This window comes from Rhipicephalus sanguineus, chromosome 2, assembly GCF_013339695.2.
Source record: "Rhipicephalus sanguineus isolate Rsan-2018 chromosome 2, BIME_Rsan_1.4, whole genome shotgun sequence".
Classification (NCBI taxonomy): Eukaryota; Metazoa; Arthropoda; class Arachnida; order Ixodida; family Ixodidae; genus Rhipicephalus; species Rhipicephalus sanguineus.
Genome location: NC_051177.1, coordinates 123,657,950 through 123,797,125, shown reverse-complemented (window position 1 = coordinate 123,797,125; position 139,176 = coordinate 123,657,950). Strand labels below are relative to the sequence as shown.

Below are 139,176 nucleotides of genomic sequence, written 5' to 3'. Positions count from 1 at the left end.
TCGGCAAAAATGAAGTACATTGCTCTCTGAGGGGGCCATAGGCTTAACATGCCATGCTTGGGGTAATCTTGTTGAGCCAATGGCGCCAAAATACGGTAAATACACTTTGAAATCTGTGACATCACGCGAGGAGATTTTGGCGCGAAATTTAAAAATGAACCTTTGAACTTGATTTTCTCCTCTATTAATAAACCTATTATGGCGAAATTAACGACATTAGACTTCTCAGGGCACAATTTATCGATCTAAACCGATTCATTGTTTCTCTTTGGTGCCTTTTTAAGATTGTAATGCGTACAAGCCATCATCATCATCATCATCATCATCATCATCATCATCATCATTTATTAACCCTTAAGGACCCTGAACAGGCCATTACATAAAGGGGGGGGTTACAAGGTTGAAATGAGGCATGGTTCAGCAAATGCCTAGAAAAAAAATCCCAACAGCGCTACAGAAAGTACAAGGCACGCAAGAGAAAATATTTCATGGCCAGTGTTCGCTGAAAAAGAGAAGTACAACGCAATGATGGGAGGGAGCTAAAATTAAAATTAACAAAAACACAACAGACGAAGAGAAGTCAAAACAAAGTGGACTTCGTGATAGAAGTATTAGTGGGCACAAAACATATTATGTACAATATCTGCAGTATACAAGGCGAAATAGTGAAAAAAAATACATGATTACAAAAATAGGTGTTTTGTACTCAGTTATTTATGAATGCGTGTAGTACATGTGTTTTGCGTTCAAATCTTCCAGACAACTAAAAAACGCTTCATGTGTTCTCATGTTTTTGTGCTCAGACATCATTTCATCTGAGGTATTGGAGTATTGAGAGTAATGCAAAATAAACTCCGAATTTCGGAGAATTAGGGATTTACGAAAAATAAACGCCTAGGAACGTGATATTTCCGCAAAAAATAAACCCCGAAAAACACGCTCCGAAACTGAAGAAAAATAAACTCTGAAAACACGGAGTCCCAGTTATAGGCTAAGGGCGCCCAATATATGTTTAGCAGACATGACTGTTTGTGGACGTTAAAGGGGTCATGAAGCACCTCTTGAGCTTGTTGAAAAAACACAACCTGCGGAAAGCTGACACGGCTATGAACTGCTCTGCAAAATATTACAGTCGTGCGCGCCGCGTAAAGGCCACAAGCGGAGCGCGAAGTTGCCGTTTCCTCAGGCCCCCTCTTTTCAAACAGAGGCCGGTTCTCACTCTCGTGGGTGGGCGGGGCGTCTGCACGTTGACGTCGCGGAGACGTAGCATGCTTATTGGCCGATAGCCGGATGAGATGCGCTTCTTGCCACGGGGAGCCACCACTTGCCCGCGCCGCACTCCTCAGTCTGCTAACTTCACACGGTAGCCGCACACGCGCGTACGAATCACAGCGGGAGAGCGATCGCGTTTCATGACGCGCGCTGACGTAACTTCTTACACCCGTGTCATCCCTCCCTGTCTAGCTTCCAGTGCGCTCGTCGGCACGAGAAGAGAGAGAAAGCGCTGAGAGCGTGCGCCAAACCCGCGTAGCTCCGCTGATTCTTGACGGATTGGAGAAATTATTGCGGCAATCGATTCGGGAGGCAGTAAACTCCGATACTAAGGTCATTTGATCATTACTTGGAAAAGTGGTTCATGACCCCTTTAAATGTGAACAGACACACAAAGCATCGGTAGTAATAACTAATTTACATTGCTGTGGACCCAGTTTTCTAACAACCAAAGTGAATGCCGGAAATTATGAGCGTAATATAGGGGTGAAAACATGCAGCCTGAGATGAAAAGACCAGTTAAACGGAGAGGACAAGATGCCCACTGCGGCCTTTCTAAAAGAGAGTTCTTTTTGCGGTATCATGACTGCTGTCCCTGGCACTTGTGGCTTAAAAAAGAAAGACTTGGGCGTATGACTACATTCTCATTATGCCTATATGGTTAGGTAGCGCACTTTCGACGGCGAGTGTCGTGTCCTTTCTGTTTCTTTTGTCCCCGTCGAAAGTGCGCTACCTAACCATATAGGCATAATGATCAGTCACCAACTAGCCCAGCTCTCAACCTTATTGGACTACATTCTCATTTGACTATTATATTTACTTATTGATACATTTTCACTCGGTGCAAGTGATTCATAAGGCCAGGGTATAGTTGGTATAGTTGGCCAATGTTTACTGGAATCTCAGGACTCCGTTTGCCCAACTGCTCCCAGACGGCCACAACCGGCGTCCCTTACCTTGCACTTTGTTTTCTCTATCCCTCGTTCCGGTCCTCTCCACGGAAGGATGATAGCCTTCATGGAGTCTGGTCTTCGCCTCGAGTGGTACCACGATGGGGTGAAGGAATGGCACCTCTGCCAGGACATGCAGCGATCCGGCTCCTCCAAGGCGGGCGTCCTGTCTTATGCCGTACTGAGCTACGACGACATGGCGGCCATCTTTGTCCTGTGGGGCATCATGACGACGTTCTCTCTCGTCGTGTTCCTGCTGGAGATTTGCTTTCACAAGACGAGGGCGCGACGCCACGGCAGGTTTCAAAGCGTTAAAGTCACGTCGAGCAGGCGCCGCCTAAGCAAGTATATAGCAGAGCACCCACTGCGCATACTAAAGAAAGCACAGTTGGTTAATAAATACGGTTACTGAGTCTCACAATAAAGTTGTTTCCATCCATCCATTACTGAGTCTCGCTGTTGTCATCAAATACACCGAGATCTGTGGAGTGATACTGTCGCGACGTATAGTAGATGATAGAACCAGTGTTTGTAAATAGACGCTGCTTCTCAAGATGATTTGATTAAATGACGAGAACTATAAACTGGTCGTATCATCAGGATTGCTGCATGCAACGTCATATAAATAACGTAAACTATATATGCGTTCTGTTCCTTTCATTAATGAGCAGTGACAGACAATAATGCCAAGGAAAGTATGTATAGGGGATGTTATTAGTAGTAAATGTGAGGTAAATGTGAAAAAAGAAAAGTGGACGAAAAGATAACTTGCCGCGGGCAGGGACCGAACCTGGTCGAAGGTCGCAGGTTCGGTCCCTGCCCGCGGCAAGTTCTCTTTTCGTCTTCCAAGGTCGCAGGTTCGGTCCCTGCCCGCGGAAAGTTCTCTTTTCGTCTTCGAAGGTCGCAAATTCGGTCCCTGCCCGCGGCAAGTTATCTTTTCGTCCACTTTCTTTCTTCACATTTACCTTACATTTACTACTAATACCATCCCCTATGCTTTCCTTGGCATTATTGTCTGTCAGTGCTCATTAATATTGTGTATAACAAAGAAAAAACGAGCCCTTAAGATTTCCGCTTCTTTCCTTCTGTCCCCTTCATGACATTTTAGGGTCTTTTCTATCGTCATTATCCGCTAGCGTTGTATAATTTCCGTAGAACTGAAAGGTGGGCCAGATTTCTTTTTATTTCTTTTGTTTGTTATTTTCTTGTATACTCCCCTTACGATATAGCACTTTGGAAGCCCTTGACACAAATGAACGGATAATAAATAAATAAATAAATAAATAAATAAATAAATAAATAAATAAATAAATAAATAAAATGGCTGATCCCTAAGTCATAGAAATCGGTATAACACGAAAGTGAAACTTGTCTGCACAGAAGTAGGTGATTGCTTATTGTTCATTGATATATGAGGACTTGCACAATGTCTATTTTTGTTTCTCATCTATAGCACCGTTTGAATTTGATGCACCCACGCTGACGCCTAGTGGCACATCTCCATTCCGGTGACCAACGCCATGATCATGATTTTACCGTTGCGGTAGCTGAAGTCGTTATCATATACCCGGACACAGCATATCGTCAATCCCGTGCAAAGATGGCATCAACAAGTACATAATAAACACTGGTACTTGATATGCACTCCTTCAAAGCGTGGTCATTTGAGGAGACAATCGGCAAGGTGGGCGCTCCCGAGTAGAAGGGTAACTTAAGCCTGTGCTCATACATATACTATCACACTGCGCTTCAGCAACACGGAAGGCAGAGGTTCGCAGCTTGATCCGTGAACGCGCGAGGGCGGAGCTTCCCGCCGGCGTCTGTCTCGCTCTACCAACGTGCGGCAATCGCCTGTCGACATCGTTGCCTTTCTGCGGCGCTTATTGCAGCAGTTTTATTAGTCGGTGCTATCGCACTCGAAGCAGTAGGCGGTGGAGAAGCAGCGTTGGTGCATGCGGAAGCTGCACTACTCCGAGAATGAGCCGCCACACGCTAACACGAAACGAAAGGCAGAGAACGTAACTGTGTCTAGCGTGACTCCCAGATGCTAGCGAGGCCAGCGTCCCTCGCTGTCATCGATACGCCGTAACTGCGTCGTCAACGAACCGCTCCCTATCGGCGCTAGTTAAGACTCGTTCACACCGAAGGCGAAGCGACCAAAGCGGCGATCGGATTTTTCAACACGGCGAGTCGACGAGTGCGCGTACAACGCAGTACTTCACTTCACCGCCCACAGACGGCGACACCACCTGGCAAACGGAGCATCATGCGAGAGAGTGAGTGTAAGATTTAAGGCGTCGTTTGTGGGGTTTGTACATGTGCGTTGATGGCGCAGTGGTTTAAGCGCCCAGAACCTATCGTCGCGGAACGAGAGGTCGTGGGTTCAATTCCCGACTACGGAAGCTTCCCTTCTACTTTCTTCTTTGTGATCTATTAGCATGCATTTTACCAACGTCATATCTGGGACGGAAATGCGTCTGTGAAGTCTTGGTTAATAAATAAATAAATAAATAAATAAATAAAAACTTGCAGGACGCTTGAGCTTCGCCTTCAAGAATAGAACGCCATAGCTTATTCAGGCCCCGTGCTCATCGCCTTATCAATCACTAGCCTGACTCTGCTTGTCGGTGCATGCCTCAACCGTGCCGCAAGGCAACGAACGTCTGTGCGCGTAACATTGGCCGCTTCAAACTATCCTAGAATGCCTAAGCAAGTACAGCTTCGCAGCGCCCACTACGCCGTAATTCTTCCTTTTGCGAATTAGCGAAGGGGCCACTAGTGTCCGTAAGGCAAAACGAGAACCTACGCAGCTGCTCACTTTTTTGATGCTTTTGCTGCTGATGATGGTGATAAAATATGTCGGAGCGCTTTGTAATGGGTGTTGCTTTAAAACACCCACTCGTTGCGCAATTCACATCTTTTGACGACTGGCGCGATCCTGCGCTTGTGTCGCGCGATATTACATGCGTCAAGGAGACTCCTTAACCTACATGCCATTCACATTACTACCTGCTTGCCACGCAGAAGGCCTGGGTTTGATTATGACTCGAAGCAATGATTTTTATTATTTATTTTGTTTGCATCTTTCTCGATTTTTCGATCACGGACAACGCTTATTTTTCGCTCACAACCAACGACGCCGACGCCGGAATATCTGCGCAATAAGCCCCTTAACGCTGTCGTGTTAATAAATAAATAAATAAATAAATAAATAAATAATAAATAAATAAATAAATAAATAAATAAATAAATCTAATTCAGATCAATCGTGCACGAATCAATGGCGTGAGACAGAACCACGCAAGCGGACGTTATCGGACCGGTCAGCTATGGCACTGTGCATGAATCCAGGCGGCTGTTCCTGAATCGCTTGTTTTCTCTTCGCCCACATTTTTCGCCTGTAACATTTACATATTACGATTTATCTCTGTCGACTGAAACGAGAAGTACAGAGCAGGGCAATTATTACAGAAGCGTTCTTGCATATCTAGCCTCACCTGTCGTACGAACCATGGTTTGCAACGTAGAGAATGCATATCAGTAATATTAAAACACGTACACTTAAAGCCTGTACCTTTTTCTGTGTTTATAGATACACTAGCAGGCTGGTTTGCTTATCATTTCAAAACATGAAATTATCTGCTTCTGTATTCAATATTGGACCCATAACTTCATCGCCAATCACAATAGAGACACTCACGACTTACGCGTGTCCATCCAATTTACGAATAAAAAAAGCTAAAAGAACTTTTTGTACCTGTGCCGCCTATATTAACTTTTGTTTTGAAATTGCGTGCTTAACTTACAACATAGCGGTAGCAACATTCGGAGTATGGATTCGATCCACAGGCCATTATGGCTAGTTCTTGTACTGAGTCCCCGAACCAATGCTTCCTCTATCTAAATACACGGGAATGAAGATGTCGTTTCTCCTGGCGAGCACTGCGCGGTCTTGATGGGGTTCATTACATTCAAGTAAGCAAGAGGGTTATATTCTAGTGACTGTAGCAAGCGTATTCTTTTAGTTAGTCCGCTGATCCTTTTAAAAACATTTTTAGGAGTTACAACATTTCAGAAAACGATACTATGCCGTTTACAACTGTCACTCAATAGTGAAATACGGCCTCACGTTTCGGCGAATTGCATCTGAAGGGAGAGAACTGGCGTTGCGTTACTTTGCTGTGAATTGGAGGTATACCATTAAACGGTGAGTAAAGCTATTGCGAAACCCTCGCCAACATGTCTAACGTTATTCACAATAACTGTAAGTTCATGTGTCTGTCTTGAGCGCTTTGGACGAGTTAGTGAGTGCAATTTGAAGAACAACTTGATATCCTTTGAGAACTTGTAAAGCTTCAGAGCTTCGATTTCTCGGAAGTCGCTGGTCTATACTGCCAATTTTGTTAAATATTTCAGACGAATCAAAATTCTGCTCCCTACATTGATTCGACATTAGCGCTCTTTCTTACACATTTATTAAATTATTAAAATCTCATTCACATCAGCTCAACTTGTTTCCCAAAAAAGAAATTTTCGCGTTTTACCCTTGAAGCGTTCCTTATGCCGTTCCCATAATTCCACATGCTTGCTTGCAAAATATACATTGAAGCAGAATCGCGAGTAGGGCAATTTGCTTGGAATAACTAACAGCGCAACAGAGTTAGAATACGGACAGTAGAAGAAAAGAAGACACACCGCTCGCAACTAGATTTATTTTCGAAAAAAAAAAAAAACGCCAGGCCTGCGCTGAAATCGCAGCACAGTCACAGCGAAAGCTTGAAGAGCGGCGTTTCTAGAGCACGTTGTAAGCTTGTCTTGTCTTGTCTTGTCTTGTCGCCTAGATCTTGGCTCATACCCACAAGGGGGATTGGCCACTCTGTACTTTATAATGTAAATGGTTTACAAACGCTTGCTAAAAAAAAAAGAGAGAACTCTCTTGGGGCTACAATAGAAGTACACTAGAATGGTACCCACTAGGCCATAAATCACAATTTTTGTGAATTTGGGAAGCACCTACTCAGACATTATTCGTCATTCTGCGGAGATGCGAGGCACCAGCTACACGTCTGTAAGGCATTATGTGCACTTTGTTGACGCGACGACTGATCACGATGAAGAATTATGGCTTAGCCCTTAGTAATGGGTTGGAAGCTTTAAACGGCCCACCAGTTATGCAATTTGCATTGGGTGACGCCCGGTCGCTATTTCCCTCTCCCGTCATGCTGTATAACATACGTTGACGTGGGAGAGAGACGGGGGGGGGGGGGCGAAGACCTTTACTGAGACCCCGAGGAAATGGATCATGCGCTTATGGGCTTCCTTGGCAACCAATACAAGTGCACTTGCGAGGAACCCACTACGCTATAAATCATTGTAATTTTACTGAGACCCCGAGGAAATGGATCATGCGCTTATGGGCTTCCTTGGCAACCAATACAAGTGCACGTGCGAGGAACCCACTACGCTCTAAATCATTGTAATTTTACTGAGACCCCGAGGAAATGGATCATGCGCTTATGGGCTTCCTTGGCAACCAATACAAGTGCACTTGCGAGGAACCCACTACGCTATAATCATTGTAGTTTTTGAGAAGTACGGCAGCAGACACTGTGCCATTTTTCGTCATTCTACGGAGAGCCGTGGTACCTGCTAAACACATGTAAGGCATTATGCGCACTTTGTTGATGCTGTGCCTGATGACGACGAAGAATTATGGCAGAGCCCTCTGTAATGGGTTGGAAGCATTCAACAACCTACTCGTTGCGCAATTCGCATTGTGTGACGCCTGGTTACAGAATTGGCGTTGTGCGACGCTTGGTGCTTATTTTACTCTTCTACCACGCTATATTGCATATGCTAATGTGGTTGCTTCCCGACATGAAGCCTGTATAGGACCTTTTTGCAATGCAGTTGCAAGCACTGGGATGGCTCAGAGGTTGAATACCGGGCTCCCACGCAGAGGGCCCAGGTTCGAACCTCGTTCCACCCTAGAATTTTTTTCTTATAGTTTTTTTTTCTTATTTCGAGCGATACTGGTTACGGACACCGGCGGCGGCGGCGGACAACTACGGCGCCAAAAACGGCCGGTGAAATGATCTCATAACAGCTTTCGCTGTAAAAGAAAGAGCATATATAGATAACCATGAGTCACCACTGTGCGCATATGTTGTAAAACAAGCTAAATGACATCTTGCTTAATAGATAATTGTACTCTTCCTCTAGTAGAGTGATTGATGGATCACTTTACAATATTTACTGAATCTTATAAAAAAAAAGGTTCGGCTATTTCACGCATGCGCTCACCAGCTGACCATAAGATACAGACATGCTGATAGTTCTAGTACATAAGCCATCTTAGTCGATGAAGCTGAAAGCTATTCGTAAGCTACTGTGGATATTCAAAGAATATCATCATCATCATCAGCCTTACTACGCCCATTGCAGGGCAAAGGCCTCTCCCATGTTCCGCCAATCAACCCGGTCCTGTGCTCGCTGTGGCCACGTTATACCCGCAAACATCTTACTTTCAACTGCCCGCCTAACTTTCTGTCTCCCCCTTGAGCATTTCCTTCTCTTGGAGTCCAGTCAGTTACTCTTAATGACCAGCGGTTATCTTGCACACGCGCTAGATGCCCTGCCCATGCAAATTTTACAGCGAAAGCTGTTATGAGATCACAACAAGGGCCGTTTTTGGCGCCGTAGTTATGATTTGCGGCGTAGTGGGCACGTTGCTATAGTGTACTTGTATTAGTTAGTATCCACAAGAGAGTTTATAACGGGCTCTAGATATGCCGCTCTTCGAGCTTTCGCTGTGACTGTGCTGCGCTTTCCGCGCAGGCCTGGCATTTTTTCCCCTTGATTTCGACTAAGATGTTCTTAACACCAGTTTGTTCCCTGACCCACTTTGATCTCTTCTTGTCCGTTAAGAATATAGGCCTGAGTAAGAATACAGACCTGAGTAATTGTTCACGTCCTGATGAGCACACCTGTTTGAGTGTGCTTTGCACTCACAAAAAAAGATCGAATAAAAAGCGCGTCTTTTTGTCCCACAACAATAATCGTCATCTCGCTTGCTTGCGTTTCCTACCAAGAATGATATGTCATGCTGATAGCGCACATCCCATTCGTGACCTGAAAGTGCCGGGCGCGCGGCGATAATGCAAGGAAAGTAAGGAAAAATAAATGGCGATTATTGTCGTGGGACAAAAAATTTGCATTCGCTTAGCTCGGCTATGCCAGGATATACGTAGCGTTAGCAAAGGTTCAGCTGATTATTCTTAGCTTTTCAGATTGTCTAGGATTATTAGTCTTCTTCTGTTCATTCTTCGTACGCTGAACCACTAATTGCCAGGCAACTACTTCGGGATCCGATGAGATAAGCTTCTCGGCTCTTCTGCGCCGTCGAGCAGCATTTGCGCTCTCCTTCTCCACGGCGTTGCCCACCTGCAAACGCCAGTCAGAGGCGCTATCAAGCGGCCCCAGCGCAGTGTCAGACGGCGACTGCACAGCGAAGGCGAATAGCTGCGCGCGCCGGCGCCACTGAGTCTATGGCTACGACGTCACTCTTCTCGAATGCGGCGCAGACCAGCAGCGGCGAGCCGCGCGCGGCGGTGGCGGAGTCTACGCGCGCGCTGGCGCCGGCGCCAGCGTGTCTGCCACGCCTACGACCCCACTCCTCCCGAACGCGCAGACCAGCAGCGGCGGAGAGCGCGTGAGATGCCAGCTCCGGTGACCCAGCTGTGTGACATCACTGATCCTCGCGCATGCGCAGCACGGCTCATGAACCTCCACTCGAAATCGGCTCCGGCTAGGCAAGTGTAGGTAACGCTACAAAAGACGCCCTTTTTGCTCGATCTTTTCTGTGAGTGTGCCTATCCTAACTTTACCTCGCCCTTCCTTTTATCTCAGTCGAAATAGTTGGTTATCAGAGGTTATCACGACTAATGACTTTAGGAGATATGTTCAGGCAACCGAACTTTTACATCTACTGCACTGTTCCTAACATTGAAATTCAAATAAAACAGCTTGTCTAATGTTCTGACCCATCATCTCTATGAAAAAATATTAACTTCATTTGGATAAAAAGGTCACTGTAAAATTTTATACCTGGACTTGGAATTTATAGACGTCTGAGGAAGTCAATAAAGCTTTCGAACAGAGTTGAATGGGCTCGCGGAAAACAGGAAACTAGGAGAATTCTTGGGCTATAAGTAGGAAAATAACTGTCATATTAAAAAAAGAGCGTTTCACCTAATTGCGCGCTTATCGCTGTTGCACTGGATATACAGCGCTTATGTACTTCCTGCTAACCAGGGCACACAGATGTGCGTTAATATCACAGTGGTATAGTTCGGTGCTCAGAAACGTCGCTGTGCTTTTTTATGTTTCCGTGACGTTGACAGTAACTATGTAGCCGTATACTTCTGTAGTTATGTTGGCACCGATTGTCGAAGGTTTTGCGATTTCAGTGTTAACATATCGAGAAAAATAAAGAAAGCAAGAAGAGCGCGGGAACAAGCTAGAACAACGTGGCGACTGTGTTGTCTCATCTCGCAGTGATTCTGCGTTGTTCTTTTTTTATTGGTTGGAATGTCGCGCATTCAACCAGCCTAGCTTCGCATTCTTGTTCGACATTAAACGTCGAAGCGCGAAATCTCGCTCAATGAAAAAAAAATCACACCATCTCCCGCTAAAGGGGACCAGTAGGCGATGCGAAGCAGCGTTTCGGCATGTAGAGCCCGCGTTTCAGAGGCGGAGTGGTGAGGGGAAGGGGAGAGGGGAAGTGGAGAGGGGGAAGGAGAGGGGGATGGGAAAGGGAAAGGGAGGGGGAATGGGAGTGGAGGAGAGAGGGGAGGGGAGAGGAGGAGTCAAGAGGGGAATGGAGAGGGGGATGGGAAAGGGAAAGGGGAGGGGCAAGGGAAGGGAGAAAGGGAAGGGGAGAGGTGATGTGGAGAAGGGGAGGGGAGAGGGGAACTGGAGAAGGTTTGCGCATGCGCAGTAAGGGTGGTCACACCGCACACCACCACCACCACCACCACCGGATTGAACTCCGCTATAAGATGCTTCACATCTAAAAGGTGGCGGCGTTCACGGGCGTTAGGTCATAGCTATTGTTAGAGGCGTATTCAATAAAGCTTCGATGGGGCCCACTTGGTCAACATCTGAGAGGGGGAGGGGGGCGATTACCAACACCGGCAGCTCTATCAGCGGCACTGAACACGTAAGCGTTTTGAGACGTCTGGTTACTGCAAAGGCACTGCTCTATTTGACTAGCGGTAGTTGCCTTCTGTGCTGTCACGTATTGTAGGAACACACTCCGATGGGTTCAAGATCTATGCTAAAAATTGCTATTGCCGTCAGTGCACCGTTCTTATTCCGGTGAAACTGCAAATTTCTTTGCAAGTGCGGAGCACTTTACGGGCACGGACTGTCGTATGCTGTCGTATGCTGCCATCGCTTGGCGTAACGCAGGCAAAGCCGCGTGTAGCGTAGCCATCTGTAGCATACTGAGCACTTGCTTGCGCCAAATAGAAGTTTTCTTCCTCTTGTTCTTCGAGCGCCTTGATGTTGATATTAAGTGCGGAGAACTTTAGGGGCCCGGGCTGTCGTATGCTGTCGTCGCTTGGCGTAACGCAGGCGCAATCACGTATAAAATACAAAAATAGAGGAAGCAAGCGAGAAGTAGAAAGTGAGAGGGAGAAAGGAAGAAAATAGGAAGAAAAGTAGAAATAAATAGAAAGAAAGGGAGGAAAAAACAGATAAAACTGGAAAAGAGAAAAAGAAAGAAAGACAGGAGAAAAAAAAGAGAAAACCAAATAGAAACAAAGAAGGCTGCCCAGCTCCGCACTTCATTCGGGCTTGGCACCGCTACGGCGAAGCTGCCTTAATTTTTTAGAGGGCTCACAACAGAGTAGTTGTTTTCAGATATACTTTTAATGTTTCCAAAGATCTTTCCACTCCGAGAGCTCAAACCACTACCTTTTCTTAATATCAGGCAATCTCAAAAGATACATAGCCGAAATGTATCACGACGAGCTGTTTCACGGCGCCGATACAGTGTAATGCATCGTGCATAGTTGAAATTTGTGCGGAAAATAAAGTGTATTCTATCTTGCTTTATCTGCCAAACTTACGGGATAATAGCCGTTGATGCAGAGTTCTACAATTAATCTACGTAGCGTTCGTGGTATCTGACCTATACGATCAGAACAAAACAAACAAACAAAAAAACGATCCCGTCATGAAGGACATATTTATTGCGGTTATGGGAGGTCACGTATTTACGCGCAGCGGAAGAAGCTTTTCTTTGTCGATGAGTTCTTAATAAACGCACCTCAATGAACTCGGTGCAAGGTCATCTACCGTCATTCTCTCATTACGGATGTGCGGGTGTATTTTTGTCTGTTCCGGGAAATTAGAAAGATTGAACCGGCTTTAACATTTTATCGCAGTACAAATGAATCTGTATATAAGGAGAGAGAGCTGGGGGTATCCCATCACAACCATCACCAGCGACCGTCCTGTTGCCTCGAGAGCCCCGCCTATTATCGGTAAGTGCCTTGTAACTTATGAGTGGAAAGGTGGTTGGTATATGTATCGAAAAAAAAAGAAAATTACTTACTCTTGAAACGACCGTATACGGCTGTTTTGCACCATCTTCACCAAGTGGCGACTACAGTGGGACTCGGGAGAAGTGATGTTGTCAACAGTTCTTACACTTATTGCTGAAAATAACAGAAAAATGAAAATCTGGAAAAGGTTCTATGCTTTCTTGATAAAAACCATTATTATGTTATTGTTACCCTAATTTGAGTACATTCTTCGAATGCACGTTTGAATTCATTCAACAAGCCGAAAATGAGGAAGCAAATTAAGAATGGCAGTTTTCTCAGGTAGCATCACTGAATGTTTTACCTCACGTAGTTTAACAAAGAAGTTTAGTCATTTTAAGTGACAATGCTTCATGTGGGAAAAATATGCTATTGTCATTTTCTCTTCTCATTTTCAAATTGTCCCTCTTTGGCTTAGTCCTCAAACCATCACTTTCTTTGCCGTGGTCTTGATACGACATTTCCTTTCTGTCTTTATAACTTAAGAAACGAGTCTCACCTGTTAATTTACTACAAGCACCCGCTCATTTATTATGCTAGTTCCTTGGCTGTCAGATCACGTTAGTGACAGATGTCCTACTGTCATTATTTCTAGAACTCTCATTTGATCTTATAAGATGGTCTCTTTTTCTGGTAGAATTAAAAATGCTGATCAACAATTTCACCATCTCCCACTAAAGGGAACCATGTGGGGATGCGAAGGAGCGCATGTGTTGACTTAAAGTTCCGTTCACCACGGGCACCTTGCCCGATGTTATTGCGTCCTTGCACGTGGAGCACACAATGAATTCACTGTAGTTGGTGTTGCTGTTACTCGTCCCGAACTCTTGTTGCAGCACGCCACGAGGGTTCATCGCGCGTCTGCAGAATCTCGTTCCCCAACGCCATCACGCGATTGCTGAGAGAGTCTGTGGGGGAGAGGCTACAGCGTCTTACACAGCCCCTAACACAGGCCCGAAAACGCTAGCGCGTGCCAGCACACGCAGGTATATCTGCGTTACGCCAAGCTAGGACAGCATACGGCAGCCCGGGCCCCTAAAGTGCTCTGCACGTATCATCATCAAGGTGTTCGAAGAACAACACGAAGAAGACTTCTCCTTGGCGCGAGCACGCGCTCTTCACGTATCATCATCAAGGCAGTCGAAGAACAAGAGGAAGAAAACTTCTTGGCGCGAGCGCGCGCTCAATATTACAGATGACTATGGTAGGTTTCAGAAAGGGGATGGTCGCCAATGAAACTACGGACAAAGTCCAGCGCAAAAGCTACTTCGCATCTAAAATTTAACACGCAATAAGATTTGAGAGGTGTTCACTGAAGGCTACCCAAAATCACATTCTTTGGGAATGCGAGGGAAACCCGCCTCCAAAAGCAGTACTGCCAGCTTCCTCCCTCGAGGCGTGGGAGTCACTCCTGTCATCAAATGGCCAACTTATTCAGACAGAAGTTATGAACTGGGCCGAAAAGGTCGTGGCAAGCTTATTGCTTTCACCATTCGAACCACCGGCAAGCTAAATTCAACGACATCGCTGTGCCGTCAATAAAGTTGTTTCTCTCTCACCACTGACGGTAGCTTACGTAAGAGCCGATCAGCCTTTCGATATGTTGGGCGTGTTTACTTTTGAAATAATACCGCGATGCACTTGAGGCGCCAGGGGATATTAGTTAAAACAAAGAGGTATTTATTTGCTGGTATGTTTATATATATATATATATATATATATATATATATATATATATATATATATATATATATATATATATATATATATATATATATATATATAATTATTTTCTTATTTATTTATACTCTTGATCGGGATTATAACATGTAGTACATATACATACTTACGTCGCAATATAGCAGCAACAAATTAGCACAGTGTAGATCTCCCATAACACATCGGCAATTGGCAAAGGCATAGTAATACGTTAGGTATAAATAATGAAATAAGATATCGCAATAATTTTACGAAAAAAACAGAAACAGAAATAATCAAAGACGGATGCAAGTTGACAAAAATGTAGGAAACAATTTCAAAGTAATAAACGCAGCCAACTTAACAATACGGAGAGGTCATTTTTATTGCACAGTGATGTAGTGGTGGTTTACCGCAATCCATGCCAAGGTTTCGTAAACTTAAACATGTCTTTCTTTTAAACTTAAACATGTCTGACAACTCTGACTCCCAGGGCTGGCTACATTCTGGCTATTGTTATTTATTTTGTTGTGTATCTCTGCAGGAGACCATGGCCCGCCTGAGCACTTATGTCCTACTTGTTGCCCTCGTGGTCATGGGTAAGATGTTACTGATATCATTACGTTATCACCCGTTAAGCCTGTTTCCCTCACGGTTTCTTCATATCTTTGTTCCCATCTATTTCAATCGGTACATTATCCGAAGTACACCTTTACAGAATTGGTATTCGGCCGAAAACTCAAAGGGGCCCTCCAACACTTTTCTAAGTAATCATCGAATGGCTAGATTAAAAGAGCCTATTGCTTCACAAATCGACAGCCGCAAAAATTTTTACAATCCGTCAAGTACGAGTGGTTACAAGGTTTTGTCGCATGCTTACAGCGCTTTTTCTCTCCTTTCATACCAGCGAGCGCGCTGAAAGCTAAGCACGGCAGGATGACAAGAAGGCAAAAAGCCGTAGGTGCGCGAGCGCGTGCGTGGGCACGTGGCGGCATCTTGCGGCGGCTGCGGTAACTATACAGCTTACGACGACCAAATCAGCCAATGGCCGTGGACTTTGGGTTAATGGCGCTGTTATTTGGTTTTATGGCATCATTTCTTGAGAGTAGAGGGAACGATTTCTAGCTGATCTTGAGAATTAATTGTAAATTCCAGGAGGCATGCTGCGCTATAACGTTTGGCTCGCGTGTTTTCGGGAGCCTCGACTACCGATCGGCAGCGTATTCTGACCACGTTGAAAAACTGTTGCGAGGCCCCTTTAACCGAGTACTTGGGTGTAGGTGGCAGCCGTTCATTGCTTGGTTAAGTGACAACTCTTGATTCCTAACCACTGAATTGTTAAGAAGTTGCGCCCACGAATGTCGAGCACAAAACTAGAAGAGCTGTGCGTAATCCAGGCCCGTAGCCAGGAATTTTTTTCGGGGGAGAGCCCAATTACCGTAGGCTTTGACTGTTAGAGAAAAGCACCCATTTTCATTATTTATTTTTGGTAAAACACCATTTCTCATCCAAATTTAGGAGGGCTTTAGCCTCCCCCCCCCCCTGATTACAGGCCTGGCGTAATCCTAACATGTTATAATTCGCGTTCATCGGTCTTGGAATGGCACGTTTAACAAATTAGGCATGTTTTCGCGCAAGAGTACCTCCACTGTTTGCTATTAAAGATCCTGGTTTGAAAGTTCGATGACTTATTCATTATCTGCAACTATATCGTAGACTTACCAGCCAACAGTAGGAAGAAAAAACTCACAGTTTCACCGCAAGGGCGAAGCAATGAATGCGAAAGCAACGAATTGTAATGTTATACGAAGTAAGGCTGGCAGCCCAGTCTCGCATAACTCTACAAAACGCTAGCGTGTGAGAGAAATCCTCATCTCTCCCGCTCCAGGAAGAGATGCGGATTTCGCAGTCTCTTCAGGTTGAGAGTGAAGAACGTAGAACGATATACGAGCCGTCCTCTGATGCCTGCCGAGATAGCACGCGCGCCCGCGTTCGCGACCGCGTCTGTAGAATCAAAGTTCACAATTACTGCTCGAACGCCTCCCCCTCCCTTCCATCGCCTCCTTTCATGCTCCTTCAAGATGGGCGGCCGTTTCCTCTCTACTGGAGAAGCATTCGACGGCAGGCCTCCCGAGCGGGATGATGTTATCGCATGCTCCCTCCGAGCGACGGAGATGGGCCTGCTCGTTTGACCTCTGTTTCGGCCACGTTCGTTGCCCTCGCTCGCGCGCTTTTACCCGCGGATAGAAGATACGATGCGCGGTGGGCTGTTAGCGATGTGGAACTTATACGGAACATGACGGCGACGGAAAAAACCCGTCCAGAGCGCCCATATAACTTCTATCACAATATAAGCTTCAGCAACCAGTGGGGGAATGTCTGTCACCTTTACTAATCGATTATTGTACCGCTGCGGCTGTTGTACAACTTGACACATGCAATACTTCACATATAAGCGTTTTCTCTAAGACACGAGCAAAATGACTTATGTAATGAGGGCCCATAGCTGGTGTATACTTTAGAGGTATTTCTTTTTCTTTTTTTTTGCAGTACTCTCTATGTTATGCTATGTCCTTTCTGTTTTTCTGAGGTAGACAGATGATATTTTCAATTGGTTTAAATATCCAGATAAAAAAAACTAAGAGAAGTATTTAACACAAAAACATCGTACTGAGCACGATTGTGCTGAGCAGGTTGTGCGATGAAAATATCGTGCTGAGAAATTTTCACATATCGTGGCTCTCAGTCGTTAAAGGATGGCAACGGTGTAATTTCTGTTCATCATATGCTAAGTGATTGGTGTTGCGAAGACAAACCTACGCTCTTCACACTTCAATGTGATACTTTTATGATTTCTTTAATGTCGCGTCATCAGTACCAACTCCCACGAGATACTCATTGTCTAACGAAATACTCTTTTTCCTATTTCTGCACAGCTGCTGAGCTGACCTTTGCGGGTCCTTTTGCTGCCACCGTTGGAAACGCCGTTGGTGACCTAGGAGAGGCATTCGACAAGTTTGCCCATGGCCAGTAGACAGACCTGTTTAAAATGGGCTTAAAATAAAATATTTTTTTCACACTCGCAAGTTGTCTTAGTTCTTCTAATGAGACAGAGTAAAGGCTCAGACACGCAAGATTAAGTTCCATAGAACGATGTATAGGCATGCGTACTACATTGTGACCTTTTTCCGGGGACTTTTTTTTTATTTCGTAGCAAGAGTTACACAATTACTGTCCGGAGCATGAGGCTCCTTTATATATCAGAACTTACTGATTATCATCGCTAATTCTAGAACAAACTACTGTCATCTAATCATGGTAGCTGTAACGCAAGGCTAGTCTGTTTCTTTTCTTCTTTGCGTTCCTAGTTTGCCTTTCGTCCTCCGCGATTGGCTGGATTCTCGGGACAAAACCGCTGCTTTCTTCTGACACCTTTTGCAAGAAAAATTCGGCAGATCCCACGCCTTGTGGGAATCGGTTTCATGCGAAGTAGTCAGCAAGTAGTTGCCTATGCTGCATTTCTGGCTTTGAGCCAAGCATTGCGAGATGGATCGACGTGTTTTTGCAAGTGTAGTAGTCTTGCGCACATCGTGGGCTTATCAGGCACGTTGACTACACTGGCGTTTAAAGGTTAGCTGATGACCTGACGTAACGTCAGCACTCAGGTTGGAGCACACACGTCAGTATTATCACTACCAAGTGCACTTTACGGTGTGATGATGTGAATATCCTGCGTAGTTTTCGTTAGCCTATTCCTCCGGGCTCGAGCAACCCTGGGCTATAGCTTGTTGAATCACAGGAGTACAAATGTAGTGTTTATTAGACCGCTGTAAAAGCGGAGATAACACTGGAACCACAATTGACGTTAACCCGACATGACGCCTGTATCATAGTAGTACATATGTAATGTTTATGCTTTGCTATAAAATTAGATAGCCAACACTGCCACAACAATTCACGTTGCACCGACATTACGCCTGCATGGGGTCTTTTTCCAAAGCAGTTTCTAGATCTGGCGTGGCTTTGTGTTAGAATACGTGACCGCCACGCAGAATGCTTGGGTCCGCACGATTCCTGCTGAGATACAAATTTTTATTCTTTGCATTCGTCGGGTCAACGTTGCCAATGTCGGTTTTTCTTAACGATCTCGTATATAAATTGACAATGTCTGTTTTCGCCGTTCCTGCGCAGATATAAACTGTCAATAACCGGTGGCCCGTACCCGCATACCGGGACCCGTTCTGCGCAGATATGGTATACGGGTATGTGCCACACGTGTCTGGAGGAAAAAAATTGACTACGTGCGAGACAGGACTTTCAAGTTATTCTGGTCATGACCAGACATTCATATCCGTCAAACCGTGTTACCCTCCCATGCCACTTTTGGTGTACACTATGTTAAGGAGGCGATCTCGAGAGCACCCAGGCGTAGGCGGATAGATAGATAGATAGATGGATAGATGGATAGATAGATAGATAGATAGATAGATAGATAGATAGATAGATAGATAGATAGATAGATAGATAGATAGATAGATAGATAGATAGATAGATAGATAGATAGATAGATAGATAGATTAAATGCGCTTTTTTAACATTAAGGCCCTTTTCTTTCGAGTGATCCATATAAATACAGCTTTGTCAAAGTTTATGCACATTTGCCACCACTTACACCAAGAAGCAACACGCTGAAAATCATTGTTTAACAACGCCTGACCCGATTGATCATTAACTTCCGTATAGAGAACAGATTGGTCTGCGTAAAGCTTTATTTTGACATAGATGTCTTTTACTATGTCGTTTATATAAATAAGAAAAAGGAGTGGCCGTAGGACCGAGCCCTCCGGGACACCTGATTGCACTCGTAGTTGGTCAGACTGATGGGCTTTAAATGCAACAAACTAGTGTCGATTGTTCAAGTACGATGAAATCCAATAAACAAGGTCGGAATTTCTAAGCAGACTATGTAATTTAAATAATAATTTACTGTGCGACACCTTGCCAAAAGCCTTCGAAAATCCATAAAAATTGCATCAATTTGCATAACATTGTTTACTGATACGGCAAAACCTTGAATGGTTGCAACTAGCTGTGTACAAGTTGAGTACTCGTTCCGAAATTAATGCTGGCATTCTTTTAAGATGTTATGCGTATTTAAAAGAATATGGCCCTAGACATTAATCACTGTGCTAATGAAGTGGCAGTTATTTGTGCGTGGCTGAAGCCCGTTATTCGAAAGACACTTAAGAACTTCTGCTAGGCGCTCCTAATAGAGATTGAACGTCGTCAAGAAGACAACGATGTCGGCTTGGTAACGAGCAGCTCACGACGTAACTTCGACCATGGCCTCCGCGATTAGCTCCGGCAGCGCTTAACGGTGCGCTGCCGGATTGCGGAAGTCACGCCCCGACGAGCGACGTTTGTACTCCCTGCCTCCTCCCCCGCACGGCGCTGCTGTTGGCTCTTCGTGGCCGTTCAGAACTCGGAGAGAGGCACAACGGCCATTCGCCAGATTGAGAGCCCTAGCGCACTAATGTAGACACAATGCGAACACAACCGTAATGGTCACCGCAGATTTCTTTTGCGCTGGCTTCCTTGCAAGAACCCCTTCTGATATGATTACTTAAACGAACGGCTTTCTTTTTCTGTAGAGAGTGTTGTTTCTTAAGAGACAGGGAAAAAAAGAGTTTCTGAAGGGGAGATGGTCTCCTGGAGAAGCACAGAACGTGCGCCGGTTCAGCTGTCTTTCCATGCTAGCAAAAATGAGGATAGACCTCGAACTGCATTACGGTCATCTAGGTCGCTTAAAAGTCAAAAACGCTAATAATTTCTGGAAGCTGGGTCCATTTTCTTGAACTGTGGATATCTTGCTTTTTCCTACCCAAGGCATTTCCACATCTGCTTTTCCGCGAAAGATAGCTTGCAGTACAGGAACAGGCGTGCCTGACTATATAAACAATTTCTGCACCTGCAGTTATAGTTATTATTAATAAAACTACTAGTAGTATCATTAACGTTCTCTGTATATTGTAGCACGCGAGAGAGCAGGCGAGGGAAATGTTAAGCAACTAGTTACAGTGGCTGCGTGGGCGACACTGAATTCCTGTCATTTAATTTATTTCTCGTTCTTTCTCCGTGGCCTATGGCTCTTCGTCCATCTTGAGAAGGAGGCGTTGCTGTACTTGCGTTTTTCTATGTGGCCTCAGTCCTAGTTGTCATGTCAGGCGTTGAACGATCACCGCGTTAAGCAAGTTCGCCTCCTTCAGCGTCGCCTTGTCATTCGTTAGTTCCTTTCGTGGGAACATCGTCAACAAAGTGAATGTCGCCGCCTCGTACTCAGGCCGGGCGTTCACGATGTACTTGCGGATGTCGGCCACTGTGTTGGTCTGGTTCATGTGGGCCACCAACCTCGAGCCATCGGAAAGGCGAACTTGGATGTTGGTCGTCGGCAAAGCCTCGTTCAGGTTTATCGCCTTCTTAGCGTTGGCCTCAGCGTGTTCGAGCGACGGCGTTGTCACCGTTTGCCGGCTCAACGTTGGAGTCACGACTCCGAGCCGGTGTCCCGTACCCTCGAAGGGCGTCACCTTGACACGGCGCGGTGAGAACTGCTGATGCCGATGGTCCTCCATGATCACGTCCACCTCAGCACCACCCGCTTCCTGCAACATCTCAGCAGGGACCTCTCCTCGTCGAATGGACTGGAGAAACTGTTGGCTGCTTGCGTCATCATAGGAGCGCGAGGGCCCATCGTCGATGCTGAAACCGTCCTCCCACATCTTTAGTACCCTCGAAACCGAAGGCTGGGGTTTCGCCGGGCCGACTGGAGGGATTGTATCACCGGTAGTCGCTGCGTCATCAAGCTTGTGGCCAGTACCCGAGAACGACCTGCCACCAGAACCCGCCGACTTACCAGTTCTGTCATTCGTTCGCGGATCCACCACCACAGCGCCGTGTTTCTTAGCTGCCTCGAACGTATCGACGACAAAATTATCCTTGATACCAGCTTTTTCGCCTGGCCCGAGAATCTGCTGGCCGCTCTGCTCTGAGCCACCGACGTAGAATGCCTGGCCATCATCTTCACCGGCCCTCTTTCTGCGGGTAAGATCTGAGAATCCCCGAATCCTTACGGACGGCTGCGCTGCTGATTTGGGCTTGGTTGCTATAGTGACGTGTTGGGGCTTCTTCGGTTTGTCGTGTGGCCGCTCCTTAGAGCTCGAAGGATCCATGCTTTTGTAAGTATACTCACAAGTTAAGGCGGAATACTTTTGATGTTCCACAATTTAACTCGAGGCACAGTATGACACTACAGGAGTAAGTGTTAGTGATACCAAGGCATGCCGTGTTCAATGGTGAATGCTGATTACCGTCAGGCACCACACGCACCTTTGAACGAAGTTTGATGATGATGATGATGATTGCCTTTATGAATGACTCACACCCACTCTGAGGGATTGGCCAAGAAACGAATAATTATAATAAACGTGGTAATATATGAATTGTATGACTAATAAATTATCGAACAGTGAGAATAAATTAATAATGCTAATTTAAAAATTCGAAATCAGAACCACCCTGATTCAATAAATATTTTTGTACAGCGGAACAGACATCAAAGTGATAGTGGCCTAATGAGGAGGCTCCCAAGGATAGAATATTAGAAGCAATGAAATCCAATCTAATTCGGTTAGACACCACTTTGAGAACGTTTTCCTCAGTAAATTGGAGCGGTTACATGATAAAAAAATAATTTTCGTCTGTTTCATCCTTGTTGCAAAACGAACAAAAGGGGGTAAGGAGCCAGACCAGCTCTATGCATAAAGCCACTTTTCCCTTTCCCTGATTTTTTTTAAACCCAATGTTCCAATTGACTGTAACCGCCGGCTTCTTGGCCAATCCCCCGTTGTGGGTGTGAGCCACATGCAAGGAACAAGCAAGCAAGCAAGCAAGCAAGCCCCGCTATGGTGGTGTAGTGGTTATGGCACTCGACTGCTGACCCGAAGGTTGCGGGATCGAATACCGGCCGCGGCGGCTGCATTTTCGATGGAGGCGAAAATGTTTGAGGTCCGTGTACTTAGCTTTAGGTGCATAAAGAACCCCAGGGGGTCAAAATTTCCAAAGCCCTTCACTACGGCGTCCCTCATAATTATATTGTGGTTTTGGGGCGTTACACCCCAGATATTAAAGACGATAGTCTTTCTTGGGATACTTAAACGCAGAAATTTTGGTCTGTCTTTCTGTCTGTCTTTCTGTTTGTCGGCACGTCCCTCGATTCAGCCACTCAGCCAAAGTTGAACCACTTGCCCAAGGGCCAGCCCTCTTGAACTGGTACGGCTGTTCATACTTGTGAACGTTGTCGATCAAAAAGTAAATATCATGCATATCTGAGGGGCAACATCACTAGGTAAGTATTAGATGGCGTGTTCCTTTAATAGAAAATGCATACATACGTAATTTTAAGGACCCTAGTTTCTTAAGCTGCGCTGAAATTTGCCTTCCTCCGTGCCCTCCGCTCGAGCTCACTGTTGTGTTTCGGTTTCGGTTCTGTATTGCACTGTACGAATGCCATGGGTTGGTGTTGAAAAACTTTAGTTTTGAGAAGGCCAAGAAGGTGAAAAAAAATATCTAAAAAATGAAAAAAGCAGCGTTGTGGGCGGCCTTCATGCTGCCGGTTGTGGGTGCCGCTCTGGCATTCCTGTTTTACCCAGGCGACGTGTAAATAAAAGAGTTTGTGGAGAGTACTCGTTGAGTGCGGACGTTTCTTCTGCTTCAGCGCTTCGCGCCAAACCGCGTGTTCGGGCTGGCTGGCGTCCCCGCAGGTCGCGTTGGTCACCGCCGGTCTTCGCCTGCCGCTGCGCCGGGACTACCAGCACGCAACACAGCACTCATGTTTCCCGACGTATTGCCAGATGGCGTCCATATCTCACACAGCGCCTCTTCTATCGTCTTTACACGACATTTGCAGCGAAGCACGCAGATACGCGGCCAATTTTTATTATTTATTATCAGGTCTATGCATATAAAAGTTTAATTTTGGAACGTGACAGCGTAAGTTTGTAAAAATAACTTCCTCTTTTCTTATTGAACAGAAATTCCTACGCCAAGGAAACACGAGGAGTCGATATTCGTTTAGATGAGTGAGTAATGTTTTACCAGAGTCTTGAATTATGGCACGCCTTCTAAATCTGTCACGAATTTTGAGTGCTGATGTGGGAATAATTGAGAGTATCGGACCAGTGAGAGCGGCTTTAGGCTTTCCCTTTTCTTGTTCTTCTTCAAGGGCTACGAAGAAGGAGCGATGATGATCTTCCTAAACAAGGCACATAACCGAAGTGGTTTATAGACTAAGAATCGGGTGGCGCAACTTTTAGTTAACACCTAGAATATTGCATGATAATATTAAAGGCAGTGGCAGAGAAACTACGTATTGTTGATTGAGGCAGTGAGACTCCTTATATGAATGGTAAGAAATCTGAACACGCACTTTCATCATCATATTCTTCATCGAATTAACTTTAAATCATCGAAAACATAATGTTGAAAGAACATTTTTACAGCGGTAAATTTTCAATTTAAGGTTGCCAAACGCAGGTATGCGTGACTGATAATCTCTGGTAAGTACTACTACAGTTGAAAAAAAATGCAAATGGGAGTCAGGTCAATGTGTTTTGTCCAACTATACTTCAACTCCAAGGACCTAATAAATTAAACACATTTCCACAGCAAGCATGAAATTCACACAAAGGCGAAAGAAATTTTGTCAAGCTTGGTATACTGTACATATTGGCGACGTAATTCCAAAGGCGTTTCTGATGCTAGGACTGCGAGTAGTTTGCCACGACAAACATTTACGAGTCAAGTTCGGGTCTGCGCCCTCAAATGAGATAGGCCAAGGCGCTTACAACTAATGTTAGGGACATAGGCATCTAACCACTGTGCCTGAGGTCGAGCCATCCATAGTCGGAGACAACTCAAGGAGTCTCCTGACTTCTTGAGTTTATCCTCGCCCGGACGACCCAAGCTCGATGGCCGGTCGCCCTCCGCGACTAAAGAAATATTCCTGCTCATACGCTCGGTAACGTTATCCGAAGGCAGGATAACCGGCCGTCCGGCTCATGGCACCAGTCAGGAGTGCGCGCCCATTTCTGCAGGCTTGTGTGCAGGAGGAAATGCCGCGGACTTCTAAAGTTGTATTGGCCTACAGTGGTGTGACGAGAATCACCTTATTTCCAATAAGACGGAAAGGCATCGGTTTGGCTGCATAGTGGAAAATTTGCGCACACCACACGAATACACAACGAAAAAAATAAACAAGGACCAGCGTAGACTGACAACCGACCTTTATTCCACAAGAAAGCAAATATATACAATCCCGATAACCACCTCATAATCACTGCGCATGAGCAACACGGCACCGCATATTCCTTTACAGATAAACGATAAAACTATTAACAAAATCGATACAGTATCACAACTTGTTTAGCAAGCTAATTTCATGTTCATCCAATGCGATGAACGTATGACTAACACATGCGCTTGAAGTCTGGATATGCCAAGCTTCTACAATCTCTCTTGTTGTCTCATTAGGGTGAACATACAAAACAGTAGTTTGATTTCTCCATGAACGACACACTTTCAATGAACAACGCGCACAATGCAATGCTAAATGCGTGTCAGGCCTTCCCTTCAGGTTGACCAAGTGTTCTTTAACCCTACATTTAAGCATCGGCCGGTCTGATCTACATAGCACTGGCCACACTTGAATGGAATCTTGTAAACTACGTTTCTTTTGCAATCCACAACCTGGTGATCAGGACGCTTCGAACACTTCTTAGTGATACAATTGGGTTTGTATTCGTACGGATTATTTAAAACAGGGCAAACCTATTTTGTTTCTTGCCGAGAAAACTACACTCCCACCATACTTAGTGGTCATCTTCTTAAGTTTATGTGACAAACCATGCATGTAGGGGATTACCGAAATTTGTCATGGTGTCTTGGCTTCTTTGCGCCTCTTTCTCCTCAATTTTCATTTTCTAGTATAACCTTTCGCTTGCATGTTAGAAGAACCGAGGTGGGATATCCAGCCTTTTCCAGCCGAAACTTCTGCTCTATAGGAATGATACATTTACCTTGTGCTTGCACGTTTTTGTTAAAGCTGATTGAAAACGTCCCATTGCGATTCCGTTTTTTTATTATTCATGAATGAGTGGAAGTGTACTGTAACAAAGGCTTCTCCGTTCCCGGTGAATATTTCCAGCCTAAATGGTCTGCCTCGAAAATGAGCTTCACATCTAAAAACTTTAGAGCTATCGGTAGGCACAAAGTCATATGTGAATTTTAGACCTTTGCCTCTTTTTCTGAATGTTTCCAACACACTTGAGTTGAAAATAAATCATTCCATGTTAAGGCCCAAAATAATGTAATCGTCAACATATCTGAATGTTTTTAGAACTTTGCCATCCAAATCAGAATTGACAAGTCTGTCTATGTTACGCAAAAAAATTGTGCTTAGCACTGGGGCTACTTTTGACCCCAGTGCACACTTCATTTTTTTTTTTTTGACGAAACAGTTTATCTGAAAACTGCACAACCCTGCTCTCCAGGTACGTGCAAAGTACTTCAAGGAATGTTTCTAACGACATTCCACTGCTATTACGGAAAGCGACTTCATCATTGTCCCGTTCCACGCGCCCTAGCTTTTACACACTCTAGTAGAGCGCCTTGCGGCAAGAATAATAAAGGTCTTGAATGTCAGTATGGAAGCCCTTGTAGCTCTCTTCCTTAAGAGCGGTCAAATAATGCGCCACCTCCTAAGAATTCTTGATAAAAAATGGGTCGTTCGTTCACAAAGACGCAAGTGTCTTTTGGCACCTGCCATGAATTGCGTTCCAACGCTATTGCTTCGAATGGGACATCTTGCGTATGCGTTTTTCCTGCTTTCACAAGCGATACAAGCTAATCTAACTCACATTGTTTCAACAGTCCTACCGCGCGTTTCTTCAGTTCCTGTGGCTTTACTTTTACTTCCTCAAAGCATTTGTGCATCACTTCCCAAGCATTACCAGAATACAAGTTATCTGGAAACACGATAAAGTAACCTTTGTTCGATCTTACGTACCTCAATTCCTTTGAGTACATAAGCGAGCCAGCGGCCCCACAAAATGACGTTGTCTACATATTCGTCTTGTACTCGCAGCTACTTACACGCATTCTCTGACGCAATAACCCTTCTCTTCAACACTCACGCTCCTTGAAATGTCCCTTGCCAAAGCGAGCATGTCGGTGATCGGTAGTGAAGGTACCGCACAGAAGATGGGCCCTAACTTAAGCATATTCTTCTGCTTTTCGTCCAACGGTGTGTCTCCGAGAAAGAAGAGCTTTCCTGGTTAAGCTGCTTGCATTTCTTTTTTAGGCGAAAATTCCCAAACTTGACGCCACAACACATAGGTTAAGTTCACAGCACAATCGTACCACACACGTTACGATCTCAGGTCAATCCTGGCATCGACACCCGATGAACTCTGCCTCCAGCACTCAGACCTGAGGATCTTGCAAAACCTTCGGCAATGGCCAGCCGACATTGGCAGCCACCCAGTCGCAAACCCCGAACTAGGACTTCCCCGAATGAGCTACGGAATAAGCCCTGCGGCACGGACCATACGCACAATTGGTCTTCGTGATTAGGTATCTCCTCCATATTTCATTCGAGAAAGGACACCACGTAACGTTTCAGATGCTGCCAAGTCACTGCAGTGTGACAGGCAATAAACACGCCGACAATGCTGCTGGATCAGCTTTTCAAGGAGACAGGCTGGAGACAGTACCCCTATTAAGCTGCTAGCCAACTTCGAGCGGTGGCACACGAAACTGCTCTCTCCACTTGGCATACGGCAAGAAGACTGAACAACCAGTACCACCGCTACCCGAACGTTTCACTTCGTCTTCAGACACCTACTAGACTCCACCGAGAAGAGGCCACTCTGCTTTGCCGTTTATGGCAAAGGGTGGCTTCCAAGGAGTCATTTTCCTTCTGTATCGGAATGGCTGACAACTCTCTTTGTGACAAATGTGGCAGCGAAGAGACATTACAGCACATCGTCTGCGGTGTACTCGCTACAATGTGCGGATACAATCAATCACGGTCGCTCTAACTCGCATAGACCACAGACCGATGACAGCAGTAACCATTTTGGAATCCTGAGAGGTTATCGCGGATGAAGGCGACGAGGGCATCACTCAAATTCTTGAAGCCAACAGACTTGCACCGGCGGTTAGAGACTAACGGTAATATTATGACTGTGACGAGTGTAACTTTGCGCCTATGTGTTCCCCCTCTCCCCCCTTTTCTCTCTCTATCTCTCTAGCTCTAACTCTCAAACTTCCCCATCCCTTTCCCCAGTGAAGGGTAGCATGCCAGTTTTTCTAGACTGGTTAACATCCCCGTTTTCCTCCTTTCCGCTGTTGCTTCCTTCCGTCTCTCAAGTGAAAACACGGGCCATGGTTGCCAGGTTTGGGTACTTTGCGCCAACTTGGCTACTTTTTTAGGCAGGTGGCGGCAGAAAAAGCACCTTGGCTGTTTGGCTAATTCTGGGCTACTTTCCTGTTTCCTCAACATTAACCAAATTATCATTATCTGGTGATGTTGCCGTCTCAGTCGTTCCAGCATGCAGTGTCAAAAGAAGGCGTGTTTCCAGATTACAAAATTCAATTTGGCGCTTGCGTTACACAAAAGCTAAGACTTTTGGATGCGTGGCCAGGACTCTCGGGGAAAACTGTTGTATGGAGCCGCAATTAGCAGACCATCTATACTGCTGAACGCGACTTTAAACCGTAATTGGATGTGACTTGCACAATCGAAAGCGTGTATACCATCCAGGGCTCTCTGCACTCATGGACATTTGAAATCAGACATCTGACCAACCACTTGTGTCATTTCTTCAAATTAGGCACGGACTGTGACTCAGGAATAGAAACGTCGGTATCAAGTAAAAAAATGACGGCGAAAATGAGTATAATTTATGCTTTGAACTACGCAACTATAACTTTGAGCACATGATGCGATACTCATTTTTATTGTCACCACATAGATGTTACTTAAATTCCTTTTAAGCAAAGACATGCAAGGATTGTTAAGAGTGTCATTTTTGCAAAAGCGCAATAAACTTAGTTCTACTGCATGAAATGATTGCCACAGTCAATAATTTATGCTTTAATCTCAGCAATCCTGATTGTGAAAGGTTGAGGGTGTACTTATTTACATGTTCGCCATGTATTTAGTCATTTACACAAAACTGCATTTGGTCATTTCTCCTTTTAGTCATTTTCATAAAACTGTCGCAGTCGTTTTAACGCACCCTTGGCTACTTTTGGCTAATTTTGCTAACCTTGGCTGAATTTGGCTACTTTTTGGCTAGATTTTAAAAAAAGTCTTGGCTATTTTTTTTGTCTTTTCGACCTGGCAACCCTCAACGCGTCTTCTTGGTCCTCGCCACGCAGCGCGCAGCTTTTAATCCTGGAGGCCGTTTCGAACATGGAAAAAATAAACGTGGTTCAATTCCTTAAGTATACCTAATTTTTCACAATGAACAAGTATATCTGAGACTTCATAATCTTGGAACGGCAGCGGAAATAGTCAATAGAGTTGGGTTTAATGTTGAAGCATCGTAAACTCTGATGTTTTTCCGCCACACATAATGGCGTGATCCCCTGAAACACCATTATCCACATGGCACGACAATTATTTCACGCTTTAAATCTGCTAGAGTGGAATCTGGCGGTGACCGTTCATTGCCAGCAGTGCAATGAATATTGCTCGGGAAAACTGTCGTGTACGCGCACGTCAACCGACACACGGCCACTCCAGGGGTTGTGCCTCGCTTGCCGGTGCTGCCCGACGCGCTCACGCGCATGGCGCCTTCCTCAGACTCTCGTCCCCAGCTCCTGCATATCGTGTTGCGTCTTCTGCCCTCGCTGTAACTTCCTCTGCCTCCTCTCGTCCGCTTCTAAAAGAAAGCAATAAACAGTCTCCTGCCAGCCGCTCTCTCGTGTGGTTCCTGTGCTGCGGGGCTCCGAACCCCCAACATAACACTGGCGACGAGAAGTGGAATTTTATAAGTGCGCAGCTCTCTAGGTTACGCCATGGCTACTGGAGGAATGCAGGCCGCCATCGAGCCTTTTAGCGGCAAGAACTGGTCATCCTGGATCCAGCGCCTGACCTTCTACTTCGTGGCGAATGACGTCTGCGACGAACAAAAGAAGCGCGCGCTCCTCCTGACGCTATGCGGAGCCGACACCTTTGAAACTGCCTGCGCTCTGGTCGCACCGAAGACTCCTGGAGAGGTGGGCTATGCCGACATAGTTGCCCTTCTGCAGAAACACTTCGATCCACGACCGTCTGAGTTGTACAGCCGGTACGTGTTCCAGCGACGCGACCAGCGGCCGGAAGAGTCGATCAGCAACTACGTTGCAGCGCTCAGAAGCTTGTCAGCTGACTGTAACTTCGGAGTGCCAGCGACAACGTCTGCTACATCGACGCCACCGGCAGAAGGCCATGCAGCCGTTCTGGCGAACCCCACCATGCTGCCCCAAGATGTGATGCTTCGCGACAGGTTCGTGTGCGGCATCCGCGACGAGCATCTGCAGCAGCGACTGTTCGCGGAGAAAGACTTGACTTTTCAACGTGCGTTGGACTTGGCACTGTCGTCCGAAAGTGCGTCGAAGCAGCAACGAGGACTTAAAGGAGCGACGAGCTCCGCGGAGGTGCACAAGACTTCGCAGTCTAAAAAGGAAAGCAAACATTCGGCTCAGCAACGGCGCTGCTACCGATGCGACGGCTGGCACGAGGCTGACACCTGCAAGTTCAGGACAGCGTAATGCCGTTTTTGTTCCAAAAAGGGTCCCATCGAGAACGCCTGCATCTCCAAAAAGAAGAAAAACAAGGAAGGCAACCTCAACGCCCGGCAAGGAACTCACATGGTTAACGCCCAACCTTTGTGCTACGACCTCGAAGACACCGATAGGTGCTACGACCTACATGCCGTGAGTGGGCGACAATCCTGCCCTAAATTCCTCGTTGACGTGAAAGTCGAGGGAAGGCCCCTGAAAATCGAAGTGGACACGGGCGCCGCATGTTCTCTCATCAGTGAGGCTACCTACCACCAAACGTGGCCATCGAACGCCCCAAAGCTTTCGAGAGAACCCCTAGACTTACGCACCTGGTCAGGGGAAGAACTGGACACCGTCGGTTTGGCACAAGTACGTGTGCGTTTCAAATCAAAGGACTACGTGCTGCCCCTGCTGGTAATGAAAGGGACTGGGTGCAACCTGCTCGGACGTGACTGGTTTTCGGCACTGAACATCCGTGTTCACGGAATAAACCAGGTCGCCGAACCAGGTCAAGAGATCCAGGAAGTTCTCGCACGCCATCCTGATGTATTTAAGGAAGGTATCGACGGCTACATGGGTCCGTTGGTTCACTTAGACTTGGAAGAAGGTGCCACACCCAAGTTTTGCAAAGCACGTCCAGTGCCCCTAGCTTACCAAGAGCCTATGGAGGAAGAGCTCGACCGCCTGCAAAAACAAGGCATCCTGGAGCCGACGCAACACGCCGAAATGGCCACACCCTTGGTGTGGGTGCGCAAAAAGGATGGAACATTTCGCGTTTGTGGAGATTACAGGAGTACAGTTAACGCGGTGGTCAAGAAGACGGCGTACCCACTGCCGACAACTGCGGAGGTGTTCGCAAAGTTGCGCGGTGGAACGACATTTTCGACGTTAGACCTGTACCAGGCCTATCAGCAGCTAAGAGTGGACGACGAGACAGCCGCATTGCTCACCGTCAACACCACCAAAGGACTGTTCAAGGTGAATCGCCTCCCTTTTGGAGTATCCGCTGCACCAGCAATCTTCCAGCGGATGATGGAGACGACACTGGCCGGAATTCAGGGGGTGAGTGTCTACCTTGACGACATTATTGTCAGCGGGAAGGACGTTAAAGAGCATGCGCAACGTCTAGAGGAAGTCCTGTCGAAGCTAAGCGACAAAGGTCTGCGACTCAAACAAGAGAAATGCCGCTTCGGCATCAGCTCAGTCCAGTTTCTCGGTCATAAAATCGATGCTCAGGGTGTCCACATGACCGAAGAAAAGGTAAAGGCAATCCTTGAGGCGCCAAAACCGACTGACAAGACCTCTCTGCAGGCTTTCTTAGGGATTCTCGCCTTTTACGATCGTTTTTTGGAGAACAGAGCGACAGTAGCTGCTGAGTTGTATGGGCTTCTCGAGAAGAACACGCCCTGGAAGTGGGAGAAAAAACATCAGGATGCGTTCGAGATGCTTAAGAAGATGATTCGGTCTTCGACAGTCCTTGCGCATTATGACGAAAAAAGGCCTCTCATTCTGTCCGTGGATGCGTCGCCATACGGCATCGGCGCAATTCTCGCTCAAAAGGATGCGTTCGGCCGAGAGGCTCCCATTGCATTCGCGTCACGAACTTTGGGAACCGCTGAGAAAAACTACTCGCGGCTCGATAAAGAGGGCCTTGCGGTAGTTTATGGCGTCAGCCACTTTCACCAATATGTCGCTGGCCGGCACGTGACCGTATTAACGGATCACCAACCGCTCCTAGGCATCATGGGGGAAAAGAAGCAAATCCCTCAGATATTGTCACCGAGGATGACTCGATGGTGTCTGAAATTGGCCATATACGACTACGATTTGGTCTACAGGCCTGGACGCCTGCACCAAAATGCAAACGCGCTCAGCAGGCTGCCACTGCCCGCGCAGGTAGATGAGCCATGCTCCCCGGGAGATGTGCTTATGCTTGCGTCCGCGCCACGTTTCGAGCTGTCACCGCGTCAACTGGCTGAACTGACACGGAGTGACCCACTGTTATCCCGCGTGATGACAGCCATCTCAAAAGGAGAATTACGCCGGTTGCCCAAGCAAGAATTTTCGGCGTTCGCAAAGCTTGGACACGAGCTTTCGCTACAGGAGGGCTGCGTCATCCGGGGTGCCAGACTGGTCGTTCCAGAGAAATCAAGGAAGACGTGCTCGACTTAGCTCATGCAGGTCACAGGGGCGTGGTAGCTATGAAGGCGTGCGCTCGAGGCTATTTTTGGTGGCCCGGTGTCGACAACGACATAGAGCGGGTGGTCAAAAGTTGTGCAACTTGCTAGGGCACCAGAAAACGCCAACTAAAGCACCAGCTCCCGAGTGGAAACGTGCGACAACACCATGGCACACAATCCACGCGGATTTGGCTGGGCCTGTGGAGGGAAGGATGCTCCTAATTGTAGTGGACGCATACAGCAAGTGGCTCGAAGTGCGCACCATGCGGAACATACAGTCGCCGACACTGATCGAGGAACTGCGAAACCTGTTCGCAACTTTCGGCATTCCCGAAAGGGTGGCCACGGATAACGGCCCGTCCTTTGTTTCTGCGGAAATGGAAGAATTTCTGAAGAAGAATCGGGTGACGCACATCACAAGTGCACCCTATCATCCGGCCACGAATGGGCAAGCCGAAAGAATGGTGTATGAAACGAAACAGGCACTTGCAAAGGATCAGTCAGGTACATTTGCGTGCAGGCTGGCTCGTTTTCAGCTGAAACAGCACACCACCGTTTCAGTAACGACGGGCAAAACGCCAGCTGCACTCATGTTCGGCCGCGAGCTCTCAACGGCACTGACACGCATTCAGCCGCGACCAGCTGAGAGGGTGACCACTGACCACAGCGTTGCTGAGTTGCCAAGAAAGATAGAAATCGGGCAACCAGTCTTTTTCCGCAACTTTGCAGGGAATCCTGCTTGGGTTGGCGGAACCGTGTTAAAGAGACTCGGACATCGATCTTGGCTAATCAAGTCAAGAAGCGGAACGGTTCGTCGGCACCGTGATCACATAAAGCCAGGTGCAGAGGCCTACCCGACAGAAGATTCGCCGTGGAACGATCAAACGAACGGACCAGTAGCAAGCTCGCGATTACCAACCCAGCGGGTCCGCGCAGCACCAAAGTGCGCCTAGGCCACAACGTGATCGGCGTCCACCTGACCGATACGGTGACCCCGTCTAAGGGGTAAGGGATGTCGTGTACGCGCACATCAACCGACACACGGCCACTCCAGGGGTTGTGCCTCGCTTGCCGGTGCTGCCCGACGCGCTCACGCGCATGGCGCCTTCCTCAGACTCTCGTCCCCAGCTCCTGCATATCGTGTTGCGTTTTCTGCCCTCGCTGTAACTTCATCTGCCTCCTCTCGTCCGCTTCTAAAAGAAAGCAATAAACAGTCTCCTGCCAGCCGCTCTCTCGTGTGGCTCCTGTGCTGCGGGGCTCCGAACCCCCAACATAACAAAAACAACACAATTTGTACTTTCCTCGCAAATATTCGCTTTTCAAGATACATTCCAGTGTGCCATTACTAGTATACACACTTTAGAGAAGACAGTGCTCATAGTTGATGCTATACGAGAGTGTTTAAAATGATATTTCGTATATTTATAGAATAGTAAATAAAAATTTGCTTCTTTTTATTTCCAGAAAACGTGCCACTTATCCAGGCGTCATGTGGAGAGGTGTTATTAAACAATGCTGAACTACGAAGCTAATATATGTAAATCTAAGAAGGGTAAGGTCTCCTGTGGTTGGTTGGTTGGTTGAAAAACTTTATTTGGGTCCTGCAATGCGCGCGTCAGCGCGCAGCGGGCGACTCCCACGTCGGGACCGTCAGACCAAGCCTGCCGGCCGCTCCGCGGCAGGTCTCCTGTGGCTCACAAAACAATTGAAAAAATCCGTAAACAGGGGTTAGGTGCTCGAGCCGACGTTTCGACAAGAGGACATGTCGAAACGTCGGATCGAGCACCCCCCCCCCCGTTTACGGATTTTTCCATCGCAATCTTCCATCTTCCACTTCCTGCCGTTTTTTTGGATTCACAAAACAATTGCAAGGAAAGGCTTGCGGGTTACGTGCTTTAAAAACAAAAAAGGAAGCCCAAGCATGTACCTTGCAGAAACACAACTCCAACCAGGCTGTTTTGTCCCAGCCTTCCCAAAAAAATTCCACGGCATATCCACGGGGTGAATGATGATGAGTGGGGCGAAGCTCTCGTACGGCAGGATCTTGGCGGCGGCGTCGCGCAGCTTCACGCCCAGTACATCATCAACGACGTGAGATCGGGCCGGTTTATACTAAAGGGTCGATGAGAGTCAGGGCGACTTGCAGCTCCCTTTAATTTTACATGTACGCTGTGAATTTTTATTGTTTAATCACGCACAGGAGAAATCTCACCAGGCACTACCTTGGAGGTAAACAATGGCTGCTAATGGGGAATGAGAGACAGAAGAAGTCGGCTTTTAGCTAACACTTACACTTCTACTTCTACTAACGTTTCCTACTGGAACATGCCAATGGCTGCTAATGGGGAACGAGAGGCAGAAGAAGTCGGCTTTTAGTTAACGCGCACGCTGCGAATATTTTATTGTTCAACAACGCACAGGAGAAATCTCCCACCGGCACCACCTTGGAGGTCAAGTTCTGGTACTAGCGTTAAGACTGGTTACGCACTACGACGGGGACGAACGGGTGCCGCTTTAAGGAGCTTCGCCCCTAAAAGAATTTCACTTGCTAACAATTAAGTCGAACACTATATCTTGCGCGGTTATTACGATTGCAACCACTTAAATAATTTTTAAGCGAACACTAATTTGTCCATGCCGTAAGATTCACCATGATTTCCCCTCCACTCTTTTGCGTCCATAACACCCTTTTTTATTGAGTTTGATTTCGGTTGAGTTCGTAATCATCCCAGGATTGAGGAATACATTCTGCTTTGCTCGTAAGTGCCACTTATGATGCTTTGAATCGCTCCTATACGTTACCGATAACGCTGCTAAGGGGTTCAGATTGGTACCGCCGTGTAGATGTAACCGCTGTATGCAAAGACGACGCCCCGCATTTTGAACCAAACAGCTGCGTACAATGAATTATCGTTGACTTTCAAAATTCTTGAATAATTGCATATGCCTTGAATATGGCAGGAGGTACTCGCTGAACACAACCCAATGAAGCAGGGCCGCTGAGGGTGGCATTCGCCGGGCTGTAAACCAATGTTCTTAATTTCATATGAGCAGGCACTGGACAATGGAATTCGAGGATAAGACGAGTACCGATTCATAGTGTTGCATAGCGATCGCCCAGTGTCTGAGCCTTGCGCAAACTGAATCCCTCTTACCACTGGAAGTTTTCTGTTTTTATCGCGCCAAATAACTATTTGCTGTCATCGACTGAGTTTCTCTGTTTTGTTGTGTAGTACCGGTGCTGTATACCGAGAACTGCTGGCGCCACCTGTGCTTGATACAACGAAAATACGTCCAAGGATAGGGCCAGTGGAGCGAGAGGCGTTCGAGAGCCAGAAATATCGAAGCCACCATGGATATTCTCCGTAGAAGTAAATAGGTTTTGAATATACATCGGAATCGTTTGACCACACTTCAGTAACCTTAACAAACCGGCTATTTCGCCCCGTTACTGATTCCGCATCGTGCCGTCAGTCACCACCGGCGTATTCAAGGTCGCTTTCCTTGCAGTCTAGAAATTATGGGGGAGACGTGCAACAACACCCGAGTACTTAGATTTAGGTGCGCGTCAAAGAGCGCCATATGGCCGAAATTATCAAGAGCTCTTTCTGCTGTATGCTTCATAATTATATCGGGGGTTTAGCGCGTAAAACCACAAAAATCATTATTAGGAGTCTAAGCGATGTACGCTACATCTTGCTATCCCTGTCAATGATCGGCAGCTGGCGTCCAACTACCAATTTTTCGCCCACGTCACACCTGGATGTCGAGGTAATTGTTGCCGGTCGTTGCTTTAGGACGTTGACTCGATGACATGCACAATCGCTAAAAATTTAGCGGTTATTTGTCATCGGATGATTTGAAACGTAATAAAACAGAAATGCAGTCCTGAGAGTTGTTTCACGGTACTGTGACACTATAGCTACCATTGGTGACATAAATGACACGTTCCCAGAAATTTATGTTGTGTTAACGTCCTGACTAAGTTGAACGCGAGTTATGATATCAATGACACTGTTTTTGACAGCTCAAAGTCACCTACGGGGCGCTACATTAAGCTCCGATAGACTCAGAAAGAAACCAACGACCCCATCGAATGGTGAATGATCTTACTCGATTTTATAGCAGGACGCCGCAATTACGTATAATGGAAGCATGCTATATTTTGTCAATGTTTCGTACTGAAACGCCGTGTTAATGCACTCCTTTTCAGGTCATTTACCTTTACATCCGCATTACAGACGTGCCAACGTACTTTTGTCTGTTCCAGGAAGTGAACGAAACTTTGATCCAATAAGAGTCACTTGTCGCGATGCAACTGAATCAGAGTATATATACAGAGTGTCTAAGAGCTGCGATCACAACCATCCCGAACGATACACCCGCTAAATCGAGATCTCTACCACAAACGGTAAGCGCCACAGACGATTTCAGCGGAAATTTGATTCTCTTCTTCGTAAATTTAAAGAAACATTCACTAGTTCTTTTCGGAATCGAACATGCCTGTTTGTAATCACAACGAACAAGTACGAGTTTCGGTGCGCCATGATGATATTGCCAACTTGCACCGCTTAAAAGCGGTAAAATTAAAAACTTAAAATCCGCGAAATTTCTCAGAAATGCTCTGAGAACTACCTCGAAAGCATCAATACTGCTTTAATAAAAAATACCAGACGAAGTCGAAAATGAGATTGAAAATCCGACGTAGGAACTTGTAATCAAGAAGGCCACTCCAGTTTCTGCGTCGCGTACTTTATAATGTAGCTTAACAATTAGATTGACAGTGATGAATAGAGGAAACGTTACGTAACTCTTAACTTTTAGAAACAAGAAAGAATTTGAGAAAATTTTGACGATTACGCTATCTGGTGTAAGAGCGGAAATGGCGGGCAATCACTAAAAGTTTGGAGTTTCAAAATTAGCGAATAATTGCTAGGAGCGTACTCGCTAACAGTTCGTAAACCGGCACTAAAGATCCTTCGGAGTGTGGTGCTGAGACCGCATTCGCGAAGCTATTTTTTTTTTTTGTAAATGGTATTCGCTATTCCCTAGCCGGCATTGCTAATTATAGGCTTGTTAATCACAGGCGTACTAACAGGGTTGGCTCAAAATCTCTCTTACGTACAATTCAAGCGTAAGACGTTTTTGTGAACCCTGGCCCTAGCTTAGTCCTTGAATGACGCAAGTTGCATCACAAGCTAGCGGTCCTTCAGACGCAAAGCTAAACTCGCTATCATAACCACAAATATTTTGCACAATCAGGGAGGTGGTTTGGTGCATGCAACATTGCGTTTTCTTGGAATCAAATCTCTCATTCGTCCAAGTGATAACATTAATCCTACCAGAAACACTCTCAGAGTTGACTATATTATAGCATCTGTTATCAATTTTTTTTTGCGTGTCTCTGCAGGTGACAATGGCTCGCCTATTCGCTTCTGTTCTGCTTGTCGTCTTCGTGGTCATGGGTAAGATGCTACAAGATATGCCATTGGGATATCATTGTTAAGTCGTGTTCACCATGATATTCTTCAATTTTAATCCCCTAATTTTCCAACGACTAGCTTTGCAAACTATTAATACTCACAGACCTGACCATGGGTTGCTTAGATAGCACGCAACAGACGCCGTTTCTTTGGTGAATTTCTACTTCCCTGAATAAAGTGCTCGGTAGTTAACGCATTGCACAGTACTAACCGACTGTAGAACATCAAATTGAGATAGATGTATCTAATCTCGTGGCACGGTACTCCGCAATCATCCGTGTTCATAGAGTATTGCGTTTATAAAAACACTGTTCGTAGGCTCGAAATCACGTCCAGTGTTTCAACTGGAGATTGCCTGCTTAAAAGCGGGGCGATTTATTTATCAACCGCAGTACCGTTATACCATTTACTTGTCTAGTTAGCCGACCAAGAACCTTTAAGACGAGGTGATGGGTGCCTTCTACCTTTGACTATCCGTCACAACTTAGCTATCATTTTGACGTAGGTACAACTTGAGAGTTGCAGCGTTTTACTCAGGTACACTTTGCTTTATTTACCTAGGCATGCAAATGATGGCTGCATCAATTTCGATATCCGCATCGCGAAGAAAACAGAAAAGTTTGATCCTATGCAGAGTGATCCTATACATCGCCAGGGAGGTCAATGCACCCCCCCCCCTGACTTTTTCTGTTTTGCACGCGTACATGCGCACGCACACACAAACTTACGCACGACGCCATAAACGCATAAAGAGTGACTAACCCCCCCCCCCCCCCCCCCGCTCCCCTCGAAAAATACTTCTGGTTACGCCCCTGCTATCCATGGAGGGAGAGAAAAAATACATGAAAGGCAGGGAGGTTATCTAGGCTATGTCCGGATCATGGAACATGTTTTAGCCTTGAGTGTGCGCTACTATCGAATAACTAATTTGGTTTGAGCACAGGAATCCCTGCCATGTGAATAAACTGCTTCAAAGGCCAGCAGCAGTGTGACTCCCAGGACAGTCGATAATACACAGCAAAGCAAGATGCTAAGAAATGACGGCCCATTTCTGGTCGGCTAGGCTCGATTCTGCCAAGCACGCTTGGGGCGCTTGTTAATGTTTACGAAAAATAAAATCAAATAACCTCTGAAAACTTCTGCAGCACTTAACGCTTTTCCCTCCAAAATACCCTTTTTTTTTCAAGAAATAACATACTCTTTTTCCTATTTCTGCACAGCTGCTGAGCTCGCCTGGGCGGGTCCCTTTGCTGCCACCGTTGGAAACGCTGTTGGTGACCTAGGACAGGCAGTCGACAAGTTTGCCCACGGTCAATAGACCGAGAGCTGTTTGCAATGGGCATTCAATAAAAGATTCGTTTCTCAATGATCAGTTACTGAATGTTTTTGTTTTTATTTAGAATAAAGATTTGGGAGCCGAGGAATAAGCTTTCATAGAACGACGCATGGGAGTGCGTACCGCGTACGGTGTCTTCTTTTTTTCGTCGATGACTTCTTTTGAGCGGCCAACAACGGTTATAATAATATTGTACGTTGTCGAAACTTAATCGTCTGTTATCGCTGGTTCTACAAGAAATTACTGTTATCTAATGAGGGTTAGTATAACGAAAGGCTCGTCCATTTGTTCCGATTCCTAGTTTGGCATTTTCCCCTCAACGATTAGTTGGAATTTTTCGGGATCATTGCCACTCAAGCGCAGTCCCCTAACACAGCGGCCACTTGCCTTGCGCCCACTGTGTTTGTACTTGTTCGTGGAGCTTGCTGTCATGTAATGCACCAAGATCCACGAAGATGTATGGACTGCTTATGCACAAATAGGTCAAAGAAAAAAATATGGTTGACACCTGCGTCATAGGAATCAGTATAACACGACAGTGAAACGTGTCCTTGCAGAAGTAGTTGAATGTTTATTATTCGTTGATACACGAGAACTTGCACGATGTCTATAGGTCTTTTGCAGCTGTAGCACCGCTTGATGTGGACGCGCCCACGAAGACGCCTGGTGGCAGATCTCCATCCCGACGACTAACGTCCATGAACATGATTAAACCTTGGTGGTAGCTGTAGTAGTTAACATACACCCGGACACAGCATATGGTGAATCCCGCGATAAGATGGCTTCAACATGCACATAATAAACACTAACTCGATATGCACTCTTTCAAAGCGTCCTCATGTGAGGAGAGAAACGGCAAGGTTTGCGCTCCCGAGCAGTCAGTGCCAGTGCACTCTTAGCTGTAGGCGGCGGAGAAACACCGTTAGTTCATTTGGAAGTGGCCCTACGCTGGCGAGGAGGCGTCACACGCTGACGCGAGAGGTGAATCGCGTAACTGCGCCTTCACAGAATCGAATCGCCGTGGATGCTGCGTTCCACCACCCGTACAGTATTCTACGATATTGCAGCGAAATCCTCCACCGCGCTGACACTACCGAAACGCTTGCAGTCGGTTCTCGTTAGTGTTATGATACGTTACTCGTCAAATGTCAAATTGTACAAAAAAGTCACAGTTTCGCCGCAACGGCGAAGCAACGAATGCGATATCAATAAATTGGAATGTAACGCGAAGAACGGAAAGCAGCTCGAAATTGCCAGCGCGTCGCTCGAGCCCAAGGACGCACGAAAAGAACGCACACAGGACGAGCGCGAACTATCATGCGTCACAGCTCGACACTTGAAGCGCACTGCTCAAACATAAAAGCAGGACGCACGAAACGAACGAACAGGTACACACAGAACGAGCGCGAACTGTCACAGTTGTTATTTATTTCTGTTTGAACAGCGCGCTCCTTTCGCAAACGCGGCCGCTGCTAAGTGACCTTCGTACGCTCAGTGGCTTCAGCGAGGACCTCGCGGGGAGAGCACAAGACATACAACCGCACGCTCCACCTCCTCCCTCCGGCCGCCCCCTTCTTTCCTCGAGATAAGTGCACGAAGGCGGCCACGCCCTGTAGGGCTTTTTCGCGCCCCCCTCTATGGCTATTAGCAGATTTCGCGCCCCCCTCTATGGCTATTAGGGGGGGCGGCCGCCCCCCTGCCCCCCCTCTGCGCACGCCTATGTATATATATACGGTGAATGACGGCGGCCGGCGACGGCAAAAATCAGCCGAGACTGTCCATATAAATGCTATCGCAATAAAAGATCCCTTGTTGTATGTCCGTAAGGCAACCTATAAACTATTTTATATAACCGTTTTTGCAGGTTTGACTGAGTGGTCGTGTCCCATACAAGTGTACAATAATTTAGACATGAGCCAAAAACGCAGTTATAAACGATTAATCTTCCCTTTGGGGGCAAATTCCTTCTGTGGCGCGTGAGAAGACCAACCACGCGGGATGTCTTTGAGATAATATGGTTAACACGGTCATCCAACTGCATATTTGCTGAGAAGTATACCCCAAGTGATTTAAAAGATGGCACTATCTCAAGAGCACTTGAGTTATATAAAAGATCTGCAGGGACTGTAACAGGTTTATTCCTAGGATTAAAAATGATAGCTTTAGATTTCGACACGTTAACGGAACACACTTTTGCATAAGTCATTTTTTGAAGTTTTTGCAGTAAGTTATTTATTCGCTTGAGTTACTACATCATTAGGATTCTCATTTGAAATAAATATACTTGTGTCATCCGCATATCCGTGTCTCACATGCGTGTGTCATATACTTGTGTCATCTGCAAAACGGGCACATTTATCAATAGTTACGATGTCATTAATGTAAATATTAAAAGGTAGTGGTCCGAGAATATTACCTTGGGCACACCGCTGACAACATGGCGTAAAGACGACTTAAATTGATAAATTGGCCATATTGAGTCCGCGACGACACATAAGACCTAATGATGACTGAGGCATGACCTCTTATTCCGTATAATTCTAACTTTTTGAAAATAATGTCGTGATTTATTCTATCGAACGCCCCCCCCCCCCCCTTGGTGTAATCCACAAATATTCCTAAGACGCTTTTTTTGTTACAAACGTTCTCGTCTATATTCTTTTCGATGAAGCAGGGCCAGTTTTTGATGAAGCAGGCTGTTAAATTTAACGTGTAACATTACACCACCGCAGCCACAGTAAGCCTCCCAGCCTTCACGCGAACCTGCAGCCTTCTCTCTACCATGCAAGCCACATTAGTTTGTTGAGGCTTGAGTGAACTTGTGTTATTGTGTTACGGCCATAAAATTTCTAAATAAAGTAACACAAAAGTAATCGATGACGTTTCTGTAATTACTTAGTTACATTTCTGGGACTGCAAGTGACCTCTGCAATGAATTAAATTTTAAATGAAGTAATCTTAATTGCAATCGGTTATTAATATCTCTAACGCGCACAAGTCTGTCAAGCACAAAGGACTCACGAAAGAAACACACACAGGGTGAGCGTGAACTAACAACTGTCGCAGCTCGACACTTGTAGCGCGCTGCTCAAACACAAAACAGGACACATGAAAAGAACGCACAGGTATACACAGGACGAGTGTGAACTAACAACTGTCACAGTTATTACTTCAACTCGACCCCCTTTTGGCTCATCTAGCTAGCAGCTCACTTCTTTCGCAAACGCAGCCCCTGCTGCGAGCGAAGTCACCTTCGTGCGGTCTATAGCTTCAACTCAAATTTAGCGGCGAAAGCACAAGATTTACAAAGCTCTCCCCTCAAGAGATAAGCGCGCGAGCACGGGCGGCCAAGCCCTCTCTGTCAAATACAAGTCGGAGGCGCACATCCCAACTTTAGCGCAACACTAAAGAGTTTTAGAATGGGGGACCCAAGGAGCTAGGGAACCCAAGAAATTTGCGAGCCGTCAGGGCGCGTGCGCGGAACCCAAGCAACTCTTGGGCTCTTGCGCTCACGTTGTGCCAAGACTCCAAAATTGAAAACTATCACCAGCGAGACGACGAAAACGCAGCGCGGGCGACTACGCAGCATGGCCCGCTTCTCGCATAATTTTAATTTCGCCACGTGTGGCGTCCCCCGCGTTAGACCCAACACCGTCTGCGTTCGATACAACTATCAAACGCTGCTGCTCCACAGAACACAAGAGCAGCCTACCCAACGCAGCTCCTAGCGGGGCGATGGCCTTGTTGGAAGTTGCTGAGGCTGTCCCGACTGTGTCCTCGCGTTTAGGCAGGCGATCGCAACCTCGTCTTCGAGAAGAGCTGCTGTTGGAGGGAACCGGACTGAGGAGCTGAAGAAGCGTACAAGAGGTTTATTTACATTTGTGCAGTTTGGACAGTTCGTTCCAGAACGTCCTTCTCATGCATCCGCTTCCGTCTTTTACCCCCTTAGCGGTCCCTAGATGTCAGACCTTGGGACACAGGGGACGACGTTTCCATCCAATCAGGTGACGAATCTTGCGGGTAACTTTGCTGGCACCGCCCCCAGCACATACACACACAACCCAAACACGCGCATTGTTCTCGCAACGATGTCGCATCGGGGGAAACATGCCTCCAGCATGCCGGGTGTATGGCGAGTCCCTGGCTACGCTTCTCGGGCCGACCACACCCATGCTGTCGAACGGCGGCCGCAGGCCAGGCAAATGCAGTGGTGTCTGGGCAGCTGGCGCCGATTTGAGCGTAGACGGCCTATCAGCCGGAGACGCACAGCGCGGTGGTCCGAGGTCCGTCTTCGGCGGGAACTCGGCGTCGCGGCCTTTCCCGAGGCACAAAGGCGCCATGTGTCGCATTTCCGCTCCAGCACCGGCGACAGTGGTGCTGTCTCGAGCAAATTGCAACCATGCACCTCCTGGCGCATAAGAATCAGCCGGGCGTCTTCGCCGCGCTCTTCCTTATCGCCGCAAAGTGAAGCGGCTGCCTTTTTTCCGTCCCGGCGCCCCGCGGCAAAGGATGGCTCGCCGATCGCAACAGCCTTCAAAGCGCGCCCTTCGCGCCATCTCGCGGGGGATAGTGAACAAGTGGAAGCACCTCTTTGGTCTGCGTACTGCCAGCGCTAAATGATGTGCGTAATAGTTCGCCGTTAGTAGGCTGAAGGGTGTATACTCCGTGGCGGAATTGTCTGCTGCTGAGCAAGGGGTCATGGGGTCTAATCCTCGGTCGCGCGCTTCAGAAGTTTTTTCTTCTGAATTATTTTTATTTCTTGCGCTTACACACACACACACACACACACACACACACACACACACACACACACACACACACACACACACACACACACACACACACACACACACACACACACACACACACACACACACACACACACACACACACACACACATCTAGTCGAACAAATGAAGGAGCACATTTACGAAAATTGCATATTTTTACTCATTTGCGTTTCGGCTGTGGCACGGCCTTCGACATCCTGACAAAGGCCGTGCCACGGCCGAAACGTAAATAAGTAAAAATATGCAATTTTCGTAAACGTGCTCCTTCATTTGTTCTACTACATGTGCACCGGACCTTCAGAACTTTCTTTTACACACACACACATATATATACGTTTAAAGGAGGGAGCGTATATATATATATATATATATATATATATATATATATATATATATATATATATATATATATATATATATATATATGCAGGACATGACAGCTGCAGTAACTGTAAAACCCCACCGAGACTGTCCATATAATTGCTATCGCAATAAAAAAATAATTTCCTTGTTCGCCTTTTTAACTGCGGAGCACATTTAGAGACTGCGCTATCGTCATGTCTCGCGTTGGTGTGTCGCAGGCAGGGGGAGGTTACTCCGTATACCTTCCCTAGGACGCCTTAATTCGTGACGTCAGCGCTGGCAGCGCCAAACGGCCCTTCAGTTACTGTCCTGGCGGCTGGGATTCAGAGACTCAAACCGCAGAATGGCGGCGCACACGGTATGCGTCGTCATGACAACACTAACACCAGCCGCGCCTCCTCCAGTGCGTGGGGCTCCCTTTCCCACGCCTTTTTTTTTTAGGGGCGAAGCTCCTTAAGGCGGCACCCGTTCGTCCCTCGTAGTAGTAGTCATAGTCCGTAACAAGTCTTACGCTTTGACCTCCAAGGTGGTGCCGGTGGGAGATTTTTCCTGTGCGTTGTTGAACAATAAAAAATTCGCAGCGTGCGCGTTAACTAAAAGCCGAATTCTTCTGTCTCTCGTTCCCCATTAGCAGCCATTGGCATGTTCCAGTAGGAAACTTTAGTAGAAGTAGAAGTGTAAGTGTTAGCTAAAAGCCGACTTCTTCTGTCTCTCATTCCCATTAGCAGCCATTGTTTACCTCCAAAGTAGTGCCTGGTGAGATTTCTCCTGTGCGTGATTAAACAATAAAAATTTTGTTCGAAACGCCGTTGATTGATGAAATAAACCAACGAAAGACGCCAGATCTTTTGTAAAAGCAGAACGAAAGAACGCCAGATGTTTCTAAAGCAAAACGAAAAGACGCCAGCTGCTTAACGAAAGACGCCAGATTTTTCTAAAGCAATGGTTTTCTAAACAATGAAAATTCACAGCGTACATGTAAAATAAAGTGAGCTGCAAGTCGTCATAACTCATCGAACCTTTAGTATAAACGCGCCCGATCTCACGTCGGTGATGATGTACTGGGCAGAATTCACGGAAGATTCACGGTTTACCGATGAACCTCCGCAGCTTCGCCCGCTCATCATCATTCACTCCGTGGATATGCTGTGATTTTTTTATGAGACCCTCTCGTCCGCGTGCTGCGCTGTGCAGCGCGCCGGGAGCTTGTTTTTTTTTTTTTTTTTTTTTTTTTGCATCCGCTGCGTGTGCTACGCCGCGCGTTCGTTGCGTGTTTGAATGTACGCAATTCGCAATCAGGCATTCTGCAAACACTGCAGTGGTGCAGCATGTGCCATAACGCAAAAGAATGAATTGCACTCACAACACAAAATGTCTTTGGTCTCGTTTTATTGTCCTCGTTTCCGAAAATCAACGTTTTCATCAAATATGGTGCGATACAGGCTCAGGAGATTACCATACACGTGCTCATGATCACTAAAAAACATGAAAGTTCTCGGCAAAGTTAAGAACTTAAAGGACAGTGGAATAAAAAAAAAACAGAACACTCGGGCACATATTAAAAAACACAATTTTTAGACTGACAAAAGTGCAGAAGAGCTTCTGATATATGGGCACGATATTGCACAAAATTATCATAACTGACAAAATTGAACATTCACTTCAATGCAAAAACAATGAAAGCAGTTGAAATACCTAAAAATAGAATAAGAATGTAAAGATCATTTTAAAGATGTCAAAATGAACTCCACATATAACACAACAAATATTGGCCGCACTTTATTGACTACATTTCCAAAAACTTTGATTTTCAAATAACTATTGATGATAAGCGCGGAGAAAATGAACGGATGATATCGGAGGATTCATGGCATCTCTTCTTGAAATGCGCCGATTCTGCATTTCTTCAGCTTTTCTCTGGGCGCACCGATCAGCTGTGTGGCGTTCCAGAATACTCTAAAAACGCTTCCACCCTGAAGAAAAGGGACAAGTTACAAACAGATAAAGAAAAGCGCCGTCGACTAGTGCAAAAGTGAACTCGTTTGTTCGTCTCAGAGCAGCAGCACATGTTTTCATACATCTACCTAATGTCTCACAAACGTGGTTATAGGCGATGGCGAGTAATTAACCGGAGAAAATGCAAAGCACACATATAAACCTGGAACTATAGTTGCGTCGCATGAGCTTCATGTCCGCTGCTTGTTCGTATAACGATTTAAACGCAGCATCGTGCCCTTTTCAAATCAGTCATTTTTCAAAACATTAACTGTAGCCCCACTGCAGAGAACAGCTACTCGGCATATGGACGTGAATTCAAATTGACACAATGAAAACCGGGACTCAAATGGCACGCTCACCTGTGGTTCTTTTAGGAGCTGTCACATATATTCCAGGACTTGTTCTGGAAGTATTCGAGCAACAAAGCACTATGCACGAACAGCGCGAGTCGTCAAACATCGCGTCGCACAAGCACACAGCGAGCGAGCACCATGGAACGGACGAGCGACGACGGCTAACGCACGCCTTACCAACGCCAGACACGAAACTTTCTAACGGATTTCGAAGTCGGCGGCGCCAGCAAGACGGCTGAAAGCGCGCTTCCCGGAGGAGAGGTAGTTGATACCGCCAGAGAAGGGGTTGAAGAGAGTTGGGAGAAAAGAGACGGAACGCAAATTTTAACTCTGATCCCAGTCCATAGATAGCGCCTCAGTTTGCCATAAAACTCACGTGGGTTTCTTTCACTGGCCTGTCGCAGGTCCCACATTTGATGCACATAAGCCGAGCAGGCTGCGTTTTTGGAATGCCAGTGCTTGTTTGCCCGTGAACGCCAGCGTGGCCGAAAGGTTAATTCGTCTGTCCGAGCTAGCGAAGCGACAGCGAAACGACAACGTCGGGAGTTAGGCACAGATCTACGGAAGACAGAAGCGGAAGGGAAACGCCAGCGCCGGGAGTTAGACACACCGCGCTCGGAGCAGCAAACGGTAGAAAAACAGTAGAAAGGAGACCATAACACAGAAAATAAATAATCGGGGGAAACAAGTCGTATAATCGCAAGAAAATAAGAGAAAAGGATATAAAATATCACATGATCACACGAAAAGAACAGAAAAGAGCACGAAAGAGCAGATTAACACAATAAAAGAACACAAAATAACAGAAAAGCGCCGATAAACACAACATAAACACAGGGGAAACTCAGGCGATTCAATGCTGCGCAGTTCGTTCAGCTTTCCCTTGGGGTGGAAGTTCCAGGGTGTCGGAACGAAATGTTTTTCGTTTCGGTTTTCGTTTCGTTCCACCGCAAAAAGTTCCGTTCCGTTTCTGTTCCGGAACGAAAAAAAAACGTTCCGTAACGGTTCGTAACGGTTTTTTTTCTTTTGTATGAAAATAAAGTGTGAAGGTAAGGCAATCATAAAAAAACATTGGATTTGTGATGTAGTTACTTGCCCTCCTTTTAAGAAAGTGGGACAAGGGTAAAACACGTTCATCAGAGGTGCGGAAGTAACTGTACCACGTATTCCTACCAGCCAGCACAAACCAGTATTCAGTTCAAAGTCATGGTATTTATTTTCTCACAAGACAAATACGCATTTTTTTAGTTGGTTTAATGCTTTGTGTCAAGGGAGTGAGCACGATCTCAGAAGCAGCACGTCATTGAGTGTACTCTCTTATGTGCGAGACCACTGTTCTGATAAAAAGATTGCCAGGCCTGCGTGAAACACGCAGCACAGTCACAGCAAAAGCTAGAAGAGCGGACTTTGTAGAGCCCGTTGTTATCTCTTGGGGCAACTAATACAAGCACACATGCAAGGTACCCACCACGTCATAAATCGTCGCTATTTTTCTGAAGTAGCGAAGTTCCCACTATGCCATTTTTCGTCATTCTTCGGAGAATCGTGGTACCCGCTACACATCTGTAAAGCATTATCTGCAATTTGTGCTGTGGCTGATAATGAAGAATTATGGCTGAGCACTTTGCAGTGGGTGGGAAGGAGTGTTGCGGAATAGGTGCCCCCATTCCATTCCAATTCCATTCCAGGGAATTAGAACTTGTCGCAATTCCATTCCTTTCAATTCCTCGGAATGAAAAAAAATTAGCCCATTCCCGCTCCGGGAATGGCCTGGCAGTTCGATTCCATTCCCGTAATTCCTCAACGTAGGAAATGCATCTTGATAGCTTTATCGAGTTAAGAATGAACATCCCGTAAAGCTGATGTCATCAGATGCATTAAGAACTGCAAAAGTACGCAAAACACGTCACCAAGGTCGAGGGATAGTAGCATGGTGACATATCTCGTGCAGTACAACCACCCTACTAATTCTCATAGGGGCAGTTCTCCCGCTACCTATAGTATTTGCGTGGTCAACATGTTTGAACGAATGGTGGTGTTTCGATATTGTTTAAGGATAAATCTGTTAATGCTAAAATGACGACATAGCGTATTTTTATGCTGACAAAAGCGCATTTGCACCGAATACGGAACACTGGGCCGCACTGCCCGTCAGCATTCACGCTTGTCAAGCGCGCCTCGCAAGCACAGATTGGGTGAGGAGAACTTTCTGTGTTCGCCTGTGCGCAGGTATATGCAATGTCTTCCTTGTCGCAAAGGTTATTTACGTGTGTCAGGTACTAAACTGCTCGTGAGATAAAGATCAGGCTATGCATAAAGTATTCGCCACTTTCGGGTGGGGGTTTCAATGGGAACCAACACGCAGGGGTAATTTGTTTCTCCCTTCGGTATTTGCTGGGATAATGCATTTGTTTTTACACTAACTTATGCCTCTGTTTGTAGTAGGCGCGTTGCTTATAAATGCACCGTGCTTGAAATCAGCCAAGCTATTTTAAAAATACTGCTTTAGTGTTAATTTGCGAGGCTCTGACTCACTAACGTTTGAAGTTTGAAAAAGAGCACGTAGAAGAAAATGTCCTCTATTTTCGGAAAAAGACGTAATTCCATTGCCATTCCATTCGATGCAAAAGCCGCTTAATTCTATTCCCATTCCATTCCTCCGAGCGTTGTCCCCATTCCATTCCGGGGTCGCGAAAATGTGGAATGATTCCGGAGTCATTCAAATTCAGGAGTGGCAACTCCGCAACACTGGTTGGAAGCATTAAACCACACACTCTTTGCGCTATTAGCATTGTGTGATGACTGGTTGCTATTTTACTCTTTTGCCACGCTATCTTACATATGTTAACAAGATTCCTTGCCCGACATGACGCCTGTATAGAGTATTTTTGCGATGGAGTTATAAGGACCAGCGTGACACTGTAGTGGAAGGCCGACTGCCACGCAGAGGGCGCGGATCCTAGAAATTTGTTTCTCATTTAATTTTTTCTTATATCACGCGATAGCGGTCACATACACCGGCAGCAGCGGACAACTATGGCGCCAAAATCGGCTGTCGTGATCTCATAACAGCTTTCGCTGTAACAAACTTCAGCGCCGAGAATGCCCTCTCCACTTTGGCCTGATTGACAGGCGCGCAAAAGTCCACTTGCTTAATATAAACATCTCTCGTTGCCACTGTTTTCGTTTTTCGCACAATTTCAACATATCTTTGCTCTGGAATTCCTGTCTGAGGTACGCGCATACCCTGAGATATGCTTACATTGCATGAGCTCAGTTCCGGATTGCGAAATTTTCTCGTGAACCGAAAAACGATCGAAAAAATTTCGGTTTCACTCCGGAACGAAATAATAAATAAAGTTTCGGTTACGTTTTCGTTCCGGTCAAAAATATCGTTTGTTTCGTTTTCGGTTTTCGTTCCGTTCCGACACTCTGGGTGGAACTGACAGATTTTTAGGGGCGAAGCTCCTTAGGGTGTCGGTCGTTCCCTCCTCTGTAGTAGTAGTAGTAGCAGTAGTAGTAGTAGTAGTAGTAGTAGTAGTAGTAGTAGTAGTAGTTAGTAGTAGTAGTAGTATGTATGTATGTATGTATGTATGTATGTATGTATGTATGTATGTATGTATGTATGTATGTATGTATGTATGTATGTATGTATGTATGTATGTATGTATGTATGTATAGCCGGCTCCAGTTTTATGAATTGCTCACTAGATGAGCAATTCACTAGATATCATAATTTACAAGACATCGTAGTGTTCCTTGATTCAATCACACTAAAAGACATATTTTGCGGGCGGTATACTCTATTGAGCTTTCAATTTTTCGTCTTAATGTACATGATAAAGAAATTATTTCTACGAAAAACGCAAAGCACACCTTGAGCAAGATGTTTGGTTTTGGGACGCTTTATGTGCAGTAAACGCCGTGCATTGTTAGCGAAGCGGGAGCACTGGCACGATCGCGTTTCGTTGTCTTTCGTTGGGCATGCTACCGACCTCGCGTCGTGGAACGCGAAGAGGAACGCTACGCGCGTCGTGTCTTCCCTCTAGCCTTGCCGTTAATTCTCACAGGGCGAGCGGGGAACGCGGTCGCTCTTGGCTCGCTTTCTCTTTCGCTCGCAGTCGCGCTCGCTCTTGGCGCGCTTCCTAACAGGCAAGAAAGAAAATGAGCATAGCTTCTACTAGAGGCGCAATGCTAAAGAAACATTGGATCTCATGGACACCTATGTAGTCCTGGCTTCTGCTGTTTCGTTAAGTTATCAAAATTTTATTTGGAGCATTTGTTAAAGGAACTCTAAGCGAAAAGTAATTTGTTCATTCTACGCCAGAAGATTCACTACAATTCAACCCCCCCCCCCCCACACACACACTATGGTGCATCATGTGGTCTCCCGGCTTTATGCCTCTTAATCATATCATGTGTTTAGCGCGTTAAGCCACATGAATCATTATTAGGAGTACAAACGGTATACGTTACATCTTAATACCGCTGTCAGCGCTCCGCAGCTGGGGTGAAACTAGAATTTTTTCGGTGACCTCACACCAGAACATCGCGGTAATTGTTTCCGGTCATTGCTTTAGGATGTTGACTAGATGACATCGCCAATCGCTAAAATTTTAGCGGTCATTTGTCACCGGACGTAATAAAGCAGAAATGCAGTACTGATAGATGTTTCACGGTACTGAGACACTGTAGCCATCATTGGTGACCTTAATGGCGCGTTCCCAGAAAAAAAAACATGGTTGCTCCCTCCGTCATAGGAATCGGAATAACACGAAAGTACAGCGTGCCCTTGCAGAACTAACAGAATGTTTACTGTACATTGATATAAGAGAGTTTGCACAATGTATATTGATGTCTGGCAGCTATAGCACCGTTTAACGTGGACGTACCCACTTGATGATTTGTGGTACATCTCCATCCCGACGACTAACGTCCATGCTAAATGATTAAAACAGTCGTTTGTGCTAGCTGTAGTAATTAACGGTGAAAGCGTAATCGGAGAACGAGGTGCGATAGGCAGAAGAGCGTCGCATATTGGACGAAGAACTCCCGCGGTATGTGAAATATGATTGAACATCACGGCCGGACTAGAGGGAAACGCAAAGCGCGTCGCCCCGGTAGCCCGGCCGCTTTTTCTCTCGCAGCGAACGCGTGAGCGGGGAACGCGGTGTTAGAGCCAGGTGAGGCAGACGTGCGTCGCAGAGCTACTTTTGGTTTGGATTAGCGTGATGATATAAACAAGGCCGACGCTTTTACGACGCTAGGGCTAAGGTCGCCACCTCGCGGTGTGTTAATTCATTGACAACGTGCCGAATGGGACGGACGTGTAAAGCGTTGCAGGTGCTAATCGCGGAGGCCACAGTAATGACGAATTACTTTACCGCTCCCAGAGGGCAACACCACCCTGCCGACCGGGAGAGTTGTAGATATAAAAGGCGCGTTTGTAAAGCCTCTACAGTCTGTGACCGTGGCGCAGTGGATAGCGTGCCGGACATGCGGGCCAAGCGGTCGTGGGTTCGATGCCCGTTGACGGAACTTCTTTTCTTTGCCATTTGATCGTGTATATTTTTTCCACGTCATTTCCGTGACGGAAATACGTCACTGAAGCCTTGGTGGACCCCGGCATAAAACACTTTCGTGTTAAAATATGCTGTGCTAACTTCCTGGCTAAACTCAATGGGAGTTACGATATTACTGACGCTGTTTTTGACACCGAAAAGTTGCCTACGGGGTGTTGCTTTAAGCTACTCAAAAAAGAAAGGAATCACATCGTCGTATTGTGAATGATGTTACTCCATTTTATGGCAGGGCACCTCAATTAGGTACCATGAAAGAATGTTATCTTTTGTCAATATTTCGTACTGAAATGCGCGTCAATGGAGTCGTTGTCAGGTCATTTACTTTTACATCCGCAATACGGACGTGCCAACGTCCTTTTCTCATTTCCAGGAAATTGAAGAAAGTTTGATCCTGCATAAGAATCTATCGTCGTGATGCGATTAAACAGAGTATATAGTGTAGGCTACAGGGAGTCAAAGAGCTCCGATCACAAACATCCCGAACGATAAATCAGTTGCGTCGAGAGCCCTACCATAAACGGTAAGTGCCACACAAGTTTTGAGCGGGAATATGATTTTCGTTTTCGTAAATTTAAACAAGCAGTCGTGCGTTCCTGGAAGAATCGAAGATACACACCTCTTTGTAATCATAAAGAGCAAGTGCGAGTTTCAGTGTGTCTTATAGCTATGGTGATATTACCAGCTTCCAACGCTTAAAGACCATCAGCAGAATTTGTGAACGATGCGCTGAAAACTACGGCGAAATTGTTTACCTAGAGATACTACTTTATCTGAAAAAAATGCGAAGAAACGAAATTGAGAATGAAAATTCGAAGAAGGTGCTTGAAATGAAGAAACAAATTCCAGGTTTTATGGCGCGCGCACCCTAAAAAGACAATTTGAAAATTGGGAGGACGGTGGCCAATGTCGAAAACGTAACATTCTTAACTTGTAGAAACAAGAAGACACTTGAGAACTGTTTGGCGATTAAGATTGCGTTATTTGGAAGTAAGAATGGATATGGCGGGCAATCGCTAATAAGTTTACAGTTTCAAAATTAGCTAATAATTGATAAAAGACAGAAATCGTTAACGGTTCGCAAACGCGCACCAAAGATCCTTCGGTTTATGCTGCTGGGACAGAATGCAAGAATCTTTTTTTTTTAGGAATCTTCGCTATTGGCCAGACGGGTTTGGTAATTATGGGTGTAGTATGAGGATTGGCTCAAATTCTTTCTTACGAACAATTCTAGCGAACAATGTCTCTCAAAACAAGGGCCAAAGTTTAGCCCTTGCATCACGCAAGTTGCAGCAGAAGAACTTGCTCCCTCAATAGCAAAAAGGCATCCTAAGTGGAGAGGCCCCTTTCCACAAACATGTAATAGGAGAGGAGGCGATCACTTGGAGAAAACTTTTAACCGGTTTTTATCCGCATTTAAACGGATTACACGCCATGATGCCGACGTGCTAACGAGGTTTCCGCAACTGGTGCTGAGGAACTTCTACACTATATCACATTACCTGGGGCTACTCAAAGCGTCCCCCGCATCTGACAGACAGAGACGTGACACCAACGCACACGATGGAGCAGTGGGATGCGCGACTGTCCTGCTCTGACCAGGCCGACCAGCAAGCGGTGATCGTCCAGCTGGAACGGATGGCTAAGGCCACCGGGCCCCTGAACTAAGGCTCCCCCAAAAGAAAAAAAAAATGTTTTAATCATGCTTTTTCTGTTCACAGGCTAGCTCCGCTTCATAGGCAAAACTGAACTCGCTATCAAAGCTACAAATATTTTGCGAAAAGAGTAATGGGTCCTTGTCGCATGAAACATTGAGTTTCCTTAGAATCGCATACCTCTGTCGTCCAAATTATAACGCTGAGTCTATCGGAAACACTCCAAGGGTTGGCTACATATTGGCATTCGTGATCAATTTTACTGTGTGTCTCTGCAGTTGACAATGACCCGTCTGTTCACTTCTGGCCTGCTTGTCGTCTTCGTGGTCATGGGTAAGATGCTACAAGAGACGCCATTAGGAGAGCATCCTTATCGTGTTCTCCAGAAAGCTTTTTCAATTTTAAACCCATAATTTTCCGACGATTAGCTTGGCTGAAGGGTCATACGCACAGAGCTGACCATGGGCTTTTTGGATGGTGCAACAGACCATGTTCCTTTGGTTAATTAGCTACCTCGCCGTATAAGGCATTCGTTAATTAACGCAATGCACACCACTAACCAAATGACAAGCATTAGACTAAGATAGGCATCTGATCTCGTGGCATGATAATCCACAATCATCTATCTTCGTAGAGTATCGCGTCTTTAAAAAAATACTGTCAGCTGGCTCAACATATCACATCGAGCGTTTGCAATTGCGTATTGTTTAGAAGCTAGGCGATTTATTTATTCTCCGCAGTGAGTTTGTACCAGTACCTATCAACTGTGCTATGCAACTACCATCAAAACGAGGTCATGGGTGCCTGCCATCTTTGCGTGCTTGTAAAAATTTAGCACTGATTTTGATGTACAATTTGAGAGTTGCAATATTTTACTGAGGTACATTTATCTTCTTTTCCTAGGCAGACAGAAAATGGCTACATCAATTCCGATATTACCATTGCGAAGAAACCAAAAGAGCCTAGAATGAAATGATTCTATACAGCGAGAGAGATAGAGAGGATATTTTTATTAATTTATTTATTTATTTATTTATTTATTTATTTATTTATTTATTTACTTATTCAAGTACCCTAAGGGCCCATTAGGGGCATTACATAGGGGGGGGGGACATAAACAGAACACAATTTTTACAGCGAATGAATAATTGCAGGTTAATACAATGCTATAGTACATAAACTCGTAGAACGTAATAACAAGGCAAGCAATACAAGAGTAAACATCAGATAAAGCATAATTATTAATGGAAGTCACAGGGTTCCAAATAGGTTAGCATTAAATAGGTTAGCATTGTAGCAATCCTAGAAGGTAATTCATTCCATTCATTTATCGCTAAAGCTAAAGGCGATTTTTTGAATTTTTTCGTACGGGCGAAGATTGGGTTGACTTTGAAAGCATGGTCGGTGCAACTAGAAGTATGGGGTGGCGGTGAAATATGCGTTAGGGCAAATGATGAGTGATACAGGGTATGGCAAAAAGAAAAACAATCTGGAAAATTGCCTGCGCACAGCAAGCGGCAGCATATTCAGCTCTGGCTTTCAAAGATGAAGCGCTTTGGGCACTTGCTGAAAACATTGACTTTTTGAAAAAAACACCTATTTTTATTATTTATTTTTGGTAAAAACACATACTTCACCAAAATTTCGAGGGGGGGGGGGCCGGGCCCCCTCCCCTGGCTACGGGCCTGGTATGATGATATGATGAATCGAGCTGCTTTATTCTGAACGGCTTCCAGTAGATTAGTAAGGGTGATCTGGTGGGGATGCCGAATGAATGATGCATATTCCAGTGAAGGGCGCACAAAGAAATTGTATGCTTGAAGCCTGGTGTCCGTGTCGGCTAGATATAAACGTCGCTTCAGAAAGCCAAGTTTCTTCTCCGCTTTACAAGTAATGTGTTCTATGTGATCAGTCCATGTTAGTCTTGAATTGATAAGAACGCCGAGGTATTTAACCGTTGTAACTGAGTCTACTATTTTATCGTTTAGTACATAAGTATTAAATTGTGACTTAAAGACAGAATTGAGCGTCAAGTGTTTAGTGTTTTCTAGATTAATTTGCGTTTGCCATCTGCTGTACCGTTGTGTTAGCTTATAAAGGTCAGTTTGTAGAGCTATGACGTCGGTAGGACGTTAGGCATGAAAGGCATGCAGAATTAGGTTTGAGAACAGGATCCCTGCCATATTAATCAAATGCTTCGAAGGTGTGTTAGCCTCGGTACTCCTCGGAGTCGAGACCACCATTGGTTCAGGCTTAGCAAGCCACAGCACCGAGTCCGCCATCGCCTGCGTGCGTCCGTGTAGAGCACCGCTCCGCGCGCGCTCGGCTAGCAAAGGCGTCGAGCGGCGCAAGGCAAAATACACAGTCTTCGATATAAACAGCAAAAACAAACACTTTACTGCCTTTCGCGGCACCCCAGTACAAAGCACAACGCCCGCTCCCGCGACGCGGGGAAACAAAGGGCTTCCGCACGCGGACGGTATACAAAGAGCAACCGCAAGCACGTCGCAGCTGGAAATGGCCACTTTGACACGCCGCTCGGGAAAAGATTCTTCGCGGCTATGCTGCGCATTCTCACGATGACCACTGGGCCTGGTCGCGAGAGCTTGGGCAAATCTCCGTGTGCGTGGGCTTTCGGCGAGTACGGCTCAGCGTAGTACGACCACGCACGAGCACCAGGCACCGGTCTTTGGTTTAGCGTACGGAACTGGATCTAGCGTGCCAAGGCATCTTAGGCAGGCTGCCGTCCGACGATTCCCAGTGTGGTCGTCGGACAACAACAACAACAAAAAAAAGACCTCGTCACCGCGCGTCGTCTGAGGAGAGAGAGAGAGAGAGACAGTGATGTCATACTAAGTCAACGTTTTATCCCTAGATTGACCCCCGAAAATACCCTAGATTTCAAGAGAAGCCCCTAGATTCACTTTTGATTGTCGTTATAAAGGCCAATTTACCTTTAACATCGTCTAAGGGTAGTTCGCTCTCTGGCCCATTTCTTCTAAATCTTATTTTAAGTAAAAAGCAGCATATTAGCAGCCACTGAAGGTCTTTTTTATACATTTCTTGTGGAACACGTACGCGTAAAGGGGTGCCAGTTGCTACAGAGAGAGAGAGAAACAACTTTATTCACGGCTCAACGAGGTCGCTGAAGTTAGTTTGCCGGTGATTCAAAGGGCGTGGGTCTCACTCGTGTCGTCAACTGACTACCGCATTCATGCGGACGCGATTAATTGGGCCGAAACGGTCGTGGCTAGCTACTGGCCAGATGCTACAGTGAAAGCTTTGTCACGTTAACTTTGACAAATCTGTCTTACTTATTCAAGCCATAGATGTGGGCGTCCGTGTCGATTACAAGCCTGTAGCGCATTTCTTGTGCCTGTGGCTGGAAAGGTGGCGGTCATTTCTGTCTTTCCAGATTTGCAAGCAGCGTTGCATCATTTGCAGCATAATTGCAAGGGCCCACTTTTACAGGCTTATAGCAATCCTGTGTACTTTCGACCAGCATTTTATGAGGCCAAGTATAGTAAGTGCGCAGCACTTTAGAGACCCGGCTTTTCGACCACCGTCTCATGTCGCAAGGTCACGCAGAGGCCAATACAGTCAATACAGGTCTACAAGAAGGCAAAATATGCTCAAAACGAGTTCAATATATACTAACAAGATCTAAGACAGTATAAACTACCGAAATAAGCGATAATTGTCGCAACAGTTGGCCTAAAATCGCGAAAAACGCTTCTGAAGCATCTGGCTTATACCCGCGCCGTGCTAGAGAGGGCTCCACCGCCTCGCCCAGTGCGCTATTGCTAAGGGAACCGCTGCGTAGCCCGTGCTACGCACTTCCTCGGGTTTCACGGTAGTGGAGCTCCAGTAGTGAGCCTACACAAGAACGACGTCAGCGCACGATTTAGAGCGGGATTTTTTTGTCACTACTTCCGCTCTCATGAAAACGGCGCGACGAAGAGAGGGGACAAGAACGAAAACACACGAACAGCATTTTTGTCTTTGTTGCACCGTTTTCATAAAAATAAATCCGTGCCAACTGCACCTAACTGTCAGTCCTACTTTCTTTCTCTTACTGCTAAGCTCACACTACTCAGTGTTCTGGTCCAGAAGCTGTCATTTGACATGGAGAAGCGCTGCACAGTGAAGGCATGCGGCGAGCGTGAACTTGACACGTTTTCCTGCGCACTACAAGACAAAATTGCTCTTTTTTTCACAGAGCACCAATCAAGATGATACGCGCGTTCATGCAAAACACTCACGACGGCAAAGTTGCATACTCCCCCCCCCCTCATCCATGTGGGCATTATATGATAACATTGCGTTACAGAATCGCCTTCACACGGCCAAGCAGAACACCAACACTCTCATAAGCGAAAAACAGAAAATGGCGAGAATTATCGTTTTTGATAGCCTCATTACTGAATTATCGTTTTTGATAGCCTCACAATAGCGCCTCTCATTAGGCCGCGTAACGTAACGTTTCCAGAACCTTACAAAAATCCCTAGATTCAAAAAAAACAAAAAAACACAGACGCCAAATCCCTGAGAGAGGCAGAAAACTCCTATATATAGGGATAAATTCCTATGGTTGGCATCACTGGAGAGAGAGAGCCGTCCTTGCGCGCGTGCGTCTCGGTTCCTGTCAAATCTCCCGGCTGCGAGTAGTCCGAGATAGAGTCACTGGAAATTTTTCAGAGTATCGCATCTGTTTTCCGCGCGCCGCCGCCGACGCGATTGGCTTACTCGCATCACGTGACCTCTCGCCGCCATATCCCTTCCAAGCGCTTTGGGTGCAGGCGCGTTCAATGCAGAGCGTGGCCGGACATTTAGCAGTACCACGGTCCCCAGAAGTACTTCGTCACTTTTTTAAACGCGTCATGCAGACAGGGGCGTAAGCAGACATTTCTTTCGGGGGGGGGGGGGGGGCACGGGCCCGGTGTACCACCCCCTGGCTACGCCACTGCATGCAGATGCCAGAAGAGAGTAGCTCACCATCAATCGAACGTTACTGGTGAGCTACTCTGGGAATCTCGTTTGCCGTGTGGGAAAAATTAATGTCAAAGAGCGCCGTTCTACGTGGCTGCATAGTTGCCCTGGACGAATTCGCCCCCCTCGAATAACACTCCTTCCTGCAGTGAACTACACTAAATTTGCTGGAAAAGATCTTATGCGACAAGATACTTCACCTTATCGGTTCGCTATGGTCAGCGATATTGAAAACTACATACCTTTCTATTTGCTCGGCTGTTTATACCTCGATCTGTTGAACAGATTACGCATGCTATCCGAGTTATAAGCGTGTCACGCACGAGAGCAAAATCGAAGATTTATTAAAATAACTGTTTACTGGTATACCTTGAAGGCAATTGTGACATGATCTTTGGCATTGCACAAAACAGAAGCGTGGAACTCTGTTGATAAACTTGGTATAAGGCAACGTTATCAAGCGTATTTTTACATTTGTTGCAAAAAATGCTGCTAATGCTGCATTGCACCGAGTGTACACTTAAAATACTGTATAGTTGATGAGAAATGGTCACAGCAAAAAAAAATCACAGCATATCCACGGAGTGAATTATGATGAGTGGGCGAAGCTGCGGAGGTTCATCGGTAAACCGTGAATCTTCCGTGAATTCTGCCCAGTACATCATCACCGACGTGAGATCGGGCGCGTTTATACTAAAGGTTAGATGAGTTATGACGACTTGCAGCTCACTTTAATTTTACATGTACGCTGTGAATTTTCATTGTTTAGAAAACCATTGCTTTCGAAAAATCTGGCGTCTTTCGTTAAGCAGCTGGCGTCTTTTTGTTTTGCTTTAGAAACATCTGGCGTTCTTTCGTTTTGCTTTTACAAAACATCTGGCGTCTTTCGTTGGTTTATTTCATCAATCAACGGCGTTTTGAACAAAATTTTTATTGTTTAATCACGCACAGGAGAAATCTCACCAAGCACTACCTTGGAGGTAAACAATGGCTGCTAATGGGAATGAGAGACAGAAGTCGGCTTTTAGCTAACACTTACACTTCTACTTCTACTAACGTTTCCTACTGGAAACATGCCAATGGCTTCTAATGGTGAATGAGAGACAGAAGAATTCGGCTTTTAGTTAGCGCGCACGCTGCGAATTTTTTATTGTTCAACAACGCACAGGAAAAGTCTCCCACCGGCACCACCTTGGAGGTCAAAGCCTAAGACTTGTTACGGACTACGACTACTACTACTACTACTACTACGACGACTACGAGGGACGAACGGGTGCCCGCCTTAAGGAGCCTCGCCCCTAAAAAAGAACTGTTTGTCAGAACGCAGCAAAATATTTGCACATTCATTGCAACGTTGGGAATTTTAAGGAGACAAGAAAGAGGAAATGAAACAATTAAGTAGTGATGTCAATAATTTTTGATGGCCTATTTTCTACGTATCGTAAGATGCACCTTACCTACCACACGTCGATTCGCCCGTGCGTTCGGCTGCTGGCGTTCCGAATCAAGACGTCGCGCACAACTTCCACTTCCAATTACCGTACACACACAACATCTATTACACATGTCAACCAGTTGAACAGCAAGCACGGTGCGCAAATAAGGTATGCGTCAGCGATCAGAGGACGCAATGCTGAATGTTCTCGATGTTCGATAACGTTCTCGAGTGCAGTGAACCTGAACACCAACTGCAAAGCTAGCGCAAACAGTCAAGATTCACCAAATGTCGAAGTAAATGGCATCTCGCACGATGTCACTGCGCTAGTGCAACTATGTTTACAGATCCGGACCTAGCGAGCACGCCCGGGCGTGACACGAAACGAGACCGATGAAGCCATGAAGAGAGTTCGCGAGGACATGGCAACATTCGCCGTACGTTTCATTAGTTACACCGCTAACCGCGCAGTCGATTCATACCTGTCGATGACTCGAAATCACTTCTAATATCCTCTTGAAGAAACACACACGCATAATGCCGTTCTGCCGAGCGTAACACGGCACCGAGGCTAAAAGTTCGGTCACTTATCAACACACGCTAGCAACGCGCCGGACGATCTGGAAGGGACATGGCACCGTTGTCAGATGCAACGTTTATAGAACCAGGTAAGTTGCAAAACTCCCCGCGTCTGCCAAGCCGTCGCGCGGCGCCGGGGCAGCTTCCGGTTTGGTGGCGCTGGCGGAGCAGCAAGCTTCCGCTAGCAGACGAAAACGCGTAGTGTGCGTGGCAAGACGCCGAGCCAGCCGTTTAGAATGGGCTTCGTTGTTTACATCGCCGACTGTATATTATTGAGATTTTTTCGTTGCGCTGCCGCTGCAGCGTAAACCTGAGTAATATCTACCAACGTTAAGGCAAAGTCAGTAAAGCTATGGCTTTCTAGACTGCCCACGATAATTGATGTTTGATAGCATAACATACGTGTCTTTCCATTACTCTATAAGAAATTAACTATATGGCGCATTCTCGCAGCGTAATTGTTCAGCTAAAGTGGATGCTTGGGCGTGTTGGTACTTCCTTCTTTTCGTTTTAAACTGTGCAGTATTGCGCGGTGTTAACGAATAAATCTTTGTTGTAAGTCAGCGCTGTCGTTTGTGCATTTCTTTTTCTGGTTGTCCGTCTCTTTTGCGCTGTTTTCTTTCCGATAATTCTTCACTTTATATTTCTTGACGTCAGGCGTTTTCACTCTGCATCGCGGCTGTCGTTATTCGCTATTATTGAGCGGTAAAATCGCCGTACACCACATTTTCAGTCATGCTACAGAAAAAAAAATCTAGTAATTTTACGTACGCACGCAATGCAGTGAAACAATTTTTGAGATATGGCATGTATAGTGTGATGCGCACAAATGGCACGATTGCAGTCTCAAGCATTAAGCTTTTAAAAACAGCTCCAATTAAGTGTAAAATATTATTTACAGCACAATTTTTAGAATCACTCAAGTCAAGGCAAGTTCGAGAACATCGTTGGGACGCATCCTTCCACGAGGCTCCATTCCGCTGGCGATTCCAGCCTTAATTCTTAGCATAGACCGTGTGAGTGAAAGTCTTCAGGATGTCTTCCTCGTGAAGGTGCATATCATGCACACATACGTGATGTGTCGGTCAGTTTCATATCCTCACGAGGAATGGCGCGATCCCACGCCACTCGCTAGTCCGTTTCATGTTTCACTTTTTGAGCGCACATTTGAACAAGGACGAAAAGCGACGCGGACGCCAGCGCTGTACGTGTCCGCGTCGCTTTTCGTCTTTGTTCAATTGTGCGCTCAAAAATGAAACATGAATTACCATCATGCCTAAGCATACGCTCTTTCGCTGGTACGGATCACGCGGGGCACAAGTAGGGTTACCAACCGTCTCTGACTTCGCGGGACTGTCCCGACTTTTCATACAGCGTCCTGAGCCGTCCCTGGCGGGACAGCTATATGTCCGGGATTTATTCCGGACCATCCAGTTAAAAATTTTTATGTGATCCAACGCACACCCGACAACGCGCGTCACACTCCAGAACACGATGTTCTGACGAATAGCACGCACGAAGCAATGTTGCGGTGGCTAGCGGTGGATTCGAAGGTCTTTGACTACTTTGACTGAACTTCGGTGTGAAGCGCGACAACTTTGACGAGTACACTCTCCAGCAAGAGGAATTGTTGCGAGCAGCACGCAGCCAGCTGAAGTACAACTTCAAGAGGCCGAAACAAGAAAGAAACAATGGATTTGTCTGGAATATACCGCAATTAAGAAAACTGACTTCGCTTGCTCCCTATGTTAGTTTACCCCGCCTCCCTTCATTGAAGAGTTAGTGACCCTAGGCACAAAAGAAGCGTCGTGGTGCCTCGGATTTCCTGTTACCGCTCGTACAGCCAGGAACACAACATATCGGCATGGCGAAGACACCATCAAATCCGAAGCACAATAGGGCGCGGAAAGCGCAAAACTGTTCACGCAGAAGGCAGCCTCCACTGATTCTAACGCACCGCAACATTCATCGCTGGCTGAAGAGAGTGGAGTGAGTGACACCTGTTGCGACAGCAGCGCCACATCTGTCGCTGATGGCGGCAGCGCCGCGCAACATCGCTCAGTTTTGCAACTGACCTGGTTCTATAAACGTTGGTCAGATGGGAGGAGACGCGGCGCCCGGAGGCGCTTTGTCCCAGAGCTACAGTGTACTAGAAGGGGGCAGTGGAACGAACGAAGCGGCCGCGCCGCATCTCGGGTGATGCTCCGACGGGCGATAGTAGCGGCGGCGCTGTAGTCACTTTGTACTGAAGCTGTGGCTTCCTCCATGAGCTGTGGAGAGCGTCTGCATTTGGCGCGCGCGCGTGGCAGCCTACGAAAGAGTGTAATTGCGCGTTTTGAGCGCTTTTAATGCATTTCTGAGCTTTAATCGGTGTCTCAACGCCTGCTAGGTGCCATGGTGTACGAGTGAATATGCAGGGGTGCCGAAATTGCGCCGCGATATTCCCTGTTCTTGGAGCTTGTCGACCCCCAAAGAAGGCGACAATCGAATTTTGCGCACATGCACCTAGCTGCTCACTGATTGCAGTGCGGTTTGCAAGCAACATTTCGAGCCGCGCTACACTATAAGTGACTACGAACACTGACTACGAAGAAATAACAAACCAGCGACGAAAGCCTACAATTCTTCTGCCGGCAGTCTCCAATGCGCTCGACTGTTTCACGAGTAACCTGAGTACAAATAACTCTTATCACAATATTTATATTAGTGACAGCTGAGTTCTGCCAGTTTTGCTCTGTTTCTTTAATGCCGACAGGCTATCTTGTTTCAACAGCGTGCTTCCGTGGTTACTGTGGATCGGTTATGTGACCTCTGAGGGCTTAAAGTACCAGGGTGCCGAGCAAGGTAGCCGAGCCGAAGGCGCGCGTTCACCTCCGAGGCACAAACTTCATGCATCAGGGCTTATTTAAAGCATATTGAAATGCGCAGGTGTAAATATAGCCCGTCGGTTATTCCGCCTAAATTCACTACAACCAGTTCTCCTCTTCAATGGACAGCTTATATTGCACTTTTCCTGATCTTCTAAACGGTGCCATTACAAAAGCTTCTTTTTGGCAATGTTTTGTATTATAATTTCATTGCTTTATTTGTAAAGTGTCAAAAGGGAAGCCAGGAGGGGCGGTGGTGCTCTATGCTTTGCGATAATATGTTTTTATATAGCATATGTGCATATATATATTTACACGCACAAATACGGACAACAAAGTATCCCCTCCCCACCTGGCGCCTAGCAATAACAATATCCGTGCAACGCCCCTGAGGACGACCGTTATTTGTACCGGTCGAGTTACCTTTGAGTTCCAATACCTTTGAGCCCTCGTAATGTAGAAAAAGTCACATTTACACAGCACCTTTGTAAAGATACACACCGTACACGGTCGCCAACGCGCGGTAAATGTTCGGTGTGCTTTCGGCAGAATATCAGCACACAGCTTTCTGAGCACAGTTGAATTCCATTACAGCAGCTCAGTTACTCGGAATAAACTAGACGCCGAAGCACCACCAGAAGAAAGCATTAAGACAGAAGAAATTAGAATAAAGGCACGCGATTTGTTTCCTCTGTCTCTTTCTTCTGGCGATCGTTCAGGGTCTAGTTAATTGACGTAATTGTTCTAACTAGCCCAGCAATGAGTTCGGCTCAATTACACCGAGATCGTAAATCTTCACGGTCGGTGTCAGCCCGTTTTCATTTTTATATTTTGCGTACTTTCCAGCAGTCACTTCGGCTACAAGAATTGACTTGCAGTATCTCTCAAATATATGAAGCAAGCATCCATTAAAAGCTTTAGAGTTTCTTCCATCAAGGTTTACGACGACAAGTCCTACGCTTAATAATGAGAGACACGCAACGAAAGCCGCATCAGTGCCGATTAGCCGGGCGCCGCCGACGCACGCTCCCAGTTTCTAGCGCGCGGCGGTGCGCGCCTTCAGTACCGAGCGAGTGCAGCGCCGCCGCTACGGTCGACGCGGAAGGCATCAGGCGGCGAGGCGCGTTCACGCCACTCGACAGTTCTAGTACACTCTACCAGAGCCGCCGCCACCCAATGTTGCCCGCGTGCAGCCTACCTTTGCGCTACTCTGATTTTCCAGTGACTCTAGTAGGGTGGCTAGAATGGGGAGGTGTGAAAAGCGAGCCGTGTTTCCCTTGCCCGAAGGTGCCGCGTTGCGCGATCCCTCCGCTAGGTCGAGATATAGCGCGACAGTCGGAGGCGCTGCCTGCTCGCATGGGGGATGGGGGAGACGGCAGTGTAAGCCGCTTGCGGCCGAAGCTTGTCATCTTCGTTGGCGTGCACGTGCTTTTACGAGTTCCCTGTGTTAGTGTTCCTTGAAAGGAATGATGTGTACAAAAAAAAAAGAAGAAACTCAGCGACCATCTTAACGGATTCGCGCAAACGCACGGAGACAAAGAAGATATACACAAGGACCGTGTTTTGTGCCAGGCACTGCAATTCGGTGTGCAGAACACGTGCGGAAAAAGTGCCACTTTCCCGTGCGCCGGCACGCAGACAGATTAGCAGTTTGGAAGCGGACAATCCCAAAGGCCGACAGAGCGATACAGCGAGAATTCGGCCATCTGCGAAAAAACATTTTGACACAAGGTAAATGTACTGAACCTGTTCAAGTGCTGCAAAGGTTTTTGCGTGCGTCTGTGACAAGCACGGGCAAGTGATAAATGAAATAACCTGAACGTTTTATTTTCTTCTTGTTTTATTTTATTTATTATACTTTCATCGACTATAAAGAGCAACGCAGCGATGCTCACCTTGTGTATTTAATAGCGGGCTACGCAGTTACAAAGCGACGGTTCTGCTATCGGGCTGCACACACTGCAAAAATGCGTGCATCGTGCTAATAGAAAGCACTGCATGACAGCTGCAAAGTCAGATAACTAGCAAATGGGATATTTGAGGGCTGCTGTATCCATCAAAGTTACTATACAACTTGACACAGATATTATATGTAAAGCAGGCTGACACTAACTGTGTTCAGCACAGTGCGCTTGCATTCAAAGATAGTAGGCAGCTTGTTGCAGCTCTGTAAGGAGCGTGTTGCAGAAATTGGCTACGTCGAACATGTGAAGAATTCACAATATCAGTGGTCAAATTCTTTTGCATCACTATAGAGGGTTCATTTGTCTTTGAAGGGGCTCAACCAGGGATAAAGCGAGGACAAATTAAAAAAAAAATTGAATACATGCGCATCACCTACAAGAGTATCCACCAGTGCATTGCTCAGAAAATTATGCTAATTAAATTTTGTTGAAACGATGAAACTAATTGCTGTCTTAATTTCTATTCAACTTTGAGCATACTGGCTCCGTGACGGCGCGACCTCGAGTGTAATGCAAATTCAGCATTGAGTAAATGGCAAGGAACAAATGGACAAGGCAAGGCGCACTCTCGAGGTATATTTAGTAGTACGAGTAACTACAATGTATCAAAGGTTATCGCGTGATAATGTTAGAAAACGTCGTCAAAGATATAACGTTCCTGCAGGAAGAAGCTTTCTCTTTTACTCCGTAAATGTCTAGATAAATCTTATGAAGATGAAGATAATTTTGCCTTCATCAAACATGTAAACATTGGTTCATTCGAAATAACATTTCATCGAAGAATGGTTTGATTATGGAGGCTCGAATTATGCCTGGTTGTTGGCGGCCGAACGCTTCGCACTAATGCCGTGATCCTTGAGTGAGTAAAAATGTTTATGTTGATAAAGCTCTTTCACTGGCGAAAATCTAGCACCGACGCGAGTGAATGGTCGTTGGCAGGGGGCATTTCCCCCGCCTCCCTGGAGCCACACCAGCGTTCCCCCCCTCCACCATACGCGATGCAGCACGGGTTTGCACCCCCGAAGACAAAATCCTGCCGACGGCCATGCGCGAGTGCATTACAACAGCGCAAGCTGGCAGCGCCTCCGACTACAGCGCCACCGCTGCGGGATCGCGAATGGGGGCCAACTTAGAGCGGCCGGTTTTCACACCTCCCAATTCTAGCCACCCTAACTCTAGTCCGAGAAAGCGCGCAGCGCCACCACGACAACCGGCGCATGGCGAAGGGTGGCGCCTGGTGGCGCCACTTGCCGTCGCAGGTGAACGGGAGAGGGAAGGGATCAACGGAAACGGCGAAACGCTCGCGCAGAGGCTTCGGGAGCACCTCAGATCTGCACAATGGCCGGCAGCAGTGACACTCCCAGGACCGTAGACATGCATGGTAAAGCAATATGCGAAGAAATTTTCACGTATCTTATTTTGGCTCTCAGTCTTTAAAGAATCGCGATGGCGTAATTTCTGTTCCTCATATGGTGGTTCGTGATGCATAGATAAACTTACTCTTCACTGTTCAGTTCTATGTCATACTTCTATGACTTTATTATTTTGCGTCATCAGGGCCATCTACCACGAATTACTCGCCACAGTGATCCTACTGCGCGATATCTTTTGTTTAACGAAATAAAATACTCTTTTTCCTATTTCTGCACAGCTGCTGAGCTGGTCTGGGCGGGTCCCATTGCCACCACCATTGGAAACGCCGTTGGTGACCTAGGAGAGGCATTCGAGAAGTTTGCCCACGGTTACTGGACCGAATGTCGTTCGCACTGGACTTACAGTAAAAGATTTTTTTTCGCAACGAGAAGTTACTGAACTTTTTTTAAAATTTAGAATCGATATAGTTAGGAACAGATGAATTAGTAGTTATATAACGATGTATGGGCATGTGTACATTGTCATCCTTTCTCCCGGGACATGTTTTCAGCGGCGAACAACGGTTATAAAATTATAGTCCGTCGTAAGACGCGCCATCTTGTGTCGAAACTTACTTTATTGTTATCGCTGATTCTACAACGAGGTACTGTTATCTCATATGGGCTGGTATAACGCAAGGCTATCCCGTTTGTTCTCCAATGTCATCCTGAGAAGTCATCGAGAATTCAAGCAATCAAGGCATTGCTCAAATTCCTAAGGGCAACAGACTTACACGAGCGGCTGTAGACTCTTAATGATGCCGCATACCGCACAAGACTGCCGCTCTGCGCTGTGAAGTTATGTGTGTGCGTGTGTGTTCCCCTCTCTTTCTCTCTTTCTTTACTCTTCTTTCAATCTCGCCCATTCCTTCCCCCTGTGCAGGGTAGCATACCGGTTATGCCAAACTGGTTAACATCCCTCTCCTTCCTCTCTCTCGTTTTCCTTCCTTCCTTCCTCTGAGATCGGCTCGAATCTTTGTGGTCACGGCCACTGTGTTAGGCCATAGCCTCCGAGATTTCGCGCCGGCGGCTCCTCTCCTGCCGTCCCAATCGCACAAAGAGAGTGTTTTGCAGAGGTGCGCGTGGCCTGTTCCTCCTCCGCACCGCGGCGCTCGCCACTGAGGGTCGGAAAGGCTGCCGCGCTGTCGGCGCGGCTTGTGTGAGGCGAAGAAAAAGGGGTTTTGCGCTTTTATATAACCTCCTACCGATTTGTAAATGTCAGGTCAATGTGTACGAGAGGCAAAGTGCATGCTGTGTCCTATTTTTTTCTCAACTGCGCTTTTTACTTATTTTTTTTTTGCTATAAATATGCGCCTCCTATATTAGAGCACTTAGAAGTGCGATGCCTCTGCAAGAGGACCGTGTGTGCTGGAAACGCACTACGAAGTTTGCGGGCTCCATTGTATGGGGGTGCTGGCGAAGGAGATCAAGAAAGTGAACGATTATTGGGCCATGGCCGCGATGACGCTCGCGCTCGCCCTGCTGCTGAAGACAGATCAGTCGCAGCCTGGCCTTTGTAAAGTAAATATGTTTTCTTGTCGCCTCCGTGTTCTCTCTGAGGGCTCCGGCGAACTACTGGCCCTGATCCCACAATGGATATGTTCATCATTTTGTAAGCTCAATTTAAGGCCGGCGACGAAAGCAGCCCGTTTCGAAGCAGTATCGCAAAAAGCAGTTATCCGTGCTTGTTTCGTTTGTGCATTTGCCCTTCGGTGTAACATTCTTTGTCTCAAGATACAGCAAAATGAAAACACAAGTACAGGTGCGCTCAAATTTCCATGTGGCCATTCGACTGGCTGTGCCATGTTGTCGGGGGAATCCATATCCTTACACCGCCGCTGGACGCCATCGCCGCGTTGCGCAACAGCTGCGCAACCTTCGATGAAAGGAGCAACGCGCAACTGTTGCTATGGGCAGCTGTGCCATCACGTGATTGCTGAGAGGGAGAGAGAGGCCACAGCTGTCACCATGCCAGGGCACGGATGGACGATCACCGCGAGTGAAACATTAGAGTCTTTTAGCAAGTTACGGAAATACGGCACGCAAATACGGTAAGGCAGTACGGTAGCGTTCCACCTTTCCCGCTGGCTGTGCTTTGGCCGCTCAACGACCGGGAAAGGAGGAGCCGTACCGTACTGCCTTACCGTATTTGCGTACCGTATTTCCGTAACTTGCTAAAAGATTCTATTAGGGAGTTTTAGCTTGTAACGCATACTCCTTTACGTTACCGTTACCGGATTACGTTTACCGTTTTACCGGAACTCGAGTTTTAGTAAAGTTTTTTAGCTGCCCAAACGTAAACCTTTACGTACGTACGTAGACCTTTACGTTTGCGCAAACCACTGAATGGTGATGATAACTGCATTTAAACTGCATTTAAACTACATTTAATTTAAATAATATTGAATTACGCTGCGGCAAAATCATAAGAGAGGTTTTTATAGTGGGCAGTATCCCGGTAGGGGTGAAGCAATACCGGGTTACCGGGCGATGGTGTCGACATCTTGTGACGCTTCGTGCAACCACAATCATGGACACGTTTGTTTTCGCTCAGTGTTCTTGAGGGGGAAAATGATTAAGAAGGCAACACATTCGTAATTATGCCGCTGCAAGGCATTTACAATGAAAGTAGAACGCCCGAGGTTTCTGCAATTAACGATTTTGTGCTTGCCTGGTACACCATGGCTCCGCTAGATGGCGCCACCTATCCAGCCTGTCAGCGTATTTAGGCCTCTCACGTTTGCGGATTTGGTATTCTAGGTCGCTCTAGCCTCGGTAATCCGGCTGAAATAAGCTGATCGTAAGTGGCACTCGCACTTCGGCTAATTTTGACTCGGCGGCTAGAGTCTCCGCGAAGCGGATATCGCGAGTAGCCACGAACGAAAAAGCCTATGCGGCGAGTAGTTTACGTTCCGTAAAGGTTCGCGCATGTGCATATTCCATTCGGTATCCGGTAACACGGTAACGTAAGGAAGTATACGTACAAGCTAAAACTTCCTATTAAACGTATTCGCTTTAATACTACCAGAGACGAATTGATGCGTCCTTACAATTATCTATATCAGGAAAATCGAGCAGTCGCAATGCTTTCCGCCGTAAATATGGCCAAAATAAATGCAATAACAGAAAAAATTACTTGCCTTCAGTGGACCAAGGGCTTCAAGCCTTCACCTGACGCCATCGTCATCGACGGAGATTGGGACGGGACAGGGGTTAATCCCCTCTTTCCCCCGCCTAGCCCGGACTTTAATTAAAGTTCATTCATTCATTCATTCATTCATTCATTCATTCATTCATTCATTCATTCATTCATTCAGTGCATTCAGCAGATCCAGCCGCTGATCCTCCCTTGTACGCGAAAAAGTGCCAACGTGCACGTTGCTATGCCGTGCGCTCTGCTTTCTGCCGCTTTATCCGCTGCCGCCGGATGGATGGATGGATGGATGCTATGAGCGTCCCCTTTATAACGGGGCGGTGACATGTCTGCCACCAGGCTCGAAGGATAAAAAAAGAAAAAAAAAGAAAAAAAAACTCCTTGTTTCATGTTGTCCTAATGCCTTATCTACATTGATTAAATCTATGTTATTATAACAAAAAATATAAATTCACAGTCCATCTCTCTGCCTCTTAAGGCAGAATAACCTTTTTTCCCCCAATTATTTATTTTTGTACTTTATCTCTACTTTTCTGCCACCAATACTCTAACCGTCTCTTACTTATTTCTATCGCGGGCGTGTTCAGCTTTCCATTGTTGTCCCTAAAACCCAAGGCTTCATGTAGACTCGTGTCCACACGTATAACTGGGTGAATATCGCCACATTCAATCAGTACATGTTCCATCGTTTCCTTAGTTCCCCCGCAGCATGTACATAGTTCTTCTTCGTTACTGAATCTCGCTTTATAACTACGCGTTCTCAGGCAGCCCGACCTTGCTTCAAACAGTAAAGCGCTTCCCCTTGAATTATCATAAAACCTTTCCCTCCTTATTTCGTTTTTTCCTTTTCGGTAGTTACTCAGAGCCGGCTTCTTTTCCATCGCTGTCCTCCAATAAGTCTTCTCCGCCTCTCTGACCTTCCGCTTAATGCTCCTTGTTGCCATATCGCCCGCACTGCCAGCCGTATATTTACTGGTGAGCCTCATAGTTCTTTTTCTCCACTGCGTGTCAACGCTTTTTCTATACAAATACCTGAAAACCTTCTCTGCCCATCTACTCTTCTTCATTTTCCTCAGCCTCTCTTCGAATCTCATTTTGCTCTGCGCTTCCCTCACTTCAAAGCCTGTCCATCCCATATCACCCTTCACCGCCTCATTTGTCGTCTTCCCGTGAGCGCCCAAGGCGAGGCGGCCCACCGTCCTTTGATTTACATCCATTCCTGATTGCACCTCTGACTTCATGCACACCACTGAGTTCCCAAATGTAAGCCCCGGAACCATCACACCCTTCCACAGCCCTCGAAGCACCTCGTACCTATTGTATCCCCATAAAGCTCTGTGCTTCATAATTGCAGCATTCCTCTTTCCCTTTGCTACCGATGCTTTCTCTTGTACCTCCATATATCTATCCCCCTCATTTACCCATACTCCGAGGTACTTGTACTCGCTTACCCTCGGTATTTTTTGGCCCTGTATTAAGACCGTATGGTCTCCGTGATCATTGAATATCATCAATCCACATTTTGTTGCACTAAATCCTAGTCCTAGGGCCTCACACTCCCTTCCGCATATATCTGCCAGTCGCTGTATATCATCTTGACTGTCCGCAAATAAGACAATATCATCAGCATAAAATAGACCTGGAAGCTTCTGCTCAACCATCGCTCCGACCTGTTTGTGTGACAAATTAAATCCAATGTTGCTACCTTCTAGCGCTTTTTCCATCCTCGCCATGTACAGCATGAATAACAGCGGGGACAAAGGGCATCCCTGTCTCAGCCCCTTGCTAATTTCAACGCTGTCCTTGCTACTTATTCCTTCCCATTCTATACAAACTGTATTTTCTCGGTATATTTCTCTCAAAAGCTGTACACAGTCGTCACCTATGCCCACTTCCTTCAATATATCCCACAAAATTTCCTGATTAACGTTGTCATACGCCCCGATGATATCTAGATAAGCTACGTATAAGGGCCTGTTTTCTATTTTAGATATTTCTATACACTGGGTAAGAACAAACAGATTATCGCCTAACCGCCTGTCGATTCGAAATCCATTCTGAAGTTCTCCCAAAATATCATTTTGTTCTACCCACGCTTCTATTTTTAATTTTACTGCCTGCATCGCCAACCTGTATAGCACCGATGTAATTGTTAGGGGTCTATAAGAGCGAATGTTATCTTTTTCTCCCTTGCCTTTATAGATTAGGTTCATTCTACTTTTTCGCCAACTGTCTGGTATTTCCCTCTCCTGTAAGCACTTTTCTACGGCTTTCAGCAGTGCTTCTTTAGTGTTATGTCCGAGTTCGTTAATGAGGCTGACGGGAACCCCATCTAAGCCCGGAGTAGTGCGCTTAGGAATTTTTCCTTCGGCCTTCTTCCAATTGAAATTCTCTAGTACTACATCTTCGTCGGTTGCTCTCCTTTGCGTACTTTTACTCACCGGGGGAATCCCCTGGGGGACCTTTTTAAACGAATCGGCTGTTATCTTTCGAATGTAACCTAGCGCTTCATATCCTTCGAATTTATTTCCTCCTTCATCTACCATATGTTGTTGCATTGTGACAGACTTCCTACCCAGCGCTTTTAGGTGGCTCCAAAATATCCTAGGCGCGGCCTTCTTCTTTTCGCGAATCTCTGTCATCCAGCGTTCACTTTCACCTTTAATTTTTGCCTCGACTAATTTCTGCACAATGGATTTTTGCTCTAAATATATTTCCCATATTTGGTTAACTTCGTCCTGTGGCCGCTTCTCCTTTTTTGCCTGTCTGTGCTCCCGTGATGCCTGACGTCGCATCTCGATCGCTTCCCGGATTTCTTTGTTCCACCAACTTTTTGGCTTTTTCTTTCCCTTCCAACAAATAGTTTTCTTCTCTATTTCCATTTCTTTCGTGATTACATGTAGCAGCTCACTATACTTCCAGTCTTTGCCTGGTAGTTCGTCTACTTTTTCCTCGACTCTTGCGGCTATATTTGTTATTTGTTTGTCATTTAGATACGAGCTGCCAAACTTTAATTCTATGTTCTTATTTTCAGTTTTATATCCCATTTGTAATATTATGCGTTTATGATCACTACCCAAGCTGTTAATGCCTTCTTCGTCTATTCTCATGTCTCTAAGTTTGTCATATATTCCTTCTGTCATGAGACCGAGTTCAATGACCGAGATCAATGCTCGATTGCCTGTTTCCGACTTCCCACGTGATCTGCCCCTCACACTTAGGCCCCACGTTAACTATCTCAAGACTATGTTGCTCGCAGAGATCTAGCAATAACTTGCCATTGTTGTCTGAATATCCGTCAAGGTCATGAATGTGAGCGTTCATGTCCCCTAGAAGGATTATTTCGGCATCATGACCAAATTCTTTAATATCGGTGCTTATGCATTTCACTATCTCCAGATCCTTTTCTCTGCAGTTATTCCCCGTCCACAAGTAAGCTACACCTAGCCACGTTTTCTTTCCACCTACTGTGCCCGAAACCCATATGTGCTCTGAACACGTTTGTTTCACTCTCTCCCATTTTGTTCTGCTATGAATTAGCATTCCAACCCCCCCACCTCTCCTTTCTGATGTGATCCTGTTACATCCTTCCCAAACATAATTTTCAATATGTGGTGGCTCTTCCAAGTCTCTAAGGTGTGTTTCTGTAACCGCATAAACACCTATCTGTTCCTTGTTTAACTGTCTCTCAATCTCTAACCATTTTGCCTTTTTTCTGCCACCCTGCATGTTAATGTAACTAATTGCAACACGCGCCTTCTCCCTTCTTTTACCTTTTCTCTGTTTTTTCGCTATACTACCTGTCAAAGAGTCCCCCTGGTTGTTTTCCTCATTACAAGCTACCTTGGGCACCGAAGGGCCCGCGTGCCCCCCAAAAAAGCTACTGCGCGTCCTGCAAGACGCCAACCCACCTCATGGCCAAGCCTCCTATCGAAGTGTATTCCGTCTCTTCGAAAACCACCCCACCTGTGCACCTCTGTTTATTTCCACTACCTCGATGCCTTTCTCTCGACTAATTCGCCATATCTCTTTGTTTGCGACGACAACCGCTCTTTGCAAGCTGATATTTCGCACTGGTACTTCCGGTATTGTGCATACCACTATCTGCACCTGAGGGGAAATGGCGCGCATGTCATCGACCCCTTTCGCCAATGTGGTCGCTAGTTCGGCTGATTCTTTACTCAAGACGTCGTTTAGACCTCCCGCGATTATCACGAGGTTACGTCCATTAGACTTAGTTGCGAGTTCTGCGCTAGCTTGTCTCATCACTGATCCCAGCCTATGTCCAGGGAACTTCCCTATTAAAACTCGTTTGTCGCCTCTCACCCTTTCCTCGATTGCTTCTGCGCATGTAGCTAAATTCGAGTCCCCGGCGATTATCACGTGATCCGACTTTTCTGCTGGACTCTCCCGCACCTGGCCACTGCCCCGGTTACTAGCGCGTGCTACTGCTGTTGTTTTGTCCCCTCCCGTTCCCAAGACTACTTCGCGGAAAGTGGGTCCTGTGACCCTTGCACCTGTCTTTTCCAAACCTGTTTCCCCCTTCGCGCCTACCACTGTCGGGGTCGATGCCCCATTGTTGCCGCTGTCGCTTGCTGCCTTTGCTGGCATGGCTACCTTTGCTAATCCCTCCTCGGCTGACTTAAGCCTTTCCGCCATAGCCATCGTTTTTTCCCGCTCTGTCGCTACCGCTTTCTCCAGCTCGGAGATTCTCACCATGAGCTCATTCTGGGCGGCCATCATTATTTCCATTTTCGCCTCTAACTCGCATTGCTTACACTTGGCGTCAGCTGTCTCTGTCGTCTCATCCTCACAAACCTCTATTTTCCGCCCCATTCCGCATCCTGAACACTTTACGGTCTTTTTGACCATGGCTATAGATCGTTCACACGGTGGATTAGATACACTTAAAGCCAAATGATATCACAAAACTCCGCAAGTACGTTACACGTCGAAGCACCTGTGCACCTTTCAGCCACGTGGTGGCCGAACAAACAAATATTAAAAAAAAAAAACACCCGAGGCGACTGTCACACCACTTTGTACCAACAGTACAAAGTTGTAAACTCTATTAAGCTGCAATCTAGTGGATTAACTAAAAAAACAAGCTCGAATCATGCAAAAAAAAAAAAAACACTTATCTGACGCTGTCATTCCGGAGCCCACGAAAAACACGTCCGTCCTCTAATCCTCACTAAATGCGCCCTCTCGCGGTAGCTGGGTGCGTGAGGCGCCGTACATTTTTTTGCTGGGGAGCGCGGCGATTGGCACGCTGGAGAGAAACCCGCCGGAGCGCAATCTCGGAGGCCATGGTTAGGCAAGCATCATCATCATCATCATCATCATCATCATCATCATCATCAGCCTGTCTACGCCCACTGCAGGGCAAAGGCCTCTCCCATGTTCCGCCAACCAACCCGGTCCTGTGCTTTCTGCTGCCACGTAATACCTGCAAACTTCTTAATCTCATCTACCCACCTGATTTTCTGTCTCCCCCTCACGCGTTTGCCATCTCTTGGAATCCAGTCAGTTACCCTTAATGACCACCGGTTATCCTGCCGACGTGCTACGTGCCCGGCCCATATCCATTTCTTCTTCTTGATTTCAACTATGATGTCATTAACCCCCGTTTGTTCCCTGACCCACTCTGCTCCCTTGCTGTCTCTTAAGGTTACACCTATCATTTTCCTTTCCATTGCTCGCTGCGTCGTCCTCAATTTAAGTTGAACCCTCTTTGTAAGTCTCCAGGTTTCTGCTCCGTAGGTAAGTACCGGTAAGATGCAGCTGTTATATACCTTCCTCTTGAGGGATAGTGGTAGATTACCATTCATGATTTGATAATGCTTGCCGAATGAGCCCCAACCCATCCTTATTCTTCTAGTTATTTCACTCTCATGGTTCGGCTCCGCGGTTACTACCTGTCCTAAGTAGGCGTACTCCTTTACAACTTCCAGTGTCTCGCCACCTATCGCAAAGCGCTGTTCTCTACCAAGATTGTTCCACATTACTTTAGTTTTATGCATATTAATTTTCAGACCTACTCTTCTACTTTCCGTATCCAGTTCAGTAATCATGAGCTGCAATTCGTCTCCCGCGTTACTCATCAATGCAATGTCATCAGCGAATCGTAGGTTACTGAGATACTCTCCATTAACTCTTATCCCTAGCTCTTCCCAATCTAGGGCCCTGAAAACCTCCTGTAAACACGCGGTGAATAACATTGGAGAGATCGTGTCTCCCTGCCGTTCGCCCTTCTTTATTGGGATTCTGTCGCTTTCTTTATGGAGGACTATAGTGGCTGTGGATCCGCTGTAGATTTCTTCCATTATGTTTATATAGGCTTCGTCGATGCCTTGATTCCGCAGTGCCTGCATGACTGCTGATGTCTCCACCGAATCAAATGCCTTCTCGTAATCTATGAAGGCTATGTATAGGGGTTGGTTGTATTCCGCGCATTTCTCTATCACCTGATTGATAGTATGAATATGGTCTATTGTTGAGAATCCTGTACGAAATCCTGCCTGGTCCCTTGGTTGGTTGAACTCCAATGTCGTATTAATTCTGTTAGCAATTACTTTTGTAAATAGCTTGTAGACAACCGACAGTTAGCTTATGGGCCTGTAATTTTTCAGGTCTTTGACGTCCCCTTTCTTATGGATCAAGATGATGTTGGCATTCTTCCAAGATTCTGGTATCCTCCCCGTCGAGAGGCACTTCGTATGCAGGGTGGCCAGTTTCTCTAACATAATCTCTCCACCGTCTTTCAACAGGTCTGATGTTACCTGATCCTCATCAGCTGCTTTGCCTCTTTGCATTCCCTTTAGGGCTTTCTTTACTTCTCCTGTCAATACTGGTGGGATGTCAAATTCCTCTGTGCTATTACTCCTTCTTACGTTATCATCCTGAATGGCTCGGCTGCTGTACAGATCTCTGTAGAACTCTTCCGCTACCTCAACTATTCTATCCATATTGTTTGTGACCTTGCCTTCCTTATCCCTTAATGCATACATCTGATTTTTGCCTATGCACAGTTTTGTCTTCATAGCTTTGAGGCTTCTTCCGTTTTTTAGAGCATGCTCAATTTTCTCCATATTATACTTTCTTATGTCGGCTACTTTACGCCTATTGATTAACTTCGAAAGCTCCGCCAGCTCTATTTTGTCTGTTGCATTTGAGGCTTTCATAGCTTGACGTTTCTTAATGAGGTTTTTCGTCTCTTGGGATAGCTTACCAGTGTCCTGTCTAACAACTGTACCCCCGACTTCCACTGCACACTCCTTGATGATACTAGTCAGATTAACCTTCATTGCGTCAACGCTAAGGTCGGTTTCCTCGGTTAAAGCCGCGTACCTACTCTGAAGTGAAACTCTGAATTTCTCAACTTTCCCTCTGTGTTAGGCAATGTTAGGCAAGATGTTAGGCAAGCACAGTGGCCTAAATACACTGGCACTTGTTGGAGGCCGCTCTGTTTGTACTTGTTCGTGGACCTCGTTTCATCTTATGCAATAAGATCCACGAAGGCGTACAGACTGCTTATGTAACATGTGTGGCGGTTTTAACAGCAGACGCGCTGGCCGCGGGCCGCGTTCTATGTGCTCCTCAACGCGTCTGTGCGTCAAACACAACTAAGTGCGCCTCACCAGCAAAATGAAATATGTCGATGCCCGCTCTATACCATGGCATACTGGGTGTCGGGCACATTATCAGGGGCTCAGATTGTTGTTTGTACGCATACTTTTGGCATGCGCTGCAAGAACAAATCATTGATTCAATGTTACTGTCCAGTCCAGGCCAAAACATGAGTGCGCGCGCTCTTGCTTTGCACTTGTTTATTCCCAGATGACCGGCGTGTACTTTCCTTAGCATTTCAGCCCGCATCGACTTAGGTATGACGATTTTGCACCCTTTAAGCAGTATCCCGTCGATGACTGACAGCTCAGACTCAAACGGACGTAATTCTCCTTCCACGGTTGTTCCGCGCGATAGCTGGTGCATAACTTTGTTTAGATAGCGATCCGATAATATCTCGTCTTGACGGCGACGTTTTGCCGATGGGGTTATCAGGCACGAAGCGACAGAGGCTGCATGAACCTCCACATCCTCCGCAGTTTCCGAGTTAGGAGATAGCACGGGCGCACGGGAGAGCATGTCAGCCAAGAGCAGATCTTTGCCTGGAACGTACTGCAAGTCATAGTCGCACCTCAAGAGACGCACAAAGAAACGCTGTAGTCTGGGCGGAATTTCTCCGATGTTCTTTTTTGCGATTGCCAACAAAGGTCGGATGGTCGCTTTCCTTACTTTGTCGCGTTCACTCCGGTACGAGGCATCAACTTGCATGCGCTCGTTCGCCCAGGCAGCATTTTGTTGCGCCGCTACTTCAGCTGCTTTGCACATGTTCTCGGCCTTCTGAAGGGTCAAGGTTTTGTCTTGCAGCATCTTTTCTCTGACAGATTTGTTATTTGTCCCAAAGACAATTTGGTCCCTGATCAGAGACTCTTCCAGGGACCCAAAATTGCAAAGTTTGGCTTGCGTCCTTAGATCACGCACAAAACGCTCGAATGGTTCCCCTTCATCTTGAACTCGCATAGGGAAGACATGGCGTTCATACACTTCATTGCCTTGTTCAATGCAATATTCGTCAAACTTCTTCACTAGCGTTTGATAGTCATCTTTGAGCTCACCTTCGGCGAAGGTGAAGTTGTTGTAAACCTCAAGTGCTTCATCCCCCGCAGCGCTCAAGAGTACGGCCGCCTTTACTGCTTCTGTCTTGGGATTGTCTGCTGAGGTAGCCGTTAGGAAAAGGTCCAGTCGTTGCTTGAAGAGCTCCCAGTTCTTTCTGACGTTGCCAGTCAACTGTAGTGGCGAAGGTAGCTTTAAGCCATCCATGTTGGGCTGCCGCCCAACATGGATGGCTTAAAGCTACCAACGCCTGCAGTACGATGCGAACTTTCGTCAAGTGCCATAACTTCTCTTCATGTCTCTCTGTTGTGGAGTGCGCGTTTCATTCCTTTTCTTTTGTTTGTTACTGAAAGGAAAGGAGATGTAACATGTGTGGTGGTTTTAACAGCAGACGCGCTGGCCGCGGGTCGCGTTCTATGTGCTCCTCAACGCGTCTGTGTGCACGGCACCCTCACGTGCGGAGCTATATAAGAAAGCCTAATAAAGGGAACAGCGTTGTTCGTTACCCAACCACACGGTGTGTCGTTTGATTCAGACGCTTGCGTAGACGCTTATGTTGCAGCTTATGCACAAATAGGGCGAAAAAAAACTTTTTCATCTCCTTTTTTTGTTTGTTATCATAGCTCATATAATTAATAATGATAACTATAGAAAAGCGTAATGCACAGAGTATAATCGTTTAATGAAAGTACACGTAGACTGCGGCAATAATAAATATACTCAACAGCAGATGATAACATACAAGAAAAATACTACCGAAACGCACCTAGCCCTTTGAGTGTTTTTGCCGTACATGTACGGCGGTGGTTCCCGCCCCGCAGTGAGTTTGCTGTACGGGTAAGTTTGCGACCCTCCGCTTGAAATTTCCCGCCGTAATGACGATGCATGCTCACTGGGAGGCGCTGCCACCTCCTAGGACAAGAAGTGCTGGAAATGATTGTGCTACCTTCTTGTGGAGATAGACTGATTTCTAGCGTTAGCACTTCGCGCGGTCAGCGGCAGTGCCGATGGGCAACGTCCTTTCGTGGTTTCGGTGTCGCCGCGTGATCGTAACGGAGGCGCGCGAAACTTGATTTCAATCTTTATCCGCACTCCCTCGCAGGGGCGGAGGAAGATGACTTCCATCTTTACTGGCACCGCTCTTAGCTTGTTTATCACATATACTCACGAGGTATTCTCGTTCTCCCCGATTACCGACTTTAGTCAGCCCAAGGCAGCCACACGCAGAGAAGACGCTGTTTGTCTACCAGCACAACTTGTCGCTCCTAGAAGAGAACGGGGACACGTGTCATGTGTGCAGACGGCGATAAGGCGCTGTGCGTAGACCCGTGTTTCATGGAATACCACGCTCTGAAATACTACTGAACGTTTTGCAGTTCTGAGTAATGCTGAGACCAAAAAAATGTTCCTCATTTTTTGAATCAATTCTCCCGACTTTACACATTTCGTACATTCAAAAACCACAATAAATAATTTGACCATCTGGGAAAGTTTTTCTCAAAAAAGTTCATCACACAAAGGGCTTATTATATGTGCAACATGGCGAGAAATGTTGCGTATGGTCAAGTTCCGTGGCAATATTGGAAGACAAGCCGTTAGATCCACTAATCGTGCTAGCCAATATGACAAACCTCAGGTGGCTGTCTCATAGCAATGATCTTGGATAGCACATTACCACGATGAAAAGCTCACGACTGCGCTTCAGAAACACCAACACAGCAACTTCACGCTCTCAAACGAGTTGCTGGCGGGGGCTGGGACAACCACCTAAACTTTATTCTCGCATTGCAAAAGGAGAACGGCATACGTGCCTCATTAGACGCTGACCTTGAAAGCTGTGGTGTGCAGCAAAATATGCCACGCGAGCTTTGTAAGTTTATAAAAATCACATGAAAATCAGGGCTCTAGCCGGAATTGAACCCATGTATTCTGCGTGGCAGTCGAGTGCTCCAACACAAAATTGTGAACAGTAGCGCAAAAAATTCACACAGACGACGACAGAGCAAGACGGGACACAGCGCTAAATAACAACTCAGTGTTTATTGCAGGTGATTGTGCGCGTTGTGGTTGCAAGCCACTATTCAACAGAGCGCAGTCATTAGCTAGAAATTCGGATCAACTCGAAAACATATTGAGCGCTTACAAACAGGGACGTAAGGGAGACGAAAACACAATGCGCTAGCGCATTGTGTTTTCGTCTCCCTTGTGTTTTCGTTATGAAGCGGCAGAAATAAAACATAGAGACGCGGTAAGTTGCCCTTCAATCCGTCTATCAGAAAAGGAAATGCTATTTTTGTCGCGTCAGCCGCTTGTGTGATATGCTTGGTTGATTGCCTTGTGTGTTCCTTCGCCCCCCCCTCGCCCCTTTTTCTTCTCCTTTCGCGCGGTGTCATGTGCATATATATGCAATCACCTGCAATAAACACTGAGTTGTTAGTTAGCGCTGTGTCCCGTCTTGCTCTGTCGTCGTCTGTGTGAATTTTTTGCGCTACTGTTCACAATTATGCAATACCAACTAGCCCACCAGTCTGTCCTTTTAAACTCCAACACAAAAGAACGCCAGCGCTTGAAACCACCTTGAAATTCGTCATGTTGCGCAAAAAGTAATAGTAAACGGCGTGACACCATGTTTCAAGCGTCACACCATGTGAATTGCATAAAGATTAGATGGCTGAAACCTGCCATCCCATTACCAAGGGCTGAGCTATAACTGAACGTCATAATGATCATACACGGCATCATTATCCGCAGCACGAAGTGGGCAGTTACTCATGTGGCCTCTCAAGCTCCGCTGAATTTCGCGTGCGAGCAATCTTAGGCGAGTGCATAAGGGACCTTGGGAGTTTTATTATTATTATTAGTAGTAGTAGTAGTAGTGGTAGTAGTAGTACTAGTAGTAGTAGCAATAGTATTAGTAGTAGTAGTATCACTAATGCTGTCTGCATATTGTAGCAAACGAGAGAGCTTGCCACAATATGCAGAGAGCGAGGGAAATGTTAAGCAGCCTACAGGTAGCGGCTGAGTGGTCCGCACTCTGAGTTAATGCGCTTTTTTTATTTCTCGTTCTTTGTCCACGGTGAGAAGAGGGCATTGCCACACACGCGTTTTTCCAAGTGGCGCCAGCCGTACTCGTTACTTCAGGCGTTGAACGATGACCACGTTGAGCAGGTTCGCCTCCTTCAGCGTCGCCTTATCATTCGTAAGTTCTTTCCGCGGAAACATCGTCAGCAAGGCGAATGTCGCTGCCTCGTACTCGGGCCGGGCGTTCACGATATACTTGCGGATGTCGGCCACTGTGTTGGACTGGTTCATGTGTGCCACCAACCTCGAACCATCGGAGAGGCGAATCTGGATGTTGGTTGTCGGCAGAGCCTCGTTCAGGTTTATCGCCCTCCTGGCGTTGGCCTCAGCGTGTTCGCGCGGCGGCGTTGTCCCCGGTGGCCGGCTCAGTGTTGGAGTGACGGCGCCGAGCCTGTGTCCCGTGCCCTCAAACGGCGTCACCTTGACGCGCTGTGGTGCGAAGAACTGCTCGTGCCGATGGTCTTCCATGACGAGATCCACCTCGGCCCCTTCAGCCTCCTGCAACATTTCCGCAGGGACTTCTCCCTGCCGAATGGACTGGAGAAACTGCTGGCTACTCGCGTCGTCATAAGCGCGCAGAGGCCCGTCGTCAATGCTGAAGCCGTCTTCCCACATTTTGAGCACCTTCGAAACGGAAGGCGGGGGTTTCGCAGGGTCGACTGGCGCGGCTGTCTCGGCGGTTGTCGCTGCGTCATTTAGCTTGTGGCCAGCACCCGAGAACGAGCTGCCACCAGCACCCGCCGACTTTCCAGGTTTGTCATCCACTTCTGGTTCCATGATCACAGCGCCATGAGTCCTGGCTGCCTTGAACATATCGGCCACGATGTCCTCCTTGTTGTCAGGTTTTCTGCCTGGCCCGATAATCTGCTGGCCGCTCTGCTCTGAGCCACCAGCGTAGTATGCCTGGCCATCATCACTGGCCTTCTTTCCGCAGGCGAGATCTGAGAATCCCCGAATCCTTACCGACGACCGGGCTGCTGGCTTGGGCGTGGCCGCTATAGTGACGTGCTGGAGCTTCTTCGGCTTGTCGGATGACTGCTCCTTAGAGCTCGCTGGATCCATGTTTTCGTAAATGTACTCACTGGCTGAAGCGGGTCGCTGCTGAAGGTCTCGCAACGTGTTCTTGAGGCACCTCGTGCAGCGTAAATGGGTGGCAGGGCCGTTAACGCGGTTTAGGCTTCATCTCGTGCTGTTCTTCTATTTCGGCGATGGTAATGATAATTACGACGATGACGACGATAACCAGGATGTTTATGTAACTGGTCAGTTACACGTGTAATCACTGTCTTGCGCAAGCCGCGCCCGAATGTCTGGGTACCTTCCAGATTATTTCCGAATCTTCTTATAGGCTTGAGCGCGCAAACGCGAACAGTTGAGTTCAATCTGGAACTAATGCGGCCACCAGCGATACATGCGGCTGGAATCTTCGATGCCGCATGTATAAATGCCGACACGCCTTACTGATGAGCAGTTTATCGACGGACGACGTCCTGTTCGCTGCTATCGGTGTACAGCGTGTATTGCTGTAGTTTGAGTTTTCATTTTCCGGCCACAAGTTCGGCGAAATAAAGTGTTTCGTCTTGAACACGCCGACTGCTGTCTTCGTCAACGTCACGACCCCGTGACAATACGCTGCATAGCGGTTGTGCACAATGGGGTATAGATGAAGATTCGGGTAGCTGAACTTTCAGCAGTGATTTGAAAATCATTACTGTGAAGTCATGCGCAGTCATATACAGTGTAAATGACTAGGCGAAACCAAAATTATTCTGTACTATGTACGCAAAACCTCCTAGTCCAGTACGTGCCACAGATATTGGGCGAGCCCCATTACGCCCCACTGGTCGATTAAAAATGAAGAAGTCGTGCGCGGGCAAAAACGTATGTGCCACAGTAATTGCGCAAATCCCACCACTCACCACTGATCTGCTAAACTGTAGAATTATTATTATTATATTTGGTTTGGATACACGAAAAGCACGAAGACACAGAAGAAATAAGGAGACAACAGGCTGACAACTGCCAACTAAAGGGGCACAACGCCTGCCTCTTCCTTGCGGGAAGGGGAAACACAGAGGAAAAGAAGATAGGAGGAAAGAAAAGCAAAAAAATAAGAAATAACACAGACGGGGACAGTACACGCGGGAGGCCTACACCAATTAAGATTCCTGGACAGTCGTACCCGATAACTGAGGAAGACTATTGAAGCGCCGGGATTAACCGAGAGAGAAACACCGGGGCTGCGTGTTTCGTCTTCGCTGTTTAACCAAACTGTACAGCGTGTTTTGGCGGTGGTTTTTTAAGGGTAACAGTTGAAAACAACAGATAATTAGTAAACGTCGATTGTTGCACAATTGGGCAGTCAGACAGTAGAAACCAACGGTTAAGAAGTTCGAATACTACTTGCAGTTTCATAGTGATCTGCGCCATCTAGTTAATGTTTAATTCTCAAAAAGATAACATTTATTCAATATATCACGGCTGTAAAATTTCATTAAAGTGCAACTAAATGCAGATATGCGTAGATAGATAATCCCTTATAAGTGCTGCTACGTACAGTGAAAAAAAAATAGGAACGGGAGGCAGGAGGAAATGTTCTGTTCAATTAATCTCTAACGCAGAAATTAAAATAATTTAGACACAGTTTCACAGGAAGAGGGATAAGAATACGAAGGCTAAGTAAGCTCTGTCAAGTTCGCTGCCCTACATATTGGGGTCGTAGAGGCAAAATGGATTCACAAACGCTATTAGTGCTAAATCTCAAGGGTCGTATAGACCGCTCGAATTAACCAGAGATAGGATGCCTTCACTAGTTGTTCCTTCCATAGATCAGGTGCAAAGCTGTGGAAGCTATGCAAGAAGTTCGGTCAGCAAAACGTGCAAGTCCGCACGTCTCGGGCTTGGATTTCGCCGTTGTAAGCATAAACTCCGCGACTGGCCCCGGCTGCGCCCCGCCGGAACCAATCACGGAGACCGCATTACAAAGGAGAAGGAGGCACTACGCAATCCCGAACCTATTGACAACCGTGTAAATAGCGGGGTTTGTTTATTTCTAAAGCATCCTCTCTTATTATTCAGTCTAAAAGCGGGGGGAGAGAGAAATTTGGACTGGAGGGAAAAGTATTAGGTCTTTATACATCCTACGCCCGCCTAGTCCCATGCTGGGACGGTGAAGCCGAGCCTCTCCGCCCTCTTACGGGCCGTCCGGACATCTAGGAGCTGGATGTCGTATCTGGGGTCCTTGATTTCGGCCTGAAGCCCGAAGGAAGTGAGGAGCTGGGCAGCCTTCTTTGTTTCTCTATAGCTATCTCTTTATTTCTTCCTCTCGTTTATTTCAACACGAAAGTGTTTTATGCCGGGATCCATCACGACTCCACTGACGTATTTCCGTCACGGATATGACGTCGCAAAATATAAAGGCTAACAGACGGCAAAGAAAAAAAATTTCGGCAGATCCCACGTACCGTGGCAATCGATGTTATGCGAAGCATGCGCGGGATGGCGACTGTGGCGTAATATTTCGTATTGAGCCAAACGTTACGGAATGACGCTATAGAGAAATGTGGAAGTAGTATACACACACTTATATGCTGAAGAGTCGCATATGTGTTATATAACCAGTTGTTTACAGTTGCGTAACGATGCCAACAGCAACATAGGTGTTACCAACACCAGACGCGGTAAGCTGATATGTAATGTTTATATTCTTCAATACTGGATAGCGCGAATCCGGACAGCACAAAGAAGAAACACAAATTCACAGGACAGGCGTTACTCACAACTAAGCTTCATTCAGGAAAGTTCCCCTGGATATACAAACAGCTGAGTGGTACACGCAGGCGCACTTCACGTACGTTACAGTCCCATTTGCAGTTATTACAGTTGCGTTACAGTTGTTATGCTTATACTTGACCGTTATGACGGAGAACGCACGAACGTTTCACGAGCCCGTCTGCATATGTGGAGGGGGTTCTTGGCAGTTCTTGAACAAGGTCATCATCATCGTGATCGCTAAGCACCAGCAGCTGGACCGTACTTGTTCATCGGACCCGTTCGTGATCGCGGCTACGAGGGCTCTAAGTGTAGTGAAGTGCGACGTATAGCACAGCTGGTAGAAATCCTGGATGCCTCTTACGATGAAACGATCTATGATGCCTCCTGTCCTGAACGTGGCAGCGAGGTCTTTTGGTTCCCTGTCCACATTCAAGCTCTTTCACGCAGTATACGTTGTTGGGTCTTGATCAATCAATGTTGAAGTCACCGGTAATGATGAGAGGCCTGGTTCTCTCGGCAGATTTATTATAGAAAGCATTGACCCGAGTTTTTGCGTAATCGACGTGGTCCACGTTGCGGACGTGCATGGTAGTTGAGCGTCTTCCAGGGGTGTTCTGTCTTCAACTTCCTCACTTTCCTTGCGTCCGCCGCGGTGGTGTAGCGGTTAAGGTGCTCGGCTGCTGACCCGAAGGTCGCGGGTTCGATCCCGGCCGCGGCGATCGCATTTCGGTGGAAGCAAGATTCTAGATGCCCGTGTACTGTTCGATCTCGGTGCACGTTAAAGAACACCAGATGGTCAAAATTCCGGAGCCCTTCGCTGCGGCGTGTCTCATAATCATATCGTTGTTTTGGGACATAAAACCCGAACAATTCTTATTATTATCACTTTCATTGCGTGTCAATGTGTGTGTTCGCGGTTACTGTGTTCACCTGTGGCACATACCCGCATAACATGAACTCTGGTATGCGGGTGTGTGCCACACGTGACTGAGAGGAACGGTTTCATGACGTACGCGGCAGGTATTTTGCGTTATTCATGTCATGACCAGTGAATCGTGTTCGTCATACACTAATCCCCTGCTATGCGAATTTTCGTATATTACAAGTTATGGAGACGACCAGGAGAGCACCCAGACGTAGGCGGCTAGATAATATAGATAGATACGTAGATAGAAACGCCCAAAATGCCTGAGGTTCGCTAAGAAATGCTTCGCATTTAAAAACTAGAAGAAAAGCTTCCGTCACCGGGAGTCGAAATTGCCACCCCTCGCTCCGCAGCGCGTGGCGCGAAACGACTCGGCCACAGACGGCACGTTCTTTGCCATGCTAACGGCGAGCTATTAATATACACCATTTGCAGGTGGCGGTACTCAGAGATCGGCGGTACATCAGCGTGTTTTCATTATCACTAGTGAGATGGCGCGAAGGGCTCGAAGAGTGCGCTTTAAAGACCGCGCTTTAAAGGCCGTCTCCCCACACAAAGGAGCACGCGCCTCTACAGGGCGTTGTCGCTCGTGCGCGCGCTTATCTCGTAATCGCGGTGGTTTGAATGTCTTGCGCTCTCACCGCAAGTTTGTGTTGAGAGCACGAAGGTCACTTCGCTCACTGCGGCGGCCGCTTTTGCGAAATTGCGAAAAGAGCGCGCGCTGCTCACACAGAAATAAGTTACGATGGTGACAGTTAGTTCGCGCTCATCCTGTGTATGTTCGTTCCGTGCGTCCTTTCTGCTTCAGGAGCGCGTTGACAGTTTCGAGCTGCTTACCGCTCTTCGTGTGACATTACAATTTGTTGCTGTAGCATTCATTCCTTCATGCTTGGGGTGAAAGAATGCACAAACAAAAAAAAACGCTCAACTACGTCTGTGAAGACACGTTTCACTTTCGTGTTATACCGATTCCTATGACAGAGGGATCAGCCATGTATTTTAACACGAAAATGTTCTATGCCGGGGTCCACCAAGACTTTCAGGGCGTATTTTTGTCACGGAAATACGTGAGCAAAATGAACGCCATCAGATGGCAAAGAAAAAAACTATAAAAAAAGTTCTGTTGACGGGAGTCGAACCCATGAACTCTAGGCCCGCGACGATGGCTGGCGGGCGCTTAGCCCACTGAGCTACCGCCAAATTTTTTTCCTTTATTGCCTGCGTGAATTACAAAGGATTACATATGTACGTGCTAAAACATGTCAACCACACTTTGGCTAATATTACATTATTAAAATCTCTTAAGTTTCTCTAAATCATCGAGAATAGCCACCCACTCGGGTGGTTCACTCTGCGCACGATATATTTCCCGAATATACGCAATATTTTCGAAGAAGTTCACTGAGCTGCCACCGAACTCATTACGGTGGTTACATGAACGTGCCTCTTATCTTCCACACTTTCCTGTCACAGTGCTCTTGGACGGATGGATGGATGGATGGATGGATGGATGGATGGATGGATGGATGGAAGCTATGAACATAGGTCGGCAAAAAATGTGGAGCTCACTCAGACTCACTCACGAAACATATCTTACCCTCAGGGCTCACTCGGACTCAGACTCACCAAACTTGTCCTCATCCGGACTCACTCGGACTCAGACTCACTATAATTTTTCTCAACCGGACTCACACGGACTCAGACTCACCAAAGTTTTATTCTCTCGAACTCACTCAGACTCAGACTCACGGCTCGATCTGAGTCTGAGTGAGTCTGAGTGAGTCTGAGTGAGTCGACTCGTGAGTCCGTTAGCATTTAATTATCCTTTTTCTACCATAATGTCAATGCTCTTTAACGACAATATCTCGCATAATCGGTGCACTACTTAGCACCTTTTGATTTCGTACCTTCAAATACGAGTTATCTGAGTTTGCAGTTCAATAAGGACCTTTTTATTGAATGTCATGACTCACACGAGATATTTATATCAGTAACTTCCCGTGAAAAAGTTTGCGGGGGGAGGTCAAGGCACCGCCCTCCTCTCCCTCCGCAACTCACGCCTCTGATCAATAAATATTGAGCTGACGTATGAACGGTAGCGCGTTGAAATATGAGGGAGTATACGGGAGTATCAAAGTGAGCTGACATAGGGCTGATAGTACTGCTAAAGTTGAGTAGATAGGACCATAGGTCGGCAAAAAATGTGGAGCTCACTCAGACTCACTCATGCAATATATTTTGCCCTTAGGGCTCACTCGGACTCAGACTCACCAAAATTTTCCTCAACCGGAATCACTCGGACTCAGACTCACCAAAATTTTTCCCAACCGAACTCACTCGGACTCAGAGTCACAAAAACTTTACTCACCCGGACTCAGACTCAGACTCAGACTCACGTCTCGATATGAGTCTGAGTGAGTCTGAGTGAGTCGACTCATGAGTGAGTTTGCCGACCTATGGCTATGAACGTCCCGTTTATAACGGGGCGGTGACATGTGTGCCTCAGGCTCGAAAAAAAAAGCGCGCCGTTGCTACCACCGTCCCATTCAGTGCGTGTCCACTAGAAGTGTAATTTTGTCGGCGCTTTAACACACTGGGGTTGGCGGCTGTAGGCCAAGCCATAGAGTTTCCTAGAATACTTACTAGAGGGAACTCTGGCGCTAGTGTCTATGGGAGCTGCAATGCATCGCGCTTCAGCCAGCATGGGAATCATGGGTAGTACACGGATTTGTCTAAACTTCATTCTTTCGGCTCCGTTTGGCTCCGCGTCGCCTGCATCCGCTTTGTCGCAAAACGAAGTTCAGCAAAAATCAGCAGTTTCGCTTCAGCACTTTAACTTCTTTAGGCTCATCGATTCAAATCTGGTCACGAAGTTCACAACGATCCATTCTTTTATCCGAAAGAAAACCAAAAGATAGCAATAAACAAAGCCACAAATGCGTTCGAAGCCCACAAGCACGAAGACTAGGCAAATCCGTGAACTACACATCATTCCCATGGTGGCTGAACGATCGCAGCGCCAGAGTTCCCTCTAGGTCATTTTAGGAAACTCTATGGCCCAAGCCTCGCTCATAGCCTCCATCCATATCGAGAAATAGCTCTCCGACGCTCGCCTGGCTGTCGCACCGAGTTTCCCGCTCGCCCTGTGAGAATTAACGCCCACGCTAGAGGGGAGACACGACGCGCGTAGCGTTTATCTTCTCGTTTAACGAGGCTTTGAAGGAGTGCATATCGAGTATCAGTGTTTATTATGTGCTTGTTGGTGCCATCTTTGCGCGAGATTCATCATATGCGGTGTCCACGTATATGTTAAGAACTTCAGCTACCGCAAGGCTTAAATCATGTTCATGGGCGTTAGTCGTCGGAGCGGAGATGTGCCACTAGGCGTCAGCCTGAGTGCATCCACATCAAGCGGTGCTATATCTGCCAAACAACAGCAGACGTTGTACAAGCTCTCATATACCAATTCACTGTAAGCAATCAACTACTTCAGTGACGACACGTTTCAGTTTCGTGTTATACCGATTCCTATGACGGAGGGATTTTCACTCTTCTCTCACTCTTTCTGTCTTTTTTTTCTCTGTTTATTTCTATTTGTTTATTTCTTTCTCTCTCTCTATCTATTTCTTTCTCTTTCTTGCTCTTCCTGTTTTTCTTCCCTTGCGTTCTCTCTCTCTCTCTATTTATCGCTTTCTTTGTCTTTCTGTCTATTTTTTGTCTCTCTCTCTCTCCCTATTTATTTCGCTCTCTCTCTGATTCTCTCTCTTTCTCTCTGTGTTTCTCTTTCTGCATTTCTTTCTGTCCATGTCTCTCTCTCATCCTGATGCCTCCTTTCCCCATCTTCACCCTCACTTCCCTTTCCCACCCCCTTGTTATTTTATAGCATACAATGCTACGCTATGCTCTCCTAGGGTGCCTGGATAGCAGAGAGGTTAGGACGTTCGCCTTCGGATCGTTGGTACCCGGGCTGGGATCCCGCCTCGCGAAGAATTCTGTCTTTCGCCAACAATTTCTCTCTTCCTGAATCTTTCTATCTCTTTCTTTCTTTCTCACTGTCTCTCTCTCTCTGTACTCGTCCTCTCACCTATCAGAGTTATTGCAGGCCAGATGATGATGAGGAGCATGAAGAATGTGCGTGCCGGTACATGATGATGATCATTTCTTTTCACGCGTCACGGACCTTTACTCGTCTTAAATCTTTATTGTAAATTTCATAAGAGAGCAATACACATATCAGGCCTGCCAAAGCCTCATAGGGCTTGAGCGGCAGCGCCTGGCAGCAGCGGAAAACGGCAATCTTTGAAGTTATACATTTGCCTAAAAGACAAAATGAAAGATAATATACGGCACAGGAGAGAGAACAACCACTTTGTTTACGAAGGTAAATAAACCATTCGCCTGAGAACTTTTTTTAACTTATGTTTAGTTCGGGTGCGCAGTACACTTGGAGGCAGCTTGTTGAAATGTACAGCAACGTAGCAATCTCGTACTCTTTTTCCATACTTTGTATGACGCCTGGGTACTAAAAATGGATCCTTGGGACGCAAACAACGTGCAAGGACATACTTTGTTTTGAAGCTATTGTCCCCAAAGTGCCTAATCACTACGCTTTCCATAAGTAAGTGAGTAAAGTCCGGCATACATAAAGTTTTGAAAGCATCTTTTTTGGCATTGAGGTTAAGGTCGTAACAAATGTTTTTTAACATATGACGGAGAACAGGGTTTACCCTCATCTGCCAGCGCCCCGCACAGTGGCCATATATTGTTATGCCGTACCTTACTACACTCTAACCCAAAGCATGTACAATAAGTTTTCGAATAGAAAGAGGCGTATAATATCTCAAATTTACAGCACGCACGATACACCGCGAAGACGTTTGCACACATAATCTACGTGGGATTTCCAGGACAAATCACTGTCAAAATACAGACCAAGGTATTTCACGGTATGCACATATTCTAAGGGTGTACACATACAAGGATAACAATTGGAATCGTGCAGCAGAAAAGAAAAATTGACATTTAATTTTTTTTAATGGAATCCGCTGTTAGAAATCACATTACGGGAGGTAAAATTATTGAATTATTTGCTGGTGCGAACGCACCGACTGCAAGAACTACATGTCGCTAGCTTCCATAGCGTTACATCTAATGTACGAAACGGAGTACAGACAGACAGACAGACAGACAGACAGACAGACAGACAGACAGACAGACAGACAGACAGACAGACAGACAGACAGACAGACAGACAGACAGACAGACAGACAGACAGACAGACAGACAGACAGACAGACAGACAGACAGACAGACAGACAGACAGACAGACAGACAGGGGAACTTTATTGTGTCCTGGGACGAGGGTTCCTAAAAACCCGCCGAGGGCATCGCCCGCGAAGGGGTCGGGAGCCAAAGGCTCCCGATCGCTTCACAAGCTCCCTGGACCGCCCGGAGTTGATTCGCAAGATCCGGACTTGCGGTGCAGGCTTGTGTTCTTTACTTATGCGAAGCTGTATGCGGCTCAGATCGCGGGATTCCTTCGTCTCCGTCCACATAACAGTAGACAGAAAATTATGCCATGGATTGGTGGCAACCAAGGAGGTTTGCGGCAACGCAGTAAGCTCAAGGCCTCTCTTCCATCTTTGAAATGATTGACACATACAAATATCGTATAAGAGTCGCAGTTTTACCATTATGATTCATTCGGTTAAAAGAGATGCGCCTAATAGGAGTGCTTACAACCTTGTACCGAGATAAATTACGTTTTTTTATTGTTTTAACGGCGCAAATGAAAAGATCCGCGTGTGCAGCCAGTTCTCTTTTTGAGGCTTCGGGACAAGGCATACACTACGCAGGCCATATGTACTTCGGCTCCGTCGACACTGCACACGAGAGCGCTCCCTGGGAGGCTTTGCTTTCCCTTCGGTGTCCATACGCTGCCGGCTGCTGGCACCACGCTTCCTGCTGCGCCTTTTACAAGGTGAAGAAATCCCCCGCGCACTCTTGCGTATTACTTTCTGGGCACTCACCTCCGGTATTTGATGCCTAATGTACACCTTAACAGAGGCCCACAGTCAATAACACTTCCTGCATTTTATGCAACAGCTGTTGCATTTTTTCGGCATGTCGAGTCGACCTGTCCTGGAGTAGATGTGCTGAATAATCCCATTTTTACACAACAGCTGCTTTATTGCTCCCGTTAGTTCCTCCGGCTCGCCGGGTACGCTCTAGTCGTGTGACTTGGAGCGCGCTAACGGCGTCTTTTCTTCCTGGCCACCTCCGGGACTTCATGTGGCGTCTGGGATGGGGTGTGCTTCCCACTCTCGACCGCTTCGAGCGGTGGAAATTGGTACAGTCAGCAATATGCACGAACTGCACCCTTCAGGAAACAAATCAATATGTTCTGAGGCAATGTGTCATTGCGCGTATTTTCTGGAGGGCCGTGCATGTCGGATTTTGCGGCCTCGGAGTAAATCGCTTCGTTTGTTCTGGGCGTTGTTCTCGAGGTCGCTTCGAGTGCCTTCTCATTACTGCCGGCGCTTTCTGTCTTTGGCGCAACCGCTGCGAGGCGGCTGCAGCGGGCCGTCGCCGTCGCGCTCTCTTCCCAATCCTAGAGCGACTGTACACGGAGCTTCTATCTGTTCTGTCGGAGGAGCTCTTCTTCCTCGGTGAGGAGGAGTTCCTTCGGCACTGGTCTTGCCCCTTTGTGTTGGTCTGCGACAGACGCGTGAAGCTTGTTTTTCGGCCTGCCTGGTTTTGGTAGGCTGATGTCCCGGTTGGTATAGGCAGAAGCGCCATGTAAATACGCAAAATGTACATATTGATGTTTTATTTGTGCTTTGTTTTACCATGTAACGTGCATACATATGCCTAGCTTTTTGTGACATATTATCTGTATATGTGTGTATATGTGCTAAACATCCATTGTACGTGTTGCCCCCGCGTCATTCCATGTGTTTATGTCAATGTTACTGAATTATGTTTTATCTTTCTCGTGAACGTATTTCTAGCAAGAAAACGTCATGCTAAATTGTTATTGATGTTAACCGTCTGTGATACAATAAATGTTTCTAAACACACAACATATATATCGTGTGTTAGCCCACAGTAGCATGTGTTGAAGACGTCCTGTGGACTTGGACTTCTGTGTAAAATGTTTCATGTATATAGTGTTTTGACGCTTGTATATGTTACTGTCCTTGATTACGACACTGTCCTCAACTGTTAGTAGCGTCCTGTGATGAAATAAACTTTTTCCAAACACAACATATTGCCAGTGTCGGCGTATGGCCTCTGTTGCCCAAGGGACAGCGTGTTGCTCTTCCAGAGAACAGTAATTGATGGCGTTAACTGAACCCATTCTATCTTGAACAACATACTACTCTGCCACGGCCACTAAATAAAAAAAACTCGGTTGATCCCTCCGTCATAGGAATCGGAATAACACGAAAGTAAAGCGTGCCCTTACAGAAGAAACTGAATGCTTACTGTACTAAATTGATATAAGAGAGTCTGCACAATGTATATTGATGTCTGGCAGCTAATGGCGCCGTTTAACGTGCATGCACCCGCTTTGATGATTGCTGGTACATCTCCATCCCGACGACTAACGTCCATGTTAAATGATGAAACAAACCCTTGTGGTAGCTGTAGTATTTAACGGTGAAAGCGTAATCAGAGAACGAGGTGTGATAGCCAGAAGAGCGTCGCATATTGGACGCAGAACTTGGTCGCCATCCCGCGGCATGTTAAAATGTGATTAAACACCACGGCCGGACTAGGGGGCGTCGTGCCGCCCCGGTAGCCTGGCCGCGATTTTCCTCGGGGCGAGCGCGTGAGCATGGAACGCGGTGTTACAGCCAGGTAAGGCAGGCGCGCGTCGCAGAGCTATTTTTGGGTTTGTATTAGCGTGATGCTGAGCGAAGCCGACGCTTTGTGTTAAGGCATTGACAAAATTCAACTTCTATTGAAAACGCGCCGAATGGGACGGACGCGTAACGCGTTGCAGGTTCTAGTCGCGGAGGCCACAGCAATGACGAATTACTTTACCTTACCACTCTCAGAGGTCAACACCACCCAGCCGACCGGGAGATTGGTAGATATAAAAGGCGCGCTCGTAAAGCCTTCAGAGTCTGTGACCGTGGCGCAGTGGGTAGCGTGCCCAGCATCTGTTGATGCGGACCGAGCGGTCGTGGGTTCGATGCCCGTTGACGGTACCTTTTTTTCTTTGTCATCTGACTGTGTATATTATTCGACGTCATTTCCATGACGGAAATACGTCACTGAAGTCTTGGTGGACCCCGGCATAAAAGACTTTCGTGTTAAAAGAAGTGCGGCCTGCCGAATGGTTGCGTTTTGAATGGGGGAACGCCTGACATGCAGAAGCTTGAGACGCTACCGCAGGGGCGCATGTAAGCGAATGCTCGGGGCGTTGGCTTGGGAGAGCGCAAGCACACGCTCTTGCCACGAAGGAGCAGTTGTGCGCTTGCTTAAGAGGAAGAAAAGATGTGGCTTTTTGTTGCGTTATTTCTATTAGTGAGGGCTTAAGGCGATCAGTCATTTTGCGATAGCCACGATGCCGAAGACCTGTTGTGTGCCGCGGTGCAGATCAGGGACTGCGAAGGACTCGGACATTTCCTTCCACGAGCTCCCCGCAAAGGAACAACTTCGGGATGCCTGGCTACGAAACATTTCTCGGCAGGGCGACCACAAAGGCAGTAAGTAGGTACCCAACTCAAGGGCAGTCATCTGTTCGGTCCATTTCAAGAAAGATGACTTCAAGGTAAGGTTGAAGCGCAAGGTAGGGTTGAAGCTGCGACCGACAGCCATGCCGACCATATTCCCATCATATCCTGCGTGCAAGCTGCCCGTGCCCTCGTTGAAACGTAGGCTACTTGTTCGCGTTGCGCCTGCCCCAGCCGACTACTAAAGCTGAAAAAAAGAAGTTAATCACTTGCGAACAGAAGTTCCTGAAAAAAGTCACAGTTTCGCCGCAAGAGCGAAGCAATGAATGCGATAGCAAGAAATGCGGCCCGTGATGGACGCGCTGCGACTACCGTGCATCCATCACTACCCGGCAGCTACTAGACAGTTTTAATTTCACGTACGTAGTAGGGATGGTAAAATCGACGAACGATTAATCGGTTAATCGATTAAAGGTCCACGATTAATCGATTAATCACCATCGATTTCAGTCGCTCGATTAATCGAATTAATCGATTAAAACTGTTCGATTAATCGATTACACCCCCCCCCCCCAATCCCGCCCTCCAACCTCGCCCCTTGGCCGAAGCGCATGACTGCGAGGCCCGCTATCGGCGCTGTCCTGAGACGCAGATGCCGCGCACATCGCCTCTCTTTCACTGCTGTCACTGCAGCGCATATTTCTGCGCTAGCAGAACGAGCCCGGAGCTGGCAGCGGCCATACCCTATAGTGAAAGATATGAACTAGCCCTGATCTCCGTCGCGTACGGCGTCGAACTCCAAGCATTCCCCAATGCCTGAAGCTAGGGCAGGAGGCGGCTCCACCCCATCGAGGCCGAAATGAACTTGCCCGCTTCTCTCCGGCTCACAGTCTACTCAACACCCTCTAGGCTCTAAGGCCGAAGCGCTCTCCGCATTCGAAGTGCTGACGTCACCAAGTGGAGGCGGCGACGGCAGCGGGAATCCGGTTTCCCCCGTTCCCGGTGGCCCGCTCAAACGCGGACGGATACAAGTCGAAACACGTGTCACTGGTCGTCATTAAGAAAGTCGCGCCATTTTTCTGAATAAACAAATACAATCGGCGGAAGAAACCTGCAATAACCCTATGAGAGTTATCTTTAAATGAAATATCAGCACCCAGCGAGATAACTTTCAACTCAAAAGCGCGCTATATTTAATGACGGAGGGCGAGTAGTGCGGCGGCACACCGGCACGTCAGTATGTTTCTTGCTGCCACACGTGGTACGTCGGTTCTGTCAGTGCAGTGTGCCGTTTTTTTCTAAAATATGAGAACGTCGTGCGTGCTGAAGCGTGTGTGGGGCATTGAATTCGTCAAACCGAACAAGTGCCGTGTCCTTCAGTGCAGTAGCAATTACGACTTGAAGTGCAAGGTGTGCGTTTTTCGATTTTTCAAGATGCGGAGCTGCGCTAAAAATGGCTGCGCGCGATCTCGTGCGACAACTTCACTCCTTCACAGAACCTCAGGGTGAGTTTTCCTGCAGAATATTCTACATATACTTCCAAGCGTGATTAGAAGTACGACGGTCGCCACTTCTAGAAACGCCAGTGACGAGGATGAGGAATGGCATAGCCTTCAGAGTGAAGCAAACTGTCCACGGCCTTGCTGCAACGTAGTTGTCACCGAGGAAACGCTGTAAAACATGACGGACATTATCCCGGTATTGGTGTATATGGCAGGGTATGCTGTCTACGCCGCCTTGAAGAAACTCAAGAGTGAGAAATGTAGAGAAGCAACATTTCAGTTTGTGTTGCAGAGAAGCACTGACCTCGTCAGAGCAATGGACCGTGGAAGTATCCTGCTTTTAGCGCTGTTTGTCGTAAATGCTGTCGCATATAATCATGCAGTCCTGGAGCAATCGTCAAAACAAGAAGTGCTTTAAAGTTCTCGAAACAGCACCAAGTGGTTACAGACCTCACCGTGGAGCTCCTAACCAACGACGAGTCGTCATATTTTAATACCTGCGACGATGGACATGCTTGACAGCTGGTTCTGAAGCAAGAGTTGCAGTGCAGCACGATTCCTCTCATACAAGTCTTTAGCCGCAAGAAATGGTTTTAGAAGCTGAATCGAAATCAAAGAAGGGAAAGCTGGAAACGCTCAGCTAGAAATAGCTCTCGAAGTGCCTTTGGCCCCGCTGTAAATAAAGTTGTTCAGACAAAATGCCATTAGTCTCCTGTTCTCGCTTATAAAGCACGCTTGCGACCTGGTGTAAGATTTCCTCTGTTTCATTTATTACCTGCCCATAAGTTTCCCTATGACTGGCAAGCGCAACTCGAGAAGGCAAATGTATGGAGCCTACGTATTTTCGCACGAACAGTTAACCTTGCAGTTTTACTTAAGGTCGAAGGGTAGCTTGTTCCTATGAATCTTTTTTTTTTATTCGAACTTCCCTGAATGCATTACGCGAAGATAATTTTCTTCGAGGTGTGACTACGTGTTCGGGCTCTTTTGTGGCCGATGTATCAATCAGTCGCAAGTTTGTGCTACCAGCCGGATGTATAACCAAGAACCGATGAACAAAATTATGCGAAGTTCCTGGACATTTGATATATCTATTTCTGTTTACTACCGAGGTGAAATACAGGGCATAAGCTCAGCAAAATTCGGTTTAAGTGCTTGATACTCCTCAGAGCAAACACACGTCTTTTACTTATTCACAAAAGAAAGAAATATGTCAAAATTTGTGAGGCTCATTTGACCGTAAATATTTGCACGCAATTCCTTTACTCCTGGGGAGGGAATTCCTAAGCACCAAACAGGAACACTGACGAAAGAAAAGGCCAAGACAAGCTCACAGCAGACGTCCCTACGCAAGCCTTCGCTGTGTGGCGAGCAACCGCCGCCGCCGCTTCGTGACGTCACGGTGGCAGCCTTCAGGCCTTAAAGTCTAGAGGGTGTTGGTCTACTGCTGCTACTGCCTTCACCTCCTCTCCCTTAAGCTTGTTGCCGTCGATCGCGCACCACGCGTACTTCTACGCAATTGCGTTGCACCAGTTGCACTGGAGGGCGATCGGATGAGCCAATTGCCTTCTCAGTTCAAGACATACTATAGTAACCCTGTAGTCGATCGCCGCACCAATCCGAATCCACTTGAGACTTGGCACATCATGCGAACTGGCCTAGATCATGTGTTTGACGTTGCAATGGAGTATTTGCGAATTCCTGCAATGTCAGTAGCATTCGAGCGCCTTTCGCATGCTGGATGTGTGGCGACCCAAAGGAGGTGTAGGTTGTCGCTCGAGCATCTGGGGCAACTGACAATTCTTCGCTCAGTAGAAAAATGCATGTGGTTTGGAGCAGCAACCCCATCAAACAAAACAAAAGGGGACTATTGAGAAAGTTAGCAGCACGGCGATTCGCCAACTTTCAACAAAGAAGTTTATTCTTTTCTGTAAATTTCACACGTGGCAGCGCATCGTCTTGTTGCTTATTTTGTTCGTGTTTGTTTTTTGCCGCGCTGTTTCATCGTGTTGCCGCATAAACGCATCTCTCCTTACATTTGATAAACGAGTAGTTTTCGTCGCCGGTAGTGTCAGTCACAACTTTCTTTATATTTTATTCAACCCTGAGATTTTACTCGTTTTTTGCGTAAGTGCGGCATTCTAATACGCGCTGCTTATTCCCTGACTGGTTCTTAGTGCCGTTCTGTTATACTTTTTAGTAAATAAAATATGGTTTACGAATGAAAGAGAGAGAGAAAATATATTACAAGGCAGAGAGGGTGGCCTTAGCTAGCACGCCCCTCCTTTTACTCTGCACCGGGGAAAATGCAACGGGGGAAAAAGAGTGATGAAGTACGGTGATTGGGAGAGGATTAGGTAATCCGTATATACCTTTTGAGACACGTTTGCTACCGTAAAGAAGGCAAGGACGCTAGTAACCATCTTTTATTATGCTGTATACCAACTAGCCCAACTGTCCGTCTTATAGGGTATATACCATTTTCATAATTGCTCAGCTAGCTTTCCTGCGATGCAGTTAGCCCAATTAATGGCAGCTAGTGAGTTCATCAAACAGAGTGTTCAAGCGTGGTTTGCATGCGCTGGGACGCGGAAAATGTAGACTCGGCTCGCTTGACACGAACACGCATAATAGACAAACGCCAGCACGTGCAACTACGACCTCGTCTCCACTTGAAGCACGAAAGTTGCTGCCATTAGTTGAGAGAAAATGTAGCGCAGGAATGCGCACTCGCGAATAGTGAAAAGGGTCTTATAGACCCTTTATGTAATCCGCAACTTTACGCGTCGGTTTACGGAACGTCTAGCATCCAGTGCACTACTATTGAAGAAGTGACCTTGTAGCACTTAGTAATACTGTATGGTCGCATATTTAGGGAGAAATACTGCTTTCAGCTAGAGGCCCCCATCTTCTGCTGTGACAAGGAAGGACAGTCGGGAAATTTGTGTTGTAATGTCTGATACATTAGATAGCGCTCACAGTTAAGGCTGTACGCACGATTGGAAAGGTGCGAGTGGCGCCGTGTTAAGGCAACGATCGGATGAAACCTGTGGAGTATACTCGCGCAGCTGCTGTTCATTCTAGCCTGGAGGCAGAAACTGATGTCACTCTATTTCCCGCAGATGTACTGATGGTCTGCTTGAGGCCAGTATGTTCCTGTGTAATCTCTGCATGCGTGATCTCAAGGAAAAGATCGCTTCAGTCCGCAATCATAGTATTATGTAGGGCTTCCACAATATCTAACCGACAAATCGAGAAAAGACGCCATGCTTACGAGAGCGAGCATTTTATTCAATTCCTCTTCCTTCTCGTCTCTCTTTTACCTTCCTCGGGATTCCCTCACCCTCCGCCACACTGCATGTTTCAGCTGCGACTTTCCAATCAGTGTGGTCCTCGAACGCGTCTGCGGGATTGATGAGCTCGAGTAGGCAGGCTTCGAGAAAATACGACCTGCTGCCAAATAGTCCAGGGATGATGGCCACAGATGCTTGAATCCGCGACATCAACCAACGACGACGGGCCCTTTGTGTCCAGTGTGCGAAAGCGGGAATTTTCGCACACTGGACACAAGGGGCCCGTCGTCGACACTTTCGAAAGTGGGAATTTTCGATCGTCAGCGCGTCTGATAAAAAGATTTGGGACCATATCAAACACGAACGATGCCTCTCAAACAAATAGATATCGGTTTTAAAGCACCCATAAAAATGTAGATTAATCGATTAATCGATTAAAACATTGCACCGAAACCAATTAATCGATTAAAGGCTGGATCGATTAACGATTAACGAATAATCGATTAAAAATTTTAATCGACCATCCCTAGTACGTAGGGACTTCTCATACGCAAACGTGAAAAGTACACGTACGTTACGTGCACGACATCTGAAACGCTTTTAGCTACACGCACGCGACGCGCGGTGAGAGCTACCACGTAGCTCGATCTGCTGAGAATCATGAACACTGCGGTAGTTTGTTCGAGCGCCCGCGCGAGCAGACAGCGGAAGGGCAAGGTTCTCGCTGCGCAAATATAAGAAGCAAGAGAGCTGGCCGACGTCTTTAGGTGCGCCCGCGCGCTCCTAGCGCCATCTCGCTGGTAATAAAGAAACGCTTATAAGCGCCTCCGTCTCGGAGGACTGCAAACGGTAAAGGGTGTGTATATAACGCTCGCCGTTAGCTGCCAGATGGATGTACGCTTTGTGGAGTAGTGCTTAGCGCACCGCGCTGCGAATTCAGAGGTCGCTGGTTCGATTCCGCGCTTCGGAAGCATTTTAGGAGCGAAGCTCCTTAAGGCGGCATACGTTCGTCCCTCGTAGTTGTCGTAGTGCGTAATCAGTCGTAACGCTAGTACCAGATCTTGACCTCCAAGGTGGTGCCGGTGGGAGATTTTTCCTGTGCGTTGTTGAACAATAAAAAATTCGCAGCGTGCGCGTTAACTAAAAGCCGAATTCTTCTGTCTCTCATTCCCCATTAGCAGCCATTGGCATGTTCCAGTAGGAAACGTTATTGTAAGTGTTAGCTAAAAGTCGACTTCTTCTGTCTCTCATTCCCATTAGCAGCCATTGTTTATCTCCAAGGTAGTGCCTGGTGAGATTTCTCTTGTGCGTGATTAAACAATAAAAATTTTGTTCAAAACGCCGTTGATTGATGAAATAAACCAACGAAAGACGCCAGATGTTTTCCAAACGCAAAACGAAAGAACGCCAGATGTTTCTAAAGCAAAACGAAAAGACGCCAGCTGCTTAACGAAAGACGCCAGATGTTTTCTAAAGCAATGGTTTTCTAAACAATGAAAATTCACAGCGTACATGTAAAATTAAAGTGAGCTGCAAGTCGTCATAACTCATCGAACCTTTTGTATAAACGCGCCCGATCTCACGTCGGTGATGATGTACTGGGCAGAATTCACGGAAGATTCACGGTTTACCGATGAACCTCCGCAGCTTCGCCCACTCATCATCATTCACTCCGTGGATATGCTGTGATTTTTTCCGATTTATTTTTCTTTGGGATATTGATGTATATATATATATATATACTTATACATATAGGCAGCATGACGGTGGCGACGGCGACGGCGACGGCAAAAATCAGCCGAGACTGTCCATATAATTGCTATCGCAATAAAAGACAGCGTGGTCACTGAAACGACGTCGAATGCGGAAGGACTCTCTGTACTGGACGACGGCCTACAGAGCCCTGCCGTGAAAGACCGCGTTAAAACGCAAGAGTGCCAGACAGTTTTCGATTTCGCGAACTTCATCGCAGAGAGTAAGAAAAGCTCGCATCGCCACCAAATGCGTGCCACCAGAACTAATGGGCGCTTGCAAACGCTGCAAGACGAATGTGATAATTTAAAAGAAATGCTGCACAAGTACAAGGAGGACTTAGCGGTCCAAGCTATAATTGATATTGAAGAGGCCGCATCAGAAGGTGACAAGTCTGCGGAATTTCTTCTTGGGAAAGTCAATAATTTCAACAAAGGAAGACAAACATGGCAAGAGAGCACAGTGCGAGAATGTGTGTTATGGAAAGCGACGCCACGTAATGGCTACGAGCACGTGAGAGCGAGAAGGATTCTCAGGCTGCATTGCCGGTCTACGCTCCAGAAGTTTGTCGGCTCATCTAGTGGTGAAACCGGAGTAACCAGCCTGATCCGAGAAAGGCTCGAAGTGGAGAGGCGCAGCCTACTTTCAGAGAAAGAGCCTTACTGCAGCTTTATAGTAGATGAAATGACGATCCAACAGAAAGCGATTTATGATCGGCAAGTGGACAAAATTTTCGGGCTCGTCTATGTCCATCATCAAGTCGAAGAACGTAGCCCTGTGGTAGCCAACAGGCTGCTTTGCTTTGTTCTGCGTGAACTTTCCACACCCTATGTAATTTCAGTAGGCTATTTTTTTCACAAAAAACCTTAAGCACGATCAGCTTCTGCTCTTCACACGCTCAGTAATGAAAGCCGTTGAAGAAATAGGATTTCGAATTGTCCGCATCGTCATCGGCAATCACCAAACAAACGCTGCCATGTTTCGAGACATGTCCGATGACAACAAGCTCCAACATGTTGTTCCACATCCTGTGCGCGAACGTGATCCTCTGTTCTGATCATTCGATCCTAGCCACCTCATCAAAAACCTGCGAACGAACTACCTTGAAAGAGAAATGACCGACGGTGTCGAGCCAATCAGAGGAAATTTTTTCTTGAAGATGCTCTTTAACATCCAAAAAGCCAGTGCGCCAGTGGCTTTTCACGATGACGTCACGAACCGTCAAAATTTGTGACGTCATTGTGACGTACCGTTACGTGATGACGTCATCGCATGACATCGTAGCTTGGTCAAAGGTGTTCGGATCACGGAGGCAATGCAAAACCAGGTGAGGTGCCTCCGATCTTGGATGAAGCGCAAAATCAAGTTAGGTGCAGAAAGCTTTCGTAGGGTGGCGCGGCAGGATCAATACATCGACTGAGAAGAAAAACAATATGGCTTCTGCCTTCGAGTCGTCTTAATTGAATGCATAAGGGGCCTTGTCAGTTTTGCTATCGATGTCACAGCCTTGCTTCCGGTGCCATCTGCTGCTGATAGAGCGAACCAAATTATTTTTAAGCGATGCTTCGCAGTTTGAATGACGACTCCATAGAGTACTTACACAACTAATTAATGAGATGTAGAACAACGCTAAAGTCCCTCGCGAATGGAAGACCGCTAACACCATTTTAATCCCACAACCGGGCAAAGCCCCCTGGCCTCGAGAATCTACAACTGATTTCACTCACATCGTGCGTGGGAAAGGTTGCTGGACATGCAATACTAAATCGATTATCTCGGTACCTGGAAGAGCACGAGGTTCACCCACACACGATGGTAGGCTTCAGACATGGTCTACCTACGTAAGATATCATGCTCCCACTCAAGAACCGAATAATCAGCCACAAGACAAGGAGCACGCGAGCAATACTGGGACTAGACACGGAGAAAGCCTTCGATAATATCCACCATACCTTTATACTCCATACAACTTCGAACCTTGGCTTGGGTAGTCACTTTTATCAATACGTCGACACCTTTCTCAGTGGAAGTATGGCAACGCTCAAGGCTGGCGACCTAACATCAGATACATCAAAGCTAGGCAACCGAGGCACACCCCACCTATCATTCTGATCTCGCCTATCATTTTCAAATGTCTCTACGACAGGTCTCGCCAGAAGAGTCGAAGCCATCGAAGGCATAGAATACACGATTTACGCGGACGACGTCACGATATGGTGTACTGGAAGCAGCGACGGAGAAATAGAATAAAAATTGCAAGAAGCCTAAACATCACTGAAGAGTACCTCATTCCAACGGGAATCCGATGCTCAACCAAGAAATTTGAACCTCTGCTATACAGACCTAAGAGAAAAGGCCGAAAACCGAGGGGATGAATTCCTCCAGAGGAGAAGAACATAACGCTCTGTACCCTGAAAGGAAGCGTCATTCCAAGAGTGGATTATATCCGGGTCCTGGACGTGGCGACAGAAGCCAATGGCTCCAATAATCAAACGATTCAACGCATCGCTAAGAAAGTGCACAACGCAATAAGGCTCATCAAAATAGTGACGAACCGCCGACAAGGGCTTGTAGAAGACAACGTCATAAGGCTAGTTCACGCATTTGTGCTATCTCACTTCGCCTACGTAGCAGTCATGCACGGGTGGCAGAGATCCGAAAGAGACAAACTCAATGCATTGTTAAGGAAGTTAATCAAGTTAGCTCTTGGGCTGCCTATGTACACCGACACTGAAAGACTCATGCAGCTAGGGATACACAAAACAGTGGAGCAAATAGCCGAGGCACAAGGTAGCGCTTAATTCATTAGGCTCTCCATCACAAGATCAGGAAGGCAGACCCTTAAACGGATTATTGGTATACCAATTAAAGGGATAGATAACAACCACAAATAAATTCCCTCCAGTCTGAAGGACAATATCACAGTCATGCCTGTTCAAGGGAATGTTCACCCCATTCATAATGTGAGCAGAAGGCAAGTCAGAGCCAATGCCCTGCTAGAAAAAGCTAAAAATCAGGCCGAAGAATGCTCGTTTGTTGACGCGGCTTTCATGTCCAAAAAAAAAAAAGAATTGTGGGACGGTTAAGCTTCGCTTTTAAGAGTTGAACGCGATAGCGATATCCTGCCCTTTGGTGCGTACTTCGACCCCCTAGTGCATAATTTTTATTGCTTGCTCTTACTCGAGAAGTTCAAATTGTCCATTACTGCAATATAATTAGCAAAGTGACAGAGTGGTCGCATAGCCGCAGCACGCCGAGCTTTGGTGTCTGCCTTCTCCGCCTCTGCCTTGCGTGAGCGTCCTCGTTGTCGTGCGCCACTTGACACTGATGCCCCACCAAAACTCGCCGATGAGGAAGACACCGCAGTGTGGTTGGCGCTTGTAGACGACACAGTAGCCATCACAAGCGTGTCAAGATCCCGGTGGCGTGAGAGAAGGTCTGTGCGCGTGACCTTTTTTTTGAAACATCCCCACTACGTGTGTGTAAAAGAATGCGCGCTCTAAGGTGTGAGCCTTATGTAATGAGTAGCATGCGTTAAACCAGGAGCAATTATACGCGAGAAACTTCTTTGAAGTTGCGGTGCACCCACTACGTTATCTTAAAGGAATACGCGTAGTATTGTGAGTGCCTTTTGTAATGGGTGGCTGAATTGAAACCACCAAGTCGTCATGATAGTCACATCGTGTGATGCCCGTTGGCAATGTACAGACGGGTACACTGTTAAAGGGAACACTTGCGTGCAGGTAATGTTTGTATTTCGCTCTCTTGCAAAAACACAGTGGCTTAGATTCGCATAAAACAACTGGTGGTTCACAGTATTGCCTCCTTTTGACAGACTCGTGCTGTGCATGAAGATGGTTTCCTTATCCACTTGCTGTTAGAGTTGCCAGCAAACTGAAAGGTGCTCATTCGAGTGTTCTCTTTAACAGTGGGCCGTACTGTACGCCTGTACCACGCAATATTACAGTGATATTACATCTCGTACTGTGACACCGCTATACAGGACGTGTATGTTTGTGAAGCATGAAAGTTATTTTCAGTGCAGTTCCAAGCAGAGCCGTGACTCTGTGGTAGAACACCTGCTTCACACGCAGACTGTCTGGGTTCGATTCTCACTCAGACCGAAACATTTTTATTATTTTATTTGCAGCTTCCTCGTTTTTCCGGTCACGGACAAGATTATGATTTTTCGCTCACAACCAACGACGCCAACACCGACGCCGACACCGGCATTTCTGACTATCATGTTAATAAACGAGCGTTCACAGTAGTACTTGTGAACGGCAAAGGTGAACGCGTCAGCTAGCTCGGCTTCCGTCTTTTTTATTTATTTATTTATTTATTTACCCTCAGGGTTTGCACATTACAGAGGGGAGGGGCATGTTACATATCGAAAATGGAAAACAACACTTGATACAAAAATAAAGGGACGAAACTTGAACAACTCACAGAATTATACAAAATAGATTACATAGGAAATGTGTAAAAAATGGATGTAAAAAAAAAAGAATGTAATAAAAAAGAATGTAGCGGTAGCGATAATACAGGTAGTACATATTCGAGAACCAAAGCGAAGAACAACAACAACAAGAAGCCAAACCACAAAAAAAAGAAGAAAACATGACATATATAACTCGAAGCAGAATCAAACAGCGCCAAACATGTTTTGCAAAAAACCTTAAAACGTGATGTATCGGTAATAGCAGTAGCTGATTGTGGTAGTAGATTCCATTGGGAGGTGGTCCTTGGAATGAAGGCATGCGAATAGGTTACAGTTCTGCAGCGAGGAACATGAACTTTTTGTAGGTGGTCAATTCTGGGTGATATGAATGAGGGGGATTTAACAAACTGTTCGCGAAGGTTATTGTTATGATAATAACGTTTATGAAAGAGACTGAGCCGGGCTGTTTTACGCCGAATGGCGAGTTCTGGAAGGTTGAGCTGGGATTTCATTAGGGTAACACTGGCCGTGCGGTTATAATTGGATAAAATGAAGCGAACGGAATGATCCTGGACTGCTTCTAATTCATGTGTTAGTGTAGTGCCACCAGGATCCCAGATGGATGATGCGTATTCAAGTGATGGACGGATATAAGTAGTGAAAAGAAGCTTCTTAAGGGATGAGGGTGCCATGTAGAAGTTCCTGCGAAAATACCCGAGTGAACGGTTAGCCTTGGCGATGATGTACTCCACATGATGGTTCCATGACAGGTTACTGGAAATATGAACACCTAGATATTTGTAAGATGAAACAGACTCGAGATAGGTATCATTAAGATGATATTCTGGGCATACAAGTGAGGTGCGGCACACACGCATTGCTTTGCATTTTGAAATGTTTAGTTCCATGTTCCATGATTGACACCAGGTAAATATGTTATTTAAATCCGTCTGGAGCGAGGTAACATCGTCTTGGTTAGTTATTTTCCGATAAATTACACAGTCATCTGCGAATAGGCATACCTACACCACAGAATCAGAAATTCCTGAGCGAGTAGCTATCGCACTGACACTTTTGGACCCCAAGAGATCCAGTATCCATAGCGATTCTAGGGCAGCCGTCCGAGCATTTGCCAAAGGAGCAATTTCTAGACAGGCTCTTACGATTCACAAGGGAAAAGTAATCAAACCACACACGATCATCTGGTTTCCTGCTCACATGGGAAAAATCAACAGTGCTGACGCGAACCTTCACGAATCTGCCCATAATGCTGCACGAGGAGTTGCCAACCGTGCAGCCACAAGGCAAAAAGATGCTGAAGTTTCAGACTGCAAAGATCACCTCCTCTCTTACACCGAGCTAACCAAGCACATCTACCTAGGACGCAGGGGCTCACCCCCCTCCCCCGCCCCCTTCGCACAGTAAACTAGAGCTCAGGCCATTACGCTATGGCTTTTACAAGAATGAACCTATCCTAACCTGCTTTTAATCAACCAGATTTATCCAGAGTTCTCTACTATTACGACATGCGATAAATGCCACGACACCATAGATCTCGATCATACGCTCTAGCGCTGCTCCGCGTTACGCAGCGACAAGGACAACACTGAATAGCGGTGGGACGCAGCTCTGCGCAGTCCGACATTAGAGGGACTGTTATGGGCAGCCCAACGGGCCCGCGAAGCGTCCGGAAGGCTAGGTCTTTCGGTTCCAAAGTGGGAGCGGCCCGCTTCGGGCTAAGAAACTAGCGCGACCTATTGGACCTTTATTAAGGTCTTTCATCCATCCATCCATCAGAAAAGAGGAAGCAACACATGAGCGCAGCACTCCTTATTGAAACGCCATAATGCCATTCCAATAATTTCATATGTTGCATACGGAATCCATATGTTTTCCGCATATTTTCCATATACTTTCCATATCTTTCCGTAAGGTTCTTAGGGAAACATACGGAATTATTGGAATGGCCATAAGGAACGTTTCAATAGGGACTGGGGGTGTTGACTGCAAATTACCGGCGGAGTTTTCGTTGTATAATATGAACCTTGCTAGTAATTAACAGCGCTTACTTATCGCAGTGATACATTCCTTATCTGATTCGCCCTATAAATGTAGTTTTCACAAGCGGACCTCCACCGTGCAGTCGCAGCGGCACTCATGTAATGTGAGCGCCCGCAAGACAAATTTTGCTGCACCATGCAACCTCGCTGCACATTTGTTGTTCTGGAGCAGCCGCTTGGTCAGCCGCTGTGTGATTATGTCTTGTACAATCATATTTAACAACTTGTATACAACTTCCAGCGCAGAACGAATGGCGCGGCCGCTAGGCTGACTTGGTCACATTAGACGCATTATGACTTCTTATAAAACAAAATGATGCAACGTGTTTTTTTTTCTTTTGCGTCATATCCAGCTTTTGTGGACACATCACAGCCAGCGCCCCTGGCGGCCCCGGTGCGAAGATAGCGCATTTTCAATGGAACTGGCGAGTTTTTCCCGAATAATTAAGTGTAGAGGGTGAATGTTGAAAAACGCAGACCACAGAGCGCTTCTGGGAACCTAAACGCACGAGAGGACTGCAGCGATCATGTTGCAGTAAGCTTCAATTTTGTTCCCAGAGCAGTTATTGATTGTACAATGGGAGTCTATGGAAACAGCGAAAAATGTGGCCTGTTTTAGGGGCGAAGCTCCTTAAGGCGGCACCCGTTCGTCCCTCGTAGTCGTAGTAGTCGTAGTGCGTAACCAGTCTTACGCTTTGACCTCCAAGGTGGTGCCGGTGAGAGATTTTTCCTGTGCGTTGTTGAACAATAAAAAATTCGCAGCGTGCGCGTTAACTAAAAGCCGAATTCTTCTGTCTCTCATTCCCCATTAGCAGCCATTGGCATGTTCCAGTAGGAAACGTTAGTAGAAGTAGAAGTGTAAATGTTAGCTAAAAGCCGACTTCTTCTGTCTCTCATTCCCATTAGCAGCCATTGTTTACCTCCAAGGTAGTGCCTGGTGAGATTTCTCCTGTGCGTGATTAAACAATAAAAATTTTCTTCAAAACGCCGTTGATTGATGAAATAAACCAACGAAAGACGCCAGATGTTTTCTAAAAGCAAAACGAAAGAACGCCAGATGTTTCTAAAGCAAAACGAAAAGACGCCAGCTGCCTAACGAAAGACGCCAGATGTTTTCTAAAGCAATGGTTTTCTAAACAATGAAAATTCACAGCGTACATGTAAAATTAAAGTGAGCTGCAAGTCGTCATAACTCATCGAACCTTTAGTATGAACGCGCCCGATCTCACGTCGGTGATGATGTACTGGGCAGAATTCACGGAAGATTCACGGTTTACCGATGAACCTCCGCAGCTTCGCCCACTCATCATCATTCACTCCGTGGATATGCTGTGATTTTTTTTTTCGAGACAAAAATAGTCACTGTCGTAAAACTAAGCAAGTTATGTTAATGGTCAGGAAATCACATGTAGTCCTGTCACTCAGCTTTCGTTTGAAGCCATTCTTAACTTGCCGCAATTGGCATAACGTTGTTCCCTAACGCGCTTTTTGAAACGGTCCTTAAATGCTTGTGGTAAATTGAGAAACCCGTGCTTACCACAGTCGACAAGACGTGCACCGTGGCCGAGCGAGCTAGTCGCTGAAGTTCAGAGCGCAGCATCACCGCGCTGTCATCGGTTCGATTCCTGGCGACGGATCAGCATTTTTTTTTCAGCCCGTGACTTAGTTCCACAGCTTCTCACCGCCAAAACAAAAGAGCTGTAGTTTCAGTTTCGGTTTTTGACTGCAATCTTGAGCTGCCGTTTCTTTTTCTCTTTATTATATGACTTTTTTAGTGTATGTTTAAACACTCCACGCGTATCACATCGTTCAGATCTACATTTGTAATTCTTACTTTATTCTTTTATAAACGTCCTAAGGAAAAGAACGCCCGATCAAGTTATGGTGAACAAAGCTCTTTCGAACTTTTGTACGCGTATTGTGGTGGAAACTTATTTCTCCCTTCTCAATGATGTCGTTACGATCTTCTCAGGTACCTACAATTCAGCAACGTAACGGAAGCGAACTAAGCTTAGACAAGCGAGGCATAGTAATTAAATGACAAAGTTAGACGCTTTTGCAGTTGCTTTTTACTTTAGGGCTAACGCAAGTGTATGTCGTAATCTTAACGAACGAAGGGGAATTTTTCGAGGGGTTCTTTTTTTGTTGGGCACTACTAATGAAACCAACAGATAATTAAGCCAATCAAAGAATAGCAAAAATTATTTGTTCTTTTTCAAACAGCAATGCAATGATTTCGCCCTAACTTAAATGAAATCAAAATCGCTATCTCGACAAGCATCAGCGGACGGCTCATATACCCTTCTACATGCTGCGCTCTCAACTCGAAGAGACTGTGCGAAATCCCCTTTCCTACCTGGAGTGGCTGTGTTCTCTTACAGCACCATTTGGTAGAGTTACGCGAGACTGGATCTAGAAGAGTTAGCTGCCAGCCTTACTTCATTTGTTGCTATCGCACTCATTGCATCGTCCTTGCGGTGAAACTGGGATTTTTATTCATCTCTTGTCATATCTATCGTCCTACGTGAACAGAAAAGGCCAGCATGCCTTCTCCTTTAACATCACAAAGCACTGTGCGTTGCATCGGATAGGTCCGTGTGATATGACGTGTGTGGATCAAAGCTTTCGGGAAGTCCAGGGACTGGTGCTCCCAGTTACAAAACGAAAATCCTGTGATTCAGCAGCTTTTCGCAAGCACTCGCAGCCCACCTCAACGTACCGCAATAAGATGCCATTTTAAACATCTGTAAATGAAAATGTGCGCAGCATGTACTGGTTGCGCAAGGCTGGAACCGAAAGCGGAGCTAGCGTTCGACCTAGCTTCTTCTAAGGTTTTGCTAGTAATAGCAAGCTATTGCTAGTGGTGCAAAGTTTTTGCTAGTATAGTATTATAGGATATGGCTAGGCTTCGATAATCTATTCTTCTCAGGTTTCGGTCGGTTCCCCAGACTACGCACTTGTTGCGTGGTTCTGAAGGGGAAATGTCGCGTCACTAGTAGTTACGTGATGGGATTTTAGTCACGTGACAAAGAAAGTACATCTTTATTTCAGTCCAGTGCAGACGCTGAGGTTGCCCGCGCCACCCGGTTGTTCCGAAGTTTTTGGCGCCAACACGTCTCATATGTCAATAGTTACGTGACGTTACGGGATTTTAGTGGCGAGACTAATTACGTGATTTTACGTGATTTTTAGTCATGTGGCTAGTTGTTACGTGATTGTAGTCACGTAAGTAGATGTTGTGCGACGTTACGTGATTTTGGTGAGGCGACAATTGCAGGCCTGGTGTACAAAAAATTGTAGTAGCAGGAAACAACAACCCATCATCGATATCACAATATATTTTACGATCACGAGAAATTCACTTTCGTTGCTCGAAAGAGCAAGCGAAGCTGCACTCGTGAACTTTTTATCACGTTTCAAAATTGTTTGGGCTTCAACAATTTTTTCTGAAATTTTTTGTATGCTTCATTTGCTCTATTCTTTTTTCTTTCCCTGGTGAAGAGCGCATATATATTGCTGTAAGTTTAAAAATACAGTCAGTTGTAAGTTCAGCGCTGTGTGTGTTTTCCAATGTCGTCCTCGTTCCTTACGCTGTGAAACATCGAATTATGGTCTACGGCGCATTTTCGCAAACAGAAAGCAGCTGTTTTCACTTTTGCATTCCGTTCCTGCTCTTTGGAAGGTGGGGACACTTGCAAGGAGCGTTGCAAGGAGAGTTTGACCGTAGTATCTTTATAATAGCTATCGTATCACGGGCTAGCCGCCGCACGCTGTGGCTGAATGGGTTGATTATCCGTGCTGGCTGATTGCGCACAATCGCTGGGGCCTTGGTTCGAATCCCTATGCGGTTTTTTCTTCTTTTTTTTGTCTCTCTCAGAATTGCTTATGTTTGCCGCGGTGGTACAGCGGTTACGGTGCTCGGCTGCTGACCCAAAGGGCACTAGTTTGACGGCGGCTCCAGCATTTTTGAACAAGGCGAAAATGCTAGAGGCTCGTGTACATGGTTTTAGATGCACGTTACGAACCTGAAGTGGTCGAAATATTCGCAGCCCTCCTCTACGGCACGCCTTATAAACATATTATGATTTGGGCACGTAGAACTCCAGCAATTATTATTATTACTAGTACGACGCTGCTGAAGATTTAGTTGCTTGTTTTTTTCGCTGGAGCATTGCAACCAAGATATTTGCTGCAGTTTCGGTTTCGCTTTTGGAAATGGAGCAAGTAAACTTCTAATGTTTTATTTTTTATTACCACGTAACCCATTACTTATTAACGAAGAAAAGGAACCCAGATTTCAGTCAACCTCAACCATAAGAAGGCAATACCAAACAAAACAAAGGCAAGCATGAGGGCAGCCATTGTAATATAATGAAGCGTTTTAACGAAGTACTCTACTATTAGAGACGACGCAGAAACATAACCAGTAATAGTAGAACCAACGCAAAGCTTGTATTGTTGCCTTTTTCTACGGGGGCAGCGTTCTCTGCTTCTGCAAGTAGTGCTGTTCTTTTGCATTACATTTACTTCCCCTCCGAAAAAGAGCCATTCTGGCTAATTACGGACAGCTGCACAGTGACAGTGAGGCTTTAGCAGGTGCATATGCACAATCTCATGCCACGACATTGTTTGATTACAATAAGTCTCAAGCGACTTGACGGCGTATGTGAAGTACGAGGCTGGCTAGACCACACGGTACGGGCCGTGGTACTTCGGAAGAAGTTTCGTAGACCGACCGGGGCCACCTAGGAGTCCAGAGGCCAGGCTCGTAGCTAGGCGATATGCCCCAAGGGCCCGCCTACCCTCCCAAAAGTTTGACGGAGGCGGTGTTTTACTGACAAGAATGATGAGCATAGGTGTTTCTCTCAAACTGTCAAGGCCTTCAGCAAATGCCCCCTCCCTTTACCCAACCCCCCCCCCCCCTCGCTAACTGGCGCAGGCCGGCGGCGGGGACCGGTGTGCACGGAACAGACGGCGAAACGGTAGGCAAGCAGACTCGGAAGCAAGCGCGGCCGCGGGCGCCGTTGCCATAGCAACGAGGGAGAGATCTTCAACCGGCTGCTTTGCTGCTGGCTTGCGTTTCCTTTCTTGAATTCTCGGCACTCGCCACTTTCCTATGAAGAATGCTGTCTCACGCTCATAACGTGCATGCCATTTGTGACCTGGAAGTGCCGGGCGCGCGGCGATAATGCAAGCGAGATGCATGCACGATATCAGGACTGTTTTTTTGAGACGAAACGACACCCTTTCAACACGTTCTTTAGTGTACGCTGTTTCCTGAAAAGTATGGGTAATTTCATAGGGAATATTAGCCGATTACACACTGCCTTTGTTGCCGCAACGCCACTTCACGCCGTTGAAAGAGTAATAAGAGGGAGTAACTAAGAGGGAAGTCCAGGCATGGACACATGCATGTTGTCTTTACTGATGACTTTCCCTTAACAGGTACCCATGTTAGCAGCAATGTACAACAGAGTGAATGAAAACAGCGAGGAAGAAGACTTGAAAACTAACAAGCTTCTTTTCGCTTTACAGTTCTGCTTACCGATTCAATGAGCCAAGTATTCGACGCTCACTAGATTGCCCTCCGCACTGTGTTCCCGAGCCAAGCCTAATTACGATTCATCAAACTAATGAACAGATCAAGGTCGCCTTGCTTGTTCGCCTCAGGTTTATGACTAACGTGTCGGTAATGCACTATAATATATATATATATATATATATATATATATATATATATATATATATATATATATATATATATATATATATATATATATATATAGACGCTGACTGCCTGTCGCGACTTCCCCTTCCCACGACTGAGTGTGACGCCGACAATTTAGACGACTGTCTGGCAGCTCTTGACTTGCCGTTTCCAAATTTGGCCACCTTCCATGCTGAACAACGCAAAGACCATAGTCTGGCTCCTTTTCTCTCATCTGCCACCAATAAGCCGCATCAGTCCCCTTTCGTTCTACGGGATGACATTCTTTACAAGCGAAATTTTGCTGCACAGGGGGCCCGCCTACTTTTGGTTGTCCCAAAGGCTTTGCGACCCAACGTGCTGCAAGCTATGCACGACGACCCAACATCCGGACATATGGGATTTGCCAGGACCTATCGCCGCACACTGGAACGTTTTTACCGGCCACGCATGCGTCAAGATACAGCTAAATACGTCGCGAGTTGTGAGCATTGCCAACGATACAAACGTCCAACTAGTGCGCCGTCTGGACTTCTCCATCCCATACCGCCTCCGTGTTTCCCCTTTGAGGTCGTAGGTATTGACTTGATGGGCCCTTTTCCGCGATCGATCACTGGGAACCGCTGGATTATAATCTGTGTTGACCACCTCACTCGTTATGCTGAAACCGCAGCCATCTCTGCCGCAACGGCCGATCACGTTTCGGACTTCATGCTACGCTACATCATCCTCCGGCATGGGTCGCCTCGCGGGATTATCAGTGACCGTGGCCGTCAGTTCGTCGCCGACGTCGTAGAAGAGCTCCTCCGCCGGTCTGCTTCCCAGCTTCGTCACGCCACTTCGTACCATCCCCAGACCAACGGACTGACTGAGCGCGTCGACAGGACGCTCGTTAACATGCTTGCTATGTACGTTGACTCCAAGCACAAGAACTGGGACGCTATTTTACCTTTTATGACTTACGCTTACAACACTGCGCTGCATGAGACCACCGGTTTTAGCCCGTTTTACCTTCTCTACATCCGCCCGCCACGCACTACTCTTGACACCATTCTCCCGTTTTCGGATCAGGAAACGCCACCTCTTGCAGAGACCCTCTGTCACGCAGAGGAAGCAAGGCGCATCGCACGTCTCCGGACTTTCGCATCCCAAGACCGTTCGAAGGCACGCTACGATAAGCGACATCGACATGTCTCTTACAGTGAAGGAGATATGGTGTGGCTGTGGACTCCATACCGCAAGCGTGGCTTGTATCAAAAGTTTCTGGCCCGCTACACAGGTCCCTTCGTCGTTTTGTCGCGCCTTAGCGACGTTACGTACGTCGACTCACGGCTCACATCAACCGGCCGTCGCTCCAGAAGAACTGACGTCGTGCATGTCGCCCGTTTGAAGCCATATCACGCGCGACACTGATTGACTCGCCCGGTGGGCATCGTCTGCAACGGGGGAACTGATACTGGACTTTCGACGAAGGGTGAAAGAGAAGAAGGAAGAAGTGGAGTTGGATTCTGGGCTAAGCCTTCCGCGACCATCCATCATCCCGCCTTGTAAAATAAACATCTCTCACCGTAACAATATATATATATATATATATATATATATATATATATATATATATATATATATATATATATATATATATATATATATGTGTGTGTGTGTGTGTGTGTGTGTGTGTGTGTGTGTGTGTGTGTGTGTGTGTGTGTGTGTGTGTGTGTGTGTGTGTGTAGAGAATGCCTTGCGGGTAGCACTCACTAAAGAAACAAAAGTTGCCTTTACTAACGTTTCAGCCGTGACACCGCCTACGTAGGTCAGTGTCTTGCGAAGCCCCTGCCACTGCCCAAACGTTATGGAATGCATTTCTTCCGGTTTTTATTGTGTGCTACCTGGAAGTTCATTCTATGTAGAAAGCGCCGCGCGCATGCGCCGTTGCTCGACATGCGTTCACTAGCAGTCGCGAAGGCAACGCCACCTATCAACGTCAACTCCTTTTACTCTTTTATAAGCACAGAATAAAGCGAGAATGCCTAATAACGTGCGGATTAATTTTAAACGCATTTTTTTTTCTTTAGTAAATAGCAGCGGACTGTGTACCGCATTCTGCACATCTCATTCGTGCACTATGAAGGCTTGCCCGTCAGGCAACGCGACATGCCGTTGTGACTTTCAAAGCGCAATTCAATACAAATCCTAATCATATGGCAAAAAAAAGCTGGTTTATGTCACTGTAATTCAGAGCCAGGGTCTTGTGACACATTTCGGTAGGTTGTCAGTCCCTTTAGGAAGCACATCGCGAATATATATAGTGAGAGAGTAAGTATTTACTCTAAAAAGGCGTGACCTCACTCATGCTCACCTCATGTTCCACGATCCCAAATATTTGTCCATAAGTAAATATTGAGAAGGTTATTGTGTATACATATTTGAACTTTCTAACTATCAAGGAGCTAATTTCCGCGTCACTGCAAAATCTGCCCTAACTAGTGGCTCTGCGCTGTACAGCACACGTGTGTGCTGTGCAGTGCAGAGCCACCATTTAGGGCAGATTTAGGGCCTAATCTAAAAAAAAATAACATGTTATCAGATTGACAGGTATTCACTTCTTTGACCTATTTCCATTCAGACAAAGCTAAGAGGGAATATCATGTCTAGAGGGTGTTTTCTAAAACGCGTGCATCTATGATAGCACTGTGCTATCGATGCGCATTAACCAGACTTCGCACCTGTGTGCAGATATCCCTATTATTAAAGTGGAGGCTACATGCCAGTTATCGTGTCTTCTGAAATATTATTTTTCTTAGTCGCTCGTGCGCGTATTTCTACTGCAACTTTTATGTTGCAGTAATATTTAATAATGAATTATATATTTCTTACTATCAATTTTACTATGCTTTCCTTATCTACAATAGAGAGAAAAATACCCGATACAGTGGAAGGGACTTTCAAGGTGGGCCTGCATGTTTGAGCCAAAAAAGAATCCCAACCAGGAATGTCTTCGCAGCTTTGACATTCCTATCAAGCCAGAAGATTCCAGGATTCAATACGCGGCTGATATTTTGCATCATGAAATACAAAAAAAAAGCTCCGGTTTTGAAGACCCTCGAGCGGAGCTGTAATCATTCTATTCGACATGGGTCATTTTCCGTTGGGCTTTCAGAGGAAGAAGACTACTGCTTGAAAAGCAGCAGATATTAAGGGGAAAAGCAGACTACGCTAGGCTTTATCTGGCTGAAGACTGGTATTTTTCAGTCATTGCTACGAGCGAAAAACTACTAATCGAAATTCCTGTGCGCATAAACACCATCGTTCTCTTAAGGGAACCTCCTGGAAAGAAAGGCTTAAGCTTTTCTTTGGAACGCCTGCACATCTTCGTGGCAACAGAAGGAGCTCCACTCACAACTGAAGAAAGTTTCATATGCTGAGTGAACGAAAGAAGGGGGAATTAAAGGGTTCGCTTTTCGCTGATGTGTCTTGTGACCCATTGTTGAGCAAGTGAAATGCATTTTGTATTCTACATCAGGAGTAATACAGAATAAAGAAGTGCTTTTGAGAGATTGTAGGAATAGTTACTATATTATGTTGGATTAACAATCGTTGTTGTCAGCGCAAAAACGCCAAAATTTGCTCTTCTGAATTTCTTTGTGCTCATCAAAGTGGACGATAGGGTCAGTAGGTGTTTCATGGTCGACTTTGTGCTTGCTGTAGTGCAAAGTTGAAAGAGGCTGCGCCTATAGAACATGAAAGCAGAGCTTCAGGAGAGCTTCCAGACAATTAGAGTAACCTATTGGTGTATCTGCGCCAACAGGATTCAAGACAATCACCTCCAGCAGATGAGTCAGTCGACCGTGGGGGAAAAATGGAAAAAAAAAGGAAAAAAAAAGAAAGGAAAAGAAGAAATGCAATTAGTATAGATAAGGGCCCTTTTTTAGCGGGATAGACGGCAGATCTAGAGATTATTACACAACACGTCAGTCGTATATGTTCTACTGTACGTTCATTCCTAACAAAAATCCTAACCAAGTTCACATTTTCCGGTGTACAAGGTCATCTTGCAACGACTGTACACTGTAAACCACTTTACACCCGTATAGGTGTAACTTGGTGTCTATAACTCACACCCCTACACCCCAAAAAATAGGTGTACCAAGCAGGATTACACCTATACAATGGGTGTAATTTCAAACTTTCACCCAATGGGTGTTTGGGTGTAAAAGCATATTACACCCAAATGAAAAAAAGGGTGTAGGGTGTAAAAGCACATTACACCCAAACGAGAAAAAGGGCGTTGGGGTGTTTATGCACAATTACACCCAAACACCCAGGCAAAAATTTCCATAATTCGAGTGGTTCCCCCCTCCCAGTTGGCTCCCATTGAAACGCTAGAAAGCTTACCCTTTAGCTAGTCCTTTCAAGGGCGCATGACCTATTATAGTGGCTCCTGCCACAGAAGGAAAATGCTGGCAGCAGCACTAATTTCATGGTGCATATGAAGCACGGCATATATGGCCCTTACATATACAGTGCAATCGTGACTGAATACAAAGTCATTACTTAAAATGTGTTGACACATATTGCAAGATGTTCACACAATTATCCAATAGTACAAAATAAAGTCAAGCTTTAATAAACACAGAGCTCGTACATCCGAGACAAATTCTATGGTATTCAATGACCTTTCTCGAGTGTGCAGAACGGCATCGCGTATGCCGCCAAACAAGGAGCACAAATGACATGGAGCACGAATGACCAAGGCGTTTGTGTCAAAATATGAAGCAAGGGCATTATTTCCACTTCATAAAGAGGAATTCAATTTAACATGCTTCATTGTAACACAGCCGTTTAGTGTAGTATGGGTCTTAGAACAAGCGACACCCGTGCGAGTGGGTTGTAATATATAAAAACGCCCTCGAAAAGGTAGCAGTTACAGAAGCACAAATGAACCTTCTTCCCTGTCAGCCCCCTTGGGGCACTACAGACACCTGGTCCCTTTGGGCGCACCCCAGAATGAATTTTCCCACTGTAGTTGCCCTTCCCAAGAAGGGAAATATTGGTGCCACTTCTTATACCTGCACTTATGCAGTTGATAAAATAAGGTGACATCGTCTTAAATGGGCTGCATAACATCAGTGTATGTGTTTGGAATCAACTGGAACACACAAGGTACGGTCTGATCGTTCTCCTGTTAAGGAGATAGTTCAGAAATGCGCAATCCCTTGATGAGAAAGTGGATTGATAAAGTTTCAAAATTCCAGCAGTGCCCACACCACTGTGCATGTTGTCGACTTTCTTAGTAGGGTAAACACTGCCATCACACAGCTGTAGCTGATACACGAGCAGGGTATCAATGCTCCGTGACAACTCACGCAACATTATAAGGACTCAGAATGTCGTTTTCCACAGCAGGCCTCCATATTATCTCTTTTCTGGGAAAGTACATGAGTGAAGTACAAAACCGTGCACATTGCTGGAATTATGAGATCTTTCCCACTTTCTCAAAAGCAATGGATTGTGGCTCCAGCACAAAAAAGTGAGCAATCGGGCCATGACGCGCACGTTGCAGCGCATGCTGAATGCGGTAATATGCAGGAAATGCATGGGAATAGGGACGTTATGACCACGACAGCACTGCAGAAGCATTACCTACATAACAACAGTAGAATCAAATTTTACACGGGCATGTTCAGAGAAATTTAAAGATTATCCCTTTCCAAGCAAAGACAACAGAATCATTGGTAATTGAATAAAACGAGTATTTATTTCTTTTAAAAAATATTGACAAAACTTAAAGCTCGTCATATAGCTCAAAAATAAATTTTAAAACAATACTCGATGCACTGATTTCACTGACAAGTACTGGCAGTTTTGTTAAGCTAAAGTTTCAATAGCAAAAGATCTCAATTATTAAAACTACTGCAAAAAAAAGTCACAAAGTCCTTTGAATATAAAAACTAAGCCAATAACCACAAAATGGAATGACCTGCGAGAACATGTTGAAATCGGCAGAGACAAAATGGCTTGTATTAAAATGTCACAAAAAATGAGCAAGAAATTGAAATGAAATACTAGTACCGCCATAGTATTCGTTTCGGTATAATGTAAAACAAATAACTACTCGTTACCATATGAAAATTAACTTTATGGCTTAAGCTCTAATTAATCACAGGTGGCGACATACTTTAAGCAGAAGCTAAGGCCTATTTTCTAGGCTTTCTTGAAAATGTTCAGGAGCTTTACTACTTGTGTCCTCGGAGTCATTACCCACTGGCCAAGAAGGAGCCATTCAACAGCGACGAGAACGTTGAACGCCTTGTGATGGCAGTCGATATTTAACAGCCAATGTGCTGCCGTGAGTGCAGCTACTCATTCATCGGCATTGGACACACTGAAGAGCAGTTCTTTGTCCACATGGAGGAAAAGCTTGCTTGCATAGGGAAGATCGGGGCCATCGTACACAATGCAAGGTGTTATTGGAACGCTCTCTCCCTGCATGATAAAAAATAAAAAAATCATTGTCTGGAAAGCACTATGCAGACTTCAATTATTTGTTTCAGTAAATAACAGTTTCTGTGCCGTGTACTATCGTGAGTAATATGAGCTCGAACATGCGAGCACGTGGAAAATAGCCTCAAAACTGAGATAGGGTGATATGTGGATGGCGCTGCCGAAACTGGAGGGGAGTGGGGGGGCGCTGTTCCGCTGACTGTTGGTACTCCCGCCTCGCTAGCGTTGCTGCGAGATGTCGGCTGATTGCGTGTCAATGACCGCCAGCAATGATAACAAAATAAATAAATGAGGCGCAGCAAAATCCTCAGCCGACACCACCAAGATACCGATGCGCAAGCATGGCCTGCGCATCGTGGCAGGCTACGTCACAGCCGATATCTAAGCAGCTACCTAGTCTGATGTGGCTGTTCGCATTGATGGGAATTCATATCACCGCTAGCGGCCACTGACACTCTCTAAGATGCTGTTTCGCATCAACAATATCGAAGCGGGAGGGTCAACAGCTAGTGGAAGCGCGGTGCCCTTTCCACTTCGTTTCCGACAGCCGCTGCTGCGAATCAACCGACGAAAGGTTCAAGGCTGTTCGCCACGCGCTCGCGTGTTCGAGCTCATATTGCTCACGATAGTACCATCCAAATATGAAGCTCATAACATGCCCCATATGTAACTGGAGAGAATTAACAGCTTTTCTACGTGCAATTAGCTTGTTTGGGAAATAGAAAGTACTATATGACAAGTATCATCCGCATTTTTAAAGAAAAAGGAGCATTCTTTAGTGGCATGAAGGATTCCTGCACATCGATAAAAAGCATATAAAACAAAACTATGCACAAGGACTTCTCTTCAAGGCTGCAAGTTGCAGCCTTGAAGATGATTGGAGAATTTAAAATATCTGTTAAATCGTTAGGCTTGTCTTTTACCAAATAATATCATTGGAGATGGTCGTACAAACTGCGTTTTTTAATGTTTGTACACGTAAAAGTATTTACCGAAGTTACAACGCCAAAGCGAGACGAGGCGCATGTAACGCTTAATAACCACAACAAAATAATGAAAGCTAGACATAATGGAAACAAACAGAATAAAATAAATGGTGCTCGGGCACTCAGGCGTACGCACGAAGGGGGGGGGGGGTGCGCCCCCCAGGTCAATTCAGACATAGGGGGGGGGGGGCAAAGTCTGCCCCCATACTTTGACTTTTTAGTAAGGCGGGGGGAGGGGGGCGGCGATTAACCTTCCTACTCCCCTGCCCCCTGATGGGGAACCCTGCGCACGTCTAAGCTCGAACGCTCGAACTAGCGCTTGCACAGTTCAGATAGGTAAGGCGATTCGGCCACAGAGACATGAAAAATTCATTCGACCACAAGTCAAGTTTAACGAACGGCTCCCCATGCACGGGTGCCGGCATTATCAGGCAACATAGGTTACCGATGAATTAAAACATCGGTACGAATTTAACGAAACGGAATGTATTAGCACTTAGGCGAGCTTCGCGAGGCGTACCTAAAACGAAGCAACATGCTCCGTTAAAATGACCCACACGCAGCAACCCGACCATCACGGTAGTTTTAGCGCACAAAACGAACAAGGACGGAAAAGAACGACGCGGACACCACGTCGTTGCTTTCTGTCCTGGTTTTTTTTTGTTTTTGTTTTTTTCTTGTGCGAAAAAAAATGCACTTGGATTACCAACAGGCCGAAGCATACGCGCCTTAGACACGCTGGACGCTTAGAGGTAACAGGCGCCGTCAGAACCCAATTATTCTTAAATCAAAATAGTGGTTCATCGAGAGCGGGGTCCCCTTCCAACACCACCGCCGACAGGAGGGCACCGCCACAACTGCGTTCAAATCCCCCTCCGAATCACAGCCGCGCATGCGCACACTGCTTTCAACACCAAACAAAGCAAAGCTTGCCCGCGCCTAATGTCACACAACTTTGCCTTCATCCCGATGAAACAATACACTCACATATGCTCGCTACGTTAACAAATGCTCACCGATCGTCAACCAGTTAAGAAAAGCTTAGTTAACGGCATTAGATCGCGCTCTCGGAGTTAACAAAGCGCTGGCCGTAGCAACGTGATAGTGGTACATACCGTTTCAGTTCGAGTGCTCCACGATATGAAGCTGCAGGTCTCCCTTTTGAGTATAGTGCATCTTCGTAATAAGCAGCACTGGCAGAAGGTAAAGGACGAGCACACAGCGCACGCACACTTCAAACAACCGAAACACACCGATAGCAAAACTCGACCGATCGGGAGGCGATGCACAACACACGCAAAAAACGATGGAGTCCGGCGGCGTGTCTGAGCGCGTTGCTTAGGTCACGTGGTGATAGAGCTGTTCCGCGCGCTGCGCACGCGCGGCGGCTGCGCCTGGCTGCGCCGGCAGAGGAGGTGGCGCCCCGGCCGTTGTTGGGTCGCGTGGGCGCAGCTTTCTTTCTGCGGCAGTGTTATGTTTTGTTATGCTTTACACAGGGTATTCGAATCGCAGTAAGCATTGCGACGACACAGTAAGGGCTGCTTGACTACAAGCAGGGCTTAAAGTCTCCCTTCACTGGAGAGGAGGCCCTCACAAAGCGGCAATATATATGTATATATATAATCTCAAAGAAAAGATCGCCTAGCAGCGATCTTTTCGCCGCTAAACTGGTGCTGCTGTGGTCTCAGCGGCTCTGCTACGCGCAGATCGTGGCTTGTTGGAACGCGGTGCGAGCTGTCATAGCGAAGAATAAACGCAGGATTTCTCGATATATCGGTCAAGATCCACTTTCGCGGTCGTATTATCCAGTTTTGGCAAAAATGTGATGGTATTAAACTCATGAAAATGCATTATTTTCAAGGGATGTTGGCAGGAAATAAAAACGAAAACGTATTAGGCTAAAAAACGTATTATGCAGAATCGTGTCAACGAGATTTCACTGTATATGTATGCTATAGATTAAGCGTTAGGAGAGGTGTTTGCGATGATCACAGAGCAGTGAAGCCAACTGTCTCTAAACTGAACAAATGCTTATGAATGCTAAACAAATACATATATTATTCCGAATGTATTTCGGGCATTCATTCAACGTGTCAATCCAATCAAGCAATAAATGAAATTATTTAGGAAATGATTTCTCAAAAATAAATCTGGATGTAAAGGCTTAAATATATGTGAGCTCAAAATAAGTAACATCAGTTGACTCACTGCATTCAGAACCTCTGGCACGATAATGCTATATTTTATTTTCACTACCACTTGCCTAATAAAGTAGGCGAAATACATGCGTCTTTGCAATTACAGCAGACTTGTGATGCACAACTAAAAGAATGAAAATTGAGTGGCAAGCTTAGCAGACCAAGGTGAACCATTACTGATTCACGAGCAGGTAGCTTCACACTCAGGTGCCTCGTGAAACAGTATCCTGTGCCAAGACGCTCTGTCGAACAGGGTGGTGACCCGTGGTTTCAGGAGGCGTTGCCCGTGGTGTTCAATATCTCAGTTAATTGCATTCAGCAGTACAACGATACGTGTTTACACCTATGGATCAATTCACTGCGTGAATTGACCCATAGGTGTAAAATCCAAAGAACACCCATGGGTGTTTAACAGAACATACACCCATTGTACACCCAAAAATGAAAAAAGGGTGTGCGAAGGGTGTGCAAAGAAGACATTACACCCTTTCGGATAATATTGACAGGAAAAAATGGTGTACGATAGGTGTTTTATCGCAAATACACCTATAAGGGTGTGAAACGGTTTGCAGTGTATCATTTTTGCCCACCCGCTTAGACGGCGCCAAGCTTGCGGTGGCAGCCACATTTCGATAAGAACTAAATGAAAACAAATAAAAACTATGTTTAACTTCCTTTTTTTACTCTCATTCCTAGCGTTCTTACACTTATCCAGTTCTAATTTGAGGTAACGCAAGGAGCAAACGAGCAAGACCTAAGTGGTACACCAGAGGAAATTCGGTTTATTATGCAACCACAATATCCTGTTCGTACCCAAACATAACGGTTCCCGCTAGCTCAAAAAGAAACTCGGAAAGCAGCATGCTCCAATATCCCACCGGTACGGCAGCGCAAGAAACTAAACAAACAAACAAACAAACAAACAAATAAAAACACGATTCTCTTCATGCATCGCGAGCGCGTCTATAACGGCCAGACATTTGGCATGGCACGTCTAGAAAAACTGCCAATTCATTGCCAGTCGTCACCGTCGAGATAACGCCGACAAAGAGCGCTCTCTTTTCTGCGCACCGAGGTGAAGCGACAGTCTAGGGGCGTGTGTACTGTTTCTTTTGATTCTCTTTTATTTAGTGCGCGTCACTGCATACGTCATGGCGGGAATTTTGAATTCTTTAAGGTCGATACGGCACGTGGTGTCGTTCACGCGAACTAGGCCGCTGGTGTCCAGAAAAGCTGCATATGAGAATGGTAGACGTTCTTTGAGTTCAATCAAAGGTATTTAAAAATATTAAAACGGCCTTTTTGAGAAAACTATTTTCAAACTTCCGCGTTTTTGGTAAACCACATACGTTTCAGCACCATTTCAAATTAACACGGAGTGCGACAAATTAAGGAAAATTGTTTTACAAGAAAGCGCAGACATCAAAGTCAATATGTACTGAGTTTTATTATACTCAGTTTCACTTTCATACAGCAGTAAATTCCTGAAATACATTTATTTTGTGCGGTTCACCATCTTTGTGATTTTAAATGCGAAGCATTTCTTAGCGAACCTTTCGCACTTTGAGCGTTTCTATCTATCTATCTATCTATCTATCTATCTATCTATCTATCTATCTATCTATCTATCTATCTATCTATCTATCTATCTATCTATCTATCTATCTATCTATCTATCTATCTATCTATCTATCTATCTATCTATCTATCTATCTATCTATCTATCTATCTATCTATCTATCTATCTAGCCGCCTACGTCTGGGTGCTCTCATGATCGCCTCCTGAACTTGGTGCAGACCAATATTGCCATGGCAGGGTAAGATGATCTGAAAAAATGAATAACGTGAAAATCCTGTCGTGTACGTCGTCAAACCCTCTCCTCCAGACACGTGTTACACATACTTGTTTACTACGGACCGCGGTGTACTTGCATGCGCCACAGGTGATTGAAAATTTATATCTACCCAGGAACGGCGAGAACAAACATTGGTAATTTAAATCCGAGAGTGTTAAGAAAAACCGACATCGGACGCGTTCACCCGACAAATGGAAAGAATGTAAATTATGATCCCAGCAGGAATCGAACCGAAGTATTCTGCGTGACAATCGGGTATTCTACCAGAGAGTGACGCCTGATCTACGAACTGGTTTGGAAAAACAGGCAGGCTATACAGGCGTAACATCGGTCTAACGTCAATTGTGGTTGTGGTGCTGGCTATCTCATTTTACAAGAAAGCATTAAGCAGTACATATGTACTGCTACGATACAGGCGTCATATCAGATTAACGTCTGTGGTTACAGTGTTGGCTCCGCTTTTATAGCAGTCTAATAAACGTTACATTTGTATTCCCATGATTCAGCAAGCTATATGGAAGCATTGCTCTGATCCCGTAGGAGTACAATAACGAAAGTTACATATGATATTCACGTGATTGCACCATAAAATCCACATAGTTGCAATAATACCGGCGTATGTACCCTAACGTGAGGGCTGACGTTTCATCGCACCGTAAGTTACACTTTAAACACCAGTGTTTTCGACCTGCCTGGTAAAGCCCACGATGTGCACACAGCTACTACTCTTAAAAATGAATGCACTTACAAAAGAGCGTCGATCCACCTCGAAACGCTGGCCTCAAGACCATAAAATACAGCATGGAAGTACTCGTCGACTGCTTCGCATAAAACCGATTCCCACAACGCGTGGGATATGTCTAACTTTTTTCCCCTCCTATGCACTTCGAGAGGTAAAGGAGGCAGTACACTCATAAGCTTGTGTTTCATTTTTCTTTGATGGAAATAAATATTGTGGTCAAGAAGTGCACCGGTTTGTTTGTTCTCCAACGTGCGCTCAAAGTTCAGAAATCGCGAAATTGGCGTAAAAGTGTTTTTCTTTTTTGCGGCCAATGTTTTTATATATTGTTTAGGCAAACCAATTTTATTTCCCAAATCTAATTTCGAAATCATTGTTATGTGTCTGATACCGGCGCCTACAGTCAATTTCATCGAGAGAAAGAGAGAATAAACATCTTTATTTCGGTAATATTTAAGCGTCGTCTTCGCGGTGGTCTCCCCTTTCCAGGAAACCATAGGCTTTCACCGAGTCCACAGCCGTCGCTATCAGCTGGCGCTGGTCTTCGAGGGTGGGGCTGGCTAAGGCTCGCTCCGGAAGCTCAGGCATCAAAATCGGGAGTGATTACCGGGACCTCGTGTTCGCTCGTATATGAACACACCCAGCATAGCCTTGTAAAGTATAGTATATCAAAAGGTGGGAAAGGTAAGTGAGGATGAAGAGAAGGGAAAGGAGGAGCGGAAGGCCATCAGCTGCGCTGTTTCCTCAGCCTTCACACAACTAGTACGTAGCTGCCCTACTTGCTTTTCTGCTTTTTTTTTCTGCGTATTTCTTGCTAAGCACGATGAGCTTCAGTATGGAGCCAATGTTTCGACACAGGTACTTTTCTTCGTCACTGCTGCCGCTTTGGCGATGCAAATTCCCTCGTCTCGGTAAAGTTTTCGAAATGTGGCCTATAAGGACTGAGCTTTCCTTTTTAGCGTTCCGATCATCAAATAACTTTGTTGTAACGTCGGCATGTATACAGTACTCCCTGATTCAAACGCGACATCAATCAGCAGTATAACGACTGGTATGCGCAATTGCTCGAGATAACCACGTCATATCACGACGAATCTGGCCTTGGTAGATAATGTTGGCCCTGATCTACGCTTTCGAGTCGAAATTACGCCGATATGACTGGAACTGAAGACGGTGGAAACGAAAGTATGGGCGTTACTTAGCCCTAAACTGTTCCGTTTCAATCCGCGAGTGCTTCACCTTCTAGTAGCCTGCAGTTATACTATCCCGCTGTTATGAACTCGCTTCCAGTGGTGTTCAATACTTCTGTCAAGTGAAAACATGGCTCCTGTATCCTTGTTTAACTGGGGCGCAGATTTTTACTGAAGGGACCCTTCCAAACTTGGACGAAAATAAAAGCAATTCTGTTCACTAGCAGAACTTAGTTGCCTGCAGCGTACTATAGAATGCATGGGCGAGTACAGCATCCAGAAACGGCAGCGGAAATAGTTGATAGTGCTAGGCTGAATTATAAATTCGCCAGGCTGCTGTATTGCATTACCCGAAATGAGCTGCTAAGGGGATCAGATTGGCATCATCGCAGCAAGCAAGGACGACACAACGCATTTCGAACCAAACTGCTAGGCACGCCTTGGCTTTAGCGTTTTCCGGTGGCATATAGTGTTCAGGGGCACATCAGAGTGTAACATCTGATGTTACACTACGCTAGAGCCAACGCCAGAGCTACGCTATGCTAGAGCCAACGCTAGAGCTAAGCTGCGCTAGCGCCAACGCTAGAGCCACGCTACGCTAGAGCCAACGCTAGAACCACGCTACGCTAGAGCCGGCGCTAGAGCCAACGTTTCGTCAAGTGAAGTTGTCTTCGTCAAGGCAGCAACTGTCGAAGGCAAACCCAGTTATAGAACATGGCATCAGCGACGTTCCTTGTGCAACGCTTGCGTACTTCATCTAACTTCATCGTTTCAAGTCACCATCTCTTACTGCACCGTCGCGAATATTAGTTGCCATTTTTCTTCTCTTTAAGGTTTGACAGTCGAGTGCAGTAGTTCTCATCGCTTAAACTAGATAATTTCGTACTTCGCAATTTCATTATTAGATCTCTAGTTGCTTGAAAGGGCGTGTTCACTTGTTGCGTTACCCCTCACTTCAAATGCAATAAGTACTTGGACCATGCCCTGAAAAGCATTTTCAGCGAAAGGCAAACATCTTAAATCACTTATTAGTGAACACACGACTAGATAAGCGGTTGTGATGAACAACTATGTGAAGCTATATAGGAAGGGATGTGGTAGTCCGCATACAGTCGGTAGAACTTGGGGCATACAATGTTCGTGTGAACTTTCTATTGCGAAGAGAACTCCTGCAAGCAAACTCCATTGACTTGTTATTTTCTTTATTTGCTTGTGTTAGCTGTATGTTTTTTCTTTACTTGTTCATTTTTTGGGGCAACCAGTTGGTGTTTCTTTTTTCTCTTTTTTGAGTGCAGAACTTATAGAAATGTCAAGAGTAGACGAGGGGATACAAACTGCAACCTCTCCACAACCAGCCAGTTAGAACGGAACAGAACAGAATAGAACAGAACAGAACAGAACAGAGTTCATTCTGTAGGCGGTTCCATGCATTTCTTCTAGGCTGTCTTCACGTTCTGTTCTAAAGCTGAAAAAGTTTTCAAGTGACTGTCACTGCTAAAACACCCTATCACCTTGTCCTATGCTAGTATCTTCACAAAGTATGAAATCTAATTCAGTTCTTGCTTCTCCGTGACGGCTTTTCAGGTATGCTTCCTGTTTCTCTGCTGTCTGAAAAAGAAGTACACGCTATTCGAAGTCGAGTCCTTTTCACGAATTCTACAAACAGCTATTTTCTACTATCTATGCGGGGTCGACTGCGTAATCGCCGATTGTCTCCTTTCCACCCTGCCCTCTCCCCCTTTTCCCATTGAAGTCGGTCATGACTACAGTACATTGAGTTTGTACCTTTGGCATTATTAATGCGGCATCCTCACGAAACTGTTGTATTTCTTCAGCGTCATGACTGGACTTGGTAGCATAGGCGTGAACTGCATATAGCTTATATCTTCCATTTAACTTCATCACGACGCGTGCTACTTTCATTGAGGCAGGATTAATGTTGCCGTTATGCCTTTGTGAATCGTACGACATATTAACACGGAAGTGTTTTATGGAGGGGTCCACCAAGTACTTCCGTTACCGGATATGACGTTCATAAAATGGACGCCAACGGGTGAGAAAGAACAAAAAAAAACTAAGAAAAAGATCCGCCTCTGGGATTGGAACCCACGCCGTCGCGGCTGCGACGGTAAGCGCCCGGTGCTTAACCAACTAAGCTACCTGGCAGATGCCGGGTACTTCACGAACGCGCCTTATATCTTTCACACATTCTCTCTCGCACGGTGCTCTCTGTTGGCGGTGTAGATAGGCGGGGCGGAGCGGGAGTGGTGCCGCCGTCTGTGAGAGGTGAGAAGAAGTACTGCGTCACCATCGACATTTACTAGCTCTTACTCCGAGATTGCGCTCTATATCGGAGGTCATGGTTAAAGCGTCTCGATACCAGCGAGGGATACTGGCCGCGCTGGCGTTGCCGAGGCACCCTATATAGATGCAGTTACGTTCTTTGCCTTTCGCTTCGTGTCAGCGTGCGTCGGCTCATCGGAGTAGCAGCTTCCACATACACCAACGGGATTTCTGCGCCGTCGACTACTTCGATTGCGAGAGCACCGACTAACAAAACTGCTGCAATACGCGCTGCAGAAAGGACACGATTTCGACGGGCGAATGTCGTGCCTTGGTGGAGCGAGACAGAGGCCAGCGGGACGCACGCGTTTGCGGCTCAAGCTAAAGACCTCTACGAACTAGGCGTCAACATGGGTGCATCCACGCCAATCGGTGCTATAGCTGCCAAACACGAATAGACATTGTACAAGCTCTCATATATCACTACACGATAAGCACTACTTCTGTGTAGACAAGTTTCACTTTCTTGTTATGCCGATTCCTATGACGGAGGGATCAGCCATCCTTTTTCCTCAGTTCCGGAAGACATCTATCGCAGAAGAGGTGGCCATTAGGGTGCACTAATATGTAATAATACTTTCACTTTTCGCGTCTTTAACTTGTATTAATAAACTGAAACTGAAACTGAAGGGCATGCTGGTTGAAGCCGCTAAAATGTAGTGAGAAGAGGTTGTTTAAGTCAGCTTGGAATCTTGCATTGTTTCTAAGTATGAACAAGCTGTAGGGCTAATTAAGAGGCGTTCTTTCGTTCATGTTTTTACCAGCACGAGTAACGCCCGCACGACCTCCGTTTGCGTGCTTATTGCGAGGCCTAAATCATCTCTGGCAACCACGCAATTGGCGATGCGAGATAGTACTCTCGAGTTATCGCACGCGAAAGCTGTCCTACTGTGTAATTTCTCGTCTTCGTTTCATTTGTCCTTGACCGTACATATTGCCACGCGCTTATTCCTTCATTTTTGATGTGATCGCGTTTCAGCCACAAAACCTGTTACTACCGCTAGTCGCAGGCCGCGTCGCAGTGTTTACAAACGTCGCGATTGTTTCAGACTGTTCTGTTAAGACGACGCGCAGGACACGAGTAACCGAGCTTATTCTAGGCCTAACGCGAGCACCAGCAATAACGCTGGAAGGTTCGATAAGGCATGCATAAAAGCCGACGCATTCCACAGACGAGCAGATTAGTTGAACGCCCGACATGCGTGCTCGCCGTTATCGTTGTACAGCCAGTGTTGCTTGTACCTTGAGTCTTTCTTTTACTGGGCACAAATTCGCCCAATAAAGTGTTTTATCTTTTGAAAATATCAATAAAGGAATAAGGGCGCGTGGTAACATGGAGCTCATTTAAAACTTGATCAGTCTGGGGAGGAAGGAAGAAGAAGTGCGTTCGGGTATGAGCCATGTGTAGCGGCACATCATCATCATCATCATCATACTTGTGCCTTGGATTGCTCTCAGTTTTTCTTATTTGTGACAATTCCTGGCGCTCACTGATCGTGCGAAACGGAGGACGTCATCCTTCGGGATGGGGGACCATCACCTCAACGAGACCGCGGGCCCCAGCCGTCTGCCTACCGATGGAGCGAAGATGAGTGACCGTGCCGTCGTGTCCGTCCCTTGTGACTCCAACGACAGCTCGTCCGTGGAAGATATTGAGTCGGAAGCAGACTTCGCGACGTTCACCTCCCGCCGGTTGAAGCGAAAGCTTCGAAGCTCGTCATCTTCAAGAGAGTCGCAACCGGCGCTGGATACCGGCAAGCAGTGTTTTACAGTCTCGTATGTGCCTACCTCTACAACAGACAACTTGAACTCGCTTAACAGGCAGTCATTAACTGAATACTTTGAGCGAGTCGCACCTGCGCAAGTGACTGAAATTCGTATAAATGGCAGGAAGAACATATTTTCAGTCGACGTGACAAACGAGTATTCTCGAGAGGCTGGAGGCCGTCACACAGTTGGGGACTATCTCAGTGCGCTCGTTCCTCGCTCGCGGAAAAGGAACAACGAGTGGTGTCATAAACGACGTGGACAGTGACGTCACTGAGGCTGACCTCCAGAGACTTGTAACGTCGACCGTGCGAGTCCTGAATATCCGCCGCTTCGGGCAGTCTCGCTGCATCAAGCTAGTGTTTGACTCCGAGACTCTGCCTAGCCACGTCAAGGTTGGATACGTCCGACATCCTGTGCGCCCTTACGTGCCACGGCCTTTGCAGTGTCACAAGTACTGCAGGCTGGGACACGCCAGCGCAGTCTGCAAAAGTGAGATTACTTGCCAGCGGTGCGGCGGACCTCATAAAGTCGACAACTGCGATGCTGCTTCTCCTTTGAAATGCCCAAACTGCTCTGGTGCACATGAAGCGACCTCGAAAGACTGCCCCAAGATAAAAGAGGAAATGCGCGTCCTGCGGAAGATGGTGAGGGACAACTCGACACACAGGGAAGCTGTCTCATCTATCCGCCGTCATAGATGCCGCTCCGAACGCAGGCGCCAACGGAACCACAGTGTCCGCCGGATTGATAAATCAAGAACAGTTCAGGAGAAACACATGACTACGCAGCATAACGCCTCTACTCCCATCTGTAGAGCACCCCGTCCGAGTGACGCACAAAAGGAGGCCGAGCCAGCGAAGCACGCCGATGCTTCAGATGCTGAATGGCCTTCGCTACCGTCAGGAGCAATAGGCAAGACCACATCATGGGCTGCATCTCCAGCGGTGGCTCATAACAATAGGAAAGACCTTGAAAAGACTCAGAATATACTGAAGAACCTGCTGAAGTCCATTCGTGCAATTCTCTGCGAGCTACAGACGCCGGGCGCGAAGGTAGCAGTGCAGATCCTCAACGTGCTGGAACCGCTCCTGGTAGCGCTTTCATAGAACAATATGACAAATTCAATCGAAGAGCGTGTTCGTGCATCTGCAATAATGCAGTGGAATGCAAGAGGTTTGCGAAGCCGGTTGTCTGACTTTCGACAACCGATGTTTAAATACCAATTTCCCGTGGTTATTATATGCGAGCCGAATATGGTGTCGTCTTTTGGGCTTTCCGGATACGTGACACTGTGGTCTCGCGACGACCGAAGTGCGAGTAAAGTGATGATATGTATACGTCGTGACCTAACGTTCGTGAGGCATGACGTGACCTCTCATGCTTCAAATGAATATATATGCCCCACGGTGAAACACAAACGGCGTTCACTCTCAATAATCGATGGATATATCCCCCCCAGAATCCGTGTGGACTGCACTCACCTCTTATCTGTTCTCCAAGCTTGCCCAGGTCCACATGTATTAGTTGGGGATTTCAACGCACACCATCCCATGTGGGGCTCAGCTTCAATGAACACCCGCGGCAGGGACATTGCTGATCTACTAAATCAGGGCCTGCTGTCCATCAACGATGGATCGCCAACTTTTCTTCGTGGCGCATCGTATAGCAGCTGTCTGGATGTTTGTTTCGTGTCTAGGGCTCTCCTGACAACCACCTCCTGGTGTGTAGACATGGAAACACACGGAAGTGACCATCTCCCGACATACATTGAACTGAAAACATTCCGCCGTTCGGCTCCTCTTTCAGTGCGAAGCGTGGAATGGCAAGAATTCCAAACCTCTGTGGACTCCCAGTGTATCAACATCCAATATCTCTCTGAAATAGAGTGTTATCGCATCAGCCCTAAGTGCAAATACAAGGCATGTCAGTTTACCACAAGCAAGATCGCAGATTGATGCACAATACGAACACCTTCGTGCAATCCGTCGTCGTGCAGAGAGAAAGTACAGGAGGACAAGATCACCATCAGAGTTGTCTGCATCTCGCCGAGCACTACGACATATATTACGACCCTTCGATAAACTCGACAGACAACGGTAGAGGACATTTTGTGGATCTCTGGACCCCAGGAAGCCTCTGTCGCGAATATGGCTAGTTGTTCGGAGCCTTCAGGCGCTTACACAGCAGTTGTCTCCTTTCCGAGCTGTTGCACTAAAGCAAGGCCGGAGTGAAGTAGAAGTATATAGCAGAAGATTATTGTCAATTACTGGTAGACACTTCCTCCTCACCGGTATCGCTTTCATACTGCGCCTCACCACCATCTTCTGACGATCGCCTCGACGTGCCGTTCACTATGCACGAACTCGACGCTGCGATTGCCGCCTCCCGACGCTCGTCTGCGCCAGGGCCTGATGGGATCACGTATTCGGCTCTCTGTCACCTTGGCCAGGAGGCGCGGAAAGTTCTTTTGTCTTTCTACAATTCTACGTGGGACACGGCAACAGTCCCAGACAACTTGAAGTGCAGTCGCATAGTGACCTTACTAAAACAAGGCAAGTGCTTACACGAACTTTCTTCGTGTAGGCCAATCGCCCTAGCCAGTTGTGTCGGCAAAGTAATGGAACGCATGGTGCTGACGAGACTGGAATGGCTATTGCTGAACAATGTCATCTTGCCAGATTTTAAGCATGGCTTCCGAAGGGGTCGATCGTCAATAGACGGCGTCGTTGACCTAGTTTCGTCGGTAGAAAAAGAAAAACAACGTCGGAGATTAGTAGGCGCACTTTTTTTGGATATTAAAGGCGCCTACGATAACGTCTTTCATGAGGCCATTCTTGATGCGCTTGAAGACATCGGCGTAGGAGGCCGCCTTCACGCGTGGATAGTCAGCTATTTTAAGGGACGTACCATTTTCATGTCGACGCTTGATGGTGACACGGGCCGGCACCACGTCAGCCGCGGAGTTCCACAAGGCGCGGTCCTCAGCCCCATACTTTTCAACATCGCCCCAATTGGTCTCGCGGCTGAGCTCCCTAACGTTGTCAAAGTCAGCGTCTACGCTGACGATACATGCATATGGGCATCTGGAGCAACGCGTCCGCAACTGCGAGCAAGACTTCAACACGCCACATCAGTAACGTCAAAGTACTTGCGCCGTCAAGGCCTGCAACTCTCAACAACGAAGTGTGCTGCATTGGCATTTACAAAGAAATCAATGACGCGGTACCCGATCTTCGCTGACGGAGCAGTGATTCCTGCTGTCACGCACTACCGATACCTGGGTGTCGTCATTGATCGCAGCCTATCTTGGACGAAGCATGTCGCTGCGATACGGACCAAACTTGTTAGTTTTGTAGACGTTCTTCGAGTTGTAGCAGGACTAAGATGGGGCTCCTCTGAGAAGAGTCTCCTGCAGTTGTACCAGGCATTGTTCGTTGGCTATCTACGGTACAGTGCACCTGTGCTCTCGAGTATGCGTGCAACATGCATCCTTACTTTGGAGAGCCTTCAAGCGCGAGCGCTACGAACGTGCCTAGGGCTACCAAGGTGTACAACAACCTCTGGCACCATAGAGGAATCACGTACATGCCCTATAGAGGTTTACTTGTCTTGTGAGCCTCTTCGAGTCCACCTTCGACTGCTGACTCGACACGCAAACCACCCCTTGTCTTCGCTCCAGAGAGATCAACCAGGCTGCACCTACTCACGATGCCTCGATACACACAGGCACGTCATCCCTTCTGACTTTATACCAGTCATCATCCCCACAGTGCCACCGTGGACGCTGAAGAGGCCACTGGTGTCCCTTTAAATACCCGGGATTACGAAGAAGGGCCGTGTTCCGTGTGCTGCGCTCAAACAACTCACCTTGGCATATTTGACTCAACGTTACGACGACACTCTGCACATATACACCGATGGATCTCTGACTGCGTGCGCTTCGACTGCGGCCTTTGTGATCCCTTATCTGGGTACCTCCCGGAAATACAAGTTAGATCACAGGTCGTCTTCAACAGCTGCAGAACTTGTTGCGGTACTGGAAGCTATCCAATTCGTGTCCGGACAATCACCACGTGAATGGACGATACTATCAGATGCAAAATCCGCATTACAAGCTATTGACTCTTGCTCAAGAAGGGGACATTATTATGCACTAGCTTTAGAAATCATTCACGCATTCGACCTTACGCAGAAGATTGGTCACTCAGTTACACTGCAATGGATTCTTGGACACTGTGGATTGGCAGGCAACGAGCTTGCTGATGCTGAAGCAAGAGCCGCTGTCTGTAACACCCCTACGACATGAAAGTACCGTACACGCGAGGTGACGTGAACTCTTTGTTGAGATTGCTCATGCGAGAGTGCATAATCACTTATTGGTCTCAGCCAGACCATCGATAGATGCGTCTGCGGGAAATAGATCCGGAAATGACTTTTCGCCTCCCGGCTAGAATGAACCGAGGCAACGCGAGTTTGCTGCACCGGATTCGTCTGGGAGCTGCATTCACTCGCCGCTATGCACACCTCATCCGCCGTGCGGACAGCCCGAACTGTGAACTATGCCAAGTGCCTGAAACAACAGCACATATATTTTGTGACTGCCCACGTTTCGTGTCGCAACGTTATACACTTGCTTAAACGTTGGCAGGAATTGGTGTGGCAACACTAAATGAGACGGGTATTTTGTCAGCTATGTGCGACCAGACAAAGTCACCAACTGCTATCAAGGCTGTGATAGATTTTCTTAAGAGCACAGAACTGGACACAAGACTATAGCGAAACCACTATGTCACGTGGTCATTGTATTATTGTATATACGCATATCTCTTTCCTCTCTCCATCATCACCACTCATCACTCCTTTTTTCCCCTTTCCCTTTTGCCCTGTGCAGAGTAGCAGGCTAGAGCGCACTAGCTCAGGCCGACCTCTCTGCCTTCAAATAAATTTCTCTCTCTCTCTCTGATCAGTGTGGGAAGTATTCAATGAATCGCTTGTAAATAAAAAAATGACGACAAAGTTATATATGGGAGAATAAATGCGTCCACCACTGGAAGTTGGGGTCCAGCGTCATGCATCAGGGCATTAGGTTCTTGCACAATCGTCGAAGACATTTAATTGTGCATGATAAGAGTCGCACTTTTCGCTGTCCGTGATTAAACATTTTGCGGTATCTTTTGTTCGTTAATCATTATTTTACTAATCACCTTTCTTGTGCGTTCAGCGCCTGATTACTATGCCCCTAATTGCTCGTTTGAATGGTCATTAATAACTCTTAATCTAAGTTATCTGCCTTTGCGACGCCGCACAAGCAAAAGTGTCTCCTGCCAATGACATGTTCGGTGTTTGGAGATAGTAGCGCGTTATTTAAATATTTTCAGTGTCCTGCTCAGGGCAATTGCACGGGTAATTAAATTTAACTCAGAGGAAACAGCGAGAATCAATAAACTTTACGGAGCGTAATTGATTTGAGCGCGTTTAAATCCGCTGATACGTCTTTCCAGTTTCCCATTTATCGTCTTACCTGCAGCTAGGCATGACATCGAATGCTACGCACCTTCGAGTTACATTTGCTTCGGTGAGTTGCCCAGTCGGTTGGATTTAAGTGTAACAGCAGCTGCAGGGTCCCAGTGTTTCTCGCTGCGAGTAAACTTTTACGCCTTCCTAAGCAAAACTGTCTTTTAAACCACCTATATTGTTAAGGTCTGCATTTTCGCAATATACCTGGCCGCCTAATGAACGGAGATTCCTTGAACCTCCTAATGTTAACTCAAGCTTATTTTCATGTATTCTGAGTTAAACTCATACATATACATACATACAGACCAGCCGGGTGAATGTTCGGGCTAATTGAAAAGGCATATTTAGACTAACTCGTTAAATCAGTTAGCTGGGCTAGTTGGTACCAGGGTTGCCGTTGTTGGCTACTTCGCGCCAAATTGGCTACTTTACAACCCTGTCTGGCGTTAAAAGTTTCAGGTTGGCGCCATGGCTACTTTCTGGCTACTTTGATGTTCGATATTGGCCCATTTTCTAGACATTTTTCTTACTATTTGCAGATAAAACAGCGAGCAATTCTAAGGAATATTCATTGTTTCCGAGATTTCTGTCGTGATGGCCGATGCGCGCGCATATTCTCCCCCCGCCATCGGGCTGCTGTGGATCGAGGCGCCCAACGTGCCGCGTGACGGCGAAAATGGTGTGACCAAGTTGCATTCTAGCAAAGACGTGGCTTTGCTGATGCTGCCAACCATCTATACTGACGCTGCGCACCAATTTTAATGCTGAAGCACAGCGCGTGTTCTTGAACTTGACAAAAAATATCTGCAACATAATGAAAGTGGACTGTTATTATGGTAACTTTACATCACTTGCGGTCTACGGCTTCAAGGAAAAACAGGTTCAACATTTAATGTTTCTTCAGAGTTGTTTTCCCAAAATTACTTCGGCAAGAACTTTATCTGTTCTAGACAAACTGCATGCAGGCTCGCTGAACTTTAAATTATTTATTACTTTATTTGCAACTTAACTGTGGCTTGAAGGGCCAGCAAGGAGGAAAAATATTGTGCTATTTATTGCATGTTCTCGCTCATGCAAAATCATATTTTTTTATTGTTTAATAATAAAAAATATATCCATGATGTCACTTTTGCCCTATTTGACTGCAAATTTGGCAATTAATTTAAATGACATGGCTACTTTGGCTACTCTTAAGTTGTGGCTCCTGTTCTAATCTAGCTAACGGCAACCCTGGTTGGTACTGACTTGCTGAACCTGTAATTCTAGCGAACACACACTAGAAACTACAGAAAAACACCGGACAACCGCTAAACTTCAACTGCCAGACTTGCTGAAGTCTATTGTCCAATATTGTTTTGTAAAGCCTGTTGCGTGTATTCTCTAGAATTATGGATTATCTAGACCGAAACCGAAAGGAAAACTGGAACATATGAGAACAAAATTGACAGAGAAGGGCGTTGGTTTTCCAATTAATTACTATTTTAGAAGCAAGTACCTTCATGCGATTCACTTTGAACCGTATAATAATTGAAAAACAAACTGGGCGGTAAAATAGGATAAAATAAAATCGATATGACAATTGGTGCGCTAAAAGAACATGAAGCTGCCATAACGTAGCACTTGTTT

The 139,176-nt window shown here is 46.4% G+C and overlaps 1 protein-coding gene across 1 annotated transcript; it reads right to left on the bottom strand.

Annotated features, from left to right (window-relative positions):
* Positions 1–20,745: 20,745 nt before the first annotated feature.
* LOC119381857 (NSFL1 cofactor p47) lies at positions 20,746–83,374 on the bottom strand. Its single transcript, XM_037649611.2, has 2 exons — positions 82,733–83,374; positions 20,746–21,114 (listed from the first exon to the last, which is right to left on the bottom strand). The coding sequence occupies exons 1-2, from the start codon at positions 83,372–83,374 to the stop codon at positions 20,746–20,748; spliced, it is 1,011 nt and encodes a 336-aa protein (XP_037505539.2).
* Positions 83,375–139,176: the final 55,802 nt, after the last annotated feature.

What these genes read in the sequence shown, in the direction of transcription:
- LOC119381857 (XM_037649611.2), bottom strand. Translation starts at nt 83,374, where the DNA reads ATGGATCCAGCGAGCTCTAAGGAGCAGTCATCCGACAAGCCGAAGAAG. An exon ending in TCGCACCACAGCGCGTCAAG is followed by an intron (nt 21,115 to 82,732) that starts GTGACGCCGTTT and finishes CGCCGTGTCAAG; the next exon opens with GTGACGCCCTTCGAGGGTAC.